This window comes from Hippoglossus hippoglossus, chromosome 8, assembly GCF_009819705.1.
Source record: "Hippoglossus hippoglossus isolate fHipHip1 chromosome 8, fHipHip1.pri, whole genome shotgun sequence".
NCBI classification, from domain to species: domain Eukaryota; kingdom Metazoa; phylum Chordata; class Actinopteri; order Pleuronectiformes; family Pleuronectidae; genus Hippoglossus; species Hippoglossus hippoglossus.
The window spans coordinates 7,583,204-7,727,382 of record NC_047158.1 but is presented as its reverse complement, the minus strand read 5'-3'; the positions used below and the strand labels follow the sequence as shown (position 1 = coordinate 7,727,382).

At 40.4% G+C, this 144,179-nt stretch overlaps 1 protein-coding gene across 1 annotated transcript; it reads right to left on the bottom strand.

The window, feature by feature from the left end:
• Positions 1-66,443: 66,443 nt before the first annotated feature.
• On the bottom strand, positions 66,444-137,037 carry elfn1a (extracellular leucine-rich repeat and fibronectin type III domain containing 1a). Its single transcript, XM_034593738.1, has 3 exons — positions 136,368-137,037; positions 91,129-91,211; positions 66,444-71,247 (listed from the first exon to the last, which is right to left on the bottom strand). The coding sequence occupies exon 3, from the start codon at positions 70,866-70,868 to the stop codon at positions 68,496-68,498; it is 2,373 nt and encodes a 790-aa protein (XP_034449629.1). The 5' UTR covers positions 70,869-71,247; positions 91,129-91,211; positions 136,368-137,037; the 3' UTR covers positions 66,444-68,495.
• Positions 137,038-144,179: the final 7,142 nt, after the last annotated feature.

Below are 144,179 nucleotides of genomic sequence, written 5' to 3'. Positions count from 1 at the left end.
ATATATACATTATCATAATCTTGATTTAAATTCAAATGCATTTTTTTTTTTTACAACATATTAAAGGTCCACTGTGTAAGATTTAGGTTAAAGGGATTTATTCACAGAAATTGATAACAAAAATAACCCTAGTGATGTTTTCACTAGTGTGTTTCATCTTAATAGTACAAGTTGTTGTTTTCTTATCTCTAGAATGAGCTCTTTATATTTAAATACTTTTAATTAACATCTGGAGCTGGTCCTCTCTACGGAGGCAGCCATGTTTTTTACAGTAGCCAAGACTGGACAAACTAAACACCATTTGAGTTTTTATGACAACTGAAAGCTACCACAGGTTCTCTCTCATGTTCGGAAGGGGAGGGTGAGGTTGGGGGTGTTCAGCTGCAACATGACGCTTCACCACTAGATGTCACTAAATTCTACACACTGAACCTTTAACAAAGGATCACATGGTGACAGTGACAATGATATAAAAGAATGAAAGTTTCTTGAAGTGGTGTACTCAAACATATTAATTGCCTGATTTGGAAGTCCTCTTGAGCTGTTCCAAGCATTTTAGCATCTTTTAACTCATTGTTTGATTTTGACTGTTTTGGTTCATTCTTGAGATGTTTTTTAGCAACAAAAGAACGCCCTAAAAATACACTATATACTAAAGGCCCTGCATCAAACAGTGAAAAAACATTTAGGAGTCAAAGAACCAGATTTTCCCTCAGGAGTTGGACCAAAAATGGAGATCAAAGAGACAGTAAAATATGGAAATCAGCTGCTGGTCACCATACCAACTTTACAAAGGGATGTCAGTTTTACTTTTGAGAGCTTCTTGTGCGATCCCCCATGAATATTATTTACATTTTATGAAATAGAATATAAGCAAGACAAAGTTCTCCGAATGTCACAATAAAGCAGTTTCACACTACACAATCTTTGAAAGGAATCAGAAACAAACTTTGGAGACACGATTTAAAAATTAAACAGGAAACAGGGTTTTAAGTCTGCTTTTGAATGTGGGAAGAGTTGGCTCTAAAAACATGTTAGATCCTCTGCTTATTTGTTCCACAAGTGTGGTTCATGACTGAATTAAGTTTTTACCAGAAAAACAAATGTCTTACAGAGGATCTGGGACTAGATTAGTGATTACACCTCAACGTTTTACAAACTAACTCTATGAAACACTGTAATTGTAATGAAAGCACTATGTTCAATGTTGTGCTTCAAATCTGCATCCGTCCATCTAGTCCTTGCACGTGTGTGGGCATCGAATACATAACCTGGGGTCAAATGAAACACTGCATCTGTTTCAGCTTGATTATCTGCTTTCTCCACAGATTCTTAGAAGATATTAGTGTTTAGAACATCAGCGCTTAATCACACCAATGTTCCGAGCAGCAACAGGTTACAAGACACAGTGCATACCTTAATTTCCCAACATGCACTGCGGGGCCTGTGTGGATTTGCAGCCTGTTCAATGCAATCTCCGACTCATCTGCCGGGGAACAGTCTCATTACATTCATTTAACATAACAGTAATTGTCTTCTTTCCTTGTATGATTTCTGCTGAGGTTTATGAGTGGAGGATGTTCTGATCCTCATATTACAGAGATAGATTTAAATAACTGCCTCATGCAGTCATAACAGTGAAAGTAATGGCCACATTATCTCTGAGTATAAAAACTGGAGGAGACTAGCAATTTCAAAAATGGCACGGCTCCTTTGGTTTTGGCAAAGTGTGACTTTCATGTTTCACAGAAAATCCAATAGTGTTAGAGATTTATTTTTGCAATAACAAGCAATTCACAAAATCCTTGGCCTTTATAGCGAATCATTTAGTTACTAGCTAATAACAAAAGAGAATCAAAATGAAACCGTAATCCGGTCAATATGTTGTCCTCAAGTTAGAGGAAGGACAGCACCACTGTGAATTTATTTTTCTTCTCAGATAAAGGAACTAGTAAACATGACAAATGGTTTGAATTCAGGATTCACTTGAGAAAGCAGCTGAAAACGGTGGGAAAACAAAGAGTTATTGTGTCTTCGGGCAGAGCTTAATTTGGAAAAAATCCCCATTAAAATGTAAAATAACGAGTAAATTTAAGCTGCGAATGAAATAAACCGCAAATATCTACTGGGTATCTTCCACATTTCATGAGCGGGTATTTTCATATTAAGTCTATGGTCGTTCATTTTCAGCAGAAATTTGCTTAATTAGCCAGAATGGTTTTCTTACCGACAACCCACAACAAAGTAGTAACATGACATGACACAAACAACCTGAGCGACTAATTCTTATTCTTTTCATGGTAGCTGACCTGAAACTAAAATAACTAACTATGGTGGCGCGGCACCAACTCGTTGTTCTTTTCAGCAATCGCAACTTAAAGATGGATTACGTGCTTGGAAGACGGTTTTGGTTTTGACTAATGGCTGTTTAAAAAGATGGATGATGTGTCTCCACTTCCTTCCACTGTACAAAAATGAAGCCAAAACATCCCTGACAAGAGTGCTGCCATCTTGCGCGTTTGACGTCAGTCAGCCAACCAATCACAAGTCAGTCTGTAAATCCCAACGATTCACCATATTTTTATAGCATCAAATAACTAATTAAAACCAAATGTATCTGAAAAATTAACGCTTCAACACACATCTGTGTGATTAGAACTACTTTCACTTTTTAGTTTGGCTCATCTCCCATCCATTAATATGAAGGGGGCGTGTCCATTTTCATATACAGTCTATTAAGTCAAAACCAGATTGTTTTGATCTGCACCAGTCTCATCCATGACCTCTCTGGAGTCTAACTGATGGACATCAGTCATAGCGATGGAGAACTTTTCATTTTCATTTCTAATTTTAAGCCTTCAGGACCCTGCAGACGCTTCTGGTCTGAAGCTGCTGTCACAAAGCTGTTCCATGTGATGCTTTGAAGTGTCACATGAGTGAGTGAAACAACTTAAAACCCTCCTTCACACTACTAGCGGAAATAGCCCATGGAAAATCTCAGAAGTTATGTTGACGTGGATATTAACACAGAAGTGACAATCATTAGTGTTGTCCTTTATTTATTTGTTTTACAATATTTTTTTGAAATTAGGTGGAACAAATGAAAAACAGTTACACTGACAACATATCTATGAGACACAAAATAGTTAAATGATTTCTCTTTTCTAGTTTTGCTGCTGGAAACTGTAATTGAATAATCTGTCTTGCGTTTTTTTCATAGAACTATTATGTAAATGCTTCGACAAATTCAAAGAAATATTGTGTATATGAAAAGAAAAAATGCATTAAACCAAAACAAGTTTTTTTTTATGTGATCTCGGGACATTTCCTTCGGGCTGTGAGCATCTTTTGCATTTTTAAAAATACTGGACTGAAGAGACAATCACAAATGGATCCGAGAGCAATATATATACATTATTCAGTACATCGGCAGAAACCAGGGGACAGACTTGTTTCTATAATTGCCACCCAATTAATGAGCTCACTAAAACAGTATCCTGCAGTGGTTTCCTCGGCTTTATCCTCAAATTCGAGCCATAGTAAGTTGTGCCTTAATTCGAATGACGCATGTCTTTGCAAGATAAACATTCGCTTTATTAGTTGACGCCGCTGCCCCTGTAATTCCCCCTTGTTGTGGTGTGAAACAATCCCCATTGTATTACTCAGGCGTGTCAGCCAGCAACCAGTTCACGTTTTTGAGGTACAAAATATTTAATAACACATTTGCAGTTGAGCACAGCCCCTCCCTCTGCTGTATTCATTAAAGAGCCACGGTGGGGACCTAGACCTTATAAAAGTGCTAAATCCTAAAATGAGCTGGATAAAATCTGGAAGGGAAGTTAACCAACTCGCTCATTATACAAGCACTGAGCTGAGGTGACTGGAGGATACTGCCCTCAGAGGAACATCGACAGCAACAGCTTTTTGAGCAAATGCCCCAAAATGACTTCTGTTTACGTTCAAGCGCGATGCCCTCAAGCAGCTGTACTAATAATGATGGAAGAGCCTAACCAAGTTGTTTTGTTTGTTTATGTACCTAAACAAATCAAAACCAACCTGCAGATCTTTGTAAAACTTGTAAGTGTAAGGTCGCTTTGACCTTTCAAAATACGTGTTTGGTCTTGTGAACACAGCATCTCAGAAAAACCACAAGGGAAGTTCTTCAAATTTGGACTGAAAGATTAACTAATTATATTTTGGTGAGTGAAGTTCGAAGGTTAAGTTCTCATGACCTTCCAAAGCCTTGGTTGTTCTTGTGAACTCATTATTTTAAGAACTCTTCCAAATCCAAATTTGGCACAAGTGGGTGGTCAAAGATCAAGGTCACAAACCCCAATGCTTGTTTTTAGCCTCTTGAACATGATATGTCAAGTCTGCTACTAAGGAATTTCTTCTAATTTCAACCTGGACTCAAAGATTCCGGTGCTCAAAGGTCAGAGTGACCTCATATGAATCTGGAAAATAATGTAAACTGAAACTGCACTGGCTGGAGGAGGCAAACAACTGTACTTTAACCTATTATCTATCTGTGAAATGACAGTAGGCCGACATATAATATTAGATATACATGCAACCATGAGATTTGCCCTGTTGGCATGACATATGTAATCAGCGCTTATATATCCTAGCAAATATGTTCATATCTTAGAAAAACTATTTATTCTGGTCTATCATTATGTAATTATGAATTATGATTATCTGTGCATTAGTTTGACCTGTCCAGGATGTACTCCGCCTGTTTTGCATAATGTCAGCTGGGATTGCCTCCAACCACAGGGCCCTCAAAGAATAAGCATTCATAGATGATGGATGGATGGATGCATGTATTAGTTTTTCACTTCTATTTTTCTAGGTTATCAATATTTTTTCTTCATTTTGTAACCACCCTGATTGGCATTTAAATATCCAGCTGAAAATGTAATTTGATCTCAATACCTCGAATTCTTGGGAAATGTCTGTGGTTGACTGACTAAAAATGATGGATGCTTGTTCTTAAGGCTGGTTTTGAAGGGAATGGAAGCTGCATTTGAGAGTATGCATATCATCTTAAAATCAAATATATATACAACATAAGTAGCTGCCCAAATTTGCATCTGGCCTTTGAATTTGACAGTTGCCAAGATACAGTAGTTGGCTCAAAGCATTTTCAGTCTGTTTGGTCTGACTGGGGCTCATTAGATCATGTTAGGGCTAATGAATATTATTGGTATCCTAAAAGTTAAATAGATAAACGATGTAATGATATAGAACAGACAGACAGAGCAAATATGCAAAATATAAATGTGTGGCCAATGAAATTAATTGACAATTTAAATTGTAGGTATTTCTTTTAGTGTTTCGTCACTAAATTATTATGGATACTTTCAGGTAAGGTTTTTTCAGATAATTGCTACAAGTCAGTTGTTGGATTGACTTTCCTTTTAACTTAATTTCGTTCATCAGCTCAGATGAAAATGAATCCGTTTGATCAACAGCCAATATGGGTCAAAGCATGTCCTCCTACGCTTGTCATCGGGTGCAGCTGCAGCAGCAGGAGGGCTACTAGCATCGTCGCCGCCATCGCTAGATTGCGTGGGCTTAACAACGCTGGTACTTTGGCCCAACTTTCCGACATTTGGGGTCGACGGGGGATTTGTTACACTTCTCTTTATCGCACTTTACGTGACAAGTTGACAACCTCTCTCCTCCACTCTGCTCGGTGTGTGTGTGTGTGTGTGTGTAGGGAGGTGCAAGGACACACAAAACTATGAAAGAGTGAAAAAAATATATATATATAAATAAATGTATTAAATTAATGTTTCGGTTTTTAAATTTGAAACTTTTGGGGGATGAGGGTGGTTCTGAGGGTCCTGTTGAATGGCCGGCCATTCCACCCCCCCAAGGCAATGCTAGGGGAAACACATATTTCCCTTTAGATGAAAGATTATTGTCAGGATGGTACACATAAAAGGTTTCCTGTTTTTCAATGTGAGCGCAGATTTCCACCGGCCAAGCAAGGTCACAGCTGTTGCACAATTTTATAGATTTTTTGCCTTGATGTGGTGTTTTTGTGTAGCATGCTATTATTTAGAGGACGACAATATATCCACTGCACGCTGCATGATAAAATCCCTCAAACTGCAGGAGAGACACTGAATGTGAATGAAGCAGAGGGAATTAGACCATGTATGTGTGTTAGGAAATGATGTGTAAAGGGATTTTACAGTCCTGGATCTTTTTTAGTAAAATGTCATCACAATACAACACCATTGTTCCCTCTGGATCGATGACAAACCCAGGTGGAGGTGGATGAAAAGAGAACCACCTGTTGTGTGACATTTAGCAGTTCATTTCCATCTTTGCTTGTTTTGAGAGGAACTCTTTAATTTCATTGTCTTCTTGTATAACCACAAAGTTGAGTCAGTGCCACATCCTTGACTGGAGTCAGAATCCACTCAGGAGGCTGTTGCCTGTCATATTTCAGTAAGTCTTCATGGGATTCGTGCTGAAAACTATTCAGATTGAGCGTGGCACTTCCCGAAAATCTGCAACATCAAAGCTAATCGTCTGGTTGCTTCCGCCGCAGCACATCTGAGTTGTTTCTTTTCTTTTTTCCCCCCCTCTGAGATATCAGACAGTTCTCGGTGCGGTGACTCAGGCCTGCAGCACCTTTTTTTCCTCAAGATTTTTATTATTATTATTTCGGGCATTTCTTTTCTTTACCTTTTATTAAATTGGCGAAGACAGACGGGTGATGTGGGGAACGAGAGCAGGCGGGTGACTTGCAGCAAATGGTCCGACTGAATGGACTTGTCTGCTCAGGGCATTAACGCTGCATGAGGTATTCGCCCATTACCTAGCAATCAGGTCGCCATTTAGATTTTAACAGTGACAAGGACAAAAACATTAATTGCGGCATTGAAATAAAGTAAATTGTGCCTAAACACACTTTCTCGATTTATATGACACCTTAAAATGCAATCCAGAAACACAAAAGCCATCAGATGAGAAAAGGCTTGCCTAATATAGAGCCCTGGAATGTAAATGACTTTGGCTAATTGCTGCATTTAGACACCCAGCGCGGCTGAAAAGCGGAGAGAGCAATTGGAGAGAAGGCATGAGCTGCAGGTGCAATGGAAAAACATGAAAAGTGTGACGTGTACTTTCTTTGGAAGAAAAATGCAAAACTGACAGGAGATGGGGTGCCTCATTCTCCTGGTAAATGAGATATATTATATCATCTTCATATCAATGTCTATACTGCTATTCCAGCTACTGTAGCTACTCACCCTACAGCTTCACGCTATTCCCCTCAAATGATGCGGAAACACAACTAAACGTGTCATCTTGTCGTACATGATTTATCAGAGAAGGAGCCGAGTCTGACAGCGTGAATCTCTTTTCTAGTGTTTGTGGAAGAACAACGTGAGCGTCAAAGAAAAATCCTCTCAGCATCTCTCTCTACTGGAAAAGGTTTGTGCAGAATGAAACAGATGTTTGAGAAATGCTTCATTTCAATACAACTGCCGATTTTGTTCTCGTCATACAGTCTCTGTGGAACATTGACTGGAATTAGTGAGCAGCAGTACAATGAGAAACAGACAGTGGAGCCTTTCGCTTTCATTGCTGTGCTTCATTTGTACCGTCCACTGCTTTTCAGCTCATTGCAGCAGTTCACAGAATTACAACAGGTATCAGTGAGCTGTTTAATCATTGAGGCAAATGATTGGGCCATACTGAGGGGGCCCTGGAGGTTCAATTACCTGAAACTATTCATTTTCTAAATGGAAAGTATTGATTGAATTGGCGTTAATACAGGGATGTGAGGATGTCCTCCAGAAAGGTGCTTGCGGAGAGAAATCACTCTTGAGCCGAATATACATCTCTCTTTTTTTTTCCCATTGCAACATGAAAATCGTTATTTTGCAAATGAAGATTACATTACATTTGATTTAGCTGACACTGAGGTTAGTGGCTCAGAAATCCAATATGTGAATATGTTTTTGGATTTAAACAACATTTAAATGTCTGTCTTTGTTTCTACTGGAATTTGTTGAGTCGAAAGAGGAGAAGCTACAGGTCGTGCTTTAAGCTTCTTTAGGCATTAGATGTATAAAATCTCCATAATCTTCTTGATGTTTTGTTAGATTCTTAGACATGAAAGGGGAAAGCTTTTTGTTCTTTTGCAAAAATGTGCTCCATCTCTCTCGGGTGTATGTTGGCCTAACACAGAGCAGGTTTAATGAACAATAATAGAAAAATAGAAAATTGATGTTATGGGCAAAAAAAACAAAACACAACTTCAGACAGATATCAGATTATTAACAAACTTCAAAATGTAAGGGGATGAAAATCTTTTAAACTGTATTATTTCCTTTAGTCTGTTCGCCCAATGTCAGCTGGGATTGGCTCCAGCTCCCAAAGGATTAGCGATATAGATAATGAATGTTTTTTTTTTGTCTTTCATTTGCTTGTAAGTTTCACCCGGTGTCCCTTTATTAAGGCAAACACAATATTCGCTAAATAATTTCATTTCGCCCTTTAACCACTTTAGAGACACGAGGTAGTTGCTCACGAGCTCCTTAGGAAAACCCTGATATTAACATGTTAATCAAATCATCATCATCATCATCATTAGACATCATCAAACCCACCGTCAAACTGAAGTCTAATATTGATTCGTCAGCTCTTCAGCTTTTGGTCTCTGTTAAATGTTCCACTGTGTTCACCAGCCAGTAGCTAATTGTTTCTGTGGGCCGTCTGTTGCTGAACAAGCAGTACACAGTGGTTTTTTCAGAGCTTTGACTCACAATGATGAATCTGCAGAGAGTTATCATTCACATCTGCGGCTCTCCTCGGTTTTATGGAGTTTTGTATGTAGTGAGTTTCAGCTCATTATTTACTGGCACAGCTGATGCCAGGGACGCAGGGAAAGGGGCCCTAATGCAGACAAAGCTCAAGCAGTTCAGTGATTTCTTTCACAGCAGAAGAATAACAAAAGGCTTACGGGGCTGGTGAGGAAGGCAAAAACCGGAGGGATGAGTCCAGAAAGGCAAACGAGTCCGATGGGAAGCAGGCAAATAGAACGAACACAGGGAAGGCAGACAAAGACAAGTAATCTGGATAAGGAGCACTAAAGAAATACAACCTAGTGTAGATCTCTGCTGACTAAAAGAGGGGGAAACAAGGCTATATATATATACAGTGGGAACTAATTAACTAATGAGAAACAGAAGAATAGGGAAAAACAGTTCGAAGAAACAAAAGCAGGAAGTATAAATAGCAGCTGTTTTCAACAAAACGTTCCAGCGCTAGAAGTCTTACACAGTTAGCATTTAGCTGGTGAACATAATGCAGCAATTAGTAGCTACAGCGACAAATATTTACCTCAGGGTTTGGTAGAGACCAAAAATGGAGACAAAGAGAGTGGAGTTTGGACTTTTATATTTGCCATATCGCTAAAAAACACAACTCTAAATGAATGATCATGATTTTTCATAATGTCGAGGAATTTTTGACCATTCTCACAAATTACATCTGCACAATACCATTGTGAGAATAGTGCCTGTCTAATTCCACACATGCTCCCTTCTCTCTCCAAGCAGTACCCAAGGTCAGGTTATAGATAAAGGATCAACCAACAGTACATTGTAGTGTCTACACTCATGGACTTTCATATCTAACTCAGATGCACCAGACAGAGGCACCAGCTCCAACTCTTTTCACTAGGAGCAAGACGTAAGGACACAATGTGATATAGGAATGGATACTTTAGGCCTAACAGGATACAAACACCTACATGTAGCACAGAGATCGACAGCAATTCTAGCCATTCATGGATGATGTGCTGTTGGAATGGGTGATGCAATATATCGGGAGGCTGTGGGGGACATCTTCAGACTTGGGGGTAACAATTGCTCTTGTTACTCTGTTAGCGTTTGTATATTGTTCCACCTTCTGGTCTCCTTGATGCATCAAGTCTACATTCAACTCTTCTGCATAAGACATCGGCTGCTGCCGGAGATCTCTTTTCACCAGCTTCCAGAAAACATCCATGGCACATAACAGCTCTCATTAACCTGCAGTCAGGTTCGTTCCCATTGCACTCTCATATACATGTACGACAAAACACAATTTTTCCAGTGTCGAGCATTCAAATTACAGATACTTTAATTCTGAAGGAATATACGGAACTGTGTTCATAGACAGTTCAACTGGAAAGTAAAAACCCAGACGACCAAATGGTATTCTCATAATATGCAGTTTTCAGTGTCACAAGAATCACAAGTGTACCATTAACTAGCAGGTCGCTCCAACATATTATCACACTGTTGGAAAGCTCTGAATAGATTATTCATAGAGCCTGATAACTGTGTGGGATGTCCGTGTAGGAGTGGGGACAGAAGCTGGATCCACTGAATTACCTCAGCGACTTTACCAGCAGCTGATGTCTCCATCGCATTTACAACGGGCCTTTATCTGAACAATCTCACATTTGAGCAGTAACTTCACAATTTATATCAGCGCTGGTTTAACGGGGGAAAAGTTAGGAAGCGAGAGCCGTGCGTGAGAATAAAGAGTTACAAAAATCTTATCAAAATACACCGTCCTGTTTAAGGATATCTTGAATTTGTTTACTCTACAGCAGTTTCCCAACATGCTTACAGTGAAAATATGAACTTTTTGGGTTGGTGTTATTGTCGTGGGGAAGTCTCCCCAGTGTGGGTGAACAGGGTGTCTAGTAGGAGTGTTGAATGCTGCCCCTGTTTTTCCTAGCCATGATTGACATGGGTTAAAGGGAAAGTGCACTCATTATCTACTCACCACTAAGCCGATGGAGGGGGTGGGTGAAGTGTTTTAGTCCAAAAAACACTTCTGGAGTTCAGGGGTAAACTTTGTTAGAGCAGAATCCAATACAATTGAAGTCAATGGTGAGTCCTTCTTCAGACGTATTAAAACAACAGAAAAAACATGCCTCCATACTGCTCCTGTGGTGTCATCCAAGAGTCCAGAAGCCCCAACATTCAATTTCGACTCGAAACGACATAATTTGCATCATGTTTTAAGCCTAAAAGTCCTCTGATATCTTCCCGATGAGGTGCATTCAGGGACCGTCGCAAATGCTAACGTCCACTAGCTTAGCCACTTCTGTTGGACTTTTAAGCTTAGAACACGATGTTAATGACCTTTTTTCCAGTCGGATATGAATGTCAGGGCTTCCAGACACTTAGATGGCAGCACACAAGCAGTATGGAGGCATGTTGTGTTTTTTCTGTTGTTTTATTACGTCTGAAGATGGGTCACTAATCAGCTACGCTGTATGCCACTGAAACTCCAAAAGTGTTTTGTGGTATGTGTTCACCCACCCCCCATCGACAACATGCATAATTGCTACTAATTGCTAATAATTGCTACAGTGCTACTAAGTAATTTTTTTTTTTACTTGTTATTAATATGGATTATGGACACTTGGCCACGTTTTGTAATCATATTTGCTGTTACATAAATATATGTTTGACCCTCCAAACGTCTTTTCCACTTATTTTCCCAGGACATATTGCCAGAATATGTTGATCTTGAAGTGTCTTCGCAATATCGCACCTCTTGAATAAGCCTATTTTGGTCACAAGATTAATTACAGGAGCCTTTTTAAAATTCATCACAAACACTACAGCATGGCTTAATGGTATTTGTGAAGCATTAGCAGAGGGTAACGGCTTTAAGATTTAATCACGTCTCAAATTGGCACAACAAAAGGTTTAAGTATGATGCTGATCACAGGTCAAGCTGAGAAACTCCCCCGAGACGAAACAGGTGAAGGATGCAGGTGACACCAAGAAGACCATGTAGGTGCATTCAGCTTCATATCAGGAATACTAATGTTAAATAACTCTGAAATACTAATTGTGCTCCTGTTAATCAACAAGACTGACATCAGGCCGGGTGAGCTCTGGAGGACTGGGAGGAAATCTATTAACATACAATATGTTGCTGTGCTTGTTAAAATAATGGAAAAGCTTTGGGGTGGGGGCGGCTGGGGGTAGGTGCATTGTTCTCCTCGCTGTCGCTTTAGTTAATTGCAAAAACTGAACCCTTTAAAGCTGCATGGAAGTTTGTGCAGTTTGACAAGCTTCATGAAGACTTGAACTCCACACTGCCAGTGAATTGTGTCTCTGGGTAATCCTAATTGAACATGTATTGGCCATGCAGCTTACGCTGTTTTGGCACTTATTAATAGGACACTGAAGGAGAATTCTAATGTGGTTTCTACAATTGAAATAAGAGATAAACAAGAGCCCAGATCTCTTTGGCTTGCGGAGGCCAGTAATGCTTGACTTGTCACTGTAACTCCTCTAATTGGGCCCTAGGTGAAAACAGGGTGGGGATTAAGGGACTGACTAGCTTTATTTTCAGATCTATTCTTGTAAAGCAGCTGTGGTTTTCATTTACATTCCTTTTCTCTCTAATAAAATCGACTGTGGCCTGAGGTCTACCTGAGGAAATTGGTTTGACCAGATAACGGGATATCTGCAGGTCTTTAAAATTCTTCAAAGACATTGAATTAAGCAAGAAAAGTATTGAATGTTTTTCTTCTCGTTTGGCTGTATGTTGTTGTGGACTTTTGGGAAATATTATACATTTACAGTATAACCCACACTGGTGTCACAGATGGTGCAGATAATCCTTTTTGTGGAGTTTGATTCAGCACCATTTGACCGAAGTTGTAAGGAAGCTTATTGACACATAATAGTCAAGTGTAAGTTTTAACAAAAACTTTAACTTTGTTGTTTCAGATGTTTCAAAAGTGATACCAGTATTGGAAATGCCTCAGATACTGCCGAAAATGCCAGGTCGGGCATCAGCAAGTAGCTACAGGAATCTAAGTACCGATCCAATACCACGTCTTTTCAATTTTCTTTTCGAAGGAATCACTCCCTCCCACTGCTTCAAAACAGCAGTTCAGTCAGACAATGCACATATCAAACATTAAATGCAACAGCAGAACATGTAAGTGTTTGGCGTCAAGGCTCCGACTACATCACTTCCCCAGATATGATTACATAGATATAATGGGAGTGATGAGCAAATATCCATAACCCTCCGTTGGAGCCTACAGGTGGATGCTGGGGTGGTGAGGGGCTGAAGCGATTGGCATCAATAATAGCGGAGGCAAGCAAAGTGAATGATGGGAAATCTTTGTAGCTTAAATAGGCCCCCAAATTGGGTGGGTGTGTAGGCTATAGAGGATGGAGAGTGACGTTTGTCACATGATTGGAGCAGCGCAGCTCAAGTTGGCCGCCTGAACTAGTTCACAAGCATTGCTCCATTTTCAGTTTGTAGAGCATTGGCGAAGAGGTGATATCTGGTAGTGTAGCGTTAGCCAGAGCTAGCCAAAAATTTGGGGATATTTCACTCTGGAAAGTCCCACAACTAAAATGGTGATGTGTGCCGTATGCAAGACTTCCGTTTCAATGGTGTGCATACGTGTTGTCATTACATCACTAGCAATAGGCCATACGGCTAGCATTCATCACAACTATAAAGGGTTAGTTGCACACAGCTGTTAAGCACCTTATAAGTTGTTATTTTACAAATGTTCTGGTATCAGATCGGTACTTGGTTTTGGCCAATACTAAAGTCTAGGTATTGTAATTCGAAAGAAAAATGGTATCAAAACTTCTCTAAAACTAAATTCATTCAGTCATTTAAATTGACAATTTCATTTGGTGAATGTTGAAGAAGCCCTAGGACCATAACCTTTTGGCAAACTGGTCCAAATTGTTCATTTCCTTTACTTGTAAAAATTGTAGGTGGGAAATATCTGATAATATAAAGCAAAATTGAATCATTGAGTCATTGCAGCCCCTGCTGGAATATATATGACAGAGCAAACTAAGCCTGAGCTGGGTTCTCACTGCCTGTGACAGAACGTTCACAGTCCCTGGGGTGCTGTGCAGAGGGGCTTCACCACGGTGCCTCATCCTCTCAGCAGACAGCAGAGAGTGGCAGCCCTGAGGGAGGACCACTCCTGTCCTGTCTGCCCACTGGTCAAGGCCCAGACATGTACTGTCAGATACGTCCTTCCACTGGGTAGCTAAACTTCTGTGGTTACGTGAGACTACATGACCTCCTCTTGGCTGGTTGGGAAATTGTACCCTTTTTGGACGTCGGGTTCATGCTCGGACAGAGCAAAGGCGTGAATACTCTCCCAATGGTTGATTTGAGGTCAAGGTAAAAAAGGTGTGACAATGTCCTGCCCTGGCAAAGACAGAGACCTCCTTTAGTAGGTGTTTAAACCAAAAATAGTTGAAAATAAACGAATGAATAAAATTGTAATAGGCTGCATGGGTGTCGATCCTACAGGCAGAGGTGAGAAGACCAGCTTTAACAATTTATCCACAATTACATTTTGTCGGACACCAAAACACAACATAGAGGTTTATAACACTATGAGACAGGATTTCAAAACCCTGAAAGTTCTCAATGTGAAGAATGATTCTTCAGATTTCTTTGTTTTTGGGGGTATGACTGATATATATATACTGAGTGGGACATTCTAAAAATAAAATAAACTCTGGTGGACAAACTTAATACAATTGATACTATCTCTGAATTATCTCCTGCTTGTTTTATAGTTTTGTACACACTTATCAGCCAACATTAACACAGACATAGTGTCTGCGAAAAGTTAATATCGGCCAAGTAGATGTGTGTGTCTCTCTCATTAGTCTGTCTCAAAACTTCCACCCACCTAAAAGTCTGTGTCTACTTTGTGCCCCTCCTCCGCAAGCCATGGATTTTGGGCCACTGCCCTGGACAGTTGAAGTTGAACATCTCTTGCCATGCCTTGCATTTCACTAATGTTACTCTGGTTGATTGAACTGCTCCACTACCAGGTAAAAATAGTCCACGGGACCTGATGTGTCTTAAGTGCTGTAAAAGTAGGTCACAGGCCTGCGGAGGCTAAGAGTTGCACTGACATGGACCCAAAAGCCTCCAGGAGGCTCATCATTTAATTCTGGTGTCCCACGGCCACCTCCCTCATATCTAGCCCTGGCAGTCACTGGTGGTGCAGCACACTGTATTTACTGCAGTTTGCATTCCTTGAGGTTCAGAATTAGCCGACGGTATATGGAATCCCCAAAGTGAACATCAGTGTCAGCTGGCGTAGGCTGATGGGTAATGGGCTAATGACCCATGCGGCTTGAAAAGGAACAGTCAAGTGTTAAATGCTGTCTGTCCAAGTATTATTGACCAGAGGGATGTCTGCCCTCTCCGTCCAGACACCAGCAAAGCTGAACATTTGATGTAGCGCTTGGAAATAATTATATATATATATATATATATATATATATATATAAGTCCTGAGAAGTTAATGCTCGTGCATTAGTTAAATGCACACAGTGAGAGGCAGGTTCATAACCCATGCAGTGCAGTGTTGTAGCAGATTGTGCAGCTTCAGCGGTTTTGGCCTCTCGAAAATGTGTTTCTTAATGTCAGTTAAAAATCTCTGATATATAATCTTGCCAAAACCAATTAGGATACAGTAAATCTGCATCAAGAATTCCCACATTAAAATCGAAGCACTCTTCTGAGACACACGCCAGGACTGCAGAGTTAATTAATCCCTGCAATCATAGGTCTGATGAAATAAGAGCTGAACGTTGCCCCTCCCAAGATAACTGTGAACAAAGCTGTTCTGCTCTTATTAGTTCTGCAAACTGCTTATCAGACAGCTCCACATCTAATGCCCTACATGCTGTTTTCAGTCAGTGTGGCTCCTGAGAATTGAGCTAAAGGTATGATTGTGACCCAAAGTATTCATCATTGAGTTGTAGCCCTCGTGGGAAGAGCATTGATCAAGGCAGAGCTACTGTTAAATAGCGTTGGAATCATCATATATTGCAAAATCCTGAAGCCCAACTCTCCTAAATGTGCCGTTTTAAAAATCAAGATTTATCTCTAACCACTCACTTTAACTCACAATGACATTTGAAAACCGTGACAGCAACTGAATCAAAGGTGTGAAAGAGTATAAATCTGTGTTTGAACAAAATTAAGTATGACATAATCCATGGTCGGATCAAAGTATTACTTAAATAAAGCTGAGTGAAAGTGAGTCAGCCTCTTATGGCTACTTCCCTTTCTTTTCCTGATGTTTTGAATAAGTTTTATAAAAAAAATGCTTAGTTAGCTGCTGGCCCTGTTTTAGTTTGAAAACTCCAGGGCAGCGTTTTAGTTTGTATGAGCAGCAACGGAGATGTTTTTTTCTGATTGGGTCTTTACGGTCACGACGTAGCCCTCGCTGATCCATCAGGCTCCTATCACATGACACCCCCTCTGAAAGAAAACAACTGGCATTTCCCATGGCTACCAGTGCATATGGCAACATGGGTAATCAATTACAAGCGTTTCTGACATTGTTGTCAATGCTGACAGATGTTGTGCAGTTAAATTCTGTATTTTACAATAATACAGCTGGTTACAGGAGACAAGGAGGTAGGAGACGAGCTATTATTTGTTTGTATACTTGTTTGTAGCCTTGCTCTTTCTGCAATTAACAACCATGCCTGTGTACGTGAATGATCCTGTGATATGCGTTTTAAGGGGTGTTAGTATAGCCTGGGAGCAAAAAGGCTTGTGGACAGAGAAAATGCCATTTTCAAACAATGGATGGAGCCTAAAGCTGTGTCTCAATTTAGGGGCCGCATCCTTCGTTGGCTGCATTCATAGTTTTAATTTACCCCTGTCATTGAATGAGCTGAATACATTTCACAACAATGTGAAGCAGTTGCAGAGAAGATGTTCCGATCAGGTTTTTCCTGCAGTGGCAGAACGTGCAAAGCGTTAACTCAGAAAAGGAGAAACGTTTATGGGTCACAGCAGTACAAACATTTTCAAAAGACAATAAAGCAATGTGATCCAGTTGTTCAAACCTCAGGACAGTTTTAAATCAGCATTAAATACATTTGTGGGGAGTGTTAATGTGGTCGCCCTGTAACTGCAGGCAAATTAGAAGTAGCTTGTAAACTAAATTGATTACATTTCGGAAGTGCTCCCCGATGTTTAGTGTCATTCGCTTATTCACGGGTGCAGCGGCACAACTGCAGCAAACAGTCACTCCCTCCATGTAGCAGAGTAAAGAGCAGCAGTGTCATTAATTTAGACATAACTTAGAGGTCAGAGAGCAGATTGTTCATTTTACAAAGCCAAATACAGTCAGTGATGGATGTTCCAACATGCTGACTCCATTTTAAAATTTATTTTAGTTAAAGCTTTCAACCTAATCTACTTCACAAAGATCGGCTGGAAGCATAAAGAGACAAAATAACAAAGACACTTGCACTTTTATGTATTTTTTTCGGTTACGAATAGTTTAAAATGATGGGTTTTACAATGTCGAAAGGCAATTAACAACATTTATCATCTGTAAAATCTGGCAATTAGCACTTTGATATGAGTCTTTAAAGCAGGATGAGCCGACTAACCAAGCTTCAAAGGGGCCACATCCTCTGTGTCAGCTGCAGGTGTGTCTCTTAAAATCCTGTTGAGTTACTTAATAAGCAGAGGGACAAATTAATGCAAATTACTTTTCTAAATGAAACTGTATTTACACAACCAGCGAGTTGGAAATAACCAACAAAGATGGGTTTGACAGACACAGTGATCAAGAAATAGTTCTCATTAATTATTTTATAAAGGTAGATTCAGACGGTGAGCTTTCAGCAGAGCACGGCTGATACTGATCCAGATCAAATGTAAAACAGGTAGGACAAATGATGTTACGCCAGATCCTGGGGGCTCTGCATATCTCCGGGTCAAATTATATTGTGTGGATTTATTAAATGTTCAAAGCTGACACCTGTATCCATGGTAACAAGGGTGTAGGTTTGGTTTTAGAAGTGGCTCAATTAGAGGATTGCATAGTGAAGTTATTTTACCCAACCTGACCTAACAACTAGGCCACTAACAACCCGAACGCCTTATCTCGCAATGTTAAAGAACATAAACAAACTCCTGCATCTGCACCGTTTATCGAATCTGCTCCAAACGTTAATGGGTTCTGCCTTGGCCCACATCTCACCCTTTCACCAAGTTTCAAGAAAAATGGTAGTAGAAGGTTACAACCTTCTACTACCATTTTTTTATGTAATCCTGCTGACAATCAGACAAACAGCAATTCTAACATTATCTCCTTGGCGACAGTAATAATGATGTAGAATGTTCTTGATAAAACCTGATACTTTATGTTAGATTGCAGTAATTGTTGTATAAAAAAATCCTATGCCATCATCAATGTCAACAATAAATCCTAAAACAAAAAAAGATTTTATTTTATTTAATCCAACATATTTTTTTGCTGGATTAACATTTTACTGATTGATCTGATTCTAGCATCTTATAGGATAATTCTTTCTAAGAAAAAACAACTCAATGATTTGACCTGAAGAAGTTGGATGGGTGTGTGTGTGTGTGCGTGTGTGTGTGTGTGTGTGTGTGTGTGCAGCCTTCTTTACAGGCTGCAAACAGCCCCCAACGCCCTTCACTAAGAAGGTATGCAGCTTGTATATTTATTTCCTGAGAGGCAAAGTTCACAGTTAAAAACACCTGAAATCAGTCCCACAGCTTGAGTGCACCTTATTAATAATAGAGAGGATGCTGAATGAATCAGACTGAAACTGTGAAATCGATTGGGGCCAAAATAGGAAATGCTCCTTCCTCATGTCCTTACAAAGTCATCAGTCATGTTTGGCATGGTTAGTTATAGCGTAGTATTGTCTGAATATCACTAAATTATGTAGTTTGCAGTGTTGTTGATATTCTTTGGGGAACTCTCCTGGACCAGTGCTGCTCAAAGGCACCTTGATGGTACTTATTTAAAAAAGGAGTCAGTATCCCGTTCACTTTGACTATAACGTTCTCATCTTTGGTTTTCCTTGTAAACTCACAGAGTAAATAAGAAATATTGCAAAAGCAAATCGCTGCCAGCGGTGCCTGCTGTTAATGAATGGCCGTGTACTTCTATCTCCTTGAACAGCAATACAAATCTCAGTTATAAATTATAGGCCCCGGCAGATCATTATGAAAGCTCCAGATGACAATGTTCTGTTTCATGCTCCCATAAGGCCATGCTCCTCACAAGCCATTATTCTGAGCGTAATTAGGATAAAGGTGGATGAACAATAAAGCTCAATAAGTAACATGGCAAGGATAATTGCTTCTGCCGCAGTAACTTATTTAAGTGTATTAAACCAGCTTCTTCCTTCTGTTTCTATTGGAACATTATTATGGGGCCACTGTGTGATGCAGGAACAAGTAAAAACACTAGATTTCAGTCAATTTCCACATAACTTTTGTTTGTGGCCGTCTCGTCTCAGGAGAATTGGTTTCATGTACCTGTCAGTTTTTTTAAAATTTTTTTATTGTTCCTTGTTTTTTTCAGTCTTTCATTGTTCACGGCACGAAGCACCGGAGGCTAAAGACGGGTGTTTGTGCTGAAATACTTTAACAGCTTCATCACTGTACAGGAGCATTTCAAGGGACCTTGTAGGCCTCCAGTGAAAAGGGAACTGGAGCCCCCCCCCCCCAAAAAAAAACCTTCTTCTTCATTTTCAACCAAACCTCTACAATTTCATAGCAGTCAAGGCGTTTCTGGCCATGTTGCTGCAGACACCTGTATATAGGCGAGCATAGAATTTAAAGGGGTCACAAAATTGTTTATTTGTATTATTATTTGTTGTAGATTTGAGGTTGATGGGAATGATGTAAACTTGCAGGTGTTCGGTCTTAGACCAAAGTCACTTTCTAAAAAAAAAATCTGACCTGATCATTGTGGTGGTTAAGCAGAAAGAATCAGGGATCACCAGAGTCATTAAGATTCATCCTCTGGGGACCTGGAATTTAGTCTATTTACAAATGCCCATAAGTTAGATACTGAGATATTTCACATTTTCTTATTCTAGATAAAAAAGCGAAGGGATCAAATAACTATCGGAAACATGAATGTAGTATTATTACCTCTTTGAAATAATCATTGACTTTTTTAGCCAGGGTCGGATGACCTCCAGACCAACGCTGTCACCCAGAGGGACACAGTGGATAAACAGATTCATTTAGTATAAACAAGCTGCCATTACCACCCAGTCAATTCACCTCCAACTTAGCAACAATATTGTATAACAGATTAAGACTAATGATACATTTAAATTTAAATTTAACTAATGACCAAACAACACAAATTCCCAGAATAAAACACCATTTACCATTTTTTTCTCAACGTTTAAGCCTTATTTTTAGACCTGTTGATCTTAAACTTACATCAATCCTTCACAACAATATTGGCCGTTAGTGAGTGATCCATTTATTTTGTTGTTCACTTAACCACTGACTGAGCTCTTCCATCATTCCAGCAGGATGCTGTCACTCAGGAGCCCTCAGACACTCATTCATCTTAGGACGCCATGTGTACTAAATGATCTACAACCTGTACACGCTCACTTGTTATCTCTCTGCAGTTTTGACATCGCATTGGCACCCGAGACAAAACGGTTGTTTGTCCTGAATTTGCAGTGGATGCTTTACTAACAACAGCAGATTAAGGAGACGGGTTCTACAAAGATTTAACAAGCAGCTGTTTGTGTACTGGCTCCAATTAGAGTCAGTCATTTTTATGAGATTGTAAAGTTATGTTCCCCTTAATTCCTAAATTGGTAGTTTGTATGATCACCTGCATGATTATTCATCAAAATCAATCTAAAATCTCAAAAGTGACCTTAATGTCAACTTATTTATGTAGAGTAAGATCCCGACCTGTCACATTTCAGGCCACGGTTAAAAAGTTTCCCCGACAGCTTCACTTTTCAGAAGCAACTGGATGTTTTTTTATGTTTGTTTTACTCACCATAGTTTCTTTTTCCAATTATCCTCATCAAATATTTATACATAATTATGAAAGTTAAAGCCTGCCACACTGCTGTTCACTCTGTCTCATCTTTTTTCTCACCACTGGTAGTGTGTGGCCCCAGCAGGGGAGAAGCATTAACTCCGGCTATGGTCCTTCCTCACTTCAAGGGGGATGGGAATTAGACACTAAAGGCTCCTGCAAAGACTTATCCTGTTTATTCAATAATCATCTATTTAATACCACAATCGGTTACTTTGACTGAAGCTTCCTGTATGATTTCATTAAGATATTAAGATATTAACGAACAATGTTTTTTTGTTTGGTTTGTTTGTTTGTGAGCAAGATTACAAATATACTACTTGATTGATTTCCATGAAACTTGGTGGAAGGATGTGGTATGGGTCAGTAAAGACCCCATTACCCATGGTGCATACATTGCAAAACATGACGACAGGACGTTTTCTGATTTTAAATAATCCATGAATCTTGATGAAAAAATCGGGCACATTTAGGGGCCTGATATATATGATTCTGTACAATTTAGTGCAGCATGATTGGATTTAAGGGGACTGATGGGCCTTGGTGTAGGTACGTATGCGCTCTACGTGAGTGCCATTCTAGTTTTTATCTGTGATCATACATTGATTTACATATATAAATAGAAAACAATACTTTTTTTCTGTTATGTACACACTGCGTATAGTTTCCTTGTTTTTGATTTGGATTGTATTTCCTATATAGTCTGGAGAGTGTGGTTTGCTTTAAAACTGAACATTGCAAAAAGAGCTGAATGGGAACATTAACAATAACTCAGAGACATTTCATCAATACAGAAAGCTTTGAGGAACAGGAACGGCAGGGAAATCATAAATACTGTACACACAGGGTTAGGGTTAAGGTTAGTGTTTGCATGGCTGGAGAGTCGCAATTTAAAATTGTCATCAATACAGGCATCAGAGGAAAGAAAATTAGCTATTGACACTTCTAACTTTGTATATTTAAACATATTGACTTAGTTTTTCAGCCAAGTTGAAGAATGTACATTTTACTAAAGTGGTTATTTTGCGAGTCAGCATCAAGAAAGGGGCTCGCACACCTGCTTCATTATTCAGGTTCTGCTGCTCGCTGGTTGGCACTGGACCAAGGTAAAATAACAGTGTCCCAGCTCGTGCTCTTCTCTGTCTTTCCCACGGCAGTGACACATTTGTTCGGGGATGGTTGAGCCCTGAAAACATAAATAGTCAACTGAGGTGACATTTTGTTTGGTTCTGCGACTCTGCGTTTAAAGAAACTGAAATGTCATATATCAAAAACTGACACAATGGATGAGAGAAAAGATTCAAAGTATATCACATTTGTGAATGTAAAAGAAGTTCTTGAGAACTTTGTCTTTGGCATAAAGAAGTTGTCCATATTTTTCATAATTCATATTTGTCAATTCAGAAGACTTTCTTGAGCATAATCTTGATCCAAAATGTTTATTTAACAGATAAAGTAGGTGTAATGTCCATGTTTTTTTAAGCTTTATGTCAGTGAGTGAACTTAGGACGGATTTAGATTTGATTACCGACAATGAAATGTTAATAGAAGCAATTCTGAAAACCAAAAATGTAAAAATGACGCATCAAGTGGGTGAAAACTGTGAAAGTTGAGGATTAGAAGTCAAGTGAAAAGAGGGAGGAACGATACTGTTTGAAAAAAACAATGCAGTGGTTAATGGATATTAAACACATGCTGCTTAAAATCAATTACAAATAGATTCTTTATTTTTTACTCTTTATTTTTTTCTCAGCAGTTCCAGAGCTTAGAGAATCCTATTTGCCACGGGATACCTTTTCCCCTCATTTATTTTCTTCCAATTACCTTGTGATCTCTTTATTCTGTCTAAATTAAACGAAATGAAAGTCACAGGTTAAGATGTTCTCCAACTCCGAAACACGATTTCTGCTCTGACATGATAACCATGCAGAGCTGATTGAGGGGGATGACCTTCACAAATGCTTATCCGGGGCTGCTGCTCAGGGCAACCTAATATTGGCATTGGATTATTCCTACATTCCTAATTAGCGTGCTTGGGCTTTGGATCAGGCAACCTCCATCAAGGGGCGTCCGTGCAATTATATTTATCACAAATCAAAATCTAACCAGGCCGGTGGACAAAAAAAGGTTGTTTGTAAAGAAAAGGATTTGGAAACGGTATCGATCCTTTCTGTGAAAATCTTGCCAGCAGGGAGGGCACCCTCCGTGTTGGAACATAATTCAGTTTCTGACCTGGAGTCCACTTCCCCCCTCATTTTTCAACACCATACTGTCCAGAATTTTGTTCTTGTTCATTTCAGAGCTGCTGCTGCTTCAATTTCCTTGAGTGTACAGCCCTCAACATCCTCTCAGGCCCGCACCTTGGCAGGCTCAAGAGAAGTAGCTCCATAGGGGAAAGATTGCACTGCTTTGGCCAGAAGCGCCAAATGAGAACGAGTGCCAACTGAAAACAAAGCATCATCCTGGATCCCGTTTGATGCATCAAAAAATTGTATCCAGGAATTGCATGGATGAGCTATCGATAGCAATTTGAGATATCAATAAAAGGTATTCAGCGTCATTCCTTGAAGGGTTGGAACAGGTTTTACTTCAATAAAAGCAGTGCTGCTGCCACAAGTACAGACTCTTTATCGTGTACTTTCAGCGAGTTGGAGGGATAAATCTGACAGGACCTTCCCTGTGGATATGAGAGAGGCCTATAACTCGGACAAGTGAAGGGAGCGGAATCACATTTATTGTACTTGACCTTGTGGGGCCACTGTAATGAGGAAAACCTTTGAAGAAGTGGACCACCACTCCAGTATTTCATTAAACTTAATGATATCCTTTAATTGTTCTCAAAGGTTGAGCAGAAATGTTTTTAATCAATGGTTTGTCTTACCCATTGACAGTTTAGATGGAGACGAACGCGCTGAAACTACTCCTTGAACAAGACGGATATGAAGCCAATTGGTTGGATAATGATGGTAAACGAGTAGAATTGCCTCTGACAAGTCAAATGAGATATTAAGGTAATTAAAAATTCAAATAGCCACAGTTAAGGCAAACTTAACTTATTCAGCTCCCCCGCTAATGACTTCCCTGAAGGATATTTTGAAATGTGACTCCTGCGATTTTACAAATGTGGTCATTTGCAGCACACAAGCAGATTTGCATTCCATGAATGTATCAGTATAATGCTACTCATAATAAGCTGGCTGCATCCTACAGCATTTATATGGGCTTTTCTTTTTCAATGCAAATTTTCGAGCAACTTTCTCCCTTGGTAAAACTTGCCACAGATATCCCGCTGCATCCTGAGAGAAGCAGTGCAGTGTGGGATCTGAGCCACACGTCTCCGGGTCCGTGTGACTTTGATCAATGTTTGTCTGATTGACTGAGTTAACAGTAGCCTGGAGTGTGCACCTGCAACCTGGCTGCAGAGATTATTCTGTGTCGCTGCTCATTAGGCCAGAACCGTTTAAACTAGCGGGAGTTGTTGCCGCGTGCGACTCTGCTGGACTCATCGGTCTGTTCGTTCATTTTGGAACAACACACAGGGACGTCGCAATTTAAATGACACTGTTTAACATTGACTCTATCGGGTTCGGATAAAAGGCGTGAATTAAATGGAGAGCTTTCTTTGAAGGACATTTAGGTCGTTGCATGTTCTCCCCATGTGTCCCCCTTTGGTCTGCTTTCTTTACTTTCTTCTCCATCCTTTGCTACCTGCAGGTCTTCTCCTGCCCCACCCCCTGACTGAGGAGCTGGCATTAACAAGTAGGGAACTGCAGAGGATGAATTTACCATGAGGACTGGCCACAACATAGTTTTAATGCTAAACTGAGCTGAAACTACTTGAATTTTTTATTAAATTGCTGATGAAATGTTGATGTTTCAGATTTTGCCAATAAAAGACTTGGAATTTGTGAAATTTGTTGCCTTGAAATGTATTTCTTTTTTGTTTCCTTCACTCAGGTCAGAAATGCATTGATTCAGTTTGTTGTGGTTTAAAGAAAAAAAGAAAATCAGCAGATCCTCACATTTACGGGGCTGGAACCAACAAAATTCAAGTTTTTTTTTTAATGCTTGAAAATCAAATCAAATGATTGGTCGATGTTTACAATGTTTCACCTGTAATGATAAAGTACTCTCTATATCTACAGTTTTTAGGCACTGAACATTTTTAATTGTATAAACGTCTGACTGACTCAAACTGCAGTAACTCCAGTGTGATTAGTTGATCAGTTGGCTGAAGATGATGGTGGAGCTGATGTCATCCTCTCAGGCAGACCGCCAAAAGTACATTTAATAGCAGTGTGTCAAATCATACAAACTTCATATTCAATTCAAAATTATATTATTTGGGGCCCTTTGTTCCTTGTCATCGAGTGTCTGACCCTTCTCTCCCGTACAAACTTGTAGGCAGGTTGCTGTGACTCAAGAGCGACTCAAGTCAAGTCAAGTCAGTTCAGTCTAGACAATCTGAATTTTAAAAAATTGGAGCGAGTCAGTTCAGGCAGTCAACTCGACCTGCATTGATCTAATCATGACATTCCTCCCTTTCCACATTTCTCTATCAAACACACCCTCCTAATTTGTCTGTGTATTCAAGCTGCACAGATTTTCCCATTTCTCCCTTTGCTTGTCGATGCCTCTGCTGCCCTGCGTCAGTGTTGCTGCCTGTCGACTTCTCCACCCCCCCCCCCCCCCCCCCGGCATCCCCCTGCAGGCTCTGACAAGGGGGTTCAAGACATTTGTTCACCACTCCCCATTATATCTATGTTATCACATCTGGGGAAGTGATAAAGTCGGAGCCTTGATGCCAAACTCTATGTTCGGCTGCTGCAATAAACATTTCAAACATGAGTTATGTGACTAACACAATCTGGAGGAGCGGAGTCAGAAAGAAGGAGGATTCCACAAGTGCCGTAGTCTGCTCCTCATTTGTCCATGACCACATGAAGGGTGCCATCATAACGCTCCTGAACACATGACTTAACTGCAGGCACTTGAGATGCATTGTGGATAATGTAGGCACCAGGGTTTTGACAAGAAAGAGGAACAATGACGGTTATTGAAATGAAATTCTGTTCTGCTACATTGATTTTGACACTTATTTTAAACTGTCAGTTGTGTTATAGCAATGCTCAGAGACGGCGGTATCCTTCTGTGGCATGTCAAGATTAACAGTAGCTGTTACGGACAATGGTTGCCTACGGGCAAAGTAAGCTCTCTGTGAAGAGACACTTAGCTACCTGTGAGCATTTAAAATGAGACATTTTCTGAGTAATGGCAGCTGGAATTTGAGCAATGTATTCTTAATGGTTTCTTGTGTAATTTTCATCTTCACACCTCAGTTGCATATTTAAACCCAGACTACCATGAGACTACCGGCCATGAACACTGTAGGGCTTTTATGCTTTATTCAAAAAAACATATTCAAACTGTAATGGCCTTTTTAATGTTTGAATCGGTGCATTAGACAGCTTGAAGCAGTTCGCCTTGTGGCATCAGATACTCTCAAGTTCACTCCTCTCTTGAACTATTGCTGCCCTATAAACCAATCAATAAACTAAGCTAATGAATAAAAGGGGAGGACAACACCAGCGTGGAATAATCAGATGAACCTAAGCATGTAGCACCTGTCAATACATGTATGGAAGTAATTCTTTGCAAATTACTAACAAATAAAATGCCAATTGAAGAAACTGTAAATCTTTCGGCCTTATAATTAGAAATACTATAAAAAGGCAAATCTGACGACTCACTTGTTAGAGGCAGTTTAAGGGCAGCAAAAACATATGGAGGAACAACTGTACATCTTCCCTAGACTTAATACTTTTTGTCACACTCATCTTCAGATGCCAAAAATGTAATATAGCACTGTTACGGCTGTGACCGTCCCCTGTCTATGTCGGTGTGTGTCTCTGTCTCTGCCTCTGTATCCGGTGGAGTCCTGGCAGGTGCTCCTCTTCCTTCCTGGCTGGTGGTGGAGACAAGGGTCCGGACTGGAGTGGCATCAACCCCAAGCCTCCGGTAATGACAAAGAACTTAAGAATGGCAGAATGAATTCGGTCCAGCTGCTCAGTCAGGGCGGCTGCATTTGTGTGTGAACAGCTCGCCACTTTAGCTCTGTATTTGTACTACTCCCGCTGTTGCTTCAAGAGGCACTTGTTTCTGTTGCCTGAGAGTTGGGCCAGACTAGGGTTCTTTACATACTGATTACTGATACCCAGAATTGTATATTTGACAATCGTATGTTAAAGACATAAGGAGCAGGGTGTTATTTTCGCTTGTAATTTCAACCTTTTGTCTGGAAGAGTGAGGATTTATTTTTGGTCTGGTTTGCTATTAGGTTGTTTGTGCAGCTCTTGTTAAGAGTCCTCTTTAATGTATTAAAGTTTTCTTTAATAATACGTTTTAGCCAACTGGCTTACAGGCTAGCTGTGTATTTTTCCTTTGTCACGTCGTTTGTCCCGGAAGTTAAAGCAGAGAACGGCGAGTATGGGCGACCAATATGAAAACTTCCTTCTACCTTGTATAAAATTGGGGATTTCTCTAGGTTTGAATATTGTTGGAAACATTTTGGATAATGTAAGTACACATGTCAACAAAATATATAACATAGGTCAAATTTCTTTTTGACATTTTAATTTCATTTTTAACTGAACAGAATCTCTGTGTCATGGTTTTCAGATTACAGTAAATTCATCTCTGTAAATCTGGTAAATCCCTTTATTCTTGGCCCGAAGAATAAAACGTGTTATACCATGCATATGCTTCTTTAGCTCATTTGCCAGGCGCATTTTTCTTTTAAGAAGAAAGAAAGAATAAAAAATAAATGCTACAAGTGCACAAAGTGAGCTTAATGTGGTGCAGTAACACGAGTTATAAAACATTACAGAGCTGAATGTACCTCTCTGCTGGTTCCCTGTCTATCTGCCGTGGCCTCTCTGTAACTTTGTTCCACAGACTAGTGTGTATTTGTCCAGCCCACATCAGACTTGTTATTTCACTTGAGGGCCATACGCTCCCTTTAATTTGTAGAACTCCGGCAAACTATCAAACACATCTTGGTGTTATCTCTTTCCACTTCACGGAGCCCTCTCCTGTTGTGCCCATTGCAGTAAACATCTCTGAGCTGTAACTCCGAGTCTCTCCTCTAGTAATGTGCAACCAGGGAGCAACTCCAAATTGCAAAGCACACTTGTTTCTGCTGTTTTAATGTGATTTCCAGACGTTCTTTAGTAAGGATATACGAAACCAATAAAAGCAATGTCAACAAGAGGAATGGTGTTATTAAACGCTTATAAATATATAAACAGATGTTAGCCTTTGATTTATTCAAATAATTGTCTGGAGGCGATCTGTTCAACTTTAAATTACACGTGAAGAAATAGAGGTGAGGGCTCAGATGTGTCTTGGCTCCCAAATGAACTTTTTTTTACTGGAAAACTCCACACACGATCATAACCTATATGTTGTGTGACCATAGACCTGTTGAAGCAGCAGAGCCTGTATTAACATGAGAGGAGCGTAAGCTGCCGAGCATATGTTGCGAGTACGTGCGTTGGACTATGATGTCCACAGGCCTTATTCCAAAAGATTTGAGCACCAGACAGCCATAGCGCCTCCGGCTGTGCTTTGCTTTTGGATCCAGCTCATGTGAAATTGATGTCTGGCGGACACTGATCCATGCTGAAATGGGACAACACCCGAAACAAATGTCAAATTCATTCTCATCCGTTCCTTCCCTCTAAGCACCACCATTCTTCTCGTCCATATCTCTGGTAGCGATGGGAGGTCAGGCATTCAAATTAAAGGGCCGCATGAAGAGTAAAGGGCCCCGTTTGTAAACAGCGTCACATGCTTCATGAATCACGCGTATATGCCAAGCATGTACATGAAAGTGGTTGGCCTCCCTCCTTCAGGGGCATCTGGCGTGAATGTGCAGACATATCATTCTTCCTGGAGGACGCTCTCAGCTGCCGCATGAGTATTACAACACAGCTTAACGACAACACGACATATGATTTCCTCATCTAGAAGATCATGTCCTCATGTGGCCTCTTGTTTCACAGTGTCTCTGAAAGCACGAAACAAAAGTAGCCCTGTCACCAGCATCCATCTCTATAATAGCAGATGCGCCACATGTTTTTTTAATGGCCTTTTTTTTAAGGATATTAGGTTTGAACTAGGCTGAGCCGTCGTTCCCAGCATGGCCTCAGACATTTGAGGACATTCATTCTTTCCAGTGTGCAGATTGTTTTGCCGTTCCGCATCAGAAATAGAGAGAGCTTTTTGTGCAACTCGTCAATGACCTGCAGGTGAATGCTTTTTCCAACTGGCAAATTCCAGTGTTTATATAATTTCTGAAATTACCTTGTGTACTGATTAGTTATGTGATGATGAATTCAGTCTGACACAAATAAAAAAACAGCCCTGAACTAAATCGTGACAGTTATTATCAGTTTTTGTAGAAATAATTTAAAACAGGTTGATTTGTCTATATGATCAATTTAAAGGCTGCAGTTTGTGGCGTTGTTGGATCATATTCCACTGTGCGAACAGGTGTTTCTACTATTTTGTGCAACTCATTTATATGAAGGAGCGTAGGTTATATAACAGGAAATTATCTCTGTATAATACAGTGTAGTTCCACAGTACCCTGACCTACATCCTCCCATCCCTCTCCCTTGTGTTTGACCTTTAACCTGGTCACCATCCAAACACCACAATTATTCGCTCTAACAGTCATATTTAATTGCTTTTAACACGCGTGTGCTTGTTGAATAAGATAAACATAATTAGAAAGCTGTTGTGTCCTCTCTCACCCGGAGTTTCCTTGTGTTTTACTGTCTCACTGTCTTTCTGCACCTTCTGTTCGCACTCACTGACCCTCTGAGGCCCCCTCGTCCCTGCAGCCGAACTGAATCTTTACCACCTGACTCCTATTGTTTGACCTGGTCTCAATTTCACTGGTGCTTGGTATCACTTCATTTGATACTCCTGTCGCTGGCAAGCGCCAGGTGGATCATTGCGTAAAGCAACAAAAGATTTATGTCATCAATCCTTGGAAAAAATGTTCTTTTTGTTTTATCCCCCCTAGAGGCCAGAGGTCATGGTCAGGATCAGTTCTGAAATTCTGGACCGGGCAACAGAGCTGTTCTCAGTAACACTTGAGCTGTCTAGAGCTGCCACCAGTGGTATGTCTGTCCAAATGATCTTTTTTTTCTTTTTTTTACTTTGTAGAAAAACATTGAAAAACACAGCCAGCAGTCATATTGACAAAATCATTTCTCTGGCTAACTTACTCTATGCATGTATGAATTATTCATTGTATGTAAATGAAAGCGATGACATTGATATTGAGGACAGGCTTTAAGAAGCCAGGACCCCTGCTACAACAGTTGAGCTAGAGACAAAGCAGCGTTTCCAAAATGTGGCCTGCTGTGTGGAAGCATTATCACCTGCCATCTCAGTGCATGGCTGAGTCTTCTGATGAAGCTGCCATTGCCTGAGAGCAATGGAGCGGTTTGCTGGAAAGCAAGCTTTTATGTGATGGCCACTGCAATAGCGGGCAGCAGATGATAATCTTGCCGAGTCGATGATGAAAAGGATAATGATCTCGCTTATGGCCATCATGAGAGGAACAATGCACGGAGAGAGCCTTTTTAATTATTAATACTTTTCCATGTGGGCAGCGTTAACCTGCTGCTCGACCATTCACAGGCGGAACGAAAACCATAGGAGGTTCTCGTGCACTAATGCGCTCCGCAAAGTGCCACTGCTCAGACCACAGAGGAAAACTCATCTTCATCATCATTATGACAGGACTCATGTAAAGTCTAGCTGGGGAAGATGGCCCCAGACACTTGTAAACTGCCATCTGGCCTAGTTGTCACTAACACAATGAATAAATAAGAAACCCATTCTGATTTCCTGTGTCCTTTGTTGTGGTCTCTTTGTTGCATTTTGTTTTGAAGCCTTTGACGCATCATCTTAGCAAGTCTACATATTTACATAATAATCACAGTATTTACATAACCCAGCTTTAGCGAGATCCTCTGCATTTGTATTTGTTGTTTTTTTTCAGTACAAAGACTTTTATTTAACCCACAAATTATTTTGAAGGAGCGACACGAAGCAGGTTGGCCTTAAATAAAAAAAGACACTTAATTTAACAGACAGAAAAAATCAAACTGGGTAGAAAATAAATAAAAAGGAATACATCAAGGCTAACGGATTGGTTAGGTAAGATGAGGCAAAAATGATTATGAACCAGGCTGATGGTGCAGAAGTGTACGTGTCACAAAACGAGTGCAGAGTGCACCAAGCAAATACAGCTAAGAATGTAGTCAAATGAGCGGACATGACATGAACGGCTGCCCTTAGAGGACAAGGAAGCAAAGAACAGAAGCAGCTTTTACAGATGACTGGATCTGCACATAACGCACAACATCAGCAGAACCAATAAAATCCTACAACCGAGGAAAAGGTGATCAGTGGATATAAAACAACCCTGTGGTAAAACAGCAGGCGATGCTAAAGGAAGAAAAGAACATCGTTTTAACTAGTAAGAGAACACAAGCCAAATGGCATGATGAATACAAGTCTGTATTAGCTCCTAAAGGAATTATTCAGTATTTTAGAGAATATATGCTTATTCGCTTTCTTGCTGAAAGTTTGATTAAGAAAAATGAGCAAGCAGCCAATGAGCTTAGTTTTGCAGAAAGGCTGGGAACAGCAGCTGTGTCCCAGTTCAGGGGGTCGCATCCTTTGGTGACTGCATTTGAAGACCACTACGTCACAGCGGTGCAACCGGGGCTGTCCCATGTCGAAGGCTCATTCAAACATGCCCCACAAATGCCAACCTGTCCCAGGATTCATTCATGCTGCTGATGAAGCTATCAAGCTAGCGATGTGAGTGTCTAACATGAAGGAAGTGCAGTGGCAAGGGGCGGGATAAACTTGTGACACAAATATGTAGACCAGACCTTTGCTGTCTACTCGGTCTACGGAGGCGTGCCGTGAATTAGGGCACAGCTCCCAGAAAAAGCTAGCCTGGCTGTATTGTAGCTAACAATGTTTCCACATAAGCACTTCTAAAGCTAACAAATTCATTTAGATCTATTTAACGCAAACTTGTAATTTCAGGAGGATATGTACAAGACTAGTTCCTGGCCCAAACCTGATTGCCTGGCAACTACTTAGAAGCAAAGAAATTGTCCAGTGCATGAACATAAATTTCCATTTGTATGTTTGGTTTTTTTAATGATCAACAAATGGGATACAATGCGATGAGTCGAAGGGTTAAATGGATCATGATAGTTGATCACCCTGTTGCCAATCTTAATTCTAATCAAAGGTAAGTGGCTATATACCGTATTTACTGTACAGACTAGAGGGTGGTTTCAATCTCCAAGTAATTGTATCGTATTCACCAATAAGTAAAACTATTCCTTTAAGTTTAATTAACGCTTTAGGCTGGAAAAACTCTTAGCGACACAACTATTTTACGACTTCAAGTTCGCTGCTTTACTAGTGAGAAAACTGGGGCGGTGAGACGGAGCCAGAGAAGAGTGTGTGACTGTGTAGTGTCAGGATGGAAGCAGCTGCCACACTGGCTGACCCTGCAGGGTAGCAGGAGGCCTGGCCCCTGAGGTTAATTAGCCCGGACAAGCTAGTGGTCTATCAAGCCCGGTGCTGGAGTTCACTTCTCTCCGTCTCCCTGACAGCGGTCTGGCAGAATATTGACATAAATATACATCAGGATGTCCTTTGTTGTAAATGGTGTTAAAGTAAAATACAATACAATTCCTAAAGTGTGGAACAAGCTGGAGGAGAAACATGAAAACCCTAGTGACAGCTCAATTATCCACACATCAATCAGTGGGGGTTGTGATTGGTTCTGTAAATGGAGCTGGACTGATGTGTTGTGCTAGATCGATTGCCCAGCAGTCTGCTTCTCAGACAAGTCCACCGCCATCATCATCACCTTCACCCCCCCACGGCTGCTTGCAACCTGTTCCTTAACATGCCGACATCTTAAAAAAGAATCCAGACTGTGCCGAGCGTGAAGCTTTGGTTGTATCGCTGTGTGTCAGAAGTTGATATGTGTGCGCATATTTCTTTAGTATCTTCATTGGAAAATGTGTTCAAGTGACAGATGCAGTACATGCTCTGAACCAGGAGTGGTGGCTTTAATTCATGTCGACTAGTCTATTAAATCTTCCCATAGCTCAATTTAAACCTGTTAGAACAGTTTGTTGGCCCCTTGACAGAAACACAACATCAACCTCTAATCACCTCTTAAGTTGACGCAGTGAACTTGTTAGCAAATTGCTTGCATTGATGACATTATGACTTGCTTTGCTTTGTGTTTGTGTCCATCGGATGAGTGTAAGTACAATGGTCACTTGCTTTTAGCTCTGTTTTTGGTCTCTACCAGCTGCTGAGGGATATATCTGGCTCAGAATTGAATCTTATCATTTCAGTTTACATTTCTAATTCTGCATCATTAAAATCCATAAAGTCCATGTGATACAAATTGTTTTCTCTTCTTTGTACAGCATATTAGTAAATGAGAGATATTGATCTTCTGTTTGTTGTCAGAGCCCAATTGGTGACTAAAGGCTATCTTATATTTGCAGCACAGGCCCCCCCCCATCTCTGTACTTTTTGTTTTACATAAATCTATAATCCCTGACTTGATATAAATCTATTTCATTCAATGTTTATTCAGTTCGATTGTTGTTTTATCCTTTTGTGTTTCACTTGTTTGTGCTGTACAAGTAAAGCTTATATTATTATTATTATTGTTATTATTATTATTATTATTGTCCACAACTTTAATAGTGATGGACATGAAGTTTACAGAGGCTCATTTCTTACTTCTCATCCTAACCTGGGAGATGCTCTGGGACCCTTCTGTGTTCTTTGGCTTCGCGTGTTCACTGTTTTGTTGAGAGGTTTTTCAGACAGCACAAATGTGACGGTAACTATTGCATAAAAGCCATAAAAGCCCAAAAGGGCATTCTTGATGGAGGCTATGAGTGTGATGTAGTGGAATTGAGAAGAGGCAGAGCTATACATATTAGTGATGGGAGGTTGGTAAAAGTGCCTTTATCTATAATGGCTGAGAATGGAGAGCTCTCACACCCATTTCTATCACCACCCCGCTCCCCTCTGAATCCTCAGCATCACTCTGATGTCCTCTCCTCCTGTACATCACAGAAGACAAGGGGGCTTTTAAGGTATAATTTGCTGCTTTCTTTTTTATAAAAATATATATATATATATCTTGGACTCTGCCTGTAGTGACCCCAGGGCCCGCGGCTCCTGTCGTCCAAATTGTCTTCCTGTTCATGATCCGCTTTGATATTAGGGGGGCGCTGGCTTTTAATTTGAAACTGAACAAATAACTCACGTCTCCCCACATCAGCTATCATTCTCTTGCTTCGAATGCAGCTCCTCCCCGTTCCCCAACCTTGCTCATGCATGCGTGCCCATCACTCCCCTCAGATAGGGTGTGCAGAAAAATGGCCTCATTTAATTCCCGCTGCGGAAAAAAAACATCCACAACCAATTTGAACAACTTTGTTCCTGCTCCGGAGGAAACAGAGAACTTGTGATTCAAGTAATCAAAGAGTGTCTGTGGCTTATGGAGTTGTCACACATACTGTACCTGTTTGAAAAGTTTTCAAATTAGGATTTCCATTTGAAGTTCGGGGGGGTGTTTCCTGCCTTTCTGTCACTGATAATCAAGTGCAGCAGGTGGCGAGGAAATGTGCATCTCAGCAATCATCTCCATTGACATGTGTTAATAGCTCATCAGACTAAATTGTACTAATAACTGCTTACAGGAATCGTGATTGCACATGCCTCTAGGTCCTGATGTCTAGTAGAGCCACGTTTAATTCCCGAGCCGAGCATCTATAAAATACTGATGTCTGACAGATAATTGAAATGCAGTCAGATACAGTGATAAGTCACATCGATGCTATTAAACCTGAATTGTTACATCTCCTACTCTTTAGCTTCTTCTTTAGCTTCTACTGTTGCAGATGTAGACTCATGTCACACGCCCAGAGCTGTATTTTCATTCATCTCAGTGGCTGTTGCACCAAAATCAGAATTTGGCCTCAAGCTGGCAATCCTGGCCGCTGCTGCTGGCTTCTTGTGGTTACATGGCTCACAAACACACACACACACACACACCTGTGAGAGAGGAAGCAGAGCTGAGGCACCGCCACATCTTATCAGTCAGCTTCTCTGGTCATTTCTCCAGCAGAAATTGATGGTGGATTTCAGTTTTAAGGAGATGTAAAGCGTGCAGGCTGGAGAAAGTCTTTATTTATCGTCCTGTGGATTTCAAGAACACGAGAAGCTGAGTGAGGGAAGAGTGGGTGACTGCAAATCTGATATGAATTCAAACATCCATCCCAGTTGTGATCATATAAAAATACTTTGGTTTCTGCTTGACGGTAAGGGATATTTAGAGTTTTGTCATTGAGCACTGCAGTGATCAGTGCAGTGAGGATGTAATTGTTAAATTAAACAATGAGCTGAAACATAAAAAATATTATTTGTGTTTTTGGACCATGCAGATAATGAAGATAATGACAGAAATTGTTAGTTGCAGCCCAATGAGGGGCACTTGAATTATGTCATTATTATTATTATTATGTAATCATTTAATCTCCATGTAAAAATCACAGAGTGTTAAATATTCCTTTGAGCCTTTCAAAACCAAGACTCATTAAGGAAACACATCTATTTCTTAAAGGATGCTCATTTCTTTCCCATTTTCTTTCTCTCTCCCTATAAGACACACATATCAAGAACACAGAAGATATTCCTGAAATACTCCTTTGACGGAGAAGAAGAGTATGTGTCTGAAATATTATGAATCCCCAAATATAATGATTCAATTATTCTCTTTGAATGCTTCACTATTCATCTGTATGTCAGCTTCAGCCTCAGTGTTTTCCCTTTAAGTCAGATGAGCACAGTCTCAGTCGACTCTGAGATCGCACTATACATCACAGTTTCAGATTATCTCTGGCGGCAGTTATGTACAGTTTGCACAACACACTACTTTATCACCTCCCCAACACCAGATTCCTTTTTTTATATCTGCAGCAGAGGCGAAGTGTTCAACTCCGCAGCCCATCTGCTTTCATTAAGACAGAGTGGTGCTCTCCCTTTTCTAAAGTAATTGACATGTGGGTGAGCAATGACTTACAGTGGAGAGTTGCGCAGACAGGCCAGCTGAAGGGAATATCAAGAGCCAATCAATATCGATAGCAAACATGCCAAATTAGCAGAGCAGAGAGTGGGAGGAGGGGATGGTGGTGGGGGTGTTCCTGCTTAGCAGTCTGCAGGCGAGGCCTGAGAGACTAAGTGGGGAGCACTGGGAATTTTAATAACGCGGAATCAATGTGTGCTGCCCGCAAAACTTTCTCGGCAAAGTTATTAATTGGGGAGAATGAACAATGCAAAACTGTCACTGCAGAGTTGTGGACTTTGAGCACTTTAAACAGGCTCCATTTACCAGGTGCAGCAGAGCTCCCATCCTGCTTTGTATTTATGTTTTGTAGTACTTAGCTGGCCGCCGCTCTCTCTCTCTCTCTGCCTCATCTCGAGTTAACGCCCATGGATTTGGAAGTGGTGGAAAAATTCAATCCAGGGTCTCCTGTGTAAAATGTTGCTGCGAGAGGCATCCTGCAGCATCTTGTTAGTGCTTTACATGATGTAGAGGTTACAGACTATGGGGGCTTTGTCCCCTGTTATTCTGTCAGCACAGCATTACTCACCAAACAAAGCTGCACGATTTATCTCAAAATCTATTATCAAAATGAGTAGGCAGAAACCATGGCTCATAATTCAATTGACACTTTATGGTGTTTGTTATGGGCGGCAGAGGAGTGGGAACACATGCGGATACTGAAATATGGCCGCTGACAGTGTCACTAATAGAACTACTAGCCTACAGAGTTTTTGAAAAAAAAAGCAGAGTGCCCTCACTTTGGAAGTATCCAGCTGAGCGTGGTTGAATGTGACAATATAAATGAGCCACTCGGCGTGTTTAACAAAGCTGCAAAAAAGCAGCTGACATAGCTCTTGACGGACAGGCACTTGTGGATGTAAATGAGGACGGATGATATTTAGAGCAGCACCTTCATTCTGCGCTTGTCAGCTGATAATGCAGCTCAGCATAATGCTGAAGAAAAATGATTAGCTCCTGGCGTCTTATCATCACGTTCTTTATAGCAATCTGAGATACACATTTCTGCAGCATGGCTATTACAACCTGATGCTTAATCACAGTTACACTGCCGACACGCTGGTCTGACTGCGCCGCCGTTTGAAATACATGGTCAGTTCCTTGATGTGTTTCGGACCTGAACACACTGTACGATGACAAGATAACATGGCAGCCATGCGCAGCAAGGCACTTTCTGTCTTCTTCACTTGTGATGTGTGATGTCAAAAGTGTAAATCGCTCGGGCTTTCATATGATTATTATATAAAGTGAAATAATTATATTAAATGGCTTTATTAGCTTTCGTTTGTAAAATTGCGAAACCACCTATTTATTTATTCTTTATTTGAAAAGGGACAATGTACATTAATCTACATTCATACAAATGTAAATGCACAGCAGGCACCCTGCTTTGGTAAGAAGAAAGGCATTCATCATTATAATTAGACAACAGTCATTTGCAGCTAATACAGCTACATTCAGTCCTGGTAAAAAAAAAAACCTGATATGATGAGGACTCATCTCTCCTCAAGGGAAATGTGACGGGTGCAGTGGGTACACCTACAGTGTAGCTCAGGATGTTGAGTGGTTTGTCCACTAACCAGAAGGTCAGAGGTTCAATCCCTGGCTCCTCGAAGTGTCCTTGGGCAAGAAATTAAACCCATTGCCTGTGGCAGCTGGTGTAAATGATCGAGTGATATAAAAAAGTGCTCTCTTGTGCTTTAAATGGTCAATAACAAGAAAACTGTAACACGGTCCATTTCTATTTGTAATTGTGAGGAACAAATGGAATACACTGTTTAAATCCACTGGATTCAAAATGGTAAGTTTTCACAATTATGCAAGATAAATGATCAGATGAAAGATAATTAGTTGGCACAACTGTAGGAAATTCTCTTAAAAACATAAGAGATTGAGTTGTCAAATCTAGTTTCCTTATTTTGCCCCTTGTGGTCTTTTGTGAGTAATGCAGTGTTAGTTTTTACCCACTGATTTCTTGTCATTGGTTATTTTGGTCATGTGACACAGCCAGGTCATAGTTGGAAGATGACAAACAGGAAATCCTAGAGTTAAGAAGTTACATGTGGTCATTGTGGAGCTCCAGCTCTTTTCCATCTTTTGTTTGTGTCTTGTAAGTACTTTTACAATTAAGCAGCACACAAGTGTCATGTGCTGATAGTGTCAGTGTCAAATCAAAATATAAAATTTTAATCTAAATGTTAAATGAAAATCTGAATTTAAATATTGCATCTGAATCTAAAGGTTAAATCTAAATATTACATGTATACGTGAAATGTTAAATGTTAAATATGAACATTTAGATGTAACCTTTAAATTTAGATACAACATTTAAGATTAAACATTGAACAATAATATTTAGCATTTATATTAAACTTTTAACATTCAGGTTTAACTTTAACATTTTGATTTAACTTTGACATCTTTCATATATTTTGATTTAGAAAAGTATATATACGACAAAGTAACAAATATTGCTACATTTAAAAATACACACCACTTGAATGTAGATTTTGTGTTGTAGCTGTTGTTTACATACTTTTATGTTTGGGTGTATAGTTTTTTAGTTCAAATAGCATTTACTAATCGTTATTTTCTTTTGTGTGATTATAGTTTTACAGAAATCTCTTCATGAGAATGATGACAACAGAAAGGAATTTGCAACTTTACTCCAGCCCCTGACTTACTCTTGACGCCTGTTAGCTGTCTGTCGATTCGTGTACAGACACACACAATAAGGACAAAACAAATTCCGTAAATTCCCTGAAATTTTTAGTTTTTCTAACCTTTTCTTTTTGCAGTGAAGATGCTCTCACCTCTAATTTCAAACACTAATTGGAGATGTTTTGTCTCATGACGTTATCTGTTCGAAGGAAGCGTAGTGAGAGTTTTCTCTTAGTTTTGTGTTTATTTCATGCACTTTTGCTTAGTTTCCTTCGTGGATGTAAGGGGCACCATCGGGGCTGGAGCCATTAATCTTCTTGAGGGATGTAATGAAGGCAGCCTTGCCGGTCTTTACGGTTTGATGTTCAAGTAATGAGAAGAAACCCAAAGTGCACGGGGGCTTATGAGAACCATGATATTGACTACGCAGGAACCAATGCATTTTATGAACTCTGACACCTGGCATTTCGTCGGCGTGACACGATCCAATCTTGAGAGAGTGCAGGTGTTGCAGGAAAAGCCGCTGCGACGGCCGCCTTGGCCCAGCCGGCTGCAGCGGGAAGCCTGATAAACTAAATGGGCTTTGGGCGTAAGTCATTCGGCTGCGCTGTTGTTGAGAGAGAGAAAGCCAGCAGAGGTGAGAAGGGTTGCAATGAGAGTAAGCGAGTTCAAATCCCGAGCTTAAAATAGAGTTTCAGCATAAATTAATGCTACTGTGCTTGAGGGAATACTGTATAATATAAATGGTTTTCATAAGGGCTGAAAAGGTCAACGCGCAAAAAAAAAGTGGGCCAGCAGTGTGATGTTGAAACAACCTAGAGTGGTAATTTCCTGAGAGACACTGTACTTAAATGCAATGTGAATGTTCAGATAGTAAACATAATCGTATTGGCACATTTGAAATGACTCCTGTGTAACTCAGATGCCTCAAAGGTCCCAGGAAATGAAGAATGTCTTTCCTGCCGTGTTTCTTTGTGGCCCTGGGTGTGTTGTTCTGCTGTCTGTCAGGATATGCCAAGAACATATCCCCCCCACAAAACACGTGTGTGGCTTTTTATATCTAACATTTTTTTTTTCTCTCCTGATAACACGTTTAAGCAGTAAAACGTGAGTATAGATGTCAAAACATCTGGAATTTTTTATGTGGAATCCAGCAACAACAGCAACATCATTTTGTTTTAGGAGCTTTATTGTATCTGTTTGGAAAATCATTGTTTTCATAGAAGAATGATGGAGTATATCCAAGTGTTACTTTGTCCCTCCTACATTTGATGTCCTATTAATATTCCACTTGAGTGTCTTTGAAGATAAAGCTCTCACCAGAGACCATGTTTCATGTAGGAACACATCAAACCAGAGATAAAGATCTACTCTATCTATCCAAAACCCACTGCGTGGGATCTTTTAAAAGGCACAGCTTGATATGTGAAACATGAAAACATGTTGGATGTATTGAAAGACAAAAACTAATTTGACTGAATTTGCTCATTTGTTAGGGACTGTGTAGAAATTATTAGTGGGCGAGCGGGGAGGAGAGAAGGGGGTGTTTTTTTTCAGATTTTTGAGTAGGACAAGTCTTTTAACTTTTTTTTTTTTACTTTTCTTCTCATCATTCATTCATTATATAGAATGAATATTTAATTTTGCACTCTTTGCCGGTTGTACATCATCTCAGGTGTCGTGCATTTTGATTTGACAAGTCAGACATCAGATCACGCATCAGCCCGAAGCATCATCTGATCTATTTCATACATATTTTAAATCAGTGGGAGGATGAAGGTTAAGCCACAGAGCTGCTGTCTGTGCTTGTTCTGCTCATTCTGGGGCAGTGCTGTTCATCAGACATGACATTTGTAAACAACTAAATTGTGACAGCAAATGTTTTGGAGGAAAGTAATCTCTAGCTGGATTTCACTCAGAGGTGATATTTATTTTTGAATGGATGACATAGTTATTAGCAAGATTCAAGGAGGTGGTAGGGGGAGGATTTTGTGTTTGTATAAATGTTGCTGGTTTGGCAACAAGAGATATTTTGTGTAAATGGACTTTTCTTGCATTGAACCAGTCCACAATCTTTACCTAAACCTAACCCAGGGCTGTGAGTTCCAAAACATATGCATAAATATAAAATGTTGTCACGAAAATTTGAGAGTATGTGGAAGATAACAAATGCAACAAATACTCTCAGTATCAACATATTTGCCAAATATTTTATTTAAATAACTTATCCTCATTACCGTAATAGAACATCCAGCCACAGTTGCATTTTCTGTAGAATGCATTTGGCCTTTTGCAGGTTATAAAAATCTAATTGAATTTATAAGAGACAGAAACGGTTGCCTTTGGCGGCAACTGTTTACTTATATTCACCATTTTGCAATCTTTGCTAACACAACAAATGGAGATATTGGAGGTTATTGCGCTTGTGAAATGGGTCTAAACAAAATACATAAAATGCAGAGGAGGATCCTGCTGTACAATCCCTCATGCAAGTGTGATCATGTGTGTCAGTCCATTTTTTAAAGTCGTATTTCAATTTCAGCTTGAGCTGAGTTTGGTGTTGAAAGAGGCAGCCAGTGTCCTTTCTTTGAGCAGCATCGAGCTTCGGGTTTGCTACAAACTGCCACATCTGGGAGCTGCCTCAGAGAACCATTGTTTTCTTGTGTCTACTTTAGACCAATTAGCAGCTCCACTGGAGCAGTTAGTGATGCTAATACTTTGCTCAAGAAAACTTTGACAGCAGACGCAGAAGAAGAGGTGAGCGTGTCTCTTTTATAAGGCGGCGTGAGGATTTAAATTTGTACCTTTCTCTAGTCTGTAGCTTCCTTGTTCTTATTTGTTTATTTAAAGTTTGGAAATGACAAAACATTATATAGTGTGATTAGAAACCTATTTTCACAACATTTAAAACAATAAGGACTCTAGTAAAAACAATTCAAAAGCCCTGACTTTATTTTTTGTTCTTACAAGTTTGCACAGAAATGCATGTCTAAGGGGCCAAACCAGACATATTAAGTTCTGATGACTTTGATGAAAGATATAATAAAAGGCAACATTAATTTACAATGTGATAGTCATTGTTGTTCAAAATTTGATGAATACAGCTAAAATAGGTTATGACAAAGTTCTGTTAAATTAAATATTTGAGGGAATATTCATGATGGAGATATTCATTTCTTCCTGCGGGAATCAGGTCAGAGTTCATTTACAATAAAGTGGTGGAGGGTCTTGAAGAGAGAGGTGTGGATATGAGCCAAGTGACAGGCCCTAGATCAGACAATAGCTAGGGCAAAAAGGGGATGGAGGGGTTGTATCCCCCGCACTAATCAAAAGCAGCCTGTAAGACCCCCCCCCCCCCCCCCCCCCCCCCCCCCCCCCCCACCACTCATAAATCATGGAAAATATTGACTGTTACAAAACATGATAAAGTGGTTGGTTTTCTTTATTCAATTAAATTTTCAGCCCGAAGAAAGAACTTTTTTCACCTCAATGTTTATTGTACTACTTTCGCTACTAGCTAATTGGTATTATCTGGCAACTAGGACACATGGAATGATTATTTCTATGGTATATAAGCAATTATTCACTGGTAAAAAATTGTAATTTAGGAATTATCCAGAGTATTTGACCATGCCATTTGACCTCAAACCCCCCCCCAGTGTTCAACCCAAAGTTATGCCCTTGGACTGACGCTATTGTTACGACAGGTTTACACTGTGGAGTTGGCTCCATCTTGGTAAAGGAGAATCCATTTGTGTTCCAAGTGCACTGTGTTGCCCGATGTGAGGCACTGGCCACAGCTGATGCATCGAAAGCTGTTCAAACAGATTTTTACAAGTGCGCAGTGAACTCAGTGTTTTACAAGCCCTTGGCGAGCATGACGAATGGTCTTCGTCAGCCGAGTTTCACCTCACGCAACAAGGACATGATGAGCCTAAAACAACAATGCACTGTGCCCTGGCTCTCTCTCTCTCTGGACAGTGGATACCACAAAGCTTTACTGGCCAACGATCATCATGGAGCAAAATGAAGCATACAGATTTACTGCCCTGACCTATACACCATCAGATAGCTGCTAGCAATGAACTGGCAAAATTTGTGTCAAAGAAATTTCAACATCCCACTGATGATTAAAAAGCCTCTGATCCAACCTAAACACACCCCAAGCCCTGAGGAACAGGACTCAAAGCTTGCGTTTGTTGACAATAACTTTAAAGGCATCAAAGTGATACAGGCTTCAGACATATTTGTGTGGACATTCAACACTAAGCAGAAGCAGTATATTACACATCTCAGATGCTCTTGTGAAGATATTCCAGATAATAACCTGGATATCCTCGAGGAATTTGCAACCTTTGCCAAGAGGTTGGACGGTTTCAACTTTGCACAAGTAGCATGTAATGAGTAATAATAATGAATAATGGGCCAAGAGTGAACCCCTGGGGTACTCCACAGGTAATAAATAACACTTATTGGCAGATAGGGGAATTTTGTTATTCAGATTAGCATTGAACCAATGAAAATCAGTCCGTGTCAGTGTCCACATTCGTTATTCAGGGATTATATGCAGTGATCAAATGTGTTACAGGCATAAGTGAAGTCTGACAAAACAGAAACAGTAAAACCACCATCATATAAACTCAAATTTTATTAATAGCTCTTTAAAGTGCATTTTTGATGCTGTGGTGAGTTTTCAAAGTGATAATTCAGAAACAATATGCACTTTGTACAGGGCAGCTCCTGCAACACTTTAGCAAGAAGGAATGATTTATATATTGGTCTATAATGATTTAGCTTATCAGTGTCTACACTTTTTTATTAACTTATTGACCTGAATCTGAAATTAACAAGAGCTTGTGCAGTTGTGGTGGGACACTAAAACCGTATACCAAAACCTTTTCTAATAACTCAAGTTCAGAGAATCAGGATGGAAGGCTACTTAAAAAAATATGTTTTTCCGGAAACAAAACCTATTGTTTCTTGGTTTTATTTCCTTGTGAAAAGCCAGCATTGGTCGTCTGTAGGAGACAAAGAGAGAAGTTTCTCCAGCTTCTAAATCACGTATTTCCACCCCGACATTCTCTCTAACAGTTGGTAGTGGCAGTGTATCACTGTCATGTTTTGCCTTTGTCCTCGTTGTCTCAAAAATATGACCAATACTTCTGTATCTCTGGAGAGGACATCCACACACACAAACATTGGGTCCCTTGCCAGGAAAACCTTGGTGTGTTCAAGCATTTAAACAAGAAGCCATGTCTTTTGAGGACAAGCTCCATCCGTGTAACTATTCTAAGAATACACAGCATTCATCATAAAAGGAAATATATGATTCTCTCAGTGAATACTGCTCAGTTGTGAGCCTGTGGCGCTTGTATTTTTTGGGTCTAGACTTTGGAAAGTGTTGACCCGAGGTCATCGGCTCAAATATGAGAATCAGACAACCCTGTAATTTTCTCTCCCCAGTCAGTTCTTATTCCTTGAAGTCAAGCTGCTAAGACTTCACAACAGAAAGGTTAAACCTAATTCAGTGAGACAAGGTCATAATTTTTGCCACACACGATTAAGCAGTTTGTTCTGTGCAGAGAAGAGCAAACACTGCTGGACCTTATTGCAGATCTGCTCGGGTATCTGTCTCAAAGCAAGTCCTCTTCACAGCCCATCTAACGCTGCTCCTGTATTTCCAACGATTCAATATCCAGGCGTTTTATTGTAGTGGGTGTTAGATTGTGGTACAAGAGCACAAGGGAGGTGTGGGACGTGACCACAAAGAAAAAGTGAGGAACGAATGAAAAAAATAAAAAAAAGACAAGAGAGAGCTGTCCTCAGCTTCAACTCAGACAGATAACAACTTTGAATCTCTAAAACTGACTGTGGATGACATGTCGAGAGGAAAATATACAATTCCTCTGCTTTAAAAAATTGTATTTTTAGCTGTCTTTGTTAACAAGCATTTGTCCGAGACGTAAAATCTATAAAGGAAGCCCAACACACATCTTAAGATCTACTGTCGGTTTAATCACTCGCAAAACACAATATAAGTTGAGTGTTGGGTGGACACACTGTTGTGAAGAAACATGGTTTTTCTGTTATTAATGGACTTGCATTATAAAGTCATTAGTGCTTTGACCGTCCGGGAAACGTGCTGTGTGATTTCACGCTGGATATAAACCCCCATGTAGATCAGAGCCAAATGAACTAATACATTTTCGCTTAATTACACTCTTATTTCCAATAACAAGACTTTTATATTCAGTGGAACTCACCCAAACTTTGCTCACTAAGCCTTTTATAAGAAGTCTCTGCTGCTCAACCTTTAAATATTGAATGATAAACTCCAACATATGTCATTTTAATGACTAACAGAAACTTTCATATTCAGTATTTTAGATATTGAAGCCAGTAAATATTGAATATATAATATTATGATATTGAAGCACTGTAAAGATAGTGTTTTTTTGTTTGTCTCATTTTGGTTTTGTTATAATATGCTGTTGTTTATTTTAGTCATCATAATGCTGATTCAATGCATTTCTATGCAGACGATGTTAACTTTATTGCCAAATGAATAGCTGTGATAAGTAATGTGCCATCACTTCACTGTGAGATGCAGTTTGTGTTATTCTTTTATCTTAGGCCTTGCACCTTTTATCATCCAGTATCTTAATGATCACAATTACTGTAAACTTAACTTCAATGTACATGAACCTGTGTCCCTCTCCTTTTTTCTTACCTGTCTTCTCGTTTCCTCTCTTTGTACCTGGTTCCGATCGAGGTTTCTGCCTCTTAAGATCACGTTTTTCTTGCCGGTGTCACAAACTGCTTGATCATGGTTGGAACTGTTGATGTGTATCATAAAGAGTTCGGTCCTGCTCTCTATGAAATGTTCCCTGAGTTAACTTCTGTTATGATTTCAAACTATATAAGAAAAACTGAAGTGGCTTGAATCAAAATGAAGATCTCTAATTTGTTTCTTGTTTCTTTTTTTTGTTATGTGCACTGTGTTATTATTACACCCAGATCAAATCTACAAAATTGATTATTTTGCAGTAAAGTCCAGAAATGCTTTGGCCAACAGCTCTGTTAAAGGAGATGTTATCAAACTGAGGAGATATTGGGAGAGTTTGCAGCCCAGCATTCATCTTTACTTTGCAGACGCTGTCAGCCGCTGCCAGTGACCATGAGACGATGATTCCCCTGGTTTCTGTGCTTGTTTTGAAACTGTGTTTACTGCTGCCCACCAGGGCTTGAAATTAACACCTTCACCCCCACCTTCAAATATGGTTAAAAATTCATCAGAGCGAGTCGTGTCGTCAGGTTACCAACCGACTTGGCTCGTGACAACTTAAATGCTGGTGCTCCTGTTTCAAACCGAGTAAACGAAATAAAGTGTGCACAAAATGTGTGAAATGACAAATAGTTGATTATAATGATAAATCCTCAGCTTGTGAGGGATTGGTCCTCTCTCACAGAATATCTGTATATTTGATAACTGGATATATGTTATTTTGATGATTTATTAATCTGCAAATAATTAATTTAACTAATAATTCAATGTTAAATTCAATTTAAAATAATGAAAAAAAATCGTCCAGAGAGTACAAAAAGATTTTTTTTTTTAATTCAAAACCCATTGACATCTGTCCCACAGTGATATAAAATGAAGACAAAAAGAGAATATCAACATTTTTAGAAGCTGGATTAAGAGAATATGTCTTGGAAAAACTTCCAAAATCATCAGAATTTTTCAACTATGGATTTACTAATTAAACTACTTATCATTTCAGCTCTATAACTTTTAAATAAATATAATGACACAGCCCAGGACCCCAACAATAACATGACAATGTGTGTTCTGTTGCATAGAAGTTATTATGCAAATATTTAAGTTTATATCAGAATATTTCTTTCATTGTGTAAACAGAAATCGTGAAGTTTGTGTACCTTTCATTAATGAGAGCAGGGTCCTGTCTCTCAACATTTATCATAGACAAGTGCTATGACACCGGAGACAGTGATTACATATGTAGCCTGTTGTGTTTATATTGAAATGTGACATTGTGCAGCTCTGTCTTATCATAGGAAACATAATTGTTTTCCTCATTCATACATGACTTTGCAGCATGCTTACATCACTGTGGAGCATTAATATGAAACAGAGATAAGGTTACCCCATCAAAGGCGCATGGTCTTATCTGAAATCAATCAACACCCCTTGAGTCTTTCAGAATCGATTATTCATTGCTTCCATGGGGAGAAAGTGTAATGAAATTTATTAGATCTAAAATGGGTTTGACCCTATAAGGATAATAGCAGAATTATTGAGGTTTCAGAGGATACAGATAGTTTTCCTTCTGCCGCAGTCCTTTCAGTTCTATTCACTGCTGCGCCAGGGGCTTCAAGCTGACAGGTATTTATCCAATATCTCCCAGCTCCCACATGGTGCATTTGAAACATTTAGGAAATTTTGATTTTGTCAGAAGTTGGTTCTCTGGTTGAAAAATGCTTATTATTGCTGCTGCTTCACAAGAATATGATTTTTTTATTGCTGCATTTCACCTGCAAAAGAAGTTTTTAAAGAGTCGAAAATTAAACTATTGTGTTCAGAGAGTTGATAAAACCAGGTCGACTCAATTCTCCTCAGTGACTGACACACTGACCTAAACAATGAATTCAAGGCAAATTTGGTTTCCATGGTTCTGATTTGGAGACAGTTGACACTGGTCATCATATTAGTAGAAGACTCAACTCTCTGTGTCATTATTATTAATTAGCAATGTATTGTGTCTTTTAGCCTTTGTAGCCAGAAGCAGGACATTGTTTTTGTCTTTGTCTGTGTGTGTGTGTGTGTTCAAAATAACTCAACAGTGCATTGACAGATTGTCACTAAACTTAGCAGAACTCTCACTTGGGTGTGTATCTCTAGATGATAAAGTTTTGGAGCTGATCAGTGGTCAGAAAACCCCATTTTACGAGATACCTCCATAAATGTAGAAGCAATCCAAAGCATCTATTGATCAGAAATGACTCCCCATCATAAGATGCTGTATGATAAGTAGCTTATATAGATCGTAAAATAAGCAATGTGCAGCTCATTTAGATCAATCAATCTTTTGTAATCATGTGATATAAATGGCATCAATATGGCATCATTATGAAATGGTATTGTGATGATATAAATCAGTTAGCTTTGCCTGATCGGGTACGATGCACACAGAGGGTTTATATTGTCTCTCCTTTTCTTATCAGCTGTTGTCATTGAAGTCGTGAGGCGCTCTGTGGCTGATCTTGTTTAAATGCACCACAGCGTTTGATCTGTGAACTTTGTTTAATGTTTTTTTTATGTTACTGGATGTTGGAGTCAAAGCTGTCATTGTGACAACATTATTCCCCATGCTAATTACTCCCAGTAATTGCCATAAACAGTTGGGGTTAAAAGTGTAAATGTATATGTGATGTGTTTGGAGGTATGTTGAACACATGGGGGGGGGGGGGGGGGATTTTGGCCTGTAAGTCAGAGCTGAAGCTTCTAATCCATCTTCTAGCTCACAGATGTGAATCTGAGGCATTTGTCTTTGTTAGATCTGTGACAGACTGGCAACGTGTGACGAGTGTTTCCATCCTGTGGTCCACGTTGCACAGGTACCAGGTATAGATTTCTGTCAAAGGCTTAGCAAGAATATCATGAATTATTGTTTCACCTTTTGAGATTCTTTTTCTCTCAATCTGCGAACGATCTGCATGTTGAACACGACTGCTCTCAAAGTTTGGAGATTACCCGGAAGAGGTTACATGCCTCGAACTGCCCATATCCTGGATGAGAGGGGAAAAAGAAAAGTCCAATTACAACTCCTGGAGAAACCCCTTTGTGTATGACTTGAAGTCCTTGCTCGAAATATACATACAAAGATTTTTTTTTTTTTTATTGAAGTCAAAGTTAAAACATGCATAGACTTAAGCGCGTCTTAAGTCTATGTGTTTATTTTGAATAATACAAGCAGCGGAACAAGTGTCTTTCATGATATTACATCTTTTAGCAGATACGCTCAGGGGGAAACAGACTGGCTTTGACTCTAATGCCTCCTGGCAATTTATCCACTGCTCTTCATTTGCTTTTCTAATCAGCATATGTCAGCTGTTTAGAAGTTTCATGACAGGTGGAAAAGAAAAAAACTGCAAGGGAAACGTTTATCTGAACCATATCGGTGAATATTACCTTCAAAATAATTCAAAACAATCAATTTATATTAAAATCTGGATATTTTCCTGGTGTTTCTGCTTTTTTTAAAAAACCTTACTGCAACAAACAAACAGCAGGTTTACACTTACTTAGAGTTATCGTACTCGGCTAATGATCCTTTTAATGAGGACTTTTATCACTTTTTCCATAATTTCCCTTCTGCTGAAGGGATTTGGGATTTTAGCGAATATATGAAAACAGTGGGACTCTGTGAGCTGCTGGAGGTAAATAAACCTGCAGAATATCAGACACAAGCAGACTGTTGCAGTACATTAATATAGGATTACATTTTGAGACTTTCATAAAACTAATGGGAAATAAATCTTAGCCAAGTGTTGAATACACTGTTTTTGCACATTCGGTAGTTGGTATATCAATATTTTCCAACTTTAAAAATATGTACGTGAATGTATTAAGGATGAACAGCAATAGTTTGTCATTATCATTGCGATAAGAGTCACAATTTGACTCTGAATGGTAACATATGCATTTCGTTTTCTCAGAAAAAAAATAAAAATAATGTGATTTATGTTTCTGTACCAAGCAAACATGTTCCCCTGTGTCTGCCTATAGGATTTGTATGCGAGAGCATCTCTGTAGGAGCGCAGCGGTTCATTTATAATAGTATGTTGTGACACTTTTTACCTTTATCAAAAAACAACAACCCCTGCAGCTTCTGCGAATCGCATATTGCACTTGGCCATATTGCAAATTCGATAATAGCCTAGTTCGATTAATTGTACGGCCCTGCTGAATGTTTTACACATCGCCCAGTGCAATGTGAACAGACCGGATTGAACAAGACGGATTAGCCACAGGAAAATATTTAAGTGCCTCTAGTCAAAGCAGGTCATTGAAAAATGGATAAATGTGAGACCGATGATCTGTGTTGAGTGCTGCTGCAGTGAAGGAGTCAAAGGTTAACATGGAATTCGTGTTTGAGTTGATTAATTGAAAAGGGACAATGCACATTAATTAAAATGTTAACTTAAGTCCAATGGGTAAATGTGCCATATTTTTGATTTATTTGCTGGATAGTTTTCATCTGCAATCTCTGGCAGGTTGAAGATAATGCACAAACAAATAACATACAGACACATGTATACAAATATTTGTACATACAAAGACACAGCATAAACAATTAGAAAATGAATTGCCTATCTGTATCCCATTTAAAACACGGAATACAAGGTGACATATTTAATTAGTTTGTGTGGTTCAAACTAAATTCTAAAATCTAACTATTCATTTTATCATGATTTTTAAATATCATTGTTTGAATACATTATTTTTAAAGAAAAAAACAAGATGAACAGAATGAATTTCCCGTCTTTTCCTCTGACTTGTCTCCCTACGTAACACCAGCCACACTCGAGAGGGGATCAATCAATCAGTCAGTCTGGACTAACATATGCTGCATAACCTCGACTACCTGAGGGGAAAAACACACTTTTGTCAAACCCGTCTGCCGCTCAGTTAGAGAGTGATTTGCGCTGGGCCTCTGATCGCAGAGTGTGGTCTGGTTTGGGGAACATTAGGGACACAGGGGACGCTGGAGAACAGGTGGATCTAATTGTCTAAATGATATACAGCGCCATCCCGGCACACATGACATTGAACTGTTGAGATTGTTATTCTTACCTTCTCATTTACGTGACATAACTGCAGAAAGGAGCGATGGTTGTCATTAACTCGAGTTGTTTCACTTTTCTCACAGCCCTGCTCTGCTCGCCTATGGAACTAAAAAGGACTAAAAACATTAAGAAGTGTTCTGTTACATTTAATTTGTCCCAGGAAAGTGTCAGCGATGGAAGGGGAAAGGGGGAATTGATCCGCCTCTATCGTTCCGACACTTTCAAATGTCTGGCCATTTTAATGTTTTCGACAGATTGAGGATTGTTATTGCACAGTTTACTCACTTTTGTTGCACGACTAGTAATCACTGTCACTCAAAACTGCACAGATGTCCCTGAAAACATAAATGATGGCTCTTTTATTTTGTTTTTGTCTGACGACCTGTTAGTGAAGACCGAAAATTACAATGATTCATTACAAACTTTTACATTATCTATTATATTTTATTACACATAGCCCATGACAGTGGGACAGCGTGCACGGTGTTAAAAAACCAAATCGGCTAAATGGAATTTAGGCCTCATTAATTCGATTATTTACGACTATGCTTTTCCTGCTGTGACGTTTCGAGAACTCTTTAATGACAAAAGGCAGTGAAGCGATGACACAACAACGTGGAGACAATCCAAGACGAGAGGCGGGGTACGAGACCAGGACAGGTCGCTGGACAGAGTCTCACAGAGCCGACATACAGAGACCAGCATCCAGTCAGGCTCCTGTTTAAATTTAGTGTCGCTAATTAATCCATAACATGCACGTCCTTAGACTGTGGGAGGAAGCCAGAGTATTATATCGTATATTGTTTTATATTATGTCAAATCCAGTGTGACTCTTTTATTGAAACACAACAGTTGCATCGCCAGGTTTGAGTTTGATAGTATTTTGAGAACTTTACAACTTTCAGGAACTCGGCAAGAACTCCCACCATGGTTAACCCTGTGCTCATGGTTTATTTACCCAAACTGTACTTTCCTGTCTAGGTTTATTTATTTATTTATTTTTTGGTAAGTGGGGGAGAATGTTCCCAAAAAACAAAACAACAACCCCTCCGACACATAGGTCTCTATTTTGACAATCTGAGCAGATGGTCTAAAGAGCATTTAGGGCGTGGCCATGTCCACCTTCCGTCGTTTGGCAGAAAATAAGGTTCCATCGCCGGGTGCATGGTTCACAAAGATTTTTGCTGATCTCCCGTTCCCTTTAGAAGCCAGATGTGCCTGCAACTGGTGTATTACTGTTATAACGCTTCACACGTTTCAACTGTCACATGTTTATACAACAAGCAAAGTGTATGCACATTGTTCACAATCTATAAATGCATATTACTGTCTCGATAATGTACCCTCAAAATAATGGGCTTATGCATGAATGGATGAATGACTTAGGATCTGTGAGGTCCTTCTCATACAAAAGGTTGGATAGTGAGTAATTTGAATGGTTTTCTATAATATATTTAGAGCAAATAGCTTTTAATGTTTATTCACTAACCTATTTGAACCATGTTACTGGACTCATTCTGTCCTAGCAGCGCCTTTGTTACTCATTTTTTAAATTAGAAGAAGTAGTACTCTAAGTCAACCTTGGAAAACTGTATTTTATGGAACTTCTATTCTGAAAGAAGAAATTGGTTTAAAATGATATTTTCTCTGTATGAGTTCTTCACAGCTAAAGAGTGTACAAATATTTTAGATGTCTCACACCATCTGTCCATCTGTACACCCCCATGCTGCTCAGGGTCAGGTGGGGGGGGGAGCTGAAGCCGATCGCAGCATGTACTGCAGGGTGAGAGGTGGGGTACGCTGCAGGAGAGGTTGCCAGTTTATGGCAGGGCTAATACATACAGGCAGACAAGCACATTTCACACTCACGTTCACACCTACAGGCAATTTAGAGTTCTCTCACCTGACCGGCATGTCTTTGGACTGTGGAAGGAAATCGGAGCACGCAGAGGGAACACACGCAGAGAACATACAAACATTTTTATTTTGAAAACCCAAGAAATGGTGGAGGAAATTCACTTTTCCTTCCTTGATTTTACATAATCATTAAATAATAATCCTGTTGGACACGAACCCTCAGCTAATTTTCTTCACCGCAACAAGAACAAAAAGCTGGGATCTCTTTTCACGCCTGTTATTTTACTAAAAGCAAAGGATTTCTTCACAGCCACCTACAAGGAGCTATTTCCGTAGAATTCCGATTTCCCCCGCATGCCAAGGATGCAAAGCGGAGAACAAAGCTTAATTTCAGTCCCAATGCATACTAACACACCATCCCCTGGTCTGATGCATCTCATTATCTATTCAGCAAGGGCGCTGTTGTTGAGCAGAAGGCAGACAAGGTTCAGGTCCAAATTATCTCGTTTTCTTTCTCCACACTTCATCCTTCAAAAACAAGTTTCTGCTGTTGTGACGAAGCACCTTCTTTAGTGCAACCATGCAAATGCACAAAGTGTGATTTCTTAAAGGTCCAGTGTGTAGGATTTAGGTGAAAAGGATCTTTTTGCAGAAATTGAATATAAATTAGTGTTGTTTTCACTAGTGTGTAATCCTACGAATTGTTGTTTCTTGACCCTAGAATCTGCCCTTTATATTTAGATACTTTATATTTACATTTAGAGCGAGTTCTCTCTATGGAGGCCACCATGTTTTTTACGGTAGCCCAAACTATACAAACTAAACACCTTCTGAGTTTTTATAACAACTGAAGGCTACCACAAGTTCTCTTTCATGTTTTGAAGAGGAAGGTGAGGTGACGGGTATTCAGCTGCAACATGCAACTTCACCACTAGATGTCACTAAATCCTACACACTGAACCTTTAAATGTTGTTGCTACACGCTGAATATTTTCTTATTTTTTTGGTTATAATATTTGACCATAGTGTGAACGCCATACATTTTTTTCACATCAGATTTCAATTCTTCCCAACTAAAGTACCCACAGGAAGGAATACAAGAACATCTATCTGAAACAGTCTTCATAAAGATGGCCGCCAATACAACTCCCAAAAAGTGAAGCCGAATTGTCTCGATCACCCCCTGGTGGCTGGCTGCAGTATAGGTAATAAACTCTACATCCTGCATGTTCACAGGACACTGACCAAACTTAATTACATTTTGATGATGGTTTCTATCATTATAGGTAGTTGTTATCACACTGATGTATGTTCAAGTGTTCAAGTATTTTCCAGTTTGACTTTAATTAGTTATTTGATGCTATGAAAATGGGGTGAAACATCATTATCGACAGCTGAGACGGAGTCACAGATGGTGTCCAGCACGTGTAACATCTACTGTGCAGACTCTGGCTCCAAATAATGTCTTGGGCGTAAGATGGCGGCGTCTGTATCCAGGATATTTTGGCTATATTTCTGGATAGTGGGAGGAAGAGGAGGCGTTGTCTATCTTTATATACAGTGTATGGTCCAAAGTGGTTGTTAAAATGTCTGTAGGGAACTCAGACAAACAACCATAAAAAGACATAAAATGACTATCAAATGATGGAAAAATACACTAAAGAGACACCGAACGACCACAAAAAGACCCAGCGGGACCACAGAGGAATGTAAAATGACCACAATGTGATGCAAAGTGAACACAAAGAGACGTAGAGGGATTAGTGTTGTTTGGAAACTATTGCAGCTCAGTTGTCTTGCTACTGTGTAGAAGGCTGGAGGCTAGTTTGAGTTTGGAGACAATTGTTTATTTTGCATTAATTTATTAAAATGGATAAACAGTGTTACTATTAATAATGTGCAGTTTATTATTGCAATTGACGGTGGCTTTAAATGGGAAATAAAACATGCGTTTGAGTGCAAAATGGGCCCCAGCTTCTTTGAACCCGAGTCCCCCCTAAAGTTTCTAAACCCCTGCATACGAGCAATGGTCATTTTACTTGATTTCATTTTATCTGTTTGTCCTGTGACTGACCGGGAACCTGTCCGAGGTGTTTCTGGGCCCTCAGCCCAGTGCATGCTGGGATACGCTCTAACCCCCATTTGACCCGTGGGTCCGGAAAAATTAACGAGTGAATGACAATGTGCTAATACGAATTTAATTACAAAACAGCTGCATCACATCGCACACAGGTAGTGATTCTCCTTCAGTTTGACTCAGTGCAGATGTTCCATTCATGTTCGTCAGCCTCTTCACTTCCCAATGTCTGATTAATGCTCGGATTCATCTGTTACAAAGGAGGAAATGATAAACTGGAATGGTTAGTGTTCGGGCACAATAGGTCGCAGCCTGCAGAGCGAGAGAAAATCATGGCACGTCCTTACATTTCTGTGTGATTAGAGTCAATACAACTGGCATAATAAGGTATTGTTTTTCACTGAAGAGGTACAATAATACACCAAAGTGTTACGTATTCAGAGGATTCTAAAACTGTATGTAATGTACGACGGGAGGCGTCATTTGGCAAATCTGAGCTATTTAAAGTTGTGAAGCCTCCGCCTAATTGCTTTCTTCTCTGCACCACAGTCACGTCTCGTGTCAAAAGCTGCATTTCAGTGTTAATAATACAAAAAAACTGCCACATTATCACTTATATAAATAACAATTGACTTCCTGTGCTTTAAAACGTGAACATGAGCAACAGAAAATTCCAGCCATGCCCTGGAGAGCAGTGAAAACAAATTATATTTATGTTTATTGTAAATATACGGTTATTACCAAATCCATGGGGTGTTGTTGGACGTGAGTTGATAGTGGTTTTAAGTGGCGTTCAATGACAGCGACTGAATAATTCCATTTTTCACATGCCTTCTGAAATTATGTCACTATCAGGGCAATCAGTGACAGCATCCAGAGACTTTATGATTGCCGGACAGATTAGAGGACTGTAGTATGCACCAGAGCCTCATTCAGGAAATAACAAGTGCCGCCGCAATCAGAAAGGCGTCCTCCAGGAGAGAAAGAAAGTACGAATGAGAGAGGAAAAACTGTGATTGCAGTGTTGTGAGATTCAAAGATACCACACTGAGGACAAAGCTGTGGTGAATTCCCAGCCGGGACAAAAGCACCAACAAAGTGTGACAGAAGAAATCTCACAAAGTGGGGACATCGTTGCTCAAGATCTTGCAGTGACACATTTAAAACAGAGCACAGCAGCAGGACATCATTTCATTCACACAAATGATTTACTCCCTGGGTGTAATCTGAAATGTTCCTGTACAGCAACATCTCCGAAAGCATTTTTCATACTATCTTTTATATATAAATGCAAAACTCAGTGAAATCCCAGTGAAACGGGCCAGATATTTTGTATTTATGTACATGTCAACATTTCATTTTTTTATATAATTTCATCCGACCAAAATACCCACTCTGTATCCCTGAGGCCTGGAAACAAGTGAAACGTTTGTGAGGTCCTTGCTTGTTAAATATTTGGAACACCAATATTTAAAATGCTGCGTTGCTTGAATCCGTAGTTAACTTCTGTTTCACTGTCTTTGCTGGAACTTTGCAGCATTACTTAGCTTGTTACAGCCACTTGTGGATCAGTGGCAGGACTGTTTCAAGAGACTTCGGGGGCCCCAGGCAAAAGGGACCTGGGGGGGGGGGGGGGCACAGTGAACCAAACCAAAACCCTCCACCTCCACCAGCTAAAACATGATAAGACAAGTGCATTCTGTGCACTTTACATAAAGTAAAGTAGCAAATCCCCACCACTATCTCAGGCACAGCATACACACATTCAGACATCCTAGTTCTTGCATGGTGCCATGTTGGGTGGTTTCAGACCGTGTTGTCATTGCAGTCTCTTGTAGCATTGTAGCATCATAATATTTTCGTTGTCGTGGACCAAGATAATTAAAGATGTTCCGATAAAACTTGTATATCGGCCAATACAGGGTACAGATATGATAACTTCGCATTCAGAAAAGATCGACAGCAATTCACATTATGTATCGTAACAGCTGTGTGCTACTAACCATGTATGTAAGGCATGATTGCTCTCATTGTTGTGTGGCCTGGCTCGACTTTAAACCCTTTGATAATCAATGTGTTCAGGGAATGAATGCCACTGAACATCTCTTGTCCTAGTTTGACAGTCAGAACGGACGAAGAACACAAGCAACTAAATCCGGGGGCAAACATTCTTCCTTTAAATAGCCCTAAACTGAAGTCTTGCATATGGTACACGTCAACGTTTTACTGGGGTACTTTCCAGTGTGAGCTCTGGCTGATGTCACATTACTGGGAATCATTTCCTCTTAGCCTCCCTAAGAACGGTACTTTCCACCGGCAGTACAGTGCAGCTTCTGTCATGATGAGGCGAAGAAGAAGTGATTTTTAGGGTGAAACTAACATACTTTAAGGACACGGTATCAGATCAGTACACTGATTTGTGTATTTGCCGATACGTCTGTAAGTGTAATAAGGGGTTCTCGTGGGTAATTGCCTGCTTTGCCTACCCTCTTGCAACAGCCCTGATCAGTGGGTTAGTTTAAACTACAGGCACGAGTATCTTCATGTTTTTTTCATATTAATGTCTGTGCATGAAAACAAACAAACCAAGGACCCGCTCATAAAATCAATACTTCTTAGTGGTACTTGAGGTCAAAGATTATGGACACGCACCAGTCTAATGATAAAGTTACTCGATGAATAAAACATTTAAGGTATTTTGCACCCCTACAGATAGTTTCACTTTTTCGGGAATAGTTGATATTTCAGCTCAGGTTGATGTTTGGCAGGGTTATGCAGGAATAACAAGTGGTGATCCAATTTCATGAACCAATATGAATAATAAATCCTTGTCACTAACGGGTGGAACAGGTCTAATCAAGCAAAATAGGAGAAATCACCTCCACGGTCCTTTTTAAATTGAACAAAAACAATCCCAAAACAATTTAAAGTCGGTGTGAAATGACTGTTGGAGCATCTTTACCTCCACTGATATCACGAACAGTATTTTTTCGAGTGAGACGAAAGGAGAGTATGTGGGTGGAGTATAATTACAGCTGGAGCTGAAGAGGACTGCTGGCCTGCACCCACACCTCCCTCACCTGCATTGTTAAATCAGGAGGAGGAGGATGACAGAGGAATGACTAAATTAGACCTCAGCTCCATATCTTTTGGGAATGTACACAAGGTTTTTGCCGACAGACCCGAACATGCACCTCTGCCCCCGACGATGCTCCGCTATAGCCACCGACGAGCCAACGGTCAAGAACTGTTTTATATTTCGCCCCGAACCACGTCTGATGGAAGAAATGTATGCACACACCCCCGCTGGTCAAGATGACTCATGAGGGTTCTGTAAATGTTTTACAGGAAGAGAAAAGAAATGACTTCAGACCAAAAACAAACAGTCTAAATATATGTTTTTTTAAATTTAATTTTAGATAAAACTAATTTGATGATTAGCACAGCGGGGCTCAGGGTTAGATTTTGTGCCTATGGTGTGCAAACATGTTTCTCTGAGAGATTACTTTCTTTAAAGATTGTTTTTGCACAATTTCAAAGACTTGACATTTCACCTCCACATAAGTAAGCGTGGATGGGACCATCAGCCAGTTGCCGTTAGGCTGAGTCAGTCTGATGTGTCATCTCCACGTATCAGCTCACACCCATTACCTTTATTTTAGGAGACACATCTAATAAACAGACATCAATGGTCTAATATGGGTGTCATATTTGATTCTGATATTTAATTTGATTCCACATCAGACATTTGACTCATGGTTGTAGTAGGAGAAGCCCAGGTGCAACCAACATTAACAATGTAGCGCTGCTTTATTCAGGTGTCTCAGAAAGTGATGTGACAGTCAGCCAGCATGAAAAAATACAAGAACCCTGAAACTGCTAAATGGAATTTATTCATCCATCAATCCGTTATCATTTATTCTTTGAGGGTCGCGTGGAGGCTGGCGCCGATCTCAGCTGACACTGGGCGAGAGGTGGGGTGCACCCTGAACAAGCTGTATCGCAGGGGTGAAACAACAATTCACACCCGCATTTACACCTACGGGCAATTTTAGAGTCTCCAATTAACCAAAGCCTCATGTCATTGCACCGTGGAAGGACGTCAGATTACCCAGGAACCTTCTTGCTATGCTGAACCACCATTCTGCCACGATGGCTACCAGGGCCCTCCTCTGTGGAGTTTGCATGTTTTCACTGTGGCATTGGTTTTTCTCTGTGTTCTACCGGCTTTAAGATGCATCATAGGTTTATTGGAGACGTTAAATTGTCCATAGATGAGAGTATAAATGTTTTTTTGTCTCTGTCAGTCCTGTGATATGCTGGCGACCCCGCCTCTCATACAATGTCAGCTGAGAAGACCCTCAAAGGATGAGCAGGATAGAAAATGGATGGACGGATGAACACTGACTTTTTTGCATACAGATTTTCTCTTGCTTATTTAACGTTTCGTTATATTACATTTTATTTAAATTTTAAGTTTCTTATCAATTATTAAGTTGTTTAAGAACAACAAATAAATATATACTTGAGGACTTTCGTTTTGTTTATGTCTCATGATATATGAGTTTGTGTCAAAACAGATTGCTCGTCTTTGATACAGACAAAATTAACATGGCACTTTTAATGTGGTGAAAGGAGATGATGTGATCCAGGCTGTTATAAGTGTGTTCCAGAGAGTCCTCACCTCTGAATCGAGTGGTAAGCAAATTCATAAAGCTACAAGAGGTTGTTAATTAAAGCCTAAAAGCCTTTTATCTTCCACAAGAATGGAACCATTGATTTTTTTTCCTCCCCCCCTCTTTTTTTCATGCTCAGCCTCTTCTCGATAATACTTTGCGATGATCAGAGCCTTCTTTGTTTGGCTGGGGAAAAAAAGGAAGAGGACCAAAGATGTGGGGAAGAGACAGGCAGGCTCATTAACGCCAGGAGCAAAAGTTCCAGGAACAAAAGTCACGTGACCTGTGTGGGCACATGTCTTATATTTTCTAGTGTGTGAAGACGCTTTGATTTGCTCTCACTTTCATATCGTAATGAGCCATTCGGTGTCTCCTGCTCCAACATGCAGCGAGCTCAGTAGTTCTTCTTCTTCCTCTTCCTGCCAGTAGTGTTGACTGGTCCCTGTGACCTGCCTGTGCGCAGCCCTCATTTGAAGGATCATTCACTTGTTCTGCTCGCCGATCACCGGCGCTCTCAGCTCAGCCGCCGTTCCGTGTATTAATGAGGGGGTCCTCGGTCTTTGCGGCTCATCAGAATCATCCATCAGCATAAATCTCCTTTAACAAGACTGAAGAGTTTCAGCCCGTCAACATGAAGGTGCACATAGATCACAGGATTCAGCACCCCTCGTATATTCTCATATACTCATTCATAATGCTCTTTCTGTGGGGATGAGCCACCGCACCAAACACATCAGTCACTTAGCTCCATGTGATGGTGTTACTGTACTTTATTCAAGTAAAAGCACCGACACGAAACGATTTCCTGTGAGAGTACTGACTGTTACTGCAGAAACATCAAGCATCACTTTACCTTTTATTTTACTCATTGAAGTGAATCTAGTTTTGATCAAATTCAACAAGGTTACTTATAAATCAGTGGTTCCCAATCTGTGGATCTGGGCCCTTTCAAAGGGTCGCACAAAAATAATACATGCAAGCTGCAATAAAAATAAAAATGTTTGATCTATTGTCGAGTGACACAAAACTTGCATTGTATTAAATTGAATATCTTTGGGTTGTAGATTGTTGTTTTTCCAAAATTTGACAATTAGTGACATCATCTTTGCAACATGCAAACAGCTATTTTGACAGTATTCTGATGTTTTTTTGTGAAAACATAGGATGAATTGAACATTTATTCAAAATTAAATTATAAAAAGTTTAGATGGGAACTGCTCACAACTGGATGTGGGGTCCCAACACTGAGTTTTGTAAAGGTTCAATCACCAGACACAGCAGTTTCATTTTTAGCAATGCATTGTAAATAACAAAGTATTAGTAACTGCCTGTCAAACAGTGGAGTCACAATTCAAATTTCCCTCTGACAGGTAGTATTAAGGAGAATAAAAGGGACCGATATTTGTATTATTCAATATTTAAATGTATGTATTGCATCCAAATATATTCAGAAATTGTATTCACAAAATGTATCTTCCCCTGAGAGCCGGCTGGTCACTGTCCACACTGAAAATGCTATTACTTTATTTCATCACCGAGCAGCTTTATACGAGCTCAATATGTTCATTATCCCAGTGATTTGAGCTTTGATCTTTATGCAGATCTCATTTAAAGAATCCTCTGCGAATGCTCTGTTCTCCGTAGCTAATCACCCATATCCAATTAGACATTAAATTTGACAAGAGCTGGGGAAAATTCAGCCTTTTTCTCCTCTTAAGTATTCTAACTCGCAGCCTTAGTCATGCTCTGCTGACAGCTGATTAATGCACTCTGTGCCATGTCCGGGGATGGAGGGTCTCTATCCCTGAACTTTACGGGTGGGATGGCCAGAGGGCTGTTTATGTGCAAAATTATCTTTTGTACAATGAAGGGGATATCTTTAAAAACACGTCTGGAAATGTAATATTCAAGGCATGTTGCACCTCGATGATGGACATGATCTTTTGTCTTTTCCTGTTGTTGCTCTTCCAGGGAAGAAAACCAGAAACAACATAAACAACTGTGTTTGGGGATTAGCGTGACCTTCTTTTCTCATTATTATCTAGCTGTTATGCTGTGTCCCCCAAAATATTTGTTTGTTCAGTATCAACACAAACCCTTGGGTAAAGCCCCAGTTCTGTGATCAGTGTACTGAGCCCTGTTTTCTCAACCGTGACACGGCGGAGTCTGTAATCACTCACCGGGTTTTACATTCATTACATACATAATAAACGCTCAATGGGTTATTAAATGCAGGGCAGGGAGTTCGAGGACATTTATTAATCATCAGAAGCTGCTGTTCAGCAGTTGGGATTTTGGGTTTCGTAGGTGAAATCCGGAAATTCTGCTTTTGTTCCTCATGTCAAGGATCCGAGTTTACATTTGGTGTGTGAGTGCCGACTGAGCTGTTGTTTTCAAACGGAGTGAGAGAAGTGCCACCCGGCCAGGCAGTGAGCACCACTCATCCTTTAGAATAAATGGTATTACGATTCTTATCTTGTCTTGAGAATAAATCAGATTTCTCTCCGCGCTGACACTTCTCCATGGCAGATCCTATGTGGTGGGGCCGGTCTGCGTGATGGACGGTCATTGGATTCACCACTTTGTACCTGTTTGAAATAGTGTGAAGTGGTTTGCTGTGGAATTTTCAAGAAACTCGTGGTTCTCTACGGTTGAATCCAGTTGCAACCCACTGCGAGACATCACACCTTGGTTTGTGAACGGCCATTTCGAAGCCTCGAGTTTGGTGTTATGCCGCCTTCTTGGTTCTTTGAGACCAAAAGTAACATATCCACGCCCTAATGCATATTGTACTTCATTGTCCCTTTTTTTTTTTCTATAAATGGGAGTATGATTCATAAAATGAACCTCATGCTGTGTTGAAGACGACTGGAAACTGGCAACTGAGGCCATCAACACCATATGAAAATGGTCAAATGAGAAATAGGATCATTTTCTTAAAGAGTTCTATAGAAACAGAATTTGTTGTGAAACCAGTGGTGTCGCCCTCAGCTGGCCATTTGAAAGAAGACAGGTTTCAGCCACTTGAGCATTGGCCTACTCTCCGGACCGTACGTCCATTTTTATATACATGTCAAAGGGATGAATCTTATTGTGACATTGATGATCCGCTGGCCACCAGCAGGTTAACACCACAAGCTTTTAGTGAAATGTCTTATCAGCTGCTGGATTGATTGCTTGAAATTATCCCCAAATATCTCATCAGTAAAAGTTTGTACATTGAAACTGATGATGTATCCTGACTCTGATAGTCACCACTTCCCATTATGCTGCTGTACAGCCTCACTTGTCCATCACTGTGTCTTTTTTCAAATCCCTCAGTCCCATTGGTCACTTTACTCGCTGTATAATAGACACTTCTCTCAGTAGTGAGCAGTAAATCCCCATTTTGGACACTGACCATCTTTAAATTCAGTCAATGAGAAAAATTATGGGCAGAAACTTGTTTGAGATACGAAGATCCATTACAGCAAACAACATTTGTTCTCTCTGTCACAATTTAATCAGTATTAATATTATTATCATTAATAGTTCATTTTAAATCCGAAACCAGCAAATAAGAGTAAAGGTGGACATTTATAAACTGGGTACAACTGAAACCTTTCCACTGCAGGTTCGTCCAGCATTGTGTCTGCCACACAAAAGATTAAGTTACTGGTTGAGTCAGAGTGTAATTTCTGCCTTATTGTGCTAACCTCTGTTGTTTAGGGACGTGAGTAACAAGAGCAAATCAAAGTCAATGCCTCTCACGTCTCTCCCCTTCATTCTCCCCCAGGCGAGCCGACCAGGCAAATTGCAATAGAAAGGTGGCAAAAGCAACAACAAGCCATCGATGACAGAGGGGATGTACATCTTTCTGTTTATTGCTTTGTTGTTGTTTTTTCGGAACGCGGTAATAAGAAGTTCCCAGGTACAGTATATGAAGTAAATAGCGTATTGATAAGACACCTTTTAGCTTCAGGTATTGAACTGTTTATCTGTAGATTTAACAGATGGCAAATGCACTAATTTGTAGTCTGTGGTAGACAGAAAATGAAAGAGAGCTATGTGAGATAGTCAGAACTTTAAGCAACATAAAAAACGAAGCAGCAGGCAAATGCCTTTGGCCCCACTCCTGTGATTTTGAATGCAGTCTGGACAGTCTTCTTGTTTACTTGCCTCTGCTAATAAGCAGCCCCCGCAGATATTTACAACTCATACTCTGCTTCAGAAGGCAGAAATGAAGATGAACTCAGTCGTAGAATCCTTAATATGATGATTCGGACTTTGTGAATGGGTTACAGATGGAACTATACAGTCTGGAGAATGATACAGCTCCTGCTACATGAGGCTGCATTATGCTATGCTCTATTGAAGTTACTTTGGTTGGAGAAAAATGTATATCTGCTCCTTTTCTCCAAGTACGATGAATGTAAGAAAGTACTGAGTGCTGAGCACTGTTCTTTGGTTTTGAGAGGATCTAGACTTTACATTTACTATTTTCTGGACATGGAGGTTGGTTTGGTTTGATGTGGGGCCCCTCAGGTCCCTTTTGCCGAGGACCTCCAAAGTCTCTTGAAATGCTCCTGCTTCCAATATTTCCTACTTTGCTGAAATAAGGCCTCGTTACATTTTAATTTCCCTGGATCTCTCTTCTGGTCGTCCTCTGGCTCGGTCACGCCTCCATCACGACATACTGAACAAAACATTTACAGCTCATTTCCATGCACCAACAGATGTTTTTTTTACTGCCACCACTTGTTGTTTTTAAATGGCAAATATAACTTATCACACAGCACAGCTGTCATTAACCTGGCATCTGACACCGGACACCCTCATTTTTGTGTACAAGACCCAGAATAATGTACTGCAAATAAAAAAGTAACTGTTCCTCATCAAGTTTGATTGCAGCCGTAACCCTGGCCCCCCTCTGAAAGGTAACTCTTTAAATTTTACAACCAAAGATTCAGAATGAGTACGAGAGACACTGAATCAAAGTAGCAGAGACATTAGCACATTAGAAATGTTTTGGCATAAATAAAGGGAATATCGGGCCTGTGGTCGTAACTTTTGAGTTAAACATTTTGGAGTCGTAGCCACAACTCTGGCCCCCCCCCCCCCCCCCCCCTTGTGTCAACAGCTGTTGCAGTTGATATATGGATCCTAAAATGCTTTGCACAGATGGAATCTGGAGACTCAGACCTGTCAAAACGTAAAAAAGACTGAGTCCAGACCAAAACACACTTAGAGCTGCACTGCCAAGGCCAATGTATCCCTGTGGTGGGACAATATATTTTGAAAAGGTTAAACCTGTATTTTTCTGTTTGTGTGATGCTGTCATGGTCATAAAATAATTATTCTATCTGCAGTGCTGCAGCTGGATTGTTAGTCAACATCAGATGTATGTCTGAATTCAATCCTCGTTGTTTTCTGACAGAAGAACAGAGAAATGTGAAAGTAAATGTAAATATGTTGTGAATCTAGTTGTTTATTATTTGTGATCAGAGAGTTGTCAGAACTATAATCTCTATAATATTTTGTTTTCTCTTTCTACCTCACTGAGAACAAACATGACACATTCCTGTACATGTTTCAGGCAAAGTCAGTAGCAAATGCATTGCATCATAGAATACTAAATAAACTGGCTGTAAAAATATGAAATAATATACTTTTGTGAGCTAGAATGATATAACATTGGCCAGATTGATACAGAGCAGAGAGCGTGCAGTGCGGAACAACAACATTAAGGGTTTATAGTTTTAGATTAAAGCACTGTAAAATAATAATTTAAGTTTTAATAAAATATCGATCCTCATTACAGTTCTTTAAAAAAAATCAATATTAGGAACATTTGGCCACCTCACCATTAATAGATGTTTTTAAAACTCTTAAATATTAATATGTGTAAGAAAAAATACAGTGATCCAGTGAAACAAATGAAGCTGGATTTCTTTACCACTGGGGAGGGGGTCCCTTTTGCCGGGGGCCTCTAAAGTCCCTCGAAATGCTCCTGCACGTAAAATAACTCTGGTCATGGAGTTGTGGTGGACTTTATTACACTGGTGACACTTTGCTCTCCGACACCTGCAACAGGCCTTGAACGTGGCGGAGCCAGATCCAGCGGACGGTGCCCCGTTAGAGCAGCTTTAAAGTGATGAAGTCATAATAAAGAGTGTGTGCTGTATGTGCACCCTTAACTTTATTTCACAGTACTTTGTCTGAAAGCAGATAACATAGTATTTAAGAAATAATTACAAAATAAACACATTTTGTGCTCTTGTTTGTTTTTGATGCACTTGAACAACAACAGTTGATCTCTCTAAAGGTTTTTCTCAACACTTTAAACTCTTATTAGACACATAAGTGCTACAATATGCAGTATAAAAAACATGTCGCTAAATAGCTAAATGAACTAGAAACCTGACAGCTCTCAGAGGATACTGAAATACTTTTTATAAAAATAACAACAAATGGAGACTCATCAACGGTATCAACGTAAAACAAAAGGGATTTTACACTTGTACACGTATCCCAGAAATCTTAAGGCGGTTGAAATATTAAGTCAGACAACCAAGTTAACATTTTACAAGGTGCTTACATAACACATTCACATCAGGCTCATGAATGTTTCATTTCACATTAATGAATAATAACAGCATCGTGACACACTTTCACACAATGAACGTAATATGACAGGGAAAAATATGTCACAAGATAGATTCATTCCATAGGGTCAGCTCTGCTATCTCAATTCACAGCACATGCATAGCAATATATCATTAATGCTTTATTTTTTTCATTTTTATTAATTGATGAGGCGTGTTTAATATTTGTTGACACTCCAAGGGAAGAGAAATTTAGATGCAAGTCCTTATCTTGCATATATGTGCCTCAAAAAGTAGGTCGTAATCACACTATTGGAAATAACAATTATGGAAATGATGTTTGTGGTTTGTTTAAAGCACCACAGAGTTGTATTACAGCTGTCCAACACAATAAAGTATGACTTAGTTGTATGCGTTTGAATGTGCTGTCGTTCATTGGCGTTTTCAGTTTGTGTGTAAAAGAACTTCAGTGGAATCACCCTGAAATTTGACAAGGAATTGAAATCTTTGAGGAAATACTTCGATGTATTGAACAAAAATATATTGTTTATCTCTGTTATGTTTTCAACTGCCTCTTCTTCTACAATGATTCAATGGCACCCAACTGGAGAATTAGCACCATCAACTGTTAAATACTCTTAATATTCAGATAAAACACACACTCATCTCTATTTTCTCGAGCTGATTTGCTGGTTATTCTAATTCAAAATCTTCACGAAACTTAGACGCACGCTTGTCTAACAGAACTGTTAAAATAAAGAAGATCTGCTACTTGGGAAGTTTGTTTCCTTGAATTGGGACAAACATTTATGCATTGTGATTGTTATAACAATTTTCAACGTCAGTCAATATTTCTTCTTACAATATCGCTTTAGCCCTGGACCTACCGATTTACTATACTAGTACAATATACTTTCAAATAAACTTTTTATTTATTTATTTAGGAAATTAAACACCTAGCACTTGATCATAAACATGCAATGAATCATCATGAGCCTGTTTGGAATAAGTTATATAAACAACTTACAATGAAAAATCTAATCTTCTATTTCCTCGAAAAAACAAAAAACAAAATAAAAAAAATCATGATTTACAAATTCACAGCCAGTAAGTCAGAGGATTCAGTTTCACATTCTCAAATTTTACTCTAGCATGTTGATATTCGTCTGGTAAGTAGCTTTCACAATATACAAAAAGATTTTAACAGCCTAGCAGTTGGAAATAAAACAAAACCTTTCAGCAAGCAACAAGGCCCGGCCGAATGACAAACTACTTTCCTGCACGTATTGGATCAAACGTTATGCGATATAATACACTGGAAGAAATATTAAAACAAAACAGAAACAAACGAAATAGAACAGTCGGCAAAAAACAGCAAATAAATATTTCCTTGAAAAAACACATAAAAGCTGCCATAGACAGATCAGAATAAGTATCTGTTACATTCATCCATCGGGCTCTCCTGCAGGGAGGAGCAGCTGTTTGTGTACCCAAACAACAGGTGATGGAGTACTGCTGCTTTCCCCTTTGAAATGTTACTGATTAATACTCATTACCATCTCGTGTGTTGTGGAAATTGTTGTTTCCCAATGTTTTCACTTTTTAAGTAGTAACTGATACAGTAAAAAAAAAAGAAAAAAGGAGAAGGAGTCAACATAGACCTACTGCTGTATGTTCATATGATTCCCAGACTGTGCAGAGATATTGTAAACATTTCAGCTTTTTCTACTTTGGTACTAAAGATACAAACGATGGTTCACGACACTGATAACCGAGCTCCAGTACAGCGTGTGATTTACTGCAGCTCATCACAAACCAGCCAGTGGAAATCTCGTCCTGTGATTTAAGGGGACTTGAAAACTGAAACCATCTGTATCATGTAAATGCATGTAAAAGCTTTAAGAAAGATGAGAATATATATATATATATATATATGAAAAAAAACATCAGGCGGCAAAGGTTAAAATGACAAATGTCCTGACAAGTTTGAAGTGGGACATGCCGGTGTTTAGCAACAAGATAATCCAAATAAACAGCGCTCCGTTTGATAAACCCAGCTCATCCAGTAATACGTTTCCATTTACACAGCAAACATTGCAAATATAGAAACCCATATCTGTACATAGTTCTGTTAAATTAGATAAATTCAGGGAGGGGAAGGAAAACCGAAAAAGTTATTTTTCAATAAAAGGTCCAGATAGTTCTTCAAAAAATATTGAGGTTTCATAAAACATATCTTCATATAGTAGTTTCATATTACACAACAGCAAATCCACTGTCACAGGACTTGGCCATGCGATACCCAAAAACCTATAATCCATTGTAACATATATGTCATTACTTTGCAATATATATTTTCTCTTTAATAGATAAAAGTTTTCCCGTTGGATGCTTTACATAATATGACAAATTTAAAGAATGTTTACCCCATTTTTGTCACAGTCAAAAACAGAATTTTATACACGCGAGTGAGTAGTTGATTATAATAATGGAAGTTTCCATTGATTCAATAGTCAGATGAAGTTCTTGTGTCATTTCTGCAACGTGTGGTCCATTTTAAAAACATCTAAAGTGGTTATGATTTCTGTTGGGCTGACACTCCTTTCCAGTAGTCTAAAATATCGTGCAGGTCCTCATCCTTTGCAAACTGGACTTTCTTCCGCAGTGCATGCCCTGCAGCCATGTACTCATCATCTTTGTGCCGTTTCCGGTGGAGTTTGAACCGCTCCCAGATGCTATGTGAAGGTTTGCAGTAGTACTCGGGACTGGAAGAATAGCTTAGATTGTGATACTGAGATGACAGCTGGGAGTACGCTAAGTCTCTGGAGCGGGTGTGAGTGAGCGGGTCCAGCATGGAGGACTTGTGGCCGTCGGGTCCTTCCAGCTCCTCTATCTGAGCATCGGGGTACGAGTGCCGGTGGTCACTGTAGTGGCGGATCTTCTCCGCCTCAGCCCTCAGGATGGTGGCAGCAGGTGTTACAGTGAGGATGGTCTCTCCCGTTGGGGAGGTTTTCTCTATGTACTTGGATTCAGTGCGATAAGGCCTGGGGCTTCGCATGGGCCCTCCTGTGGCAGTGCTGGGCCTCTTTGGTGAGACATCAGAGGTCCGATGCCTCTGCAGAGAATGATGGTAGCTGTCCGTGTACACTGGCGACAGCAGGCTGGACTTATTCTGTGGGTGTTCGGATATTAGTACGAGCTGAGGCTCTGCTGTCGACACGGCTCCGGATTTCACTCCTTGAAAAGAGGTGGATTCTGACTTTAGAGCATCTATACAGTTGTTAATTATCTGATTGACTTTATCCACCTCTTTTGCAATGGTGGAAATCTCTGCCACCGACCCCTGGCTGTTCCCGGGCATTCCCATGTCACACTCCCTGCGTTCATGGTGTTCCATACTTCGCACCTCCATGTAATTTCCCTTCATCATTTTAGGAGTATCACTTATCTCTTGAAATTTGTACTGCTCCATTTCAGCAGCAGATGGTAGGTACGGCATACGGGCCATGCTCTCCCCAGCCAACAGCTGCTTCTGCGACATTCGGGAAATAGTCCCCCCTTCCATTTCTTGTCCATACTTAAGTTCCATTATATTTTTCTTCAGGGTACCTGCTTTTTTGTGCTTTTCATCTTGCTGACGCTTTCTTCGCAAGCAATAGTAGACCACCCCAAGAAAAATGACCATGCTAAAGAGGCAGCCTAAAATTGTCATAATATAATGAGTGGCAGTTGCATTGTTTACAGCTCTGTCCTTCTCAGCCCGAGGGCCTGTGGTGACAGTCAGACAAGTGTGGTTGTGTCTAAGGGAGTTTCGTATTGAAGCCACACAGTATGTGTAGTTAGTGTGGGGTTTAAGGTTTTTCAGTTCGATATCCTCCGTGATATCTCTTAGATTTCGAATTTCTGTGAAGAAGCTGTTGTTGTACAGAATGAGGATGTACATCTTTTTGAAAGGATGGGGGATCTGAACTGTGATGGTGGCACCTGTATTCGTTACTTGCTTCACTTTCATCTGAGGGGTTACTTCCACGGTGCTGTAGGTCGCACTGATGGTAATGTCATCTGGTTCTGTGCCTGATGGACAGTCTTCCAGCCCGCAGAGTGTTGAGTCTGGTGGGGGCGTTGAAGAGTCAGTGGGCAAAGCAATAAATGGCGTCACATAGTCATCCGTGCACACAGTTTTGAGCATGTGGAGTGCGTTTCGATATGTCGGATTGTTCGGATTCTGGCTCAGTAAACTAAAACCGGAGACGCCGGGTGGGGAGTCGCAGACCATCCGCTCGTTCGTCCTGTTTGGGAAAACCGAGAGCCATTTGACAAAACCAAGTAATTCACATGAGCAGTTGAAAGGATTGGTGTACAGCTCGCAGGTGGTCAGTTTATTCAGACTGGTAAACGTGGAACCGTCTAACTGTTGGATTCGGTTCATGGAGAGGTCAATGTTCTCTATGTTGGGGCATTCCCAAAAGGCATTGGGTGTCACAGTCTCTATCAGGTTTGCCTGGAGGTAGAGGTATTGCAGCTTTCCTAAACCCCTGAGGATTCCCTCTGTCAGGTTGCGCAACTTGTTGAAGCCCATTTGCAGGACTTGTAAGTTAAACTGAGCAGAAAAGGCCCCGTCCTCGATGTAGGAGATTTCATTCTTTGTCAGGTTCAGGTAGGTCAAGTTGGCAAAGCGACTAAGAGCAGAATAATGGATGCTTTTGATTTTGTTTTCATTCAAACGAAGGTCCACAATGGTGCTGTTAATATGCTGTGGGATGGCCTCATAAGGTGGTTGATTTTGGCTACAAATTGCAAGCCATACAAAGCCCTTTTCACCCTCAATCAACCAGCAGTCTCCACTGACTCTGCCAATGTGAGTCAAATATACAATGGCTACAGACCAAAACAAGGCACTCATCACCACGCCTAAGCCGCAGGCCATTGGTGCTTCTCTGAGAGTCATGTGCGGGGCCAGAAAATGATGAAAGGGGCGATACCACTGTGGTTTCAGCACGGCGGAGACGATCCTGTTGGAAATTCAGCTGGATGTTCAACTGTTCTCAGGGTCAGAAGCACTCCTTTTGTTTGTCTCCTCTTCATTGATGGATGGTGTTGTCCCCATGTACCAGTCGGAAAAAAGTCGAGTATCTGCCTTTATTCTGAGTTTCTTTCATCAGGGGTTTCCTGCAGGGAACTTGTGTCGGTGGTTTAAAAGAGAATTCACCACCTCGGGTCGGCTTGTGCTTTGCTCCTTAGAGGTTACCATCATTAAACGGTCTCATCTTATTGTTTCTGCCACGGTCTTCCTCCCTGTGTCTCTCTCGCGTGCTCGGAGGAATAACCTGCAGAATGGAGACACAAGAAGAGCACAAAGGCGACATTAATTAGGCTACGTTTTATCAGGAGAGGAAATGCACATTTATTACATACGTTGGTATTGAAATGTTGCTCTCAATTCCTGGCGTTCGTGTTTACTGCAAGCTCTCCTTGTTCATGCTCCAGCAATTATTTTGTACACAATTTAAGAGGTGTTTTCAGTCCCTGTGGCAGAATGCTAATAAAGGAAACCGTTGGCCAATTACCACTTGACAGGTGGGGAAAAGCAGGGTCCCTGTTTTCACACCATTAACCTGAGGGCTGTCAGACGCAACTGAGGGAGGCCAATGTTAAGAAGCTGCATTAAATCAATTATACAGCACCACATGAAGTGACGCTCCGGATCAATGTATTGAGGGTTTTTCTTCTGAAAACCTTTATGAATAAATTAAAAATAATTTTGAGCGCTGGATTATACAAGAGAAAAGACCGAATTTGTGTTCAAGGTGTGATAACCGGAACGTACCAAATTAAATTAAAGTTGTTTGAAAGGGGGAGATGAGCCATGGTGACAAATTAGGAAAAAAATAAAAACGATGCTCTGTGAACTGCAGAAGAAGCGGCTGTGGAAAGAAAATCTCTAACTTATACCTTTCATTCTTTCTTGACACTTCAAGTTAATCTTGTGTCTTTAATACCACATTTGATATGCTCACAGCACTTGTTGTGCTCCATGTGGTTTTGCTTTTCGTACAGTTTCTTACAGTAAGATAATACTGTTAATCCACTCCGTGATATCTATGTGACAGTTATAGGATAATGGTGAATAACCGTAACTATGGCACAAGTACAGAAAAGTCGTCAAACTGGCTGTTAAATGTCAGATCAAAATTATTATTATCAAAGGTTAATTAACTAGTTAATTAGGCCCCTGTTATTACAAATATCATATCAAATAAGTTGTGAGTGTGACTGTTATCAATATGGATGACCATGAAGCCGGGTATAAATCACAGCTCTACAGTCCACATGACAAATCATATAAAAAACAGTCTGTCTGCGTCGGTCCATCAACCTTATGTTTGAATGTGTCAGGCTGTGATTGGGATCATATCAGAATTGGCATAATATATTTGTAGTCTAAATATTAGTTTTAAATGATTTAACATAAAACCAATACTAGCTTTTTATTGTTTATTTATGATACTATGTGGCTGATTAAGTTAATCTAACGATAATTTGTAGGGGAGTACGTTTTTCTCTTGGTGACTACACGAGAAATGTAATTTAACAGGCAGCATGGGGATGTTTATACTGTAATGTATGAGAAAGGATTTCATATACATAGATATATGAAGATTAAGCAGTAAGTAATTTAAATAAACTTATTTAGAAATGGAAACTGATCGAAATGAAGACACTGAAGAAATATTGAAAAATATAACCTCAGGTATTTTAGATCATCAGCTAATCGGACAAGGGACCGGATTATTTGCCATGTGGAGACACAGGGGGTGTGAGGGGACATTTGTGTTAGAGGACATGTCCCTACACAAAAAGAGATAATAGCACTGTTAAAACGGATTCAATGTGACAGTTCATGGCAGAGAGAATAGACTTCAAGTTGAAACCCCACCTACCATTGCAGACCTGAAGACCATTCCTGCTGTCGTTTGACCTTTTGTGAATAAGGTTTATCACGTTACAATCACACTAGTGTTGTGGTCCTGCTCATCATACATCAAGCTGGCGATGCAAATGTCCCTTTTGTTTTGCACTATGGGCACCAGATAGGGACCCACGCCAGTTATGACACCATTATCTTGGCTGAGGGTAATATCAGGTGTGTTACTTTGCAGATCTAATCGGTTTGGGTCCGAAACCGTACGTCACCACTCAATGATCCCGTGTTTTCGGTTATACTTTCTCAAAATACTCTTTCCATCTCTTTAGTTAGTCCCCAAGTGTTCGGTGTAGCAGCACTACAAAGCTCAGGACTTTGACACCAGAGACAATGGTTTGCATCCTGAGTGCGCTGTGGTCTGTGAAAGGGAAAGATTGGGGTTAAAATGTCAATAAAAAACAAGATTTAAATGCTGCCAAAGGAAGCCTAAATTAAGGACTAAACCCAGAGTGTTTATATTACCATAAACAAGTTGTTGCAAGGGCCTGAATACAACCATGAAAGATGTTAATCATTCTCTAGCTGCTACGAGCAGATATTTTTGGGGAAAACAAATGATATATGTTGTCAGTGAAAATAATGAGATTTCAGATTGCATTACATTCATCAAACATGTTTCCTGACTATGAAGTAAACAAACTTAATTCAGGTAAGATTTGCTGTTGTAAGTTATATCAAAGGTACAGCAGCAGTCAAAATGTCAATATTGCACAATTGTGGGAAAACCCTGGATTATTTACAGGGCTTTATTAAACATTCAGAGCCAACAGACATTCAGTGTCCCAAAAAATATGTGTGTAAGATTGTGTCAGATAAACCATAAGTGACATATGGCTGAAGTTTAACTATTTAAAACTTAGGTAATGGTTTAAAAAAAATTTGAAAACATAAATTGTAACGGTCGGCCATAAAAAGCAAACTCTGGTTTCCTTCACCTCCCAACCTGTACTTTTCTCTTTTCTACTCCTCAGGACAAAACTGAGGTTGGTGAATGTTTTAGTTTTCCCCCCAATTTGTGTTCAATCATAAAATTCTCCTTGCAGTGAGTTGACACTATCAAACGAGCCGGTACAAATCATTGTGCTCGCCACATTAAATATTTCTTAACACATTTCCAATACATCTACCGGACATAAGAGCTGCCGTCGTCACGATAACACAGCGTAACATCTTTGACAGAATAATAATAATAGCTAAAACAGAATGATTCATTTGCATGTTATCTGGCAAAAAACATTCCAGTTCTGAACCGTGCCAGCAGTAAGCGCTGCACCGTCTGCTGATAAACCGATACACTGGAACATTGGTGAGATAATCTGAGGCGTTGAATGTTTCTCATAGATTTGAGTTGAGCCTAGAGGGTGAGATTATATGTGAATGTGCCGTGTTGCTCGTGCATTAGCCCTTCTGTGCTTTATGTTCCATAAATTGAGTGAAAATAAGGACGCTCGTACGGTATCTTTTCATTGCCAATTTGCTGTTTCCGCTTTTCCATTTCAACTCTTTACCAAATGCGTACTACTGCATGCCCGTATGCTACGCGGTGGCTGCAAAGACCATTTTCAATAAACTTGGATATTTTGTCTGGTGGCAGTTGGCATTAATATTTCATTGTCAATATGAATCTGGAAAAAACCGACAACTGAGGGCAGGCCCTTTTGCTGACCTGTGCAAGTATAACAATATGCTGTCCGTATATTCATATAAGTAGCCTACATGAGCTGAGAGTCATTGAAACGTGCACAAGAGGCGGCGTTGCATACACAAATGAAGGGCAAATTTTGCTGCGTAGAAACTGTTCTTAATTGTGCCCTTCCTTGGTTGACACAGTTCATAGACGTTATCTGCAACTGGGATGGGGTGATCAAGCAAAAGCGCTGGTCAGCTATTCAAGTCTAGATAAAGAGCAGGAATAAATGCTGTGGCGGCGCACCCTGCTACAGAATGCCAAAGGCTGCCATTACAACTCCACCTTCATGATGACAAAAGAGCAGCGGCGGAGGAGCAGAGAAGAAAAGAACACTCTCAAGGCCCCTGGGAGGAAAGAGGTTCCAAATCAAATGTTCCATGAAATGAATATGAAAAATACAGCTCTGCGGAATGTCTGGCAAGGCAAGAGATCTCTTAAAGAAAAACGGTGTCTTGTTATTATTCCCCAGTCTCTGACCTTTATCGCAAATACCGCATGGCAGAAACTGAGCTCATCTGACCCGACCTCCGCTTGCTCACAGCGTGGCACATGGTACAAGAGCCTTTAGCGGCTAAATGGAGGTTTAAGTAAAAGAGAAGTCTCCACTCATTTAGAATGCATTGGCTGTGTTTTGTTTGCCCACAGTGACTCACTCCTCCGACTGATTCACTGGCTCACCACTGAAACCCATGCATAAATTACAGCCAGATGACTTCCCTTTGTTAGAGTAAACACAGAAACACAAGGCACGCTCACACTGATGCCTGATACTGTATCTTTTCCTTTTTCCAGATTTTACATTAGGAAACTGCACCTTAACTCCTGCAACTATAGCGTCCCGATAAATCCACGGGCATGTGCCGACAAACTCAACGCCCGTAAAGAGTCGTAAATTGTTAAGGGACAAACAAAGCAACAACGTACAGTGAAATTGATTTTCAGTGGCTTCGTTTTATGCAAATCACACCATATTGTTCAGTCAAACCTTCAATCGGGCCTAAAGAAGCGAGCAGTGTGCGTCGCCTCGTGAGAGCTGAGGTCTGTTTGCCACCACACACCCACTTTCCATAATGGCAGCAATCTGTAAGGTCCAGCGCGAGCCCTGAGTGCAGCAGGCCAGAACACCCAAGGCATCAGAGCCGAGTCTATTCCCCTATCAGACACGGGCAGCCATTCCACAGTCTCTTTTCCATTTAGACTTTATGCGCTGGGTAATGAAGGCTTTTCTTTTTCTTGTGCTGGTCGGTGGATAACCTATTGAAACCCTGCTTTTGAAGAGGGATTCAAAAACAACCTCGTAAATTTCTGTTCCACTCGCTTGGGGCCCCGTCATACTTCACTTAGTAAACCATTGGCTCCTTTTTCCCCCCTTCTCTTTTCTTTTCTTTTTTTAGATTGACCGACTCACGGTTGAATACATCTGTCCACTGGTTACAGTTTTCATTCATGTTTGTGATGAACCGTGTAATAAACAGTATCTAGGGATTTAATAAAAGTAATTAAGTTCATCACTATCTGACTTTAAGATTTGTTGTTCTTGATCTTCTGCATATAAGTGGGCAGGTTCATTGAGACAAACAACTTATGACAAATTCTACAGGTTCACATGTTTTCTTGGTCAATAAATTATAATCATAATATCAATAAATTGATAACCAATGGCCAAAACAGCAAATTATGCTTAAATATGGATGTTGCTACACACACATCTTCAACCAGATGACACTGAAGATCTATACATTTTGTTCACAGTTTCAAAGTGGGCACCAAAAATTTGTGTCACCAACTTACTATCTGACCAAATCTGGAATATGCAATCTTCTGTTCTGTTCCTGAGCAATGGTTAAATTATTTGCAGATTTTCATTTTTTTTTGTTTTCCAGAAATTTGACTTTTTGGATGTAAAATGTCATCACTTCAATCAGCTCACCTACTGCAAGGTGACACTTTAAAGAAATTCCCTCAAGGTGTTTCCTGACATATCACGTTCAGGAGAGCAGGAACCAAAGGTACCAAAGAGTTTAAAAACACAAATTCCCTCTGGCCACAGCTGTGATCGGTGCGCAGGCGGGAAAAGGTTAGAAATGTGGCTATAAATGTGGAGGATTACAATCACTAGTACAGGGCTCGTTCCAAACATGTCTGCATTGACTGTTTGCTTGGCCTGAGGTGATGCTGGTTCAAGCTTTTATTTCCATAACTGTAAAAGTGACCTGCAGTAATCTAGCTGCGCCACGGCGGTCAAAGACCAAGGTCAATGTGGCTATAAATCGAGAATTATTGCATTAATTATTATAAAATAACATTTAAATATCTAATCGGATAAAACAATTACATTTTATGTCCAATAGATCAAAAGTTAAATTCACTGTGCTATTTTAATAGTGTACATATGTGTTTTTTTATTAGATTCCAGGTCTTCGCTATATGTACTGTATATTATTGTGTAGATACATTTATGGAGAGCCATGGATGTGCACTGCAACTTGACTGGTTGGAAGAGACAAAATTCAATCTTGGTTGTTCTAGTTTAGCCGCACGTAATCAACAAAATTGGAGGTTCTGATTGTTTTAGAGCCATCTAGTGGGAAATCAGACAGGAGGTCAGATGCTGAGGCGAGGTTTGAAGTAGGTGCTGCAGTGGTAGTGACAGGCTGGGCAGCACTTTAAGAGAAATCGCTGGGCTGCAGTGGCTCTCTGTGCCTCGCTGGAGCCTTTATATGAGGAGCAGGAGAGTTGTCCACTCTCACACAACGCCTCGGGAGGGCTGCTCCACCACAAGAGCCAGTGCTTCAAGGCGAACTTTGACAGAAGCTCCAGACCATCACACTGAGAAAAAATAATAAAAGATCTGGAACTGAGTGTGTCTCCATCCACACAAAGACCCATGGTATCGTATGCACAGCCACCTGTCTGCAACACACCGTCCTCTCTGGCTCTCTCTGCTTCTCATTCTCCCCCTTTGTTCGTCACCGTGTCTGTCCAGACAATTTCACCGTGCATACTAAACGAGTATTTTTTTATCTGTTCTTCCTCCAAGTGGCTACAAAAGCCTGGTTTCAATGGATCTGTTTTTACAGTTTGAGGCCGTACTTTTTGTTGTTTCAGCCCCTGCTTCCTATCTGGTGCTTTGTGGCGGTGAAGGTGCCTCAATCTCTGAGGACCCTCCTCATCCATACCAATGACTGCCCTTTATTTGATGTCATTGAAAATGCATACGTTTCTTGCTGGCAAGAATGAAAAAAGTAAAGATGGGAAGCCAGAAGTGAAGAATCAATTGAGATGAAATGGAACTACTTCTCTTGGGGCGGGAAAACATCGTGCTCATTGAGGTACTGAATTGCTTTGGAGAGCGGGAGGACGATGGCACATATGCTTGGGTTATATAGAAAGGTATTAACGTCATACATTAGTTTGGTAAAAGTTTGGCACTTTGTATGTCTTTTTCTGTGGATGAGAACTCAGCAAATTTAATATTTTTAGTCAGTATAACCTAACTCCCCTTGCAATTGATTCGTATTGTGTACTACCTTAATGCATATTAGTTTTCTACACAAAGCCTTTTATCCCAACCTAACAACTGCCTCAACAATTGCGTTGCTTCTTTATTTAAAGCCTTAGGAAGCTTTCAGCACATGATTTCTCAATGTGACCTCCTGAGGATGAAATAAAGTCAAAAATATGTTGATACCTCCTGGGTTTGGACTCATAAATATTTTGTGAAGAGCTGTTGATAATAAATGAGCTAAAGATCAATTTGAAAACAACAACACTCCTTGGGATTTTTGATTTAACAGCAGATTCCTTACACTGTAAAAAAGCACATTAGCTTGAAAGTTGGCTATATTGCTTTCTGTTATATCCGCTGTCAATTGTTAATGCAACACACTATAGGTGTGAGTCCAGTGTAAGGAACATTTTTACTACTTGTCTTTATGTGCAACAATGGTCTTACCAACATTATAAGCAGACAAACATTCTTACATTTATTTATTTTTCTTCATTATCACACATTTAAATAATAATTACAATACTCCTACACGATGAAGAGCACAATGTGTCGTTATTCAAGGTACAAGGATTAAGGACCATAAACACTGAGTTGTGATTTATCAATTATCTCTGTAGTTTCATATGTGACCACCTCGCATGTTCCAATTTATGAAATGTGTTATGTGAAAAATATTCCACTGATGTTAAGACGGGGAAAGCAGCACATTTTAGAGAATGTTTGGATTTTTAAGGATAAAAAATAGTTTTCACTGTACATTTTCTTTTGATTGACTAATTGATTAAGCAATTCATAGACTAATGATTGCAGCTCTAAAAATAGAAAAAGCTGCTAAACAAACACATCTTTCCAATATAAAACACTGTTGAAGCAAAAAGGTAAAAGAAAATATATAAACCTTCATTTTAGTGTCTTTGCTCTGTGATCTCACATCTCTGTTTTGCAGAGGTTAATAACGACAAATAATGATTTACTGCTGCCAGTACGCGCAGGCCCACACTAATTAGCTGCAAATTAGCATCAGGATAATAAGTATTGCTAAAGTGTGGGTTGATTTCAGTTAATGCTGATGACACATTTGTGTTAAATGTCAAACAACAGATGCTTTCTGGATAATTAAGGCCATTGAGTGCAAAGGTTTGAATTTTGAAGCTGCCTCTTGTCATACTCCACAGTTACATTCAGCCCCAGTCGCTGCTTGGTATTCCACACAGGTGTCATACTTTGTAAAACTTGAAATGACTTACTGCCCTGCCATCTCTTGTAAATTCCCAATATCTCACTCTATTGTTCTTCGGTGTATCCCGAGTCCTTCAGCAGGCTCATGACCTAGTGCGACTCGAGCTTAGGCGAGAACAAAAAATCTCATTACAAACTCAAAGCTCTCGTTTGGGTGACACCTCTTATAAAGATGATACGCTATGGAGAATGGCAAGGAATCAAACGACGCTGATGGAAACAGATGCATCTGTGAAATGCTGGGGCGGAATTAATTTAGCCCCGCACAACAGTTAGCAGAAAGTTGCATCCTACTCAGCCCCATACAGCTTCTTGCTCAACATTAATGCTGTGATCGTCGTGCAGTAAACATAGAAAAAATACTATTCTATAACAAAATCATAACGGTTCAGCTCGACAGGAGGCACACTGAACCGGGTATGAAACAGCAACTGAGCTACAGAGAGAATTTATCAAAGCGAGAGGAGCACAGAAGAGTTTAATTTAATACTGTGCGTTTCAGAATGAGATACAACTTGGAATAACACCTGAAGGTTTAAACGCAATTTTCCAGGCCATCAACTGACCATCGACTCGGCACAGGGTTTTTTTTGCCCCTCCGAGCCAAAGAGTCTGCCCGCAATGTCCCTCGCTGCTGACTCATGACATGTTGAGCTAAAGTGGGAGCAATTGTGCAGCCCCAAACATGACAGCAACTTATGACGACGACTCGCTATTCATGGATCGGGGGTTCTATCGAGCCGCTCGGTCAACTCTGTCACGTTTTACGCTTTCATTAATGTCTCATGTTTGGAGATAAATGAGAAATTGCAAAGTTCACATGTGCTGACAAAATCCCAGATAAGACATCTATCCTTATCTTTGTCAATTACCCCCACGTTGCTCGGCCAAGGTTTCCTCACCAATTAACCTTCACAGAGTGACAGGAGCTAATTCAATTATGCTGGACCGCAGGACCGTGCCTGGGACTGACGGCTCAACTTGCCTCTGTTTTCTGATTGACAAGCTGCAAACAAGAGCAGCCATTCCCCTTTGCTGGATGTTTCTATCTGTCCGGGCCTGATGGACCATCTGACACATTTCGGGAGAGGACATTATCACTTGGCGCTCCGCACAGAGGGCTGTGAGACAAGTTCAATCAAATAAATCTACATCTTGAAAAGTCTGTTTAGCTTTGGGGAATTTTACCTTCGTACACAGATTAAGGACACTCGCGTCAAAGTTTTGATCTTTTATTTGCATATGTATGCATTTTACTTTGGTAGTATGCCACCGCTCATTTGATGCTCTGGAACAAAAATCAGCAGCGACAGTGCCTGAATTCAGAAACACACTGCAGAGGCACTTTCAAATTCCCATACAGTACCAAAATGCTAATACAGGAAGAGACTGTAGTATGCAGCAAAATGGTGATGAAGACATGGAACTCGATGTTGCTGTTGGCAGATGTGTTTTATATTGACTGCCCATTGTGACAGATGGATCGTGATTGTTCACGATTTGAACATCCGACACAAATTACTCCATCTCCAGTTGCACTGAAAACTCTCCATGGCCTAACTGCTCCCTATTTTCAGTTTATCACTGCATGTTGTTTGAATGTATGTAAAATATTCATTGACATCCATAAAATGCCACAGCGACACACACAAACATGAGCGTGAATGCACTCCAGGAAGTCCTTTCTTAACAGTTGGAAGCTGCTGTTGAGGGAAATGTCTTCACTGTGTCCAATTGTCCATAGCAACCAATACAAATGATAATGTTTTCTGTTTATCATTTTTATTTTGTATCAGATTGATGTAATTAAAAAGGTCATTGGGAGAATGAGGTTGCTGATGCCAAATTTTCTGTTACATTTTCCTCATTGTTTGACTTTTCTTTCCTGGTCCAGACGTTGTTTTTGATGTTGACAGAAACTTAAAACTATAAATTGATGCAATCTGACTCAACACAATCCACTGTAGGAGCTGTAGAGTTAACTTATTGGAAAAGTTCTGACTTCAGAAACACATACATTTTCATCATGTAGCGTAGTCAGACCAGTCATCAGTCTTTAGAGGAGTTCAGTGATGGATTTCAGTGTTGTTTTCCCTGAGTTTTGAGCTGCGCTGCTTGGCTACGGATCCCATTGGCAAATCCACAAGTAAGCTCAATATTTGACACGATTTAACTGATTAAACTGCAGAGCTCAATAAACTGTGCCTACAAATTTAGGCTCTGGGTAATAAATCCAACTGTACATTTCCAGAGGAGCTAAACTAACAGGAAATATAGCTGTCTGAATAATTTCAGCTAGTTTAATTCCCCCCAATGGCACCTTGTCCAAGTGTGCTGTATATCGTCATGTGCATCATCACAATAATTTTAATTAATTAGTATACTCATTTCAGAACAGGAGTGTCATCATGTCTCGCAAAACAAATACCCGATCTTGATCTAACAAACAACGCCTCGTGTTCAAATGCCTGGTGTATCATACAATAACAATGAAGTTGAACACTATTTCCAGCTGCAGAAAATAGTTGACTGTGTGACTACCAATAACATGGAGGTGAAAGCTGGGGTTGTGTGTTTTTAGCTTCCAGTGCATAGCCACAGCCTCTAATCTAATGATGTTCAGCAACAACAGTGGTTAAACGCAGCAACAGTCTGAAAATGTTACATGAAGGTATAGGTTGTTGGTTATTGTGTGTCTCTTTGTGGCTTGTTTGCCAAGTCGCCCCTTGTCTTTAGACTGTGGTGGAAATGTGGGGAAATGTTGACCTGCAGGAACCTTTTTAAAATATGTTGTGGAACTTAGGGTTAGGGTAATAGTTTGGTCTCTTTCTGCTGTTGTTTTTTCCCTTCCAGAGAAGAAGCCCTTAAATTTTGATTAGGATCCAGATCTGGAGGTGGAGCCAGGAAATGTTTTACTTTCTTTAACATTGAGTGTATCTCAACATTTTCCTTGATTTCTCAGCGAAACATTAATGGATCTTGATGAAAAAAATCGGACACCTTTAGGGAATGTGTGAATTTAAATATGGTTTCATAAGGTAGAAGTGTGCGCTCTATTGAGTGGTGTCATCAAAGTGTCCGCAAGCCCCGACTTTCATATATATTCGACTTGAAACAAGGTAATTTCACCCGTGTTTTAAGCCTAAAAGTCCACCAGAAGTGGCTGAGCTAGCGGACGTTAGCATTTCCAACGGCTGCTGAATGCACCTCATTGAAAGATATCAGGGGACATTTAGGCTTAAAAAATTGTGGAAATGACCTCGTTTTGAGTTGAATTTTAATGTCGTGACTTCCGGACCCTCGTATGACACCAGAGGAGCAGTATGGAGGCATGTTCATTTTTTTTTACATCTAAAGATAGTTCATTAATTGCTTCAATTGTATTGGATTTGCCTGCAACTCCCCTGTTTACCCCTGAAACTCCAAAAGTGTTTTGTGGACTCAAACACACAATTTTCATTTCTGGGTGAACTATCCCTTTAAGCCCCCATACACGGGTCGCCACTGGTGTGAGTATCGTTGATGGACAGAAAACAACATGATTGTAGACTGTAGCCATGGAGCCGCACCCTGAGGCCCTTGACCCCCCAGGACTGGTGCCTATAGAAAGCCTGTTTATTGATCCGTCCATCGGTGGTTGCATTTAAGATTGTGGTGGTCGCTGACATTAGAAATGAGCAGCAGTAGCAACAGATTCCAGAAGCAAGTCAGTCTGGTATATAAAATAGTGTGTTTTTGTATAGATTTTACTCAAAAGGATCAAAGTGACAGGAGGGAAAATCAATTGTTGTTAGCAAAGATGTTGAAGAGGTCTTGTCTTTCCTGATGCAGAAATTGTATCCATCTAATTACAAGAATAAAAGGAAACAGGGGGAAGGTAAATGGAAACAACCACCTCGCGCGATGGTAATGTTGAGAAATAAAACTGTCTTTGCCTGGAAAGGAAAGTTATTGTTTCTGACAGGACAAATTCTCTCCGGCTCGACAACGGGAAGGGGGGGATGCAACAGAGGGATCGTTCTCGACTATCAAAGGAATGAAATGTTTCTTCGGTGCGTGAGATGACAGGTAGACCACTGGGAGGACTTCTATCCCAGTTAGGCTGGAGGATGCTACAAATAATGGCTTTGAATGCTGATGGACACTAGTGGAGATAAACGGACATAAACTGCCCTGATGGCATCGGCCAGAATTTGCATTTTTATTGCTGTTGTCCTTTTGAATTTACTTCCACAGTCGCACATGGGAAACACAGGAATCTTTTCCTTAGCTTATAGGAAGAATACTGTAGTCAGTCCTTATATTAATCAGTGGGAAATATGTCATACAGTCCAGTGCTCGAGCAGCTTTCACATGTGATTCCAACCTGGTCATCATCACAGGCCTCCTCTTTGGCAGGTAATTTATCAGAAAAGATTTCCCTTTCTAAGAAACACTTAAATGAGAGTTTTAATAGCAGCGTCCACCACATTACAAACCCTCCTCAGGAAAACAACAGCCCCTCTTTCACAGATGCTCCTCATCCACATCTACTGCCTTTTCCACACTCACTGTAAAGTACCTGCACACGGGGCTGGCTTGTCAATAAATGTCATCTGTGTCCTAACCCACTAAGGAGATGAGCCAGAGGCAATTACCATTGTACAACATAGAAGAAAAGGTCATATGACACGGTATGTCACATGGACAGATGCCGTGTGTGATGTGATTAATCATTTCGCCATTCTTTGTGGAAATGACTGATTTCAGCCATTATGACACATTTATTCTGATTTCACTGTGCTTTTAAGTAAGTGCTTTAGTTGATAAAATGTGCACATTTGAGGGGGCTGTAAAAGTAAACGCAAGGTAACTTTATTATAAGTTAGAGCATAAGTAACAGTATCTCCATGAAATGGTATAAATGTTGTGGTAAAAATATATACATTTTACACGTGTACAACTTAAAGAGAAGGCTACTTGGAAAGTGCCCCCTGAGAAGATATAAAGAGTATTACATCAAATTGATCAAAAATATATTAAAACATTTAACATGAAATGAAAGAAATGGTTATACCCACACACACTGTAAGCCTGTTTCAAATGTTATCATTACCTCCGCCAAAGATGTCATGTTTTCCTCTGTGTTGGTTTTTTATTTAGCAGGATGACGCAAAAATTAACCAAGTCATTTCCATGAAATTTTCTGCAAGGGTTGGGCATTACCCATGGAAGACATATAAAATGATGGTGTGATATTTATAGGTGTGTACCGTTTGGTCCAGATTCGTACAAATTCTGGATGTAGTGAATTTAAATGTGATTTCATAAAGGGACTGCTGGGCCTTGCCTGGAGGTATGCACTCTCCTGAGTAACATCCCAGTTTAAATCGATTTTCAACAATTTGTATTTTAATTTAATCAATTATAGTGCACATTATTCCACCTTCTGCAATTGAGAGGAATGAGGCAATTAAAGCAACAGATTAAATAGTTTAGTCAGTGTAACACACCGATACCTGTAAACACTGTATAAGTAAATGCAGCTTCTGTACAGTTCACTTGGGTTTCGGCTGATTGTTGCTGGAGCACCGTCTGTGATATTGATGAATGAAACTTTATTGACTTGTTTACTCTTATCATTAATCTACTGTTCATTTTGTGGATTAATTGCACCTTCAGCCAGGTTTTCAAAACCCAGAGGATGAGTGATTCTTTGTTGTCGCCGGGCCTGTGCCACAATCCTGACACATTACCGCCCAAGTTGGACAGCCAGACACTGATACTAATCTATAATCCATTTGAGATGCAATTTTCATCTACCAAAGGGATGAAGGCATCAAGCAGCGCAGTGGGGATGTAAAACACATAAATCAAACCTGAAATGTTCCTGAAATGAGGTCACTTCCTGTAAAATGGAAATAACCAAACACAGCAAAGTTACGATGGAAATTATAGATAATGATGTTTTATTTATATTAAAAAGTGACGGCAATAAGAAGGTTGAATTAACATTGTGAAGGAGGAGGTGAGTCAGAGAGATTAAAAACTAATAAAAACAACCTGCAAATGGTTTCGTGAGTGGCCGGTTGTCGCCTATGCTGCTATCCTGTAATCTTTCAGAGCAAAAGAAAACTTCTTAAAATGCATTAAACTAGAGTAAATGTGCCATGAGAAGCTTATGCACCGAGACACTTCCCACATCACTTTTATCTTTATATTATAATCACCTAAGAATGACCTAATTGGCACAGAAAACTGCGCATGCTTTTGATACGTCTATAAAGATTCAATTACCTCCATTTTTTGTTATGATATTAATAACCTATAAGAAATCTAATACTAGCTTGCAGGCGTAGAAACACAGTGTATTGGATAAAGTCTCAAAAGAAATTAGTAGGTTAACGCTGCACTGAGACATTTCAAAGGATTTCTTTTCTCTTAAAGGACAGCATTTGACAAGAGGAAATCTAAAAGCAGATGGCCAGAGATCCTTCTTTAAAGGTGAGTGGACTCACGTTTTAATCCCACTCTAAGGGCGATAAACCCTGAGCCTCAATTATCTTCTCTTTTCTCACTGCAGATCATGGCCGAGTCTGTGTTTTCAGAATAACGAATGCATTAAACATGCCGGCGCTACTTGTCATTGCTTCAGTCTGACGAGCTAAATTCGCATCCAGACACGGGGCCTTCGTCTTCTGCGGCGCGACCGAATGAATGGCACGTAATAAAGAGGGAGGAATTGAGGTGTCATGATTTGAGAAAAGTCCCCGTCATGCAGAGTAGAGGTGCCAAAGCGTTTTATCAGCCATGTGGAGAGAAATCATTAGAGAGTCTGTAATGAATGGCCGACATCTGTCTGTCAAAACCGCGTAGTACAGTTTTGACTTCCATTCATTTTCTACATGATTGCCTTTCTCATTGCAGAGTCACAGCCGGGTTGGCTGTGCACGTCTTTATTAACAAAATTCCATGAAAGTAATGGAGTTGATATCATAAGAACTGCTCTTCTGTTGACTGAGTCTTATTTAGGCCTTTCCAGTGTTTGTTGTGTGGATACACTGTGGACTCCTTTTAGTTTTTTAACGGAACCGGTTTGTGGCTCTGGATTTTCAAACTCTTAAGAAACAGTCTTTCATCTTTTCACCTTGATATTTTATGATGTTTACGACTTTTATGAGAATTACCTATAAACCTGATTTGAAACTGATGGCTTCAATTTGTCTGCTACAGAAAATGGAATATCCCGTCTTTTTAAATGAGTTGAAGTGCAGTAACATTATCGTGTGAAATAACACTTTACTTTATTTGCCCGTGAATTACCTTTCAGTAAATTAAATGAATATGCGATATGTATTTGTTCAGGCATAACCCACACAACATTTGCAATATTCCTTTTATTATTGTTTGGTTAAATAAAAATGCTTTATGGTTATTTCTTTATTTTGCTACTTTCATTAAAATGCGGCAGCCCATTTCTAATAAAGAGGAGGGGTCATCACTTCAACACTTTTATGCATATCGTGTTAGAACGAAAAGACAAATAAAGTTTGGTTCTGCAATAATATTTATTATTTTTACACATACACTCGTCAGGTCTGGGACCAAAATCAAAAGGGAAGCGAAGCCAGGGTAAATTTATCATGCAGGCGTCTAAACCTGTTTATTTAGGTTGACTGAAGTTTAAGATATTGCAGCTTTAACACTGATGAACTCAGAATGCACAGGATGTTTACTGAATGCATGATCAGATATGGATCCTTCCATATTTTCCATGGAAAATCCTTTAATCTTACACGGGCCATAATTCTGATAGATGTAGTTCTCATCAAAAAATATTAATGGACTCACGATGCGTGAAGTGGTTAAAGTGATCACGAAAAAAATTACACTACATTAGCGCTGATGACAGCCCAGGCAAGGCAAGTGGATGAGGTGGATTCTGGGAAACACACCAACGTAGAGGCACAGCAGAAAAACTGAGGAGGCAGGACTGCGTGTCAGATTTTCTTTTATCCTGATTGAGTGCTGTAGTGTCCAGTAATGATATCAACATGAATCATGAGCTGTAAACTGGCCACTTAGTCTTTTAAATATGAATTTTGCTGTGACAGAGAGGGCGGCACGTCGCATCGATGTCAAAGAGCAAAGTGTCTTTTTATGCAGTCGCCATGTGTAACCAGCCTGACGTCCTAGTGACTAAGTCATGCAACAACATGAACCAATGCTGTATTTACAACAACTTGTGATCGAATCCCAGAGGCATTGATCACATCATAGCGTGCACTGTTTGGGCACTAACCAACACAAGTGCAGCCAACATGCACATGAGGAAGAACAGGTCAGAGTGATATTGATGCACCGAGCAAACGAGGAAGGGTTAAATTGCTTTGATGGGGGGGGGGGCTCAATAATAGGTAGCCATACGGATGTTTTATAATCACTTTATGTGACCAATTTAAGGCTCCCACGGGATCTTTGCTCTCACAGGCTAATCCATGATGCTCTTTGCGGTAATCCATTCAAATAACTCTTCTGTGGAGCCATCAATTAGGAATCCAGGCTGACGGAGGACCTGGCACCAGATAGCTTGATGGGGCTAAAGCGTAATGCTGTCGGGACCTGGACGGGAGAATGAACATTACAGTGATCAATGAATTTTTGTTATCGTGAGTTCCGTGCCAAATATCATAAAGTTTTTTTTAGGGAAAACGCTGATGCAACTAGAGGATGAAAAGACAAACGCAAAACAAAACACTTAATCCTTCAACTAGAGGCACATGATGGTGTGAACAACACACTTACAATAAAATATTGCTGCCAGGATTTTCACATTTCCTGTTGGGCACAGTGTGCATCATGTACAAATCAGTGAAGTAAAGGCATATAGCTCTGCAGGGATACGAGGAAATATAGGTCCCCTAAAAGGATATTGCTCTGGACACTCTCTTTTAAAATAAAATAATTAAACTGGGAGTTTTGTGGTCCCTCTCCTGCTCTGGACCAACAGTCTTCATCCTCTGTAGCAATGGCAGTATATCCTCAGTTTAATGATAGTGGTTAAAACCGAGCTGCACCACACTTCAATCTGCTGCTAAACTTGTTGTTCAGGATGACAATAAATCATATGTATTGGATAAATTTGCTCATTGCATTCATTATGCACAATGTGGTTTATTATTTATACCATAAGATTGGGCAAAGCAGGAATTTTGCTGGACGGTTTGACGTAAGAAATCCCTCTGGCCGCACTTGAAAGGCAGCAAGGATTAAATCAAAGCCATTCATCCAGCTCTGGATTGTTCATTTGACGTATCCAACAGTGTTTGGATGTTTGAAGTCCGTCCAAACATTAACTTTCCTTACATGACAATATGCACAAAGGCTCATTGTCACTCAAACTTCTGGTTTCAATAAAAAACGCCACAAACAGCTGCTCTCATTTGGAAGAAAAACACTGAACATGACATAAACATAAAAGTCAAAGGGCTAAAAAACAAACCCCCTTTTAAAGAAACACATGAATAATACAATAAAGAGGTTTTCTTTGGTCAGCGATGACACTAAAACAGCAGATTCAATTTCCATTTCGGAGCTTTCTGGCTGATCAGCTCATACACCGAAGATCTTGTTAAGCAGATTTAGATGATGATACATGGGCCACTGAATACATTATCTCCAGTTTTCAAACAAGTCCATTATTTCTACACAACTTTGTGCACTATAATCATTATTATCACTCTTTAATATTGTATCTCTCCATCTGTTCTCCAACATTGGCCTGCATATTTTACACACACATTAACAAGTTAGAAATTACATAAAAAAGAGATCAAGAAAAAGGATGCATCGTTTACTGCACCAGCACTTCTTCTTTCTTAAGTTCACCAGTAATAAGCTCTTATCGTTGTACCCAAGTTTTCTGTTTTTAAATGTTTGACTGATGTGCGGAGAACAACATTTCCCTCCCGTACATGGGGGGGGGGGGGGGGGGGGGGGGGGGTATAAAATACACTGTAAAAAGTAACATGCCTACTTACACTTCATTAGTGTACTTATTTGTCACTGTCCAGATCATTTAAGTCATGAAATGGGAGTATTGTACTAAAACTAAACAAGTCCGTAAACTGGACTTTAACTTGATTCAGTGATGCACATGAAAAGTAGCTTTCCAGGATGCTCTGAGACAATGTTGTAGACTTAAGTTTAGTTGTGTTCTGGGACATTAAACATTACTTGGCACGTATTTCCGTTCTATTCTTTATTGTAGGTACAGTTGCCATTGTATAGGATGCTTTTTGGTAGCATGAATGAAGCTACATGCACAGCTAACAACTAGAATCGATGTGAGAAGTTACCAATATAGTTCCTACCAGTAAAATTGAGATATTCTTGTGAGACAAATCTCTCGTCTTAATTCTTGACTTTGTGAAATCTTACCAATAATCACTGATTCATGGATGACAATGGAAACCATGCTCAAATATCCACCTAGTCTGATTATCTTTACATTTGTTTAGACTGAGTAAACAAAACTATCCACTTAGGTCAAACCACTCAAAAAGTTAAGTTTAGTCTTAATCTTAATCTTACTTTGTACTAATTGACCAAATTAATGATATTAACTATGGTTTAAGTGAAATCAAGAAGTAGATATAATGTAATCATAACATGAGACTAATAGCTATACTTACTCACCTTTTTTGATGCAATTAGTTTCCTAGATTTTTTTCAAGTAAAATCAACTTCACGAATTCTACAGTGTATTTAGAATTCGTGAAGTTGATGATATAATTCGTGAAGTTGATGATATATCTTCTTCTATTGGATAAGTGGAAATCTTTTTTTTTTTACCTGCAATGAATTTCATGTGGATATATTTAGGAAATAATGGACTAAAGATTGAATTTAACTTATTTCTCCTCTTTTCTTAAAACGACGTAAACAAAGATATCTTGGCAGCGACCCCAGCTGAAACAGAGATGTTAATGGTTACCATCTTTCAACCTGGTATTTTACAGGGTCCACCTTCAGCTACAGTTGAATAAATGTCAGAGGGAAAGTGTTAAATTTAGAAAAACTCTGTGGTTTCTGTTGAATCAGATGACATGTGCCTTAATGTAGCCATAGGCCAGTGCCCATCTGCTCTGCTTTACATGACAGACTAGTTCAGCCACTGGTGACTCAGTTAAGAAGAAAGGGTTGTGGGGGCTATTAAAGTATGTATGCATGGAAAGTGGGACAGCGATGATTCAGATTTCAAGGCCACATGTCTTGTGAAAAGCCGAGCAATTAGCAATAATGGTTCAGAGTGCACATACACCTACAGTATATGGCAACTTTTCCCTGTTATTATTGTAAGCTGTTGAAATAATTCTCCGTTGCTGTCATAGGTCTTGAAAGCAGATTTAAAAATGTAATACCAAATAAATGACTGGTATTTGTAGATATTTAACTGTAACGTTTCTTCCAAAAGGTTATACATATATATTCAACATTACCCAATTTAACTTTAAGCATCCATCCTATAATACATCCTACAGTAAACACTCCAGGTTCTGGTGCTCGTGTAAAAAAGCAGAGGTAGCAACAGGAAAACATGAAGGTGTCATATATCCACCTTGATATTCTACTCTCAGTTTGACACGTCCTTTGAGTGACTTGTGTTTGCTTCTGTACTGTACTTATCTTGTGTATTGACCAGTGGATTAGCAATGGATTCCCTGTGATCCTCTTACCGTCCTGTTTGCTTATGTGGAGCTGCCACCAGTGTGACCATTACAAATACACAATTACAAACTCACCTCTGTACTCTGGGTTGAAGTGTCCAGCGAGAGAGATCATCCCTGGCGTCCTACAGCTGTACAGATGAATCTCCTCTTGAACTCTGGGAAAAATAAACAAAATGGCATATATTAACATGTCATTCCCGATCAAGGTGTTTTTTTTTTCAAGCAAAATAGCACAAAGTACTTAACCTTTTCATTTAACATGGTATAACAAGGATTTATTTGTCCAGTGTGGAGGATTTAAATGTACAATATGTAACTTAGGCTGCTAGGGGTCTCTCAGACAAGACAACAAAAGACCTAGTTTGATGAAGCAGCATGGGATCATGGGAGTTGTGGTCCTCACAAGCATTACTGATGAAATTTTACCTGACGTGACAAATCATGTCCATGTATGAGGTCATGTATTAACGTTTTATTAACGTTATGCAGCAAACTGTAATTAATAATCGGGATCCATTAAAAAGTGACCAAAACAAACAGTGGAAGGAGAAAACAGCTGACTGGCTAAGTAGCTAATGGGCTAACAGTGTGTTCCTCCTTTAACCTAGAAATAATAGCAGAGACAGTCAAAGCCATGGGTAAGGTAGATATGATGCAATTAAAAGGCGACCAAAATAAAATGGCCTGTTACCTTGAATAAAATTGTGGATTTCTCATTTTGGATAATGTACATAGCCAACAAAATATTTAACAAGAGCCTAGGGCTTTTTTTACATTTTAAATGAAGAATTGTTATCATATCATTTTCTAGTGAAATAATAATACTATAATAATTATGTTTTAAGTTATCACTATCTCTTGGTGTATTGGTACCTGAAACTAAGAGTTGTTGTATTCTTGTGACGAGAGTGAACCCTTTTTATCTACTTTGGTCCTTTTTCATGAAGTCCGCCATGGTGCACAGCCATATTTCTACAGTCGCCCAAAAACGAACAAGCCAAAACTTGCTCTGGAAAAAAACCTTCTGCGTTTTTATGTTTCCTGCGAACCACCGTAGATGGAAGGGAAGGGTTTGGGGAGGTGTGTTCTGTTGATGACATGCGCACTATCACATGCCACTAAATCCTCCACACTGAACCTTGAGTTCAACGGCTCAGACCAGTCGAGTCCACTGAGGCCAGCCTTAACGTGGCATGTAATAAAACGCTGCTTGTTCAGAGCATAACCCTCTTCTGGCACCGAAGTCGCCAAAATGAATCCGGCAGCATTTTATTAATGTTCTTTTTCATTTCTTCTTCTTCTGTTTCGTCTCACCCAACATTCAGCAGCACCTCATTAACCTTATCTAACAAGCACAAGGTAATGAAATCCTCTGTTTCAGTCCCCGGTCTTGCCCAAGTTAGTTTCACTAATTCATTATTTTTTTTCATTAATCAAACATCAATCCACCCCCCCCCCTCCTTCCGCCATCATTGGAATGTGCTGCTCACGTCGCTCAGGGGGAGGCTGCATCGGCACATGTTCATGCATTTTTATTGGAAGTTAAAAAAAGGAGAGAGATAGAAAAGCTCGGTAATAGAAAGAGATGAATGTTTTGTATGCACTACAGTAAGTGAAATAGAAAAGTAACAAGATTCCTCACTTTTGTACCCGTGCTTCATCTGTGCTTTAATGATTCTGTTTTCTCTGTTTCTACAGCATGCAGTGAAGCAAGGCTGCAATTTTCCTACCTGCATACATATTAATGTGTGCAGAAGACTGCACAATCAGTATTCATATTACTGCTCCGGGTTTAATGAAACAATTCTGTGGTATGGTCCCCCGTGATTCAGAGTGTATGACATACTGTATCAGATGGAAAAGCACGGGCGAAAGTCGGTCTCCAACAATCTGTAATGGAAATCTGCAAAATGGCTGGATTTACAGTAAATGAGAGGACAATAGATAATGCCATTCAATTAGCCGCTAAGGCTGCTATTTGCATTCCAGTGAAAGGGGTGATAGTTTAAGTGGCCCCGAGGCAGCTGTCTTTCAGCAAAGGCCGGTGAAAACTCAAAAAAAGCAGCGGAACCAAGAGAAAAGGGCGAGTTTGGGAGTCTTCGGCAGTTTTCTTTTAATTACTCATCATAATGACTCCATTTAGCTGTTCAATGACCCATTTTGGGGCATTGAAGAAGCATGGGAAGCTCTCTGTCCTTGGCAGGGTCAGTCCTGCAGCTGCCCCTGCTGCCATGCATCACCCAAGAAGGAACCTTTTTTTTTTTTTTTCTTGCTTTCCCCCCACTGGGCTTTAAAAGACCACAACACACCCACACATGTCCAGCATGGCGGCATCCACACGAGTTGAGTAGAGAGTTAAAGTCACTCTAATTAGGTAGAAGCAGAGCTCATTTTGTGAAGGGAAAATAAGTTCTTCATTAATGAATCAATAATGTTTCACTGATGTTCTTAGATCTTTAAAGGCTTCAAATTAATAAATGTGTTTGGACATGATATGCAAATTATTTGGAGCAAAATCAACTTTTGAGGTAGAAAACAAAAATCTAAAATCATCTTAGAGTCAAAATGTCACTGCCTTTGCGATCCCTTTTTACATGGTGTGCATCTTGTTTACATTTTTTATTTTATATTTCCCTATGTTTATATTGCATGTTTGCTTTTCAACTATTGCATTTTATCTTTACTCTCATCTTTGCTGCTGCAACACATTTCCCTGTTATGGGACTAATATATTGTACTTTTTGCTATAACGATTTGATTGGATAGTGCCAATGAAAAGGAGAGGCAGCTAATGGGCGTATGGGACCTAACCATTCGGCTGTCAGCTCAACCCTTATACAATCTAAATTTGTTATTCAAGACAAAAAATAATTTGGAAAATGTCATAATTTTTTTGTCCTCGCAGGTTGATTTGCATCATTAGCTCATTTATTATATACTTATAGAATCATTTGCCCGCGAAAATAAAGCCTTGGCTCATGATCATATAAGCACATGACTTAAAATAGAATTCACTGTCCCCGTGAGGCTACAACAACAAACTTAAATTTGCTCAGCCACAGCGGTGAAGTTTCTGCTTTGACTGCCTGCTTGTTATCCTGCAGCAGTATTGATTTTGGATGCAGTTGCTGCTTTATATTTACTGTGGTTATACTGTAGGTGAATATGGGGGAAGGGTCCTTTCTCCTTGGCCGCTCTTCTGGCCTATGCCCTTCAGCTCAAGTCTGTTGTAAGCTGTCACAGGCCGTACTGTTCTCCGAGTGAACTCCCAGGTCACAGGTACCGGTTGGAGAGAAGCAAACGGTATAAAGAGCAGCTTGGATGATAATAATGTTATTTTCCTGTTTCTAGCATGTGTATTTTTTAAAGGATATTGAGGGGATTTCCATTAGTATGTGAACTGTCTTGAATTTCTTGAGATTTCTTGTTTCTTGGAACAGGTACTTAAGAGCAAGTCTACCATATCCTCCATTTCTGAGAAATAAAGAGTGTTCTTTTGGGAGAAGGTGGGAAAATACATCTCACTTGTGCTGTTGAAAGCCTCTCATTGTGCTTTTTCCTGAGACACGGTGTACACGTGAGGATGGGAGAGGTTGCAACCCCGGAGGAAGGGATGCTGAGAGGAGCAGAGTGGAGGTGTGGAAGAGAAACAGACCCCATACGGTCTTGAGGAGCTGGGATCTCTGTCACGTATTCCAAGATGCTGACCCAGAGCATTGAAAGGTTGAGCACCAGCACTTATCTGACTGATACTGCTCGGCTGCTGACGTGCACAGAAGCGCTCATGGACATGAGGACAAAAATAGCTTGCCGTGGTCCACTGCTTGACGCAACTCTTCCGAATATTAATCAATTTCCTCTGTCCCACGTCAACTCCCCGTCACAATTTGACGTTTTTTATTGGAAGCTTTGAATCCAATTGATGGGAGGGGGATTTCCGACTTGCTATTCAGGTGACACATATTTAAACTAGAGTAGCACTGAGAGACACCAAGGTCCAACAGTCCTCTTGAATTCAATCAAGCTGCACCAAATTTCATTCAGTCATAAATATCCATTTCCTGGCTATGTCTGATTATTTCACCAAGACCCATGAATTATTCCCTGGGAAAGTGGTGAAAATATAAAAAAACGTTACAATTTTGATGAAAGTGGAAAAAAATATCCCGGATTGCCCAAAGTTTTGTGATAATCCCTCCATTAGATTTCGTGTCATCTTGCTTACAAACAAACAAATCAACGCATCGAGAAACGCACAAGAGTGAAAACGAAAGCATGTTCAAAGAATTCCATAAAGAAGTAAACCCGAGTCAAATGATCTATATGTGTTAAAACGGTCAAACATCTTGTGCTTGTTTGTCAATTGAAGCGAAAAGTGTTGTGTGCAGAAGCAGGAACCGTGCAAGGAAGATTTATTCTCCTGTTGTCCAGCAGTAAGAGATGTTGTGCGCCCCTGCACCATAAAGTTAGCATTTATTGAGACCAGCACAAATATCTTATCCTAACCTTGATTGTTAGCGGAACCAATGAGGGCTATTAGTATTTATGACCATCATTAGCATAAGTCAGCTTTATGTCATGTGCTTTGTTGCAGGTGGAAGCTGCCATGTGTTGCACGCTGCTCAGAGGAGGTGTCGCAAGTTTTACTGCTTGACTTCAATGGTCCTAGATGATGAGATCTCCCAAGAGTGAGTACCACCATTAAGTGACTCTGGGTGGAGTTTTGACCATAAACACAATAAACCAATCGAGAGAACTATCTCCTATTGTCTTTAAAGGTTTGATGTGTTCGCATCTTGTTTTGTAATTATTATTAAGAATGATGATTTGCCAGGTGGTAAAAACACCTCACTTCAGGGGAAATGGATCTGCTCTTGCATGTTTATGCACTCACCTGTAGAGACATATTACTTTGTTGATAATGACACTAGAACAGGTTTTTGTTGGTCAAAAGTGTAAATTTGTCGTGCTGCACGTAAGTGAGTTGCAGGGGTGCAAGTGCTTTTGTATTTTAGTAACGTTGGTGCTGGACAAGAAAAAGACAACTGCATCAATCTGAAACCAGCACCTGCATCACACTTTCCACTGCTTTGTACCGGGGGTGTAAGATAAGGCTCTAGGTGTCTACTGTACTGAAGAATGGTGACTAATCACACTCACACCCAAACAAACACAAGGTGAAGACAGTCAATCTCAGTCTACAACTTTTTACTGACAAAAGTTTGGCTTTCCAAACACCGTACACATCGTTTGCTCGTGGCCTCGTATACTTTTAGAGTCAGAGTAATTTGCCTTAAGTTAAACAGCGTTTGATTTTGACATTGTTTCGCTGTTGAATAAATCTCCCCTAAGGCACCTCATTGATCAGAAGCTGTCAATCTAAGAGCGACTCACTTTGAACTACCTGAAAGTGTGGCAGAGCAAAGGAGGCTGCACAAAAGAATAATACATCTTTGTAGCACGCTGCACAGTCACAAGCAGCCGAGCGGATAAAAGTATCAGTGGCATTTGAAAAGTCTTTTCTGATGTCAGAGTGTGAGATAGTCACGAATGACACTGGGTCACTTGGGTTAAGCTTGCTGACTGAACCTGCGATGGCACCAATCGTATAATTGCAAATAGTAAAAATGGCAGTGCAGGAAACCACAGCCGTGTCGGGGTATGATCTGCACACAGCCGGGCTTTCTGACTGACCATGAAATAACTGAACCAGGGGATGAAGTTATTAGGTTTACAACTTGTCTGCTAATACTCAAGATGTGAAGTTCTGGATTTTAGATTTGAGTGGCTCGGGCCTCAGGAGCCTGGAGGTATGGAGCTAGAGAGCAACACAGCTGGTTTCCCCTGTGGAGAATAACATGTGGAGTATGTGCTGCCTCTTGAACTCACAAACAACAAGCCTTAAGCAAAGCAATGCACACACACACACACACACACACACATACTCACTCAAGAATTCTTCCATTTAAACACTTGCCTGTGTGCATGCGTACAGTAAACTTTGAAATTGCCTTTCTAAAAATAGACCCGCAGTAATACTTACTGTACCCTCAACCATTGAAAGTGCTATCTACCGGATACACAAAAAAAACGCATTTAGAGGCAGAATGGGTTTTCTGATAGCTTCATGAAGGCAACATAGTGGTGTGCTACTTCTTCACTCATTCAATATTAAAGTAGCATGGAATGCTTCCTAGGGCACGCATAATGATGCTGTAATGGCTCCATGGGAAAAAGAAAAAAAACAGAAAACGGGGCTGGTTGTAGACGTTACTGCTGGAGAACTCAATGATCGCAGAGACTTCTTGTTTTATATGTATGACACATTTACAAATACATGTCAAAGTTGCAATCTCTCACATAAACAAATCTCTTCGTACTCCTATTTGTTTATGTGAGAGATTGCAACTTTGACATGTATTTGTAAATGTGTCATACATATACCGGTAAAATTTTACATGCTACCTTATCAAAATGAAAAGGAATTGATAAAATATTCAGATCAAGGTGCGGGTGCAGGAGAATTAAAGGGATTTCTTTGTGATTTTGATTGCATCATTTAGCCAATAAGATACCTAATAATAATGTAGTGTACAAAATAACATTGCACAATGGTTAATAGTCTCTTTATTTCAACTAGAAGTATTTGAATTTAGTTACACGCTTTCCTTAATTAGAAATAATTAATGGAGGGCCTAAAATTGATTTGCTGAATCTTCCATTTAAATCCTTTTTTCTTTGCATTGAATTAAATATCCCTTATTTTTGTTATAAAATAAATAAATTTAATATTTCCTTTCAACGAATGAAGCAAATTTAGGAAATGTTGTACTTCTAATATTTCAAATATAATAATACATCTACTGGGAATATAACAAGATGTTAGCAAATATTTTCACCGTACCTCAAACCAAACCAACCTCGATGCCTCATTTAATAACCAACAGAAATATATAGGGAGGAAAAAGATAAATAAATAAAGGACTTTTCATTGCTAAACAAAACCTTAGCCTGCCTTACCTTCGGCAAAAAGAAAACAATTTTAATTATTTTGTTCATGTAAACCCTCAAAGCTATTTTCTCATCTAATTGTGCTGTTGGTCTGAATTTAGAAGCTCCGCGTCTCATACGAGCTTTATTAGTTTCATTTCATCACATTAACCTCCAGTTTACTGTTGTGTTTAATCTACAACATGTTCAAATGTGAGATGACAACAAGCTGTTACAAGCACCCACACTGAACTTGGGAACAGCTCATTGAGCAAATCTGAAAAATAAAAAACTATACCCTTTCAGGATAGATCCATTTAATGCGACCCCTGCTCTCACATATTTTCTGAATGTATGTTTGGCATTGTTGTTTATCAACGGCGGTGTCTCTTTTCATGTTATTATGTAATATTCTCTTACAGAACATGGCACGTTACATGTAAACCATGTAAAAGCACTGCACTTAACCTTTGCCAAGTTGAAGAAGAACATGCTGTTAACGCCTAATTTCAGAGGTGCTTTCATAGTCTGTTGTTTGCGAGCAGACGGGACACTTGGGTGCAGCAGCAGAGGAGCCTGAGTGGCACTAACTTTGTTTTGCCTGGGGAATCATTCATTTAGATCCTGATGTTTGCCTCTTGATTTCTTCTTCCCTGCCTCCGGGGCAGCTCTGAATAATCTGCGAGCAAGAGTGGCCTTGCATACATGGATGTGACAAAGACACTGATGTCCTCCCATGTCTGCTTTTGCCTTTGAGGATTATTCCTCGGGAACATCTTTTGATGCACCATAATGATTTCTATCCTCGGTCAAAGTCAGACCTCTTGAGTGACACAGGGTGTAATTTCTTATTATCTGGAATAAGTGGGGTAGAATTGTAAGGATGACAAGTATAACAGGGCCTGTGCGTGGTTTTACTCCACTGCCTTTATTACTTAGAGCAGATTTTCTTCGGGGCAGGACCAACTAGAGAGGGCATTGTGCACTGGTGCTCTAGGACTGCCTGAGAAGAACAGTACGGAGCATGATGAGAACAGACTCATGCACAGAGGCTCTTTTCAGGGAAAATAAAGGATTCATGCCACGTTGTGCACTTTGAATGTAGAGATGCATCAAGTCAAGCACGTACTGTATTCATTTTTAGCACTAATAACACTCTATATTTCTGATTATTTGAAATAGAGGCAATTAATAAACTTTGCCAACATGACAACCTACAGAATGTAGTGGTTTAACACATGAATTGGTCATCGAGTCTGTAGTGTAACCACAAAGTGTATTGGAAATCACTTGATAGAGCATTTACAAAGACCACACAGAGGTTGCTTGACATTCGTGTGCAACATGTTTCTCTCTCGTCCCAAATAAAGATCTTATCTAGAAAAAGTCACACCGCTGCCACGACTCAGTTTAGACCTGAAGAGGAGCAAACTTTCACCGACAGCTTCATTAATTTAGAATGAGCACTGTCACCGGTGCCATTATTAGACCTGGATTCAAACTGTGATTCTGGGGCTTGCAGAGGACGCCCATGACACGTCCCAGCACTTTACAACCTAACTGATATCTTCAATGGAAAACCTTGAAAAGACATTGTCTAAATTACCAGTTTTCATCTTTAAACTGATTTATTCCAGAGTTGTCATGGCACCTAGTTTATAATCATAATTTACTTCCTTTTATCTTGAATTCCAGTAGTGGCCACACATTATAGCCCATGCTATACAATTCAAACTGACACACTTATGTCAGTTTGCTGAGATTGACTAAGTCATAGTCGGGCTTTAGTGGATAGCTTTAAACCCAGAGGTTGACTGTGTTGAGGACAAAAGGTATAATCCCTCCATAAAGGGGAGCTTGCAGTTTAATTGATGGGATCAGAGGAGACTTAGAGGACTGTGAAATGTAAAAGCCTGGACTCGCTGCATCCCTGTCGAGCCCCCTTAAGGCCCTCGAGTTGTTTGCAGACGTTGTCAAAATGACAGAGTGCTGCACTCGGTTAAGTTTATTATTACTATACCTGCGCCGATTCAGAAACGTTCACTCGAGGGCCTCCAAATGCTAGAATTCATGATACGGGGAAAACACTGTTACTGGTAGGTGGTGCAGATCTGGGAAACGTATCAGGGTGGAACGAGTTAGTTCGCCCTCCTGTGAAGCCACGGGGCTGCGGCTGAACATATGTTAACACGGAAACCTGCGAGGCCACAAACACGGGGACGACGGGGTGCGCAGAGTGCCCTCGCACCGTGAGTGTGTTCAAGCAGTTTGCAGGGTCGTGTCCCGGCCACTCAACTGGACGTGCAGACGAGAGAAGGACGGTACACACGTTCCAGCTATGTTCATTATTTAGAGCAGGAGGTGATCGCCGCAACCTCCCGCGCGCTCGCTCCCGTCCTTCTCACATTCAGCACTGATAAACGTCGAGAATCACTTTGGCTCGGCGGAAATGATTCCCCGCGACCGTCCATTAAATCCACTCATGAATATGGAAGCGTTCAGAGCTCATCGGCTCTTTTTACAGTAAGGTGAGGAGTGAAGCGTCAGAAAATCTCTCCTGACCACAGCGAGCTTGGCTTTCCAGGTGAGAGCACTTTATTCCCCCTGCCTCCCTCTGCAGTGGGCCCACTCAATAAATCACAGTGCAGCACTCCGCCTTTACTCGCCAGGCGCTAAGACACCAATGTCAGCGCTTCGGATAAATTGTCATGACTCAGCAAAAGTTTTGGCTGAAAAGGGTGCGCTTTGGCTTTCTATTTTGAGAAGTCTGAAACGCACATGTAAAAATATCTATCGAAAGCTCAATACAGAGAATGGTCACAGATGCTGAATTTGACCGGCGGCTCCTCCGAGATGAGTGATGATTAATGTAACTGCCTCCTTCGAATTGAATAATTAAAAAGGGAAAATGAACAGACATCATCTATAATACAAAGAGTAGAAAGTAACTCGAGATGCATGTACAAGTATTGTCGTCTGTGAGAGGCCCGGTGTAACATTACAAGGTTCAATTTGCAGTGAACTATGGGACAGAAAAAATACAAGTGTTGCAAAAACATTTCATGCAAATAACCACACGTCATCAGAACACTAACAATATCTCGGTTCAGAAATTAATCAATTGGATGATAATGCATTTAAAGTTGACACCATAAATGAGAGCAATCTGTGCACCGCTGCTATTTTCCCACTGTTTCCTCAATCAGCACTCATAGAATGGATAGTGTCTCCACTAAAGGCATTATTCAGTGTCTTCATTTGATAAGCCGTGCCAGAGTTGATTCATTAAGGAGTTTAAGTGGAGCTGGTAATGCAGTTTGGGGTCTGATGAAGCGTCCGTGTCGACACTGAAGCCAAGGCTCTGATTCAAAGTCTTTGCATAACAAACAAATTGCACAACCGCAACATGGATAAAGGAACATTTCTACAATTTTTCAGGCAGAATAATGTATTGTTTTGTCTATGATCTGCAGTGCAATGGAAAATACTTTTTCAAAGGTCAGAATAGCCTCCTACCCTTATTTTCTAAAGGCTTCATGCCTGGCATTTTCCATACGTCTCAATGGAAATGTCATGTACATATACAATAAGAACATAATGTTAGTTTTAGATTTACTGAACCCAGTCTTAACGTTAAGAAAGTGCAAAGTGAACAGTAATGAAGCAAAACTGGAGCTGGCTTAAATTACCTTCAGCATGTGAGTCACCCACATGTTCAAGTTGGTATTAAATTCTGAGCAGCAGCCAGAATTATTCTGTAAATTATTCAAGCGCAATTTCTTTGAATACTTTAACCTCTTGGTAAGTGCTAATTGTAGTGCATTAAGTTTTATACCCTTTGTAATTACTTTGTGTTGTGCTTGTCATTAATTTAGTGACAACACGATCATTAGTCGAACCTGGTCGCTGGGAGCTAACACCAGTAAAAATAAGCCTCATTAAGCCCCATTTAAATAAAACTTCCAAACAAGTTTAATAGTTTTACAGTGAATTAACTAACTTGATGAGTGGCTCAAGCCAAATTGTAATATTCAATAGTATCTAACTGAAATAGCATATATTTATAATAATATAATAATATCAAAATATGCTGAATCCTCAGTTTCGCTGTTACGCTGATGATGCCCTAATTTAATTTAGTAACTAAAGGATTTGTGTGCTGTTAGAATTTGTGTTTAACACACTGTAGCTCAGCAAACTGTGTCAGTTTAAACTTTTTGCTGAATGCTGAGAAAACTAAACTTTCGGTGCTTTCTAATTCTGGAAATGGGTCACTAAATCTTTCTTCCATTATTTCCAGGGTAATGTAATTGGATCTGTTCCGCGGTACAAATAGATGGATGGCGGTCTTTTGAACTGCATATTTAGCCCCTCATCAAAAAATTTAAACTGCTGTTGGTCTTTCTTTTTTTTAACCTATAATGAGACTCACCACTTGATTGAATAGCAGCATTTTTTTTTTTTACATAAGCACAGATCAGTCGGGTGACACAAATCCACACAAACGGATAAAAAGTGCCTGAAATCTTTTAACAATTCTTGATAAATAAAGTTTAGAAAGGGACAATGTGATAATGTGCCAACTGCATTAGTCTGCAGTAATGCAAGCAATAAAGTTTATATGACAGAAGAAAAGTCCTTGCGGTGTTTTATTCCTACTTTGCACAAGAGATTTGTCACCACTATGTAGGTGGTTTTGTAAGTTTTGCAGAAATTAATGTAAATCTTAGCATTCATAGTTTTCCGTTCACCCATTAATTACTTCAAAGCTGTTCACTGTGGCCAATGTCTCGTCACTAATGCTGAGGCTCAGGAGCAGACCCAGTTTCATCTCTTCCTGATCTTGTTTTCTCTCAAAAAGCATTTTAATTATTTAATAGGACTTCAGTGATGGTGAGAAGAGGTTGAACAGACTTACGACATTTTGGGGCCCATCTTGACCTTTGGACAATTTACCTAAATATTGGAGTCATTGTAACAGGACAGTCTCATGCAGCATTTCAGACTGTCTTGCATTGAAAGCAGCAGAGTGGCTTGCAAAAGCTTAGCTTTTTGTCCACCATGAATTTGATGTGTTCCGTTCAATATCTTGCCTTGTGCTAATCGGACAAGCTCTCATTGCGACGATAAGAAAAAAACAACATGTCACGCGGCCTCATTGAGCAGCTTGTGCTGTCAGCTGCTTTAATGCATTGAGATTTGACAAAATCTCAGTGGGAAACATCATGTGCTCTTTTTTCCTGTTTGGTATCATCCGGCTTCTTCAGCTAAACACGCGTTCTGGCATTTCCTTTCATCACGCACAGCATCCGTGCACCGCAGTTCATCATCATGTGTTGCTTTTTTGTCCTTTATGTTCCTTCACTCTGTAATCCTGCTCTTATCTTTGGTAGCCTTTGGGTGATCGGGTTTCCGATGCACAGCCTACAGAGTGGAAATCTGCCTTTGTTAGTTCACACATGGTACTTCAGACACTCTACTTTCTAGAATTGCTTGTCGTGAGAATATGTTATTGTGTGAAACATTATGTTTTCTCTGAATGTTAATGTTGCTTGGAAAAAATTGCTCAGTACAATCCAACAACTTGGAACTGTCTGAGTGTTTAGTTTGATTAAATCAGCCAACTTTTGAGCTTTTAGTGCAGGATAATATGCTTCATATTGACATTTCATTAATTTTCTATTTTGAATTTAATAATCAGACTTTATTTAAAACCTTTATTTATGCTATTTCGTTATACGTCCTGTTCTCTCACTTTGCAGTTTTAAATTATTTCCTCTTAAGCCACAACAAAGATTTAGTTGATCCGTGGTGGCCGAATTCTTTCTCAGTGATTTATCAGCAATTTTCACATTTCTTGCATTTTTATTCAGCCTTCCACCTCCACGCTGTAGTGCTGTATTTTTCCAACACCCTTTGAGCTGGCTGTATTCCCGGGCTTTGCCTTTCCCTCCCTGCCTCCAGAACTCCCCTTGGCTGGCTGCTGATGGGAAATGTCTTGTCCGTTGCACGCTTGCACCTACTCCTGTTGTGTGGCATCCGATCATTGGTGTGTCATCAGCTACACATTAGACCATTATTGCCTTGCCTTAAATGCCCAGGACAAGCTCTTCCTTGTTAGTCTTACAGATCTGATTGAGTGTTACATGTGTCATGTTATCTGAATCATCCAATATTAGATTAAAGGCAAATCAGAAATACCACAATATGACAATAATAATATTTAATATGCTCGTTGCAACAACTTTCCTCCATTTATGTGGATAGTTTCCTGTCTCATACATAGTTTAAAGGCCTTAAGTGAAAAACTATCTCGGTGCTTAATGCCTCCTAAAGGTCTCTGGCATGGGCCAACAACAAAATAGCAACATCAATGAATGACTAATCCAGCTCAATACAGGAGGGGGCCAATAGAAATGTGTTTTGATGAGGTCATGCATCACAATGCTAAATCCTGCAGTAACAATGCTGCTACTCTCATTTGTTTTCTTGGCTTTCGATCAAAAACAGGAAGGTGTGTGTCATGCTGCTCATTGAGTTATTGAGCAAATAGAAAACAAAAGGTGGGGTGTGGGGTGAGGTCTTTTATTGCAATTGACTGCAATCAGGAAAGTAAATTGTGAAAACAAGAAATCTCATTTGGTAAAAAAAGAATAAACTGCAACCTTTAACTCAAAAAACCTTTAATACTATTATGGTCAATGGATTTTCTATATGAGAAAATGACATCCAGAGGGTTTTAATGAAGAACTGTCTTGAATCTGTTTTCTATAATGGTTGTCCGTCTACTCGATAATCCTGGTTTTCTGGATGTTTTAGCAGCCCCCCCAGTCCAATTAAAGCCTTTTGTCTCACTGGTCAATAGTCAATAGATGGCAGAGTGTTCATGTTTCTAGAATGATTATTATTATTAATAAGATAGATAAGAAAATCCTTTATTAGTCCTACAATGGGGACATTTGCAATTAAGGTAAAATTGATGAAAATCCCCAAATTCTACTACCTTTGTTGGTAATATAAAGATGTATCATTATGTGTATCACTTTCTGTAAATCAGTTTGTTTGTATCTTTGCTCCTTAGAGGGATAAATAAACCTGTGAATAGTAAACCAACCCGAACTATTGAGATTTAACCAAAAATATCTCGTAAACTACCATGTTTACCGTTATTTAGAAGATATTTAGTAGATCTGAGAATATCAAAGTGTAATTGAGGACAACACTTGACATGTGTTCATGGGAGAGATGAAAGCTGCCCATGGCTGCCCTGACACCACACTTCACAACAGCCTCTCAGCGCTGCAGCTGCCTCTTCTCTACCAGGGTTAACGGCTTTGGAAGCACCACTAACAGCCGCCACAATGCAAACCTCTCACAGTTTGCATGAATAGTGCCGGCCCTCGATATTTCTCCACGCTCACCTTCGTAAAAGTATGATAAAAGTGAAACGTTCCCCAGAACACCCCATTAGTAAACCTTATCTTTTCACAGCCTCCTACAGCCAGCAGCTATCACACAAAAGCCAAGCTGTCTGAGGCAGGAAAGCCTCTCCTCTTATTTCGCTCTCTCTCCCTCCCTTTCACTTTTGCTCTCGCATTTATCCATTGACTTGTTTCCTGTGCTGCACCATGAGCGTATGCAGCTCCTTCCCCCAAAAACCCAACACATCTAATCCAGATCCAGACATGTGAACAAAGTCAGCTGTGTTTGTTCCTTTAAATACAAGTTTTTTCTTGGATTACTCGTATTCTTAAACGGTTTTGTTGTACCATAGAGACTTTTTTTTTTTCTGTGTCTTTGTTGGCTTGTTTCTGTGTTATTCTGGATTGTTACTTGCTTTTGCTGCCACTGGGCTTTCTGCTTTTGTGACCTACTCATGCCTTATTGAGGTTCTTTCAGTGTCACTGCCTTTTGAAGTCTGCTCTCCGCCCTGAAGTCAGGCTCAAGGAAATACTTGAGGGAACCGGAGGCATTCATATCCTCAGGGTTTCTCTTTGGCTCTTTCACACGCACAGCATTTAAGTGTTCCACCCCCTGCAGCAAGGAACAACTATAGAAAACATTTTCTCACCTGAAACGGAGGGGTGCCATCATTTCACTTTTCACAAAGTCTCGTTCAAAGCATGGTTGTAGTATTCACATTCAAAACACCAAAACGCAGTTCTAAAGAATTCATGAGCCATATTGTAGCTTCCTTTTTTTCAAATCCTAACCCTCTCAGCAGACATACGGTCACTCTGTTTCTAACAATAACTACAAAACAGACTGAATTCTTCTCACGCTGCTTTTCACACTATCGTATCACCTGAAACTCAGTATACCACTCACTGTGCAGTAGTTATCAGTATAGACTATTTCAAGAATGTGAATTATTGAGAACAAAATGCTCAATGGAGACTGTAGCAGAGATGATTGCTTGCTTGCTGCTTTAAGACATGCACTGAACTCTGGAAATGCTTCAAAGATTTTCTGAAGGGGCTGAAAGTGAGAACGCAAATGTCTGTGTCAGTTTCTGCGGACATTATTCTCCAGAGTTTCTCCCTCCAGCCCCCCTAGGAAAATGTACGGAGAATGTCTGAAAGAGCCCATGTGAGATTACAGCAGTAAAACGTCTGATGAATTCACAATGAGCGAGTGATCGTGTTGATGATGTCTCTAACACGTGATGGACGCAAAACTGGGAAATGAACAAACCGATCACAAATATCTCAAGAGGAAAAAGAGGAGAAGACGCCGACCTTGGAAAGACAACGAGATTCAAGAGCTTTTGGCGATAAGGACATTGTTGATTGTAGATGCGTCCTGAATACTCATCCCAGGCGCCACCCCTTGACTGGGCGATCCACAAATGTTCCTGTTGTTGTCAGCACGCCCGACGTGGACAATCTCATTCTTCATAAGTGAAAGGCAACGTCTGGACATTCTGAAAGTCTGTCTGACTACACCTGGACAGACGTCACTCTGTCTGGACATGCCTCTGCTCAACTCCCAGGCCTGCCTTTGCTTGGTTTTCTTGCATGTGCCAAAATAGACAGTGTTTTTCAGGTCAAAATTAATGAGTCAAGTGGCTTTTTTCAGGCTACTGTGGCTATAAATATTTAGTCGACGAGATTCTACCACTTCCTTAAAAAAAACTAAAAAAAACAAGGCCACTTATAAGTGGGATTTAAAAGGTATTTGTCTTTGCATCTGGATGTTTTCCTTTGCCCACAGTGCATTATTTATGAAACCTAAAAGTCAAGGCAGAGATTGTGTTCACCTAAGTGTGATTTGCAGCGCATTGCTCATTCCTCCTTGCCATATGTCATTCTACCTGGCTGCACACCAGCCACCTAAAAGCCTGCCTGCTTACATCATCGCGCTACTGGGAAGAGTTGTTTGCCTAAATGTACCGAAGCATCCAATTCAGAGGACCTCGGAGGGTAGGGCTGAAAATCGCCGGCTGTGTGACTGCAGACTGTAACCTAAACTACAGACACATTATCCAGGGCATGTGACATAAAGGATACACATTACACTCCCTTAATGAAACGGCTGATGTTTCCAGCCGGACAGCTCATGGAGACTGAGTGCCCTTGTGGAGCAAAGTGAAAGTATTTTTGTGGTAATATCAAAGTTGTGCTTTCAGTGGTTGGTTTAAAGTCTTAAGAGAACCTATGCAGGATCACTGAAGCATTTAAAAACATGTTGTAACAAACCTGCCTTTCCTCGCTTGGGGGTTTTGAGGAATCCACCTCATGTAACCTCTATTTTAGCAATGTTACAGTCAGTTTTTTACAGTGCTAATAGAGTCATATTTGAAACATCAGTGAAACTTTTTTTCTTCAGTCAGGGTAAACTATTTTCCTACATGCGCTCTGTTTAATAGCTATAGGAGGTAGTGCGACACGCCATCATATGCTGAAGGTAAATACTCCAGCAACATTGTTTTGTTTGAACTTCCTGTCTTATCGAGTTAATAAACTTAAAATACATAAAGGACGCATCATGGATTTAAAAATAGCCACGCAGACGCTGTTATGTTTTGAATAATTGTGACTCAACTGTCAAGCATCTCCAACTGTAGCAGACGTTGCCAGGTGAAATATGTGGCCTTTAAAAACAAGAGACTTGATTTACTGAAATATACAAAAATAAAAAACCACGGGTTGTAGGTGTGTTATTGAAACTAACACTGATATCACTCATATTGTGCTGTCAGGTTGGTTACTTTAACTGTACCTGAGTGCTTCCTGTGTGTTGTCCAGCACAGTGGGACTCCAGAGCAATGACTGTAGTCTATATAAAGATGGGAGACGCGTCACCATCTCCTCCCACTGTACAAAATTTAAAATTGCACACATAGTGATGTCATTTGGAGCCTGAGTCCAGCTGCAGTATCGAGGTCATACACCAAATTCAAGTCAATCTCAGCTGTCAGTCACGAGGTCCCTGCCCGTTTTTATGGCATCAAATGACAACTTAAAACCAAACATATTAGAAAAAAAAAAGCACTTTAAAGTACATTAGCATGATAACGACTAATTAAAGTGACAGAAACCCTTTTTTGACGTTGACATTTTACTTTGGCCAATGTCCCATTTGTCAACATGGAGCGGGCAGGGTTTTTTGACCCGTACTGCAGCCAGCCACCAGGAGGCGATCGATTCACTATTTCGAGCTGTCATGCCATCCGTCTTGGTTTACAGTCAATGATTCAGACCCGCATGTAGAGAGTTACATCAGGCCAACCCTCAACGTCTGGACAAAGACGAGACGTGTTGGATTGTTCCTGTCTCACTTGTCAGGCAGTCGTCTGCTGTCAGTCTTGACAGAACGATGCTTCAGAAGAGATGGGGGCTGGCAGACTATCCCGGCTGTCCTTTATTTTACAAGAGTCAAACAATCAGTTACATTGGGCCAACTTCACACATAATTATGTCGCTGTATCAGTGTCAGCACAAAGGACACGTTTAATTAAAGTTTACTGCACAAACCTCGGAGGGGGCGGGGGGGGTGATGCCGCCCCTGTACGGCTGAGTTGGATCTTCTTCACTGGTTAAACATTCACATTTTACGAAGTGGAGATTCACAGATTTAAGAGCTCTGACAGTGATTGTAGCCATAATACGTAATGATCATCACCATGGCCTTGTTTAATCGGTCCGTTCGATAGAGGTTTACTTAATGGATCCTTAAGAACAATGAAATCTCAAGTGCTGTCAAAGTCAGCAGGACGCACGCTTTCAAATCGCTCGCTGCCTAATGGCCGCCCATTTGGTGGCTTTCAGCTCATGATGTTCCAATCGGTAAATAAGCCTGAAATTTACCAACTAAGCTAATGATGAGCACTAAGTGTCCCCGACCATTGATGAATATTGATGTTTGCTTTACACAATGGCTGTTAGTGTTAAGGATGAGATGTCGACCAAATGTCAGCACGTTGAAAAAAACCCAGCAAATCTGTGGTATTATAATCACCGACAGAAGGGATGGGAGTTGATAGATTTTATTAATAACAATGCCATTATCGATTCTGCTCCCTGAACGATAACTGATGTAATTTGTTTGCGGAGAAAAGTAGATCTACACAAAGTGTGTTTGTAAAGAATCATTTGGTTTCCCATTTGGTTTCCCTCAGTCTATTCTAATCCACTGAACCTGCCTGCATGCTGCTAATGTTGTTTTAACCTCACAAGATATTTACCCTGGGTAATGAACATGCTGTTGTTGTGAAGCAGCGCAAGTGTCATACACATCATTAGTGGAAATGAAACCAATGCTGTGGAAATGTTTCAGCCTGTTGCTGGTGTTTGCACTTGCAATTATTATTTCATAGAAATTACACAACCACTGTCGTCACCTTTCTTTTTAAAATTAAAGTTATTGTTTTACAATGTACAAAGTTGTCCAATGGTGTAGACAAATTAGATTCAAACAATTCCTTTTTGTTCAATAAACTTGAAACATTAAATGAAGGTATTTAACATAAATAGTTTCCAGTGTTGTTTTCAAATTCCTTGTTTTACCTGAAAAATGTACTTGACAAATCCTCATCTTTATAATCGTAATGAAACCAAGAGAGGAAAATGATTGAAACAATTAATTGATTGTAAAAAGTATTTGATAAAACGTTTGATTAAACAACATATAATTTCACTTCAAAATTAAGGATTGGCATTGTGTTTATTTATTTGAACTAGTTCTTGCTATATGTATATATCATCTATATACAAAACCTCTTCCACATCTATCAAACGTCTGTTGGTGCCTTGCTCATAGGCCGACCTTGCCTTACCTACAACGGCAACAAAGTGGGTTTCTACTGAACACACAAATTGTAGGAACACTTGTTTCTCTGCGGCAGTTTTGTAGAAGGAGCTTTTCTCTCCAAACCAATAGAAGACAAAGAATTCCCCAGACCAAACAGACGACTTACTCGGAGGAATATTGTACAAGAAACTGTTTCTAAAATGGAAAGATTTCACACCAGGCAGACGCAGGCTGCAGCTTCTTTGAGGAAGAAAAGAAGCAGCAGTCAGTGGGTTTAACAGCTGATCTGTAAGAAGAGGGTCTGTCTTCTCCAAGTGAAGAGAGCTGCACTTTATTTACGCCTCTCGCTCTCTCCCTCTAAATGAACCCGTTAGACTGACAAAATGTAAGGCAGCCAGTACTTGGTGTGACTCTTCTCTGACATACGTCCGTCAATGTGATGTGTTGAAGGGGCTCAGGGGCTAAAGGACCTGCAGGGAGACGTCCTGTGTTTTGAGTTGTGATTGACTCATGCCTCAGTGTGAAGGGTAGGGCAGTGCAAGTTTGCTAGTTTTAAGTGCGCTGCTTAATGTATGACTCAGGCATCATTAAGTTCACCTCATCAATCTCCTACCTTCCGCTGCGACGTTGCACTTGGCACAACACTTATGTGCAGGACATTAGGAATCTGCATCTCTCGATCTATTTGTTTGTTTTGAGGCGCTTGCTTTGGTCATATGCGTTCAGGACTGCTATAGTGAAACTAATAAATGATGATTGGTCAAATTTGCAGGAAGGTTTGCGGTGATTGGACAAAATTGCAAGGTCAGGCAGAGTTCAGGGATTAGTCGAGTTTGGATTAATTCTAGAGGGAAGATGTAGAAAAACATCTAAATGTTCAATTATATGTTACTAAATTACACACTACAAAACAATGATAAAATCAAATTGATCTCATGTATTACTTTAGTTTTTAGTTACATGAAATAAGACTCATTAGGTTACTTACCACCTCATGCATATCAGTTTGTCTGCCTACAGAGCACAGAGAACCCTAAATACTCTGAAGGACTGTGCCGTCGCCTTTCTTCAGAATTCACTCATTAAACTTCCTCAAAGTCTTCGATGAATCCTCTACTTTTGGACACGATTCTAAGGGAGAGTTCCCTCAGCTGTAACTCTACGTTACAGGCCGACTGTCCTCCAAAGAAAAACAGCATCAGTCGTTCCTACACATTACACCTCCACATCCAGGCAAAAGACACCATTGGGTGACTTTATTATAAAGGGGCTCTAATGGATGGGTCCCGAAACACCAAATTGTAACTGCTATGCTGCTATTTGTTTACCTCCATAATCAAGTAGTTGTAATCGTAGCCTTGACAATGAAACGATAAGCCCAACCCTAACAGTGAACTAGTTACAATCAGAACCATGATCTTACCCTGACCCATTAGTTTGTACCTAATCCAAACCAAACGTTAGCCATAGTGTTATCAGATCGTAGGTATTTCTGATCACTTGCACGTGTCGTTCTATGAGACACTGATCATTTGGAGGAGTTGCTGCTTGTACGTGAATTCATATCCCATCTAGACTTGTTATAGGAACATCGTGACATGTTTACCCCCCCGCCCCGCTATATTCCATTCTTATTTATTTCTTCATTTAAGTTTTGTTTTAGTAATTCTTTCTCAACCTTTGCTCGTCTTATTGATGCTCTTCCTATGTCCAAACACAGAGACCGAGCCACCGCCAGCCCTGAACAGGCAGAGTGAGTAGGTGGGAATGGAACAGTGTGACAAGAACAAGTGAATTGTTTTTCTTAAGAGGCTCAGACTCGATGCATGTAACAGACTATTAAACATTCCCTCAGACAGTGGTGATCAGGGCACAAGTCTCTGTGGTGTGAATCTGTGGAGGCAGGCAGGATAAACAAACAGCAAGAAAGAGATGCTGGTTTTTTTTTTTTTTTTTTATGTTGCTGAAGCTGGACAGCCTGGAGGCAGCAGCAGAGCGGAGACAGAGGTCTAAACTGAATCTTAGACAACACCTGGTGAGCATATGCAGCTGCAGAGCAACTTCAGCCTCTGGCTCAGAACCCCCCCCGACGTGCTTTATCGAGCTCTGAAGGCTCTCGGCAATCATCATGCTTTATCTCAGCTCTTTTGTCACCTTGCTTGTCTCCATTTTCAAATTCGGGTGGAAGTTCTGCGCGAAGAGAAACCTCATGCTGTTCACGATCCCGAGGACACAATACAGAGATTTAGCTCTGCTTTGTTGTGGATTTGTTTTGTAATCCTCGACACCAGGCTGTAAGACATGGTAAACAGGACTTTACCACAGAATCTCAGTGTTATTCTGAATGACATCTTCGAAATTGATTTGCAGGATTCAGTTTACCGAAGAGAGTTTACTCTGCTCATCACCTGTTTGTTTTAACTCTCTGCTCTATATCGCAAGAAAAAAATGAAAAAAACAAGAAAAAAACCTGAATCTGTTCAAGCAAAATATCAAATGCTATACTAGTTTTCCTTCTTAATTTAAATGAGAAAACGGAAACCACTCTTATATCTGCACGGTCAATTTTAAATTAGAGCCAGCTGTTTGGGTCAGTAAAAAGGTGGGAAACAGAAGGAGGCAGTTCACCTGGCTCTGTGAGAAGTTATCAAAATCTGCTTATAAGCACATCTAAAGCTCAGAAATTAACATTTTTTAACTCTGTGGTTTAATCGACACAAAAAGGTGTAAATTTAACATTTCCTAGTTTTACATGCCAGTCTATTTCTTGACACAGAGCGGTTTCTTAGTAACTAGCTGAAGCTCAGCTTGCTGAACTCATATTTCGGGGGATTTTGTTCCCTCGGCCAGGCTTTTCGGTTTTCCCTCATTTCCAGTCCTCATCCTTAGCTATGCTAAATAAATAAAAATCTGAAAGCAATTTTTAAAAACATTTCCATCAAAATAAAAGATTTAAGAGTACAATATAAGAGGTAAAGAAATAGATCTATTTCAAAAGGGTGAATCTGTATGAAAATGTAAAAGAGAGAGGAGAGGGGAAATATATACAAATAAAATAGAACTGTGTAGAATAATAAAATGGAATGAAATTGATGGTATAACCCTATAAAAGCTTACTTGAAGGCGCTTGTGAATAAAACAGTTTAAAATAAAGTTGACCTGTCTAAGGTTATTTTCATCTCCGTCTGGATAAAGTCCTCTATAAGATGTTGGCTGGTTTGGACTAAGGTTTTTGATCATTGTGGTGTTTTCTGTGACAGTGGGACTGTGCTATAAAATGCTGTCTGTACAGATGGCTCACGCGCCGGCCCTCAGAGTGAGCCTGACCACATTAGATCGGTGATGGCACCAAAGAAATTGTGTCAACCTCGGCGCGGGTCGTGCCCAAGGCGCTTTCGAGTATCAGCTGATAAGGATAGCTTCAAGTCCTTGTCGGTAGCGTTCGATAATACAGAAGTTCAAACACGGGGAGCGTGTTCCGAGCATGACAAATAATGGATTAGGAGGATTAGATGCGAGCAAACATGAAATAAAAAAAAATAATCACATGTTTTGAATTTCCTCATGACCCACATGGATACTCTTACAAAGGACTGGATGGGGTCCAGTGTGGCGGTTTGTGTGCAACGTGACACATCGTGAGAGAAAAACAGTTCAGGACAGAATCGTTTTCACCTGCGGTCGTGTGTGTGTTTGATTTGCAACTGGGCGTATGGCAGAAATCAATTTAACGGAAGATAATGGTTCATTTCCAAGGGGAGAGGAGGAGGAGGCGATGAAGAATTGAGTCGACATCATCGTACACAAATGGCACTAATGGGGACAATGATAATCTCTGAATGAAGCCAATTAGAGGGCCGTTATTCTCCCACCTCACGAGTCTTCGCTTCTTCATATGGGCGCAGTTATTCCGCCCGAGAACGCCGATAAAAAGTTGTTGACCACATCACACCTTGCTCATAAAACTCGTATCTGTCCCGACAGTTTGCCAGTTAAATAGAAACAGATGACAGCTGCTCGGGAAGGCTCAAGCAGGGAGGTTGTAGCTGCAGTGAAGTTGATGGGATTACCTGGGGGATTAGGAACTGTAAATACAATAACAAAATGGCTTGACGATGACACAATTACTCTGCCATGTTTGAGACGAGCTGATAAAGGCCGTGCATGTGGATGTGAGGGCCTAATTCACTGTCGCTTTTGAAAGCGGGCTCCTGCAGCCGGCTGACTGAAGGGTGCAAACCGAAGTCAGAAAGGGATTTAACCAAATTCACTGAAAATATATTTATGCTGGGTTCATTTTATTAAGTACCAATGAGTTGTTTTGACCTAATGTAGGTTATGTTTTTCATTGCTGTTTGTCTCACTGATAGATTTTCTTCAAACATGATGGAAGGTTGGGCTATGAGCAGAAGAGAAGATTGTTTTTCCCACTTCCTTTAACATTGCAAGATCCAATGTTTTTCATCATTTTTGTGAATTCACAAAGAAAAAATACAGAGATATTAATGAAAAGAATATTGCATGTACAGAGGCCTAATATCTATGAAGTAGTGAATGTTTGTGCAGATCCAGATAATAATCCGGATATGTCTGACCTCTCTACATGTTTATGCAATATGGTGACAACCTGGCCAATCAGCCTTGGCAGAGGTATGCGCTCCCTTCTAGTATTCCCTTCTAGAATACTAGCATTCTAGTATTCTCTTTGATTATTCATCAGAATGGATACATGGTTATTTTGTGTCAGTGTTCAAGTTTAACCTTAACACAATCGTATAACAAAGAACAACAACCAGCAAACAACACCAAACACTAAATGTTCCAGATCACATGAGACATTTTTCCCCCCAGGTAGCGTTAATCTTTAAAAACCCGCATTTAAGAATCATCTTTTATTCCCAATTAAATCAAATTTGTCTTTTGAGGCGCACGTCACAAATTCGCATCTAATTTCTTCTGGCGTCGAAAAGTGCTATCACTGTTTGTAAAATTGAAATCCTTCTGGAAAACCCCCTGAAAAAAATGATTTTCTCAGTATCTACTTAACCCAACATATCGAAAAGTCTGCACACAATTTAGAGTGTAATCAGCCCTCTGCTCAAATGACATTAGATTCCTGACCGCCGTCCACGGAACTCTCATCAAGTTAACATTAGGCTCGAAGCTGGGCAAATTATGGAAAGCGCCTGCTTAAAGGCCGGCTTCTCTCCCCCTGATGAAACCTTAAGCGGTGGTTTGGGGAACGCTTCAAAGTCACATATCATTTTCTTGGGGTATTAGAAAGTCTAATCAGAATCTATAAAGATGTAAAAAAAAAAACACTTTTCAAAGCCAGAGAACCAATTCTAAATTCCACTGTCATAAGATGCACAGTGTGGATCCCCTCCATTGGTAATGAATGGGAAATGGACTTGGATGACTCCTAAATAGTTTCCCCTAAACCACAGCACAAGGAGCTTTACATTATCCTGTTTGTAAGAAAAGATGGGATTTGTTTTTCTATCCTTTCTCGATCAAGCTGTGAATGTATTAGTGAATCAAACTGGAGATCAGAGTAGAGTTAAGGAAAATGTTATTTTTCCCCAGTTAAATTAGTTTAACAATATAATTGTCAAACTGGTCAAAGCCCTGGAAAGATATTGTAGAACTGCTCTCTTGTCTGTGGCAGTTTCAAGCAGAGATATCTGTCGGACTGCAGGAAACTCTGGTGTGTGTGTGTGTGAGTGTTAAACTGAGACAAATTGTAAATCCTGGAGCACAAATTATATATTTTCCAGAAGTTTCATCTCACCGCCTTATTACTAACACATTTTTTGGCTCCTGTCAGAGCTGCTGCAGCAAATGAGCAGGGGGCTGCATTTGAGGCATTTAGGGAACCATAGCAGCCGTAGAAAACAACACTCTACTCTTTCCCTCTAAATTGCGTGAGTCTCTGCATGTTCATCAGTCATATTCACCAAACCACCCACCACCATGAGTGAATTCTCAACCTGGGAAACAATGCATCCAACCAGAGAGAAACATTTTTGTTTTTCTAGCACTGATTACCTTCGCAAAATAAGGATCAATATGCATCAACTTGTTGCCATTTTTTGGTGAAACATGCAGAAGAGGTTTATGAATTTATTGAGCAAATGATGCTAAAACCCCATCACAACTAATATGAACGGATGTTTTGATATTAAAAAGACAGACTTACATTGTGGGTGTCACATCGGTTGTTTTCATGAGACATGGTGGATACTGTTGTGCACCCTAACGATCGGGAAACGGCTGATTTGAATTTCCAATTTCACAAACTAAATGAGCAGAATGTTTTGTCTCTGCTTGGATAACAGCATAAATGGGACGTTCTCTTTGGAATTCGCTGTCAACGAGGTGTGGCGAGAGAGACGAGGTTGAATAAGAGCAGACAGGCAGCTTAGCGAGAGGGGTTAGAGAAGAGAGGGGAGAAAAACAAGCACTGAAGGCAAAGGTGAGGAGAGACGAGGGGACGGGGGAGAGTGGGAGAAATGAACAGATGAGGACAGCGAGTGCGGCCAGCTCGGCGTGAGTGCATGTGTGTGCAACTGCGGGGTAATATGGCCGCCGAGGCAGAACACACATCTCGCGTCGCGCTCAACAGGTGGGTCAACAAGGGGCATCTCAAACAGGCAGGCAGGAGCTTATCTTAATTCTGAGAGAGAGAAAATCCAAGATCCCATCCACACTCACTCTCTGTAATCGATGCTGACAGGTAATTCAGAGGAGTGCATGGGATAGCTTACAGCTCGCAGGAGTGGCAGGGCATTTGTGTGGCCCTCGGCTGCGGCACCCCCGTGCAATCAAAGTGCTTGGCAGTTCTAATACGCGTCCAGATAAACACATATTTTGGAGGTGAAGAACGATTCGGCGGAGAGATAATGATGCTCGACGAGAGAGGAAAGTAAATCTTCACCAGTTGTTTGCTCATATCTCGCCGACTTCCACATGACCCTCAGTGTTTCTTATTCAAAAGAAACACTAAATCTAAATGGACATTGCTGCAATATACAACAGTAGAGGTCGCAGAGATGCTTAAATATTTCATTTGCTGACTTTGATATCAAAGACATGTGGTATTATAATTATCACAGATGGGAATCACAATAAAACATAATAAGCTGTTTGAACAGACACTAGTCGCTCTAGATATACTGATTGCAACTAAAAAACTGTGATAATAATGTAATTTGACTTTTTTTCCCTTATGTTTGTGGATCTCCAATGCTTTTGGAATAAATAAACAGGAAGTATAATGTCACCATGGTTTCATTGAGTTACACTGTGGGCGCCAAGTTGTAATATTTGGCAAATTAGCATAATTAAAAGTACGTTAGCTATTTACCATGCATGTTAGCAGTGTACACATTGATGGATTGGTGGATTTATTTAATGTTGAAGAAAACTTAAAATGATTCGCAGGCAGGTTACAGAGTTTTAAGGGGCGACAATTTTTCTATGATTCCAAGTGGATTTGTTTGTGGAGATTCACACTGAAAGTAAAATGGGTCTTGTCTATGTATTCAGATTTAGTTGAGTTATGGCTTTGAGAAGAAAAAGTCTTATTTTTGACGAAAACATTTGCATTTGTTGATTATGTGTCAGGTTTTGTAATGACAAGAAAATGGTTAATTGTAATGTGTGCAACACTTATTCCATTATTTGATATGCAAAGCTGCACAAATGTATTGTGTTGCATTTACATTGGTACTGGATAAATAATACTTCTGTTTTGCAGATTTCAGTCATCCAGCCCTAAACAGCTGGAGCTACAGTACAACACTGCATCATCACCAGCTCTGTCTGTGTTTCCTCTCCAAGTCTCACTCTATGGATTTCAACAGTCCGGGTCAGTAAATACAATACAGGAAGGTGAGTGGCCCTCACACTTGCCTATTCAAAACCCATGCTGATGTTAAGGGGTAAAGTTGAACAGTGCAGGATATAGAGGCCAAACCCAGAGTGCAAGAAGAAACAAGGAGGAGAAAGTATGTATGTAGGCTAGCAGGGGAAGTGCGATGGCTCATGGCTGTGTATCCAGAGCACATTAAAAAGAGAAGAGAAGCTCGGTCTAGCTGCTCCCTCAAAGCTGCCATTGGCACCTCTCCAGTTTTGTGAGAGGACTTGTTATGTAATTCCACAAGAGTGTGTGTTTTCTCATTCTTCAGTTACCAAAACCAACACAGCTGCAGTTCACAAAAATCTAGGACCTGAATGGAAGAAAAATGACTTCGAAAAATTGTGCAGATACAAAGATTTTTTTTGTGAATGTGAACCCATGGGATAAGATGTTAATACAACAAAATCCTCTGTGTCTGTTTCGCAAACACTAGCATTCATGTTCATGAATTGAGTAACACAAATACACAATCTCGGAGCAGCGTAGCTGAGATCCCATGCATTAAATATTCTGCACTTGCTATATTTTACTACAAGCATAAATAAATGAAAAGACTCATGAAAAATACATTTTATGGCACATTACAACCTGTTATTGTTCATACAATCACAAATACTGGAATCTCCTCTTCGATTGTTGTGCTTAAATTTTAATGTTTCTAGAGGTTTCAGGCAGCAACAAAAAACTAAATCAATGTGCTGCCTGTTTAAGATCAATGTGGTTTGTTTTTGACGTCAATAAAGTATTGTACTGTACTGTACTATCATTGAATGTTGCACAGCAGCAACCACCACTCGCTGTGTGTCCTTGAAAAGGTGGAGGCAACTGAAAAAATCCTATTATTATTCATATGATTATTTTTATTATTGTTATTATTGTTTTTTATTCCATTAAGTTCAAGGATGTGAAAAAGTGATGTGAAACATTATGACAATATATAGTATAAAAAAATCTATGCAGAAGTTACCACTTGCTACTTTTAAGCAGATTAATGCTCTGATAGTGAAACGGATTATGAGACACTGAGGGTTGTAATGAGCTCAAGATAGTTAAACAGAAATACTTAATCTGTTGTTGTTCCTTTCACACGGATTACAAATGCATTTAACAGCGGAATTATTTAAGAAACAAACACGTAAACAGTGAAATGATCAAAACATTGCCACGGGCCATAACCTCTTTTATGCTACATTACAAAATGAGCATAAAAACAAAACAAAACAGAAGCTAAATCTTTTTAATCTTTTCTTTACAGCTCAAACAGGCTCATTAGTCCAGTGGGACCAGCAGGAGTTTGGAAAAAGCTTCTTTAGAAATTGTTGACCTTCTCAAAAACAGCTTGCCTCTTTTGTTTATATACATTTCATAGGTGAAGCTAATCTGACTCCATGAGGATTTAATTCACTGAAGTAATTTACTATTCGACTGTTGCACAAAAACGAGAACTTGTGAATTGAGGTTGAAAATGTTTCTGGGGGGAAAACTTCAGACGAACGCTGGGACACGAGGTCAAAGCCGTTTAGTGTCGGGGAGTTAATTCTCACAGAGAACTCAACTTCGGTGAAACAGAATTGCATCCAAAGTTCAAACGTCTCCCTCTCCTATGCGTGGTCCCGCCTCGGTTCAAACCCTGGCTGCGGTCCTAGTTGCAGGGACGGCCGCCAAGTTCGCCCGCACATTACCCTGCCATCCATCAGGCAGCTATAGATATCAACCCAGCCTTTTACCCACTGATGTATCCACACACACACACACAAAAAAAACTTTAAAAGCTTTGATGTACACGGCGGCCAACAGTGAGTGACATACTTTATGTACTTTAGGCTATGTTTTAATTTTTAACGACCGAATCATCCTGGGCTCTTTGTATGATGGGCGCTACAGTGGCGTCGCTTTGAACGGCGTCCACATGAAAGATTTATGCATCGCGACACATTCCCCCCCCCCCCTCCTCATCTCCATCAGGCAGGTTTCACACGCCCAGTGGTAATGAATGTGGAAAAGATAAGTGCGCTGTGAATTACGCGTTATCTATACCCCGAGAAGCCGTGAATGTGTCCACTTTGCATATTAGTCTTATTATGAAGTGTTGCAAAGCTGTTGGCTACAAGATTATTTAGTAAATCATGCAAGTTATCATTGGTTCCCGTGTCACCGGAAAAAAGACAGAGTGCAGTGCTTGTGGGTCCTCGAGTCCCAGGCACTTGTCAATGTCATTTACACTGTAGAATTTTTTTTATAATCAGATCACATAAAGAAAAAAACCTTAAAGCTAAAAATAATCCAACGTGAAAGCCTGTAATAGATTTAATTAAAAGTAAAGTGACACTGGCACGTATAGCACTACATATGAGCATTTAACTGTGCAAATCAGATTAGACAGAAACAGATACAGTTAGTCAGGCCTGAACCTCTAATAACAGGATGCAGGGCCCAACATTCCCAACATCCGCTCTCGACTTCTCCTCGTGGACAAATCCACTTCCTCTGATGTGGATTTACACGCCGGTGAAAATGGATTATACTTTTTTCATTTTAATCAGGCCCATATCTGAGAAGACTATCAAGGGAACTTAATTGAAATTTCCACCTCTTTCATGCCTGATTAATGTAATCATAATAAACCCAATTTTCGCATTACGTCCCGCATTGACGGGTCATTCCGAAGAATATGTTTTTCCGCCCTAATGAAATGAATGATAGTGTTGCTAAATGCATAATTACTGTGGAAAGGTTGAGTTTATTATTGATTCATGGGAAGACCTTTCAGCTCCCGAGCGACTACGTGTAGTTGTTCATCTCAAATTCACACATAATATTATTAGAATTGAAGAAATTATCACACTAGTGCTTCAGTTTGATGTGAAAGTAAAGAAAAAACCAAAAAAACGGCGCTTGATCGTTTAAAAGGATTGAACATCGTCATACTATCAGTAGCATTACTTGGAGATAACAGATGTAGCTCTTTGAAAAACCTCCCCCGGGGGAAGGACTGGAGGCGCAGCACTGAGGAATTGACATCGGCACTGAGCCGGCGGCAGACAGGATTGAAGTCTGAGCAGGCGCACCACCCGCAGGGCTAATAGGCACTCCGGCCGTCGAGGGAGGCCCTGCCTGTCCTTGAATAAAACGCACTGTATATAATGTAGTAATATTCACCGCTCGGGCTTTTTCAGCTCATCCAGCACTGCATGAAGCACTCGAGGAGCCTGAGTGTATTGTTTTTTTTCGGCTCTTTTAATGGTGCGGGGAGTTATATGTGCGGCCCCTGTACATTCAGCCCGTCGAACATCATGCTGTAAAACTATTAGCCGAAGCCCAGCTGGCTACAGAGCACACACTCCTTTACTGATATCCCCTTAAACACTCCACATTTTCCCCCGGAGGTGAGCTCATGTGCAGCACTGCACCGTGATGTACTGTGTGTGTCTGCTTTTAGGAATTTTTCCTCGCTGTGACACCATCGCTTTATACTCTATTCCCACAGAGGAGGGCACCACAGAGAGAGAGAGGGCACGCGTCCTGCTATTCGTCACACTCAGTTCGCAAGGTGCATCTGTCTCCGCATCAAATCAGTGAGAGGAGATTCAAGCCAAGCAAAGAAGAAGTAAACACTCCTCTTTTACATAATACATGCTTTTTACCTGTGCCGTGCAAGGATGCTGCATTTTATGCCGAGAATTTCCCTGATGGAAATCCTCGACACTGAGTGCCACTCAGCAGAGACCCGGCTGCATTATACCATGAGGTGAGGACTCTGCTCCAATCTTCATTTGCAGGGTTATTTCTGTGAAGCACTTCATCAACTCCCTATATAAACCTCCGACCTCCGACCCTACGTCATCAGGTTCTCGGTGTATTCGCTGTAAATAAACACTTTTCCTGTGTCACCGTCGACCACTCAAGCCTCACTTTAGTCAAACCGGGTTTAAACATCTGTGTTGGTCTCACACCAAAGTCTTTGCAAGTGTTGACCCCTTTGAACGCATTTATACTTGTGTGTGTGTGTGTGTGTGTGTGTGTGTGTGTGTGTGTGTGTGTCTTCAATCACAACTGAAATTAAATGGATTGTGTTGGAATGGAACATGCTGGAGGAGATGATTATTATAACTATGGAATTGATTGAGGCAGTTGCGTCGCCACAAGGTGTATTTACATCTGTAGGGAGGTGCAGGTCAGCCGGTGGCAGAGGGAGCATATAGCTACTCTGTCCCTACTGCGTTGACACAATGCAGAGGTATAAAGTACCTGGTGAACCATGGTTGACCACAGATTGGTTTTCCAAGCACGTCCTTGCATACACAATGGTGACAATGTCCCAGCCTCTTGATACAACCACAATATTCCCCTCAAACACTCAACGAGCAGGAAATACAAAGGTGAGCACCGCCAATGATCCATTATGTTCCGCTATGACACTTTATGCTATATAGGCTGAGGCTATAGATATGCTGCAGTACAGACTATAATTTAAAGTCTGACCAGCATTTAGTGAAATCATACACACGCATGTTAGTCAAACCACAGACACACACACACACACACGCCAGCATTATAAATCCTATGTGTTATTTTAAAGAATCCCTCAAAATGCTTCATTTCTTCCTCTCAGGTGTTTTTGGCAGCTGGTTGTATTTTGTCTAAAGCGGTTGGGCCGATTTTAAGGTTGACAGGTTGTGGAGTGCATCCAATTTTATATTTATTCATTTTTTTGGCACTTCCAACATCAGGTCTCGTCCTACGCTCCATCTTCAAAACTGTACAGTTCTATCTCATGTTAAATTTGCTTTTTTTTTCACATTCACATGATGTTGGCTGCTCAATGTCCATTCACATTTTTACATGTTTATCTATTACATCCTGAGCAACCCAACATCTGAACGGCCTGTTTCTTTTTTCTGTTCCTCAACAACAGAGCTAACTCATCCCGGGGGGAATTGCAGAAACCATTTAATTAAATTTCAAAGCTGATAAACGGCTCCATTATTATTTATTTTAAAGTGTTTGACCGTACTAGTATGGTTGCAGCCCTTCCTGCTTCAGCTTCTGATCGGTGTTGGTTTACAGACAGGAGAGGAATGCTGTGTCTAAATCCAGAGGACTCCGGGGTCACTTCTAATATTGACTCAGCCGCAGGCTAAAAAGTGGACTTGTCCTTTAAAGAGTAACTTTAAGTCTGACAGGCTCACCTGAGTTTTTGGACACACTCACAGTGATGTCGGGGGGGGCGTCAGAGGTCAGACAGTGTTTCAGTTACTTCTTATAATCTGTGGAATTCATCACCTCCGCCAAGGAGCTTATGTTTTTAACACTGTCCATTTCACTTCTGGTTTGTTTGTTTGTTTGTCAGTAGACTTACGCAAAAGCTGCTTAACAGATTTACAAGCAACTGGGAAACTGTGAGCAGCACATCAAGTCGAAACAGCAACTCGGAAAGTAACCCTAAAATTTGATTTACGAGTTGCCGTGCTGTTGGCGTCGTCACTCATGAACCAATTAACACAATTTAAATTTTAGTGTCAACTTGTCAACTTGTCAAATTGTGAAAATTGTACGTCCATCCCTCACAAACACCTGACACCACACCTTTTTGTGATCAATGTGCATTTATATGACACATCTGATCCTTTTTCTTAGCTCTTCGTTATTATACAGATATTGGAAAGACGTGTCGAGGTGTTGTTTATATTCTCTAAACACAAAACACTTAAACAACGTCCATGTTTTCACCTCATTCCGACTTCAAAGCACATGAACACACCGAGGTCGGAACAACGGCTTCAACAGCTCGGGAGACGGGACCTTCCGAGGAGCACGTGGACGCAGAGTTTGAATTCATGATCTGCATTTTTGTGTTGGCTTGGCATTAAGGCTGGGTTTTAATTTAAATGGGCCTTTGCTAGTTTTATTTTAGAAGCCAGACTCAGTGTTGAAGCGGTCAAATAATACATGGGGACAGTATTTGTAGAGATCTGTGTATGGGCTTGTCTTTGGAATTCAAACCAGAGAGCCCGTGAGCCACAATTCATGAGAAAACACCGTGCTTGATGTTTGAATATGCATCAAGTAAAAACCCCTTGAATATTCAGCGATGTAGCAGTGCATAAAAGGTTTTGCAGGCTCAGTCGAAATGTACTGTCAATGTACCTTGAACCACGACTGACACAAACCCACTGCTTAGCAACACAAAATAATATTTCATTTTATCAAGGCACCATATGAAATGGTATCTTGATGGTGAAGTAGTGCACAGATGAATATACCTGTGTGTGAAATAGGCATTATCTGCCCATGGAAAAAGACAGTCTGCCCTGACATGAGAAGAAAACATTGATTGTTCCTCAGGCTTTGACACTTCAGCGGTGGGTGTGCAGAAGGATCAACACACTTCCTGTTTTTTTTTTAACAGACAAGAACCCACTGAAAGAACCAGATCTTTTCCCTCCAGCTCCTGTTCATTTTATACTTTGGACATACACCATATCACAGGGGACTCCAACTTTGGGCACCGCATGACACGCAATTCCAAGTGTCTTACTAAGGAAGTGGGCACGCATAATTGGCACACAGGCTTTACACATAATCTCCCTATTTATTTGAGGAACAACACCTCACAGGCCCGAAAATCTGGCACCGCAGATCCCTTCTCTCTCTCTCTCTCTGCGCTCTGGTCTCACAGTGGGCAATCACCAAGCCGAGCTGATTCGGCCTGAAAGGCAGCGCTGTTTAATGAGCAATGGAAGGCGTGAGCGAGGAGACAACAGGTGGAGCGTCAGATTGATGCACCGCAGCTGGGGACGGGCCACTTTTCTCGCCAGCTGTCGGCCCGGATGATGCTCATTTTGAAAAGTATGTTTGCAAAAGTGTTCCGTCCTCCAAAGACGCTCGCCCGCGGTTTTCATCTGCTGTTGGGGGAAATAAGTTATATTCACGAGATGTTATTCATCTGGCTGTTGTTCAGAGACTCCGGCTCTCTCAGCGTGGCAGTTATCCAGGTAAATATTGATACGTTTCTGATTTGCTGCTGTAAGCAGAAAGGAAGCTGCCAAGAAAGGTCCTGCATCCCATCCGAATCATGATCTGTTGTATTTGGTAGCGGCATTCTCGAAACTTGGCAGAGGGCAGCCCTGACTTCATAGCTCTGGGCCACATAGTGATTTTCTTTTTTTTTTGTTGTTGATGTGGCTCAGTTCAGTTATTGCTTTGAAAGTCCAGCATTCTGCCTCGCTTTGTTTCCCTGCAATCAATCTTCTCTGTAAAGGACACATTTAAAATGTAAAAAATAAAAAAAACGTATATTGTCACAGAAATTGAAACGTGTGTAACTGACAAACATGGTGAGTCTTAATTAAGGTAATGTGTTAGTTGTTTCAGGGTCTCTTATGCAAGTGATTGGGTGAAGCACCAAGGCCTTTATTAGAGACATTGTTAAATGACTGTGTAGAAATCAGGCTCTTTGAATAATCTGCATCGTATTAAAACCTTGCGATGGTGTGGATGAACAGTAAATCAAGTATGCAGCGACGCTCTCCAACATGATGTGTTATGGTACACTGTGGCCTGCTGATGGTGTGAATGCTGGATGCTGGTATGTTTGCTCCAAGTTTGGAGGCAGTTTCTATGGTAACGATGTCCTGTCTTCACTTTCTCACTGACAGGCTGTAGATTTAGCCAGTATTACTGATTAAAAATGAATAAACTCTGTTCTGGCCTGTGACGCGCCGTAGCACGGCCGCAGTTTGCAACATGAGGCACTCTTTAATCATGACAAGACACGGGTGCTTAGGTAAGCGAAGCTGCTGGCCGGCCAAAACTTGAAAGCTATACACCATCCTGACAGAAGCCCTTAAGGGCTTTTAAGTTGAGATGTAGAGATGCATTATGGGTATTCTGGCAGCTTGCACACTCTGGGAGTCAATAGCGATCAAAAGGCGTTTTTACTTAATTATTTCCTCACAAAACTCACCTTTGTTCCCCACAACAACACAAACAAGGTCGTGTGCAGGCTGCAAAGGCTGGACATATGGATGATGGAAATTATTGATGAGTCAGTCACCCTTATCATTCACACCCTGCCCTCCTCTGCTGGTCGTTAAAGCAGTCATGTTCTTACTCAGCGTAGCTTGACTTGCTTTTAGCTTTGCTCAAACCTCATTCACTAGAGAATCAATGGTCTTGAAATAACGGAACTGTTAAAACAATATGCAGTGGAGAGACTTGGTTTTGTTCCCCCAGCATCTTTCAGGAGGCAGAGAACTTCAGCGGTAAAGCAGATGCTGGGATTGTTGTGAGATAAGAGCCTTCTGTTTCAACAGCCACACACTGAGTCAAGAGGCTGTTACTGCAGGAAGTGGAAATTGTCCCTCGCAATCACTCGTGCAGCCTTTTCGTTATGAATGGGACAAAAATGTAGACGCCACAATGCGTCTCTGATTCCATCTATACAAAAATAACGTTTTGTATAAATAGCAGTGCCAAGCTGTGAAAATACACCATAACACATTATGGCTCATATTAATCATTATAATAAGTGTATTTCAGTTTAGCTGATTTAAAAAAATAAACTTGGTGTTTTACTTAAAACGATCTTTCATATATGGATATATTGCTATTGCAAAAAGAAAGTATGGAAAAATATGGAAATATATATACACTGTATAAGAAAAAATACATATTACAGATGTAACATATTCCAAAATGTCATGGTGTATAGCATGACATTTACTCAAGTAAGTTTGTATTGAATCGCAATACTTAAATAAATGTACATTCCACCACTGGAAAAGTAAAGTGGTTCAAAACACCAATGGAAATTTATGTATATTAATTTAAAGTCATTATTCTATTCATTGTTTAGGTGTTTGAAATGTCCTTTATCCACAACCAAAAATAAATCAAATGTCTAATGATATTTTGATTAAGTGATTTTTATTCTTGGAATCCTCCTGCAAAGGCGTTTTGTAGGTTAAGGTCTAAAGGTTTCTCTGATCACATACGAGTCACAGTCTGATGTTGACCAATAACCTTGTTACCCGGGTCAACTGGGGGTCGCCCATCACCCACAAGGCGCTGCTGTATGTCATCTGTATGACTTGTATAGGGTTGTCTCATTGGGAAGCAATCACCTCGCTCCAGCGGTTTAAACCACATTGTAGTAGAAACCGCAGTTTGAGGAAAGATTAAGGGATGACCTTCACACAGCACCAAAGTGTAGATGAGTCCTGCACTGATCAGCTGATTGCTCCTTGTCTTTGTGGCTTTCACTTCAGATGATTGTAACTTGAAAGAAATGTTTGTTCAGCCGGTGAGGGCCAATTGAGTGCACAGCAAAACACAGCTCTACATCGGTAGAGACATTACTGGGCAACGTTAGGAGTTGACTCTGAGTGGCAGAGGTCTTTAAGTTTGTGTCGAACAGTGACAAGACAATTCTGGCATTACAGATTTCTCTTTTTTCACAGTTTCCTATAGTCTGTTTAACTGGTATCGAAAGTTACCAGAAAAAGTTGTGATATAAGTTTGAGAACAACCGGTGTACGTGTTCACTGCCTCATATACTGAAGGTGGATTTGAGTGGCTGCTCGCTATACACTGTCCTTTCCTCTCACTTGCTCTCGATCTCTAGTTCGAATCCATACGAAAGCATGAAAGAGTCTGTACAGTGCTGATCGGGGATGGAGCCACATTAGCGAGGTCCTGTCGATGCAGATTCTCGGTCTCAGCTGTCAATCATGCAGCTTTTCCCCCGTTTCTATAGAATCAAATAACTAATTATGGCCAAACCTACCAGAAAAATTTGCATTTGGGCAAGGAGTGTAATAACAACTAACTAAAATGACAGAAACCATCTTTTGACGTGTGTTTTGACTTTATAGGTTGGGTCTTTTCCCATCTGCTAACATGGAGGATGTGGGTTTAATGACCTATACTGCAGCCAGCCACCAGGTGGAGGAGGTAGATACACTTTGGCTTCATGTTCGGGGGGCCATCATGTCATCCATCTTTATGAACATTGTATAGGACTGACCAAGAACTGGCAATTACTGTTATAGGTTAAGTAAAGATTAATATATAAAATTGTATATTTAATGTTCATTTATTAGTTATTTTTGTATTCACCAAATGTATCCATGTAGCCATTCTTCGAATATGTGGCCCACTCATCCTGTAAACCCACTTCGGGTCCAGAGTTCACTTCTACTGAAGAAAAGTCAAGTTGTGTTTTCTAAATCCAAGTAATATTACCCGCTCAGTTTCAGAGCAGGCGCAATAGACTCCTCAAACAAACCACAGAGTCAGCTTTTTTGTTGTCGCTCTGAAAGGTTTACCTCTGACAAAAAGGCCTCTCTAACATTAGCACAAAAATGTGTTGGCTGAATGATTCATTTTGGACACAAAGACGCTGAAATGGGACACATCTGGGAGCGGTGCGAGAATCCGGGAAATGTTATTCATGTGCATGAGAGGATAAACTACAAAAGTGTGAAAAATGTAGAAAGAAAAGGATTACCATTTAACAGCATCAGGGATAATAGACATCTTTGTCTATGAAGAGGCGGAGGAATAGCTGATACTCGACAAGTGTTCGTCAAAGAGTGCAGGACGGAAAGACTGAGGGTCAAAGCGTTTAAAGACCCACACTGTTGCCTGCTGGCAGCGCTGACGAAAAATAAAAACAAGTTAATTAGCGCTTCATGTTTACAGAAGTCATTGAACAGGTTGATATCCTCAGTAGAGCATTAGTGTACTCGACGTGTACAAACAAAGACTGAAGTTACTTAACATTCACAGGGCGGGGAGTTTGCTATTGATTATAATGATGCCCCTTTTGACCTGAAAGAATCTTTATTTCCTTGTGTTGATGGAAAGTGTTTCCTTCAGCGTAGCACGTGGGAGGGGCTTCATTCACAGAGCATCTGTCGTCTTTAAAGGCTGCTGCTCTGAAATGCATAATTGGAAGGAAACTGCAAAGTGACTAATCACACCAGTCGAGAGCGAGATATATCAAGTCGGCTGACTTTAATTTGATTGACTGACGGCTCAGTTAATCAAATTTTAAATGTACCTTATTTTATTTCGGTGGACTTTTTAACGCCTTGGACTTTGCAGACCTGCTTGTTGAGTTTTTATATTTGCCAGAGGAACCAATTAATGTGATTGGTGTCGTGTCTTTTCAAAGAGAGAGAGAGAGAGAGTGAGAGAGAGAGAGAGAGAGTGTGTTCACGTGTTATCACGTGTTTGCTTCTTTGTGTGTCGTGATACAGGAAGAGTACGAGAACTTCCCTGTAGTCATTACCTGTCTGTTCATTGTTAAATAATTAAAGCACACTTACATGTGTTTTTTTAACTAAATAATATGATACTCTTTTATTGAAAGCACATTAATGCTGGATTTATTATCAAATGTAAAAAATATAAACATTTATGGTTTGAACATGGCTCACAACTTAACTTATGATTACGTTTTATTTTGAGTTTTGTTTTATAACGCCGCCAAGTGTTTCAAACTGTCTTGGACCTTGCAGGACCAACACTTGCATAGAGACAAATAATTGGGACCTTTCTACGTACTTACACATGTACATGTTTGAAAAAGTTAACACCCTCTAATCAAAGGTGGGCAGCCCTCCACCACAACTAACCACTCATGAGTGGGAATCTGGAAAGCTGCACTTGTTTTAATATTCATGCTGAAACTAAACCCCCGAAGCTACCACATCATATCCTGTCCTGCCCCTCTCCTGCTCTCGCGCACATACTTTTGCGACAGACATTTTGTATGAAGTAGAGGCCTTCTCGCCTCCGGAGTCTATTGACGATGAAGACCAGCTCGGGACATTGGTTAAGCCCCGCCTCCAAGCATTGTGTTCTAAAGGCATTTTTTTTTTTCATTTCCAGGGAGGAACATTTCAGCCAAAACTTAGGGGGTAGAGTTTCACTTTAACATCCACTAAGCTGTAAACTAAATTACATTTCCAGTTTCAGAAAATCACCTATTTCCGATGAATGAATAACGTCATTTTGGCACATTGTCATCACCTGACGTTACATTCACACCGAACCTGTTGGGTTTAATTCAAGAAAACTCTTCTTTACCGGCAGGTGTGACTTTAGTGACATCGGTGTTGTTTCAAAGTCAAGATTGCACCAGATAAAAATGCACCAAAGCTCTTAAGAATGAACCCGGGGCCTCCGTCCCATCAGCTGCAGCTTGTTTGTGTTGGGAAGTGAAATGACAGGGCCGTGTATTATGATTCATCATTTCCCTCAACACGCTGCAGTATAGGATCGGTCGTGTCTTTATTTTGACAGCATCCCTTCTATGATCAATGAAGAGCAGTCGCAGTCTAGACAGTAGAGTCTGTGAGACTAATTCAGATTTTCAGCTATTTATTCATCATCTCTTTTGTTGTCAGACAAACGCAAAGGGTAAAGCCGGCGCAGTCGCCAGATCCCTTTTTTCATTCCTTTCTGGCATCATTTGGACCAAAGGAAAATGAATAATAGACCTAATTACACCCGTATATTCGACCGACATTAATGGCGACTAAATATGGCCTTCATGACTGCTACCACTTCCTAATTGGCACCTCAGAGTATGTGACTGTATAGAGTGATGATGTTTGACAAAGCTGTAATTTAATTTAAAGGCAGATGTTGAAACAAAGGACAAGGGACTTACAGCAAAATATGCTTTGATCATAGTAATTTCTGTGTAACCAATACAGATTGTGCAAAAATAATGTGCTCAGGACAAATTCAAAAATCCTCACGCCAAAATAGAAAAACTAAATCTGTTTTCTATCACTGTTATATTAATGATTTTTTATCATTCTGTCAGCTAAAGCTAAATGTACAATTTCAAACAACTTTGATAATATGTCAAAACCACGGCTGTTGAATCTGAATCAATATTTTTGCCGCATGCAACAATAATTGGTACAGATACACACAGATAGTAGGCCTGTCTATGAAGTGTCATAACAATACAGTTTTTAACAGTGTATCCTGTTTTTCTTCTTGATTTCTACTTAGAGATGCAAATGTATTTATTAGAGATAGTTTATGATATTTATGACTCCAATGTACAAATTATGTGCCATGGCCCTTAAACTAATGAAAAATAGATAAGAGTAGAGGAGTTATCTGAGGCCTTGCTGTGCTTGGTGTGTGTTAATGTACAGCGTATTGGTTTGTGCTGTTGAGTGCACAATGCACAGAGGAAATATGTTGCATACTCGCCACGTAGAGCTGCAGCAGCCCTGCACATTTTTGGACCATCTCTATGTTCCTGTATCTCTAAACTCTTTGCAGCTATAATTTATTGTTTTAAGTCCCCCGGCCTGATCCGCTGCTCTCCGTCTATAATTACACGGTGACCAACACACCATAAGGTTGGTCTCATTATACTGCAGTAATCATTATACGCATTATTTGACATTACAAAATGCGTGAATTGAGCGAAAGCAGCCGGACATAAACAAATCCGGCTTCTGAAGTGAGCTTTGACAGAACCGCTATGTATCGCCGGCTTTAATGGGCTCTCCTTGTGCACGATATTCATCAAGTGGAGCAGGTGCCTGCAGATACACTGCCACGGTGTTTTGCATCCAAGCATCTAATTACTTTTTGCCGAGAAGATGGCAAGGAAGAGACAGAGCAACGTTCAGTCCGCCTCACTCTGCCATTTCGTGATGCTTGTTTACTAAAGGTTTTCGTCTATCATAAGGCAGCCAGCAGGTGGCTGGGGAAACTACACAGAAACGTTTCTGGCACTCTCGGGTGGATTAATTTTTGTGCTCTCCTAAATTAATTATGACTGATTCACACCCTCCAGTGAATCCCTGCTTCTGCGGGTTGATCCTCACAATCTGTGGTGCAGTCGCTCCTTCCAGCCTGTCACCAGATTTCTTCTCGCGTACAGTCTTTCATCGAATATGCAACAGAACATGCACCATATAAGTGGCAGTCATCTCATTTTCTACTCAACTGTAATCAGCGCATGAGATGTGAATTGAAGAAATGAAAGCACTCAGCAATAATGGTTACACCTACCTACCATGTTTTCTTTCCTCTGAACGCGCCTGGAATCCAAAGGGCCATCACGGCCACTTTCATTAAATAAACTCCCCTGAGTCAACTCAAATACATTCTGTCTCGAGATGGGAGCAGGCCACAGCTCTGCGAATGCAATATGCAGCTAACGACTCATGAGCTGCCGATTCAAGGTGCAGTGTGCTCGTGTTTTTTTTTTTCTTGCATGCATTCTAGGAGATATCATCTCAGCGAAGGTGCATCTTTGTTTTGCAGTAGCTAAACGAAATGTGTCGGAGGACGGCTGCAGTTTTTTTTTGTTTGTATTTCCAGCCTTATCTTCTAGTTCCAGCCTGTATTAGATATTGGAAACCCTCAACAAATTGCCTTTCTTTGCTGAATGTTAAGTTACTTTCAATAACGTTTACTTTTCAGGACTCTTGTCCTGAGGCGTCACTCTGACAAATGGCATTGATGGTGATGTCCTTTTACTGTGCTGTCCTCCTGCCACTGAATTTTAAATGCTGAGACATAAACATTCAACCTTAAGTGTGTTTCTACAGCATTTATTATGCATTCATCGCCGCATGTTGTCAAAGTTAATTAATGAGGGTGTTTAGCTCCGGTAAGAGACGACATCGTTAAAAAACCAAGGAATGAAGGTTAACCTTTTTATGTGAAGACTGAAAGCTCTCATCTGTTAAATTGTGATAGTATAGTGTATAATTAAGTTATCGCTATCCTTAAGAGGTAAGTTTAAATAGAAGTTCTCCTCATCCTTAAGATTTCAGACATGGCTGCTATGGTGACACCTGTGGTTACGGGTGGTAATGACCCATAGAGCTGCTCAATCCAACAGCAACAACACCTGTAGAGCTGCTAATTCCTCCTATACGAGGGGAGAGCTAATGCATGTGTTTACAGTGTCTCAAATAGATTTAATGCAAAATTTGGCCCAAAATTATTCCAACTTGGTATTTCTTGTGAGCACCTCACAACAAAAGCCTCCACTTGTTTTATGCATTTCATGTGAAGCAGTGACAGTGTCTTCATTAAACTCTGATACAGTTATGGGACGGTGAAGAGAGTAAACCGTGAAGTGAGTTATTAATGCGATGACATAGAATATTTCCAGCACATCCCACATGAAGGGAAGTTGAATCCAGACCAGAAATCACAGACTCCTCCACTAACAGACTAAGACTAATATACTTACAGCTACAGATTGTAAAAAATACATTTAATCTAACTGCTGCATATGGGCTTTTTCTTCATCAGTCCAAACATTAAACACCTACTATAGAAGATGGAAGAAATTACACATTTTCTCTCTCCTCTCTTTTATTCCCCCCCCTCCATGAATAATTTCACAATAATAACAATCTTATTGAGGTAAAACAGCCCATTTTCATTTTAAACAGCTCCGAGCTCGATGTCACATGAGACGCCCGAGACTGAGGTGGTGCAACAGCTCTTGTAAAACGCCACTCGCTACTCATGGCGCAGGAAGTCGCAGCTTGAGTTCAACGGCTGTGGAGAGCCGTGGAAGTGAAATACACCGTGCTGTCGTACCATATGTTTCACAGTCTCTGCCTACAAACCCTGACTGGTCCCTTTGATTACACTTTACACATTGTTAACCATACAACCAGAGCGTCACCGCCCCAAAGTGCCCCTGGCCAAGCCTCGGTAAGTTTGCAAAAAATAAACATGCTCTTTTAGAGTTTTCTCTCATTTTTCACTGATGCAGCAAACAACATCTATATAAATGTAACTGGAGTTACCACAAGAAACAAGCACGTTGCCCTTACACACAGGATAAAGGCATGAAGATGATTTCATCTGATGTCAGTATAGCAACAAAAAAACTGAGGTGTGGAAGGGAGCAACGGTTTAAGTCCGTGACTGGATTCAGTGTTAAAGGTTTGCCGCTATTTAAATTTAAGGATTTTTTGGTGCTTAAAACAGGAATCCATGCTTTATACAATCATCTCCATAACACTACATAAATATGTATACCCACACACAATATAAAATGAGTCAGCTCTGCAATCCTTATCGATTCAAACGATAGGCTTATATCAGACAAACTTGGTAAGAGAGCATTTTGGGTGCTTGAGTTTAAATCATTTGCAGTGTGGAGCTGGGGTACACTATAATTTGTGCTGCCATTTCCATTTAGAGAGGGTTAGTAACATTTCCAAAACCGCTGTCCCCATAGGATGTCTGTCTCTCTCAAACAGCAATTTATCGTACAGGGCAGCCTCGTCTTTTCCACTCCACACCATCATGAGAAGCTGTAATTCTCTCTCAGTATCCTCAGCACGATCTCTCTGTCTCTCTCTCCCTCTCTTGCCATCTCTCTCTCTCTCTCTCTCTCTCTCTCTCTCTCTCTCTCTCTCTCTCTCTCTCTCTCTCTCTCTCTCTCTCCCCCCCCCCCCCCTCCACAAAGAACCAAGCTAAAGCAACTTGCATACAAAATAGCTGACTCAATCATCCAGCTGCATAATCAAGATAAGGGAGACGGGGACAGAGGGAGAAGGAAGATGTGAGGGCTAATGCAAGAGGCAGCTTTAGCAACAGCAGCAAAATGAAGACGTTTTCAAACACTTACAACTCGAGACATTCAAAAGTTGGAGGGATGTTGATTCACTAAGCTGGGGACTAAGATGGGGCTGATCTTTTGTTTGAAATAACCGGAACAAGGGCAACTTCTGATAGTTAATACAATGCAGGCAGTTCAGCGACGTAAGACAGATTGTTTGAGATTTTCTTTTTAAAACGCTTCCCTGCTCTAAATGTCGCCGAGGCAGTGAGACATTATTTAAGCAGAAGAGGTGATGCCGCACTCGCACACCTACGTCCTGTGCAGCTGAGAGGAATAAGCCACAGGAACGCTCCCTTCGCTTGTCATTTCTTTGGCTGGGACCGCAGGTGTAGGTTATATTAAACCTGGCATCGTTTCAGCTTTTTTTCTGCCCTGTGTGCTTTGGACCACTGAACACCCCCACCCCCCACCCACATAACCACCCACCCTCTACCACCACCTCCTCCTCCTCCTTCAGGGAAATCTTCATTTGTGTGAAAAGGGGTTGGCTGAACATCTTTAGAAATTAGCCCTTTTTCGAAAAAGAAAAGAGATCAATCCATATGAAGCCTCTGTGCAAGTCAAATGCATGGAGATGTCTAGCGTGTAGTTTGTACTATGCTTTCCCCAGACAGATGGCACATACGCAGCAAAATCCTCAGCTAATCTGAGTGAGACTGCACAACTGTAGCCTGCTGTAAGTACAAGACTGTGTAATCACAACATAAAAGGTTGTGCATTAATCACGTTAAAGTTGCGCTTCAAATTGCAATGAGTCATGTAGTGTGCCATGACTTAATGCAAGGTTTTATGATACAGAGATTTGTGAAACGGGCTGTCATGTTGTGACTGTGTGGGCTGGGTTCAAGCCCATAGCAGTGCAGGGACCACACTTTTTATTTAACTTATAAAAAAGGGTCTTATTAATATTAATCCTTCTTGTTCGTGTTTAAGTCTCATTCGCATTTTAAAAAATATGAGTTTACGTGTGTGAGGGTGAAGTGGAGCTGTCCGTGGTGCTGAAGCGACATGTCATGCGGGCGGAGTTGGTCGAGGTTTACACTTGTGAAGTTCTTTAACTGGAGCTGTATCTGGTGGACGCAAATCTTATATTGTCATAAAATCGACCAGCATGTAGGTTCATTAATATAAATATAATATATGTTGATGAAATTTAGCAAAAGGGGGAACTTGTATCATACATGAAGCCAAACAGAGTCCCGTTCACACATCAGCGTGTCATCTTGCAAAGCTCTGACCGAACCGAGCACGAAATGCACCGGCTTCTGCTCACAAGTTGAGCCGTGCGTTGTTGTTTACGGTTTGCGTTCACTTTGCTACACGCACACACACACGCACGCGCGCGCACACACACACACGACACTGTTCAAATCCTCGTCTTAACCCTAAAGATTTACAGCCACACACTCCCCTCATGCGCACGCACGACCAACTATAAAGTACAGAAACCCTCACGTCTCTTATAAAACTCTGCTGCGACATTAAAGTGTAAATACACCGACTTACCTGCTGGACGATTGCGGAGCAGAGAGCTTCTTCCTCCCGGTGCAAAGCTGGCGGCTCAGCGTATGTCACCACGAAGACATTCTCAAAGAGACAGTATATGTTTTCTGTTTTTTCTGTTGATAGTGGAGGAAAAAAATGAAAGGAAGAAAGAATCCCAGTTTTGTAGTTTTCTGTTTGGAGGCGCGCAGAGCGGCGGCTGCCTGCGTCAGGGGAGAGTCTCAAAGATCCATTTTGCCGTGAGTGATTTAATTCGAGGCTGAGCTCCTTTCAGCGCTTGTTCTATATGTAGCCTGTGCCGAACAGACCCGCTTTGCCTCTGGTTCACCGAGCGCTGACTCCGGCGTCTAACCACAACCAACGGAGGCGGGTTAGGTGGATGTGGTGCTGGGTGGCTGGAGGTATTAGTGTATCAGTTGGACAAGTGCGAGGAGCGCGTGTTGATCCTCCAGTCTAGCCGAGGCAAAGTTTAAATCTCATAATAAGATTGTTTGTCAGCGCGAGGCTATAAATGGTGGCGGCTTCGACACGCAGCGCTTGTGGCGCGTCAAGGGAAGTGGGAGCGCGCCATGGCCGGTGTCCCGGTAAATAGACGGGGACCAGTTTCAGGTTAATGAAGATAGGTCGGAGTGAAAAGTGTCAGCGACGTCACGGGGGTTTATCCGTGAGCAAACTTTTACTCCCACCCCCCCATCTCTCTCTCTCTCTCTCTCTCTCTCTCTCTCTCTCTCTCTCTCTCTCTCTCTATCCCTCCCCCCCTCGCTCTCTCTCTCTCTCCCCCTCGCTCTCTCCCTCTCCCTGTGGATGTGCATGTGCTGCTCCACGAAGCTACAGCAATGCCTTTGAATTGCTCAATTACACAGTCCGGTTGGGGGGTATGTTTAATGTGTCATTGCATGACAGGAGATAATTTTTTTCCCCCTCACGCAAACTCGCATTCGTTCGACCAGCAGGGGGCCCCTTGATATTCAAAAGAAGTGTTTAATGTGTCCATTTAATACTATTTAGTAATTAAATGATGCCCCAATTGAAATATAATGTCTGAAAATATTGTGTATTCGTATATGCAGATGCTGTTTTATTATCTTTATGTATGGTAACGAATAGGTTAACAGGCATGTGCCCTGGTCCTACACAGACCCTTTAGACAGGGCGCTGCCTGTAAATTTCAGGGTTAAATGGAGTGGGCGTGGCCTGAGGGCGGAGCCAGGGCTGCTATTGAAGTGTAGACCATACTTCACTGAAGAGGTCAAGCTTCGGTCCCTGTGATAGTAAATCAATACATATCAATGATAAATTATTGAACACGAGAACCTCCAGAATACAAATTCCCACCCATGAAGAAAGGGACCCGCACAGTGCGATACAGGGAGGTGCTTACATGAAGCAGGGGGGAGGATGAAAAGATGTTTAAATGCAGGTATGTTTCAATTTGTGGTAACCCAAGTGTTTCCTTTTTCTCCGCCTAAACAAAATCCAAATTATGCAAAACTTAATACACAAATGTGATCACAACATGGTACAATCTGCTGTGGAATTAACAGCGAGTTGGATTGAAACCTTACATGAACAAGCAAACATCGAGGTAAAGCTGATCCGAACCCTCAAGGGTTAAAGCCAGATTGTCTGTCCCTGTGTAAATGCAGTCCCAGATTTAATTTATGGAGAGTGCAGCCTGATGTGCTCTGTAATGACGTATTCTGGGGGATGACCCGAGCAAGTCGGGAAGCGGCGGCCAGGCTGCAGATGCTCCTCTCTGAGAGGGAGCAAGTGGTTGTGTGAGGACTTGGCACAGATGCTGCAACGTCTTGTCTCATTGCAGCAGTCACATTGGAGCTGTGAAATGTGGACAGAGACGGCCCGGCCCAGGAAGTCAGAGCGTTGCAGCTGCAGCACTGAGAAATACACACACACACAACACACAAACACACACACACACACACAAATACTCTATGATGCCCCCATATTCCTCAACGACAGTGGGCCGAGCCTGAAACATGACCCCATGATGACACAGAAGCCTTTGTGCCCGGTGCTGCCACTGCACAACAGCCTGATTTCACAAAATAAGAGTGGGAATATTTTAAGACCCACAGCAGGCACATTCTTATTCTCCTTTCCAGCAGGGAGAGCAAAATGAATTCTGACGAACGCCAGCGTCTCTGCTTCAGTTCTGACACCTCACATGCTAAATATTTCCCAGGATGCACTGCAGAAGGCTTTCTTTTCTTCATTGGCTCCTCGTTTTGTTTATTTTTTTTATTCAGACACGACATGAGGACTCTGCCGCTTTCAGAGTGCAGCAGATGGTATGGGCTTAATGGAGTTTTATAATGAACCTTCCCAGCTGAATTTACCTTGAGGCCACAGTTGCTTTAATGTGGTCCAGGTATGAGCTTTGATTCCCGATGGACAGAGCTGTCATTGTTCACACGATACCAAGGATTTATTGTGCACAGAGGTGGGTGGGCGTGTGAAGGGGAATATATTTCTTAAGGTGTAATACCGTGGCCGTTCATCACTCTTTTAGCAAGTTTTTGGGATGTGGTAGGTTTGTGGGTTTTGAGGTGCGAAAGGATGACATATGAGATGAAAAACACTTTGCATATAATCCAAGGTGCAATCGGTTTGTTTGCATTTTAATATTTAACCTTCTTCTTCTGTCACTTTGCGTCCAGGTGGCACATGTTCAGCTAAACTGATGTTTTCAGGAGTTTCAAGGTGAAGCTCCGCATTATGTTAAACTTGACTGTTGGTTGTCCTTTCGGAACAAGTAAGCACAGCGATTAATTTCTTATTTCATAATTATCTATACATGCTTTAAGCTGCATTTCACAACTACCCCAGCAAATGCCAAAATCAAACAGTGGTCTCAATTATTGTGCCTCTGATTTTTGAGTCTATTTCACAAATGGTTGAGCAAAGTCTGGATATTGCATTATACGCAACAAAATATTCAATTTTCTCATTGATATGCATCTTATTTATTTTGTACTTTGCTTTTTCATGCATATCCAATATTTACATTTTGGAATGTTTAGGTTTAATACAATATAGAATATGAAATTGCCCTCAAGATCTCAGAAACAATAACAAATATTTCATCATTAGTTAAACTTCAATGGAAATAGATTAAACCATTACAGACTTTGACACTGTTTTACTCTGTTTTTTTCTCAAGCACCATGCAGTGTGTTATAGAACAAGGAGGCTAAAACTGCATCTACAAGTTAAATCGTTTTTTTGTTATACTTAAATCTGAGAGAAGCCAGGGAATTCCTGAAGACAAAAATCACAGAAATCCTCCTTTCGTTATCAGACAGTTTGACTTGTTCTGCTCTGGAGGAGCCTGGTAATGCTTCACGTGAATCCGCAGAAACTGCTGCAAATGAAAAGATTATATTATTACATTAAGTCACTAAATGAAGTCCAGTCAGTCCGGGTGCAGAGGAAAAGATAGGTGGAATGTATTATTCAAATCCTTCATTTACTGGCTAAGCCAATTTGGTGCCGAGGCAAGTAACAGGGCTGGCAGTAATTCACGGGAGTCGACAGTGACTGCTGGTTGATATAATGGAATATCTGCTGTCGGTGGAGTTCAGGAGATCCATCTTACTAGTGAGACGCAGTGTTATGTGGGAGCAATGGGGAGCTGCACTCAGAGGTGCTTGTTGCCATTTCACAGCACGCACGGCGTTACATGCCTTGTTATTGTCATCACAGCAACACACAAACACAGGAAACACACAGAAGTGCTGCAGCCATGTGGAGAGCTTGCACTAAAAAACAGAAATAAAACAAAACCAACTACAAAATAAAGTCAATGGTAATGTAGTAAACAGCCACACTCACCCGGTACTGATAAAATAAAATGGAATTAAATATAATAAAATTACGAGTTACCCAGTGACAAAATGTAATTAAACTTAAATTGTTGCCTACACCTTTTTGAAAAAAACGATAAAATTAAATCTGGTCCACAAATATGAGCAGCATTGGAGAAAGTATTTCAGTAAAAGTAATAATAGTAACCACACTGTAGTAATAATACCAAGTCATTTCAGGTTTTAAGAGTAATAGTCTGAGACAAAGAATTTGAATTTTTATCACAATCTGTTCATTATACATACATGAGGTTGCATGATTAATCATTGACCCTCCTCACATAGACAGTGACCATCTATCAAACACATCATCCCCAGCAGTCACGCTGACTACAATACCAGTAAACACAAAACTTAACTTAAAACTGATGAACATACAAACCTCATAAACTAAGTCAGAACACTAACACGACTAAAACAGTTATATTTAATTAGGACACTTAACAGTCCCATGAGCCTTTCCTCATGGGACTGTTGTTACAAAATTACACCTGATTATAACTATTTAAGCAGATTTATAGGTGGGGATTATTTTTAACATTTTGGAAAAGGACAACTCTCGATAATCTACTGTTTATTTTCCTCATAATTATTCGTAAAGTGTAAGAAAATAGTAATAAAGACCCATCATATTCACCCAGTCCTCAAAGTAGCAACCTTAGATGTCTTTTGGGTCCAATATGCAATTATGTGGAAAAACCATGGAGGTTTTTGGATTTGCTCTTTATTGGCTTCATCTAAAATTCTGTTGAGTGGACAAAAAACAAGTGGTCGTACAAGAACAAATCCAAGCAATAAAAAAGCAAGAAAAATATCTCTGTAGCCACCAGTGTAACCTGCTCCGCACTAGCTGCACTGAGCAAACTAATGCTGGAGCATCATTTGCATAAACGCTAGGTAGAGCACTGAGTGGGACTAGGTTGAGATCCCCTGCCATGAGCCTTCGTGGGAGTACCATTTGCATTCATTTAAATATTTAATCAGGACTGATAAACTGTGATAATGAATCATCTTACATGTCAAGGTGTATGTTCCCGAAAAAGTTTTAAACGGCTCTCGAAAAAGGGATTTGCAGTCGTCATTGTGTGAGGGGTCGGTTTCCATTCACGTACGTTTTGATCTGGTCTTTTGCTTTGCTGAAGCATCAAACATCCCTCGACTAAGACGGGGAGTCCACCTGGAGATTTTATCCTCTTATCCTCTTGTCGGCTCTGCAGGGTGAAATGTTGCTTTAGTCGAGATATTATATTTAGAGGTTTACTGTAGGTTGACTCTCTGCTTCACCTGTGTCTAAATCACCAAGCAGTCATGTTGTCAGATTTATAATTTCTCCAAAAGCCAAAAAGAAAAAGAAAAAAAAGCAGCGCGAGGGTCATACTTTCTTTGCAGTTTAGTGGAAATTATTATTATGTTCCATCCGATTGGCCCTCCTCCTCCTCCTCTATGTTCCCTGTGAAAATATCTGACAGCCTGGTCACCAGGAGAGACAGACAGCTTCGCGCCGGAGAGCCGAGCGTGGGCAACCAAAGGCAACACTTAGCGAGGAGGGCCGGGGCCCCATGGTAGCTGCCTCAGCGTGACCGGTGGGATAAACACACCACCCACACTCCGAGCCTTACAAAAGAGACACGGCTATTCCAACAGCTGTGACATGCAGCTTGTACCCCGTGACTCTGTTTTGAAATGAGGTTTATTTCTGGTGAGGTTGGAGGAGAGGCTGAAAAAACCCGATGCTGGTACTTTCAGCTCTCCCAGCTGAGCTACTCTGGTTCGGGGCTGGCCGCTCCTGCCCCGACCGAGAGAATGGAGCCGCGTGTCTGTAAATAGTGTCCAGCTCATACCAATACTCTTACAGGGGAATACACGGCGGGGCTATTTTGACAGGCAATGCAAGACATGTATAATTAAAATGTGTAAGTGCCTGAGTGGCTGCTTTGGTCATTTTTGTACCTACTACTCCTTCGCTGTCCATTAGCTGGGAGGCAAGAGAGGAAACAAGGTCCTACCTATATTTTACACGTAGTGGAGGACTGCACATGCATGATTCAGAGGCTTGTAGGCTCAATTTGTCGACTGTCAGCAAGTACAATGATCTGACTCGTCCTGTGACGGACTGATTTTAATTTGAACACCACAGTGATTTGACAAAGCAAGTTGCTTGCTCTGCAGGTTCTGTTTCAAACAAGCCGATGTCAATACGTTCGCCTGCCATGCTGACTTCTTTATCAGGAACCCAACAATGAGGATTCTGCTTTATTCTCCTGTCTAATGATCAAGATGAATTGCACCTTTGAGTTTCAAGAACATATTTGCAAATGAACCGTTTCTTATGAGCAGAACATGAAGACTATAATATAATATATGTCTATGATAAGTTTTTGCAAACATTAGTTCAGCTTTTTGTGTTTTTCTTTCAGTATTGGCATCCCCTTTGGAGCCCTACTTGGTTTTAGTATGCAGCCGATAGTTTCGGCTGAAACCACCACGCCAGATTGCTCCAGGTCAGCCCGGAGCTCTCTAGATGTGCTGTTTTTCAACAATTCAAACGAACTCATCGCGTTTCATCGCAACAACAACTGTGAAACTTCTGAATAACTTTACAAACTGTTGAAACTGGGATTTCAAGAGCTTAGGTTATAACTTTTTCCCGATAATAGCACCTCTGATGCAGACAGATCTCTTGTCGTTCTAATCGGCAAAACAAACCATCTGCTCCTTGTTTATGCAGAAAAAAACATCATTCAATAATTACTTCAGGTCATAGGACTCTATAGGCTCCATAGGACCGCTAAGCACAAGTGAGTGTTAAGCCCCTTTCACACTGGACAAAAACTTCACTACAACATATGGCTTTTGTCTTCATGTAAATTACTTTGCAGAGGTCATGGGTGTTTATTGGCTCCAACTCCAATCGGGACAGTGATGGAAACATGACACTCAAGTAGAATGCTAACTTTCGTGCAAACCCCGAAATAAGTTTTGCCGACCAAGGAATCTCAGACGGAGGCTCGGGCGCAGACAGAATCATAGACCTGTGGATGAGACGCAGCGGATCCCTCTTTATCCGTCTGCCCAGTGGCGAGCAGCTCGCTCTCTGTCTATTTTTTCTCAGAAAGTCATGCTTGCCAGAAACTCTCGGCCCACTGTAGCCTGCAGAATAATCGAATGTCATCCATCGCTGTAGCTGTAGTCTGCAGTGTGAGAGAAATAACTGGGATGAGAGGCAGAGTCAGCTGCTGGCAATGGGAAAGCGTTCAATCGCCTTTTATCAGGGGGTTCACCAGCATTTAGAAAACACGCTAATGCTAATTTTGATATAAAAAGGAAACTAATTTAAATGCATCAAGAGGGTGCCAATAATTGTTCGCGGCACAATATTGTGTTTGTATTATTTTACTATTATGCTTTTTTTTTTTTCATTCTCTTTTGTTGAGCATCCTGGGAGATTTTATAAAAAATATTCCGGGAAAATACAAAATTGGTTCATTTGCATTTGTCTCTGAAGATGTTCTGAACGATGTAGTTGAAATTCAGGGGCGCCGATGATTTTTGACAGGACCGTAGATAGAACAGCAGCACAAGATGTTGGACACCCACTGTACAATACCTCTGTATTTGAATTATTCAAATTTCAGAGCACTTTGAATGCAGAGCAATCCGCTGCTCGGGACTTTTATTAAGCCTGGCTGCATGCCTGTGAAACCATGAGATCCTCTGACTCAATGCCATCGTTCATAGAGTCAGCAATCCCCTCACCTGTCGGCACTCACTCTGGCAGCGGCTTCATGCCCCAGAGGGGTAAAAATAACCGCTTAATTATTCATTTTGTGGAATTGACGCCATCTTTCATCACTTGAAACGTCTGGAGAAACATCTCAACTAGACAGCACAGACATACAGTATATCAACAGAGACGCCGCAGTGTGGAGAC

Bases quoted from the DNA above. Each gene is read 5' to 3' on its own strand.
- elfn1a (XM_034593738.1), bottom strand. From the start codon at position 70,868: ATGACTCTCAGAGAAGCACCAATGGCCTGCGGCTTAGGCGTGGTGATG.